This window comes from Euleptes europaea, chromosome 1 (genome assembly GCF_029931775.1).
Source record: "Euleptes europaea isolate rEulEur1 chromosome 1, rEulEur1.hap1, whole genome shotgun sequence".
NCBI lineage: Eukaryota > Metazoa > Chordata > Lepidosauria > Squamata > Sphaerodactylidae > Euleptes > Euleptes europaea.
Window position 1 is genome coordinate 180,255,444 of NC_079312.1, and position 142,124 is coordinate 180,397,567.

At 49.7% G+C, this 142,124-nt stretch overlaps 4 protein-coding genes across 4 annotated transcripts; all 4 read right to left on the reverse strand.

Annotated features, from left to right (window-relative positions):
* Window positions 1-2,196: 2,196 nt before the first annotated feature.
* FDX2 (ferredoxin 2) lies at window positions 2,197-7,975 on the reverse strand. The gene is made up of 5 exons (XM_056850498.1): window positions 7,876-7,975; window positions 5,318-5,357; window positions 4,470-4,576; window positions 3,613-3,700; window positions 2,197-2,369 (listed from the first exon to the last, which is right to left on the reverse strand). The coding sequence occupies exons 1-5, from the start codon at window positions 7,973-7,975 to the stop codon at window positions 2,213-2,215; spliced, it is 492 nt and encodes a 163-aa protein (XP_056706476.1). The 3' UTR covers window positions 2,197-2,212.
* A 5,623-nt stretch (window positions 7,976-13,598) lies between these two features.
* On the reverse strand, window positions 13,599-43,664 carry RAVER1 (ribonucleoprotein, PTB binding 1). The gene is made up of 13 exons (XM_056867228.1): window positions 43,458-43,664; window positions 32,204-32,270; window positions 30,874-31,343; window positions 29,641-29,832; window positions 28,204-28,333; window positions 26,263-26,363; window positions 24,342-24,428; window positions 22,431-22,545; window positions 20,180-20,427; window positions 19,379-19,472; window positions 17,740-17,882; window positions 16,722-16,850; window positions 13,599-13,694 (listed from the first exon to the last, which is right to left on the reverse strand). Exons 1-13 carry the CDS (start codon window positions 43,662-43,664, stop codon window positions 13,599-13,601), a joined length of 2,079 nt encoding a protein of 692 aa, XP_056723206.1.
* Window positions 43,665-49,076: 5,412 nt separating this feature from the next.
* Window positions 49,077-93,011, reverse strand: TYK2 (tyrosine kinase 2). Its single transcript, XM_056867227.1, has 23 exons — window positions 92,825-93,011; window positions 90,664-90,787; window positions 80,764-80,902; window positions 79,131-79,294; window positions 75,522-75,906; window positions 69,453-69,647; window positions 68,717-68,874; window positions 68,227-68,344; window positions 67,141-67,336; window positions 65,286-65,392; window positions 64,163-64,339; window positions 63,588-63,675; window positions 62,541-62,668; window positions 60,987-61,122; window positions 57,400-57,551; window positions 55,630-55,780; window positions 54,975-55,072; window positions 53,183-53,375; window positions 52,535-52,653; window positions 52,096-52,268; window positions 51,227-51,344; window positions 50,191-50,301; window positions 49,077-49,217 (listed from the first exon to the last, which is right to left on the reverse strand). The coding sequence occupies exons 1-23, from the start codon at window positions 93,009-93,011 to the stop codon at window positions 49,083-49,085; spliced, it is 3,552 nt and encodes a 1,183-aa protein (XP_056723205.1). The 3' UTR covers window positions 49,077-49,082.
* Window positions 93,012-104,167: 11,156 nt separating this feature from the next.
* Window positions 104,168-117,053, reverse strand: CDC37 (cell division cycle 37, HSP90 cochaperone). The gene is made up of 8 exons (XM_056867224.1): window positions 116,913-117,053; window positions 111,818-112,099; window positions 110,616-110,724; window positions 109,465-109,580; window positions 107,289-107,411; window positions 106,469-106,651; window positions 105,263-105,334; window positions 104,168-104,311 (listed from the first exon to the last, which is right to left on the reverse strand). The coding sequence occupies exons 1-8, from the start codon at window positions 117,018-117,020 to the stop codon at window positions 104,168-104,170; spliced, it is 1,137 nt and encodes a 378-aa protein (XP_056723202.1). The 5' UTR covers window positions 117,021-117,053.
* Between the last annotated feature and the right edge of the window lie 25,071 nt (window positions 117,054-142,124).

Consider the following 142,124-nt stretch of genomic DNA (forward strand, 5'->3'; position numbering starts at 1 on the left):
CCAGTGTTTCCTTGTCGTCTTTTAGTGTTTCAATAAATAACTTACTTTGTTTCAGTTAAAGCGTCCTCCTTGGTGGTCCAGAGTTTGCCTGCAGAGATGATGGAAAGGCCTCATTTTGCCTGACTATGCTGTGACAGAAACCCCAAAACCTTAGTAGGGCAAGAGCAACACCGAGAGCATCTGGGATGTTGGATAACAGGCGTGTGCAAAAAATAAAAAAATAAAAAATCAGGAGAATTCAGATTTGGGTACCGGTATATTGGACTTGAAAATTTATTTATTATTTATTGCATTTATAGCCCACTCTCATTCCCAGCAAGCTGGGCTCAGAGCGGGTTACATTTGAAATGTTTGGGTTTCCTGAATATTCCCAAATCCCCATACTAATATGGGGTTTTTTTTGGGAGGGGGGGAATTCAGAAAAAAATGGCTCCATAATACCCTATGGAGAATCTTTCAGAGGGGGCTACTTTCAGCATAACGTCTGGTGACTCTCCTCTCAAGAACCCCCAAGTTTAATAAGGATTGGGTCAGGGGGTCCAATTTTATGGGCCCCCATTGTTTCCAATGGAGGAAAAGTGGGGCCCCATAAAATTGGACCCCCTGACCCAATCTTTATCAAACTTGGGGGGGGGGGTTTCTCATAAGGGGAAGGGAGAGGGATTTAAACTTTAAAATGTTCCTCGTGAGTGTGCTAAAGAGGGTTTTCCCCCCATTTAAAAGGGGTTTCTACTGCTGTGGCCGGCAATCCCGGAATAAAACTGATTTTTTTCCATCTCTTTCGAGATTGGGATTACTGGCTACAGTTTAAAAAGCCCTTTTTTCAGTTTGGTTTCACTGAATGCACCCCCCTAATGTACATTAGAACGAGCCATTCCCATCCATTCCACAATGGATCATCCTGCCAGACTTAATCCCTTTCTGGACAGAGGGCAATCTGGTTTGGGTCAGAGCACCCATTTGTCTTGGAAGTTCAGAGCCATCACCAGCTACTTGATTGAGGTAGGACTATATTTTATAAATCTCTGGTAACAGTAGCCTTTGACAACAGAGAAGGCATAGTTAAATGGTGGAACTCCCTGCCCCAGGATGTGGTGATGGCTGCCAACTTGGAAGGCTTGAAGAGGGGAGTGGACATGTTCATGGAAGAGAGGGCTATCCATGGCTCCTAGTCAACATGGATGCTAGTCATGATGCATACCTGTTCTCTCCAGTATCAGAGGAGCAGGCCTGTTATATTGGGTGCTGTGGAACACAGGCAGGACAATGCTGCTGCAGTTGTCTTGTTTGTGGGCGTCCTAGAGGCACCTGGTTGGCCCCTGTGTGAACAGACTGATGAACATGTCTAGAGCACCCACGTACCTGACCATACAACATAAGAGTACTCCTAAATCAGATCTACCCATTTAAAATTGAAAACAAAATCCAATTAAATGTTTTGCTCAGCCTCTTACTTAAAGGGAAGTATTCCCTTCAAAATAATAATAATAATTTAAAGTAGATCTCTTTCTCTCAAGAGATTCCTCCCCTATACCCACCAAACAGCACACAATGGGGGAAAAGACACAGCATTCTGTTTTTAACAATGTATTTAGTCGTAGTAGCAGAGGGTCCCAAGTGCTCGGCCTCCCATTTCTTATCTGGGAGGTACGAGTCACCACAGAAATGGACAGACATTCGAGGAATTTTCTGCAAACAGGAGACAAAAACGCAAAAAAAACCCAAAGTTTTTTAAACACCCCTTGTGCGACAGTGAGGGGAAAAACAGACGGGGTCCAGAAAGAATACAACCAAAGTCCTTGTGAAATAATAGCTCCAACTTTTCCCTGCAGACACCCACCACGTTTACCATGCCGTATCCCCTTATATCCAGGGCTTCTGCTGCTGCCCGTAGGTTTTCGGGGAGAGCCGATAGGCATGGGAGGTTCTCTTCCAGCATCGTTCTGGTGCCAGGAACGAGACTGCTTAGCCCAGCCGTGGCATAGGAGAGACACCGAGAGATTGGCAGATGTAGGAAGTGTGTCCCCGGCTCCACCCGGTGGTTCAGTAGTTCTTCCCTCAGCTTCATCTTCTTCACTCCCGGAGCGCCAAGGCATTTTTTGGTTTTCACCTGCTTCAGCCACACCTGCCCCGCTCTCTCTGAAGCCTCCTGAGATGACCCAGGTCGGCCCCCTCTGGAGAATGACCGGTCCAGCCCGTGTCTCCGGACCCCTCAGTGCGGCTTGGGGATGTGTCCGTCCACGTAAAAGTTCCTGGTGATTTTGGGGAGGGTGAACTCCGCTCCCTCCAGTTCTTTGCAGAGGACGATCTGGCAGCCCAGGCGGGAGTTCTCCTGGAGTAGGGGGGCCATGTCCAACATGTCCTCCTCCCTAGGAGAAGGGCAAGAACGTGACAGGAACCGGAGAAGTCCGGCCCTGCTATGAAGCTCTGCTGTTAGCCAACCAGCCCCACAAGAAACCAACAAACGTCTCCCCAACGTTGCATAAGGTGATCAATTTGTTAAGGCCACCAGAAGCTTCTACCAATGCATGTTGAAAGTGTTTCTAACCCTACAGCTTTCGTATGATTGAACTGTTAATTTGCTTTGACCAAGATGGCCCAGGCTAGCCTAGGGTTTTGATCCTTTTTGTCTCTCTTAATTTTTACTCAGGATAATGGTTGCTATTACTGTTGATCGCTTTCATTGAGGTTTTTTGTTTGTTTGTTACAGTAATACTAATACTAGTGAATGATTAAGTACTTTAAAGTTTGACTGTAAAATCTGCCAATTCTGTGCCGTGCTCAAAAGTGCAAGAAAAGGCTTCTCTGGAGCAGCAAACCCCTAATCCGTTTCTACAGCCTGGGGGAACACAGCCTCCCCAGACAAGGGGGACCAGTCCCCAAACTGTCTGGCTGTAGAAAATCTTCCTCCCAGATTGAAGAAGGTCATTGCTTCTGTGAGACCAACAAGATTTTGGGGGGGTATGAGCTTTCGAAAACCAAAGCTCCTTTCGTCCGATCCAAGTCAGAATGGACATCTGAATCCTTATATCCCACTCAGAAGGTGCGCATTGTACCTCTGCATCCTGAGTTCCTTCTTTGCATCACCCCTCTCACCTTCTGACTGGGAAATAAGGACTAAAGGATCTCCATTCCGACTTGCATCTGATGAAGGGAGATTTGACTCTTGAAAGCTCATACCCCGAAAACCTTGTTGATCTCTCAGGTGCTACTGGACTCTAGCTGTTCTAGAAGTATTAGTAGAAGAGGAGTTGGTTTTTATACCCTGCTTTTCTCTCCCTTCTTAAGGAATCCAAAAGCGGCTTACAATCACCTTCCTTTCTTCCCCCCACAACAGACACTTTGTGAGGTAGGTGGGGCTGAGAGAGTTCTGAGAAAACTGTGTTTGGACCAAGGTCACCCAGCAGGCTTCCTGTGGAGGAGTGAGAAAACCAACCCGGTTCACCAGATTAAAGTCTGCCGCTCATGTGGAGGAGTGGGGAATCGAACCTAGTTCTCCAGATCAGAGTCCACCGCTCTTATCCACTACACCACTCTGGTTTTGCAGTAGAACAGCACACTGACACAGCTACCCTCTGCCTCTGTGAGAAAAAGAGTGAAGGTGGACCCTACCGTTCATCCGGGGTGGGAAGCTTGTCCACAAAATCATGGCTCACATAGACATGACAGGTAGAGCAGGCCAGAGATGCCTCACAGGCTCCTGAAATAAGCAAGAGAGGAAGGCCGGCTAAACAAACCATCCGGATGCTCACAGTTTACATGCAGCTGCCTTATACCTAACCACAGTGGGTAGCCGTGTTAGTCTGTTTGCAGTAGTCAAAAAGGGCAAGAGTCCAGTAGCACCTTAAAGACTAACAAAAATATTTTCTGGTAGGGTATGAGCTTTCGTGAGCCACAGATCACTTCTTCAGATACCTGAAGATTCTTCAGTATCTGAAGAAGTGAGCTGTGGCTCACGAAAGCTCATACCCTACCAGAAAATATTTTTGTTAGTCTTTAAGGTGCTACTGGACTCTTGCCCTTTTTGACTTATACCTAACCAGACCCTCGGTCCATCAAAGTATTGTCTACTCAGACTGGCAGCGGCTCTCCAGGGTCTCAGGCTGAGGTCTTTCACATCACCTACTTGCCTAGTCCTTTTAACTGCAGGTGCCCGGGATTGAACCTGGGACCTTCTGAATGCCAAGCAGATGCTCTACTACTGAGCCACAGCCCCTCCCCTCCTCAGTGCACTTCCTGTTGTGCTGCCTGTAAAGCGGTTTACAATCACCTTCCCTTCCTCTCACCACAACAAACACCTTTTGAGGTAGGTGGGGCTGAGATGGTTTGGAGAGAACCGTGTCTAGCCTGAGGTCACCCAGCAGGCTTCATGTGAAAGAATGGGGGAATCGAACCCGGTTCTCCAGATTAGAGTCTGCCGCTCGTAACCACTATGCCACGCTGGCTCTCCTTCTGTTTTTGGGACATACCTTCCAGTTCGATGCTGTTCCTTTGAGCCAAGCGCAGAACATCATCTCCCACTCTGCCTTTTACGGGGATCCTCCGTCCGGATCGGTCTACAAACACCACGTTCACTCTGAGGCAGAAAAAGAAGGAGTCGGAATTATCAGAGAACACATTGTCCATCAATTGTCCAGCTAGATTCGAGCCCAATAGCAACTCAGAGACCAGCAAGATTTCCAGGGTATGAGCTTCAAGAAAGCTCCCTTTGCCAGATACAAATAGGAATGGAGATCCCTGATTCTTTAAATCAGTTAGATTTGAGTACAGCCGCAGCATGGAGACCAATAAGCTTTTCCGGGTATAAGCTTTCAAGAGTCAAAGATCCCTTCATTAGTAGGGTTGCCAGGTCCCTCTTCGCCACCGGCGGGAGGTGTGCCAAATGTTGCTTTGGCAGCAGCTGCCACCACAGCAAAAGGTATCTTCACTGTGTAGCTGAAGGTTATTCCAGAAGTCATTCGGAAGCCGACGCATACCTGCTTCGCATTTCTTAAGAGCCCTTTTAACGCGACTTTTTATATTTGCTCCGTCCCCACCTGGAAGCATCCACTCAAGAAAGCATGAAGAATCACAGCCACGGGTTAGCTATACAAATGACGATTGCTAATGGCTATGCAAATGAAGGAACGAAGGAGCCGGCGGGTGTGCAGGGGGTGGAGTGGAATTTGTCTGACTTTCTCCTCTTGCATCTGACTGTGAATAGGCGTCTTAAAGGTCAGATTTAAAAAAGGAGCTTTCAGCGAGCATCAAAATCGACCCTGCATAAATGGCCAAAGGATTGTTTGATCCCTTTAAAACTGTATTTTGTAATACTCACGGTTCTGCCATGCAGTTCTCATCTTCTGCCTGGTCGGTTACTGGGGGGAGAGGGGAGAGAAATATCACCACATCAGCATTCCTCCAGCTTGGGTACTCTAAGGACCTTGGCATCAACTACACAAGGGGTCCCCAACATGCTGCCCATGGGAGCCATGGCACTTGGTGAAACAAGCTGGAACGTGTCCAGAGGAGGGCAACAAAGATGGTGAGGGGTCTGAAAACCAGGTCCTATGAGGAAAGGTTGAAGGAGCTGGGTATGTTTACCCTGGAGAGGAGAAGACTGAGAGGGGACATGATAACCATCTTCAAGTACCTGAAGGGCTGTCATAGACAGGAGGGTGCCGAGTTGCTTTCCGTTGCCCCAGAAGGTCGGTCGGACCAGAACCAACGGGTTGAAATTAAATCAAAAGAGTTTCTGTCTAGACATTAGGAAGAATTTCTAACAGAGTGCTTCCTCAGTGGAACAGGCTTCCTTGGGAGGTGGTAGGCTCTCCTTCCCTGGAGGTTTTTAAGGTTAATGGAGTAGGGGTCACTGTCCCGCTATTACAACTGATGTCCAGCCGACAGAGATCAGTTCCCCTGGTTGCTTTGGAAGGTGGAGTCCATGGCATTATACCCCATTGAAGTCCTTCCCTTCCCCAAACCCCACCCTGCATAGGCCCCATCTTTGATTATAAATATATAAATGTTTAAGAGCGGTGGTTTGGAGCGGTGGACTCTAATCTGGAGAAACAGGTTCAACTCCCCACTCCTCCACATGAGCGGCAGACACTAATCTGGTGGACTGGGTTGGTTTCCTCACTCCTCCACATGAAGCCAGCTGGGTGACCTTGGGCTAGTCACAGCTCTCTCAGCCCCACCTACCGCACAGGGTATCTGTTGTGGGGAAGGGAAGGCAATTGTAAGCCAGTCTGATTCTCCCTTAAGTGGTAGAGAAAGTTTGCATATAAAAACCAACCCTTCTTCTTGAGAGCCAGCGTTGTATAGTGGTTAAGAGCACTGGTTTAGAGCGGTGGACTCTGGAGAACCGGGTTTGATTCCCCACTCCTCCACATGAGCAGCAGACGCTAATCTGGTGAACTTTGTTCACTTTGTGAACTTTGTTCACCAGTCACAGCTCTCTCAGCCCCACCTACCTCACAGGGTGTCTGTTGTGGGGAGGGGAAGGGGATTGTAAGCCGGTCTGAGTCTCCCTTAAGTGGAAGAGGAAGTCGGCATCTAAAAACCAACTCTTCTTCTTCTAAATAAATGTGACCAAAGGACAGTTTTCATGACTTTTACGTTTGAAGTTGTGATCGGGCTGGATAGGTTTCTAAATCCCAGGTAGTAAGAGTTCAGCATTTGTAAACAATACTACGTTTTAGTTTAAGGGAGAAATAAATGACCTTGCGGAAGAGAAGAACAGCTCAGCTTGTAGCCTCAAGGTCACCTCTTCTGACATTTAAGAACCAGAAACCTTTGCAAGTTTAAGAAGTATTTCTTATTCTACTGCCTTCGTGGGCCATGCCGCCAATAAAGCAGGCACCCTTTGCTCCTGGCAGAAAACTTTCATACAGAAATAAGTTAAGTTAGGCTTGCCAACCCCCAGGTTGTGGCTGGAGATCTGCTATTATATCTGATCTCCCGACGACAGAGAGCAGTTCCCCTTGGAAAAAAGGCCTGCTTCGAAAGGACCCTATGGCATTATACCCCACTGAAGTCCCTCCCCTCCCCAAACCCCTTCCTCCTCTGGCTCCACCCCCAAAATCTCCAGGTATTTCACCACCCGGAGCTGGCAACCCTAAGTGAAGTGCAGAAAAGGGGTGGGGGAAGAGTCAGGAAGAGAGTCAAAGACTTGCAAGTAGGGTTGCCACTGTGTGAACAGGCTGCTGGACTTGATGGGCCTTGGTCTGATCGAGCAGGGCCTTTCTTATGTTCTTATGTTCAGGTCCCTCTTTGCCACTGGCGGGAGGATTTTAGGGTGCAGCCTGAGGAGGGTGGGGTTTGGGGAGGGGAGGGACTTCAATGCTACAGAGTCCAATGGCCAAAGCGGCCCTTTTCTCCAGGGGAACTGATCTCTATCAGCTGGAGGTCAGTTGTAATAGCAGGAGATCTCCAGCTAGTACCTGGAGGTTGGTAACCTAGAGCTGGCAACCCTAACTCTACCAGGTTGAGATTAAAAGAGAGCCCCGGGCTCCCTGGAGGAGCGGCCTGGAGACCTCCCGGAATTACAGCTGATCTCCCGATGAGCTGGCAACTGGAGGTTGGCAACCCTAGCCCAAGATCACCCAGCTGGCTTCAAGTGTAGGGGTGGGGAATCAAACCCGGCTCTCCGGATCAGAGTCCGCCGCTCCAAAAGGAAAGGAGAAATGGCCAGAAAAACTGGGGGGTGTGTGTGTGGGGGGGGGGTTTCAAAGCGAGTGGGAGATCCCACACTCACTCCCCCCCCCCCACTGTTAGGTTTGCACCCCCGAGGGAGTGGGAGGCCCACCCTGGACCCCCCCCCCGGGCAAAACAGGCCCTCCCCCTGCCCTAGATCTTCTAGCCCCCCCCCGCCGGCCCCCCCCCCCGGCTCACCAGCAGTGCGGAAGCGGCGCCGGGCCGGGCCGGAGCTCAGCAGGAGCCGCCTGGCGGCGCCCAGCACAGCCCCGCGCGGGGCCGCCCAGGAGGCCGCCATGACAGGCGCCACGTGACCGCAGGGCGAGTGGGCGGGGCCCCGGTGGGCCGCGGCTGTTGCCCGGGAGACCGAGCCCCCGAGGAGGGAGGAGGGAGGGGGAAGGGGCTTCAGGGCCCGTCCCCTTTGCCCCCTACAACCTCCCTGCGAGGTGGTAGGGGAGAATATGCATACAGATATGTGTGTGTGCGTGTATGGCATTTTCAGTTCCCAATATGATCTAGATTGTATGTGTGTGTATATGTGTGTGTATACACACACAATATTGCTGAATCTAGATCATATTGGGAATTGAATATATATATATATATATATATATATATATATATATATATATATATATATATTCAATTCCCAATCTCAATCATATTGGGAACTGAAAATGGCATACATACATTTATGCAATCATTCATATATATATATATATGATTGCATAAATGTATGTATGCCATTTTCAGTTCCCAATATGATTGAGATTGTGTGTGTGTGTGTGTGTGTGTGTGTGTGTATAGATACATACACAATAATGCTGAATCTAGATCATATTGGGAATTGAATATATATATATATATATATATATATATATATATATATATATATATATATATATATATATATATATATATATATATATTCAATTCCCAATCTCAATCATATTGGGAACTGAAAATGGCATACATACATTTATGCAATCATTCATATATATATATATATATGATTGCATAAATGTATGTATGCCATTTTCAGTTCCCAATATGATTGAGATTGTGTGTGTGTGTGTGTGTGTGTGTGTGTATAGATACATACACAATAATGCTGAATCTAGATCATATTGGGAATTGAATATATATATATATATGATTGCATAAATGTATGTATGCCATTTTCAGTTCCCAATATGATTGAGATTGTGTGTGTGTGTGTGTGTGTGTGTATAGATACATACACAATAATGCTGAATCTAGATCATATTGGGAATTGAATATATATATATATATATATATATATATATATATATATATATATATATATATATGATTGCATAAATGTATGTATGCCATTTTCAGTTCCCAATATGATTGAGATTGTGTGTGTGTGTGTGTATAGATACATACACAATAATGCTGAATCTAGATCATATTGGGAATTGAAAATATGCAAATATATATATATATATATATATATATATATATAGATATATATATATATATAGCATAATTGCATAATTATGCAATCTTAAATACGCAATAATACTGAATCTAGATCATATTGGGAATTGAAAATGGGCCCAGAGCATGCCATGCTGAGAGTAGGGTAGGGTTGCCAGCTCTGGGTTGGGAAATACCTGGAGCTTTTGGAGGGTGGAGACTGAAGAGAGCAGGGTTTGCGGAGGGGAGGGACTTCAATGCCACGGAGTCCAATGGCCAAAGCGGCCAGGCGAACTGATCTCTATCAGATGGAGATCGGTTGTAATAGTGGGAGATCCCCAGCTAGTACCTGGAGGTTGGCAACCCTCGCATGCACTCACCCTTTGCTCCCTCCTGAAAACCAACAGCAGTCCAGGAAACACACAGCTGGGTCAACGGTTATCATGATCCCACAAGGAATCAGTCTGACCTTCTGTCTCCTACCCTCGAACCCGCCCTTTTGGTTGATCCTCCTGTGCATGAACAGAGGGTCAAACATAACATGCAGCTGATACTCGCTAGGAGGCTAGCTAGGGCCCCAATTCCCAAGAACATTTTCCAGCTGACCAAGAATATGATGCACGCAGTGCTCAGCCCCAGAACACCACATGGCCTGCTTTGTGGTGACCCCCAGCCAAACTCTCCTATAGCCCCCCCTTTCCTTGAGCTGATTTTGCACAGGGTGTAAATCTTGGCTATCATGTATGAAAGGGATATTGTAACAAAATTGTTTCCTACAGCTTCCTTTAGAGCAGCGGTTCCCAAACTGTGCTCCGTGGACTAACTATACCACTGTGCATAGTTCGTACTATCTGTTGCTGTAAGTAGGTTCCTACTGTGTAATTTTTGCTTTTGTTTAATGTGTCATGTTTACTGCTTACACTGTGCTTCACCTCTGGCTGGTTTCCAGAGTTCTAGGAGTCAAATCCTACTTCACTGTCTATTTCATGTCCCCACTCTGTTGATTGTGCGTCGTCTGCCTTGAGTCCCACTGAGAAAGGTGGACTACAAATAACGCGAACGAATAAACTTCTCCGCGAGCATCTGCTTCCGTCGCTCACCGACGGGCCTGAACTGGAACGCTTTTTATTTGAATATAAATAAACGTGGTGTAGTGGATAAGAGCAGTGGTTTGGAGCGATGGACTCTAATCTGGAGAACCGGGTTTGATTCCCCACTCCTCCACGTGGCAGACGCTGATCTGGTGAACCAGGTTGGTTCCCCCACTACTCCACGTGAAGCCACCTGGGTGACCTTGGGCTAGTCACAGTTCTCTCAGCCCCACCTACCTCACAGGGTGTCTGTTGTGGGGAGGGGAAGGTGATTGTAAGGCAGTTTGATTCTTCCTTAAGTGTTAGAGAAAGTTGCCATATAAAAACCAACTCTTCTTCCGCAAAAGAACGGACGCAGACAAGGTTTGATATAAATATAGCTTTACTTTGGAAAGTTGGAGTCCAGCTGTCGAGGGATTTCAACCCCTCGACAAATACAGCAAACCAGTCAGTATCTACAATAGAAATATCTGCAGCATGTTTATAAAACAGAACAGTATTGCCTCTAAGCAGAACTGAAAATCTCCCCCCCCCCCACCCCCGGAGAAGGTTACAGATCTGACAGACTCAAAAGAAACCCCAGGCAGGTTTCTGCCGCTGAAAATCAGCGATACGGTAAAATACGCCTTTCCTCTTGAACCTCAGCAGAACTAATGGATGCTGATCTATTTGCCTTTGTCCCGGGCCAATCCTGGGCCTAGCTCACATCAGGAACTGCCTGGGAGCAAAGGTGTGCTTTGTCCGTCTGTCCTCCCTCGCCCTGGTGAGGGGAGACACAAACCTGTCAAGAGGGGCTGGGAGCCACCGCCGCTTGCGGGGCAAAACCAGTTTCCGAATTTCAGTTCTACTAAAACGCTGGCAACAGCTCCCAAGCTGACGTGACCCGAAAGGCCCAGAGAGGACTTTCCTGTCGCCATGAGAGATGCAAAAATCAATACACGAAATTCTAAGTCACTCTAGGAAAAGTGATGGTGAAAGATTGTCTCAGCCGTGGAGGTCGGGCCTGACGTACCTCAGACCTCGGGCCCTGCATTAAAGACAGTTGTCAAACTAAGGAGGAAAAAACATTCACTCAGGAAAAAAAATAAAATTATTTGCACCCAAAGGAGGAATTGGTCTGGAACGAAACAGCCATGATCTAGGAGGGCAGAAACTTATTTTAAACACACACACACGCGCACACACACGGATTATCCAACCAAATGAAGTTTACATGGAAACTTACCAAGATCTTACACTTCTAAACTATTTCTTTTTTAAAAAAAAAACTACTAGCATTAAAAATTAAAAAGGGGCAGTTTACAAATCGTTGATTACCAAAAATAAGGGGAAGGAAAGGATTTTTAAGCGTTAAAATGAAGGAAACTCAGATCGTGGGGAAGCAGCTAGATCAGCGCCCCCCACCCCACCAAGCGCCGAATGCCTTGCAGGGGCTAAGTGCTGCAGAGGGCTGACGGATCCGAGGCCCTTCTAGGGCTGCTTCCTCTTAGCAGCTCTCTCTGTCACTACAACTTCGAGGCAACGGCTGAATCGAGGTACATTCCCGTGCCGGAAGCAGCCTTGGGAGCCCATCTCCTTAGAAGGCCGCGGCCTAGCTCGAGGGGACACACGAATCTCGGTGACCGCGAGCGGAATCTCGCACGGGAAGGAGGCCGAGTCAGGGGGAGGCCTCAAGGTTCACTTTGGTCCCACTGATGGACGGGCCGGCGGGACTTTGTGTGTCGTTTGCGGAGGGTCACTGCGGCTCGGGCGCCTAGCCTAGGAAGAGAGGCGTTTGCTCCCCGGAAAGGCACTGTCCTCCGGGAGTTTATCGGGCTCACTTCCAAAACCAGTAGGCACTTGTATCTGTCCCCGAGTCCAGAAGCCAAGTCCTTCTCAAACATGCTTTTAAAAAAAACATGATCTAAAGCAACACATTTAAAAAACAACCCACATTTGTACAAAATTTACACATTTGGGTTGGGATGGAGGGAAAAGGAGATTCGAGTGCTTCAGGAGCAAACAAGCGATTAAAATATCCTCTTCCGCTTCAGGTAGGAATCTGCGTAGTGGCCTCCCAGGCCCTGGGAATGCTGGCCGACGTAGCTGCCTTCTGGGCTGGGTTCCGGGGAAGGGAGCAGGTGGGAAAAGGCACGCTTCTGGCCACCAACAGGAGTCTGCAAAGACACAACCGAGGAAAGAGGAAGAGAGGCGGCATTAAGGGGCTGGCAGCAAGATGCGGAAAGCAACAGGGGGTGCCATCACCTACCAAGCACCTTCGCTATAGCACAGGGGGTCCCCAACGCCCATGGGGCCTGCTGACAACTTTTCTGGTTCCTGCCAAGTGAACACATGAAGCTGCCTTATACTGAATCAGACCCTCGGTCCATCAAAGTCAGTATTGTCTACTCAGACCAGCAGCGGCTCTCCAGGGTCTCAGGCAGAGGTCTTTCCCATCACCTACTTGCCTGGTCCCTTTAACTGGAGATGCTGGGGACTGAAACTGGGGCCTTCTGCATGCCAAGCAGATGCTCTACCACTGAGCCATGGCCCCTACCTATGGCTCTCCAGGGTCTCATGCGGAGGCCTTTCATATCACCTACTTCCCTGGTTCCTTTAACTGGAGATGCCGGGGATTGAACCTGGGACCTTCTGCGTGCCAGGCAGATGCTCTGCCACTGAACCATAGTGCTGCCCCATTATATATATAGAACTATTATAATCTATAGATTATATATTTAATCATATATGAACTATGGATTAAAAATTATAGGTTAAAATGCACGAGGCATATAATGCATGAAGCTGCCTTATACTGAATCAGACCATTTGGGTCCATCAAAATCAGTATTGTCTACTCAGACCAGCAGTGGCTCTTCAGGGTCTCAGGTAGAGAGGTCTTTCCCATCACCTACCTGCCTGGTCCCTTTAACTGGAGATGCCGGGGATTCAACCTGGGGCCTTCTGCATGCCAAGCAGATGCTCTACCACTAAGCCACAGTGTTCAAGCTGTGAATTCCATTACTTAACTAAGTGCTGCGTACAAAGTACTTCCTCCCCAAGTGCTTTTAGAAAGTGGATGGGGCTTTTTGCCCAGCGAGGCTTTGATGAGCTGTGCAGATTTTTTTTAAACGTGGTTTTTTTGGCAGCAGCTGCCGCCACACACAGCTTCACTAAAGGTTAAGCTGTGGCAGCCATTTTTTATGCTGGCCCCGCCTCCCGCAGCAGCCATTCTGTGGCTGTGCCCAACACCCTGAAATCACAAAATCACACAAAGTTGGAAGAGATCACAAGGGCGATCCAGTCCAACCCCCTGCCAGGCAGGATCCCACAATACCAAATCAGGGCTGTGTCAGGACTCCAAAGGCACCCGCAGGCTCAAAAAAAAAAGGTTGGGGGGGGCGGGGCCTAGCATCTCACCTTTGTGTGGGTGCCGTGCGAGTGACCGTTTGGTCCGAGTCCCAGCAGACTGTCTCCCGTGCCCACAGGGGGCATCCCGACCGCCTGGGAGAGGAGGCAAGGGCAGAGTCAGTATCACGTTCAACTGCAAGTCTTCTCAGAAACGCAAACTGCTACACAGATCACAGGCAAGGCCTTAAACCTGAAGGGCTGAAGTCTAACCTGAAGGACCGCCTTCTCCCCTATGTTCCTGCCTGGGATTAAGATCACAGCGAGAGGCCCTCCTGACTGCCCCACCAATCAAAGAAGATCGTCTGGTGAGCACATAAGACAGGGCCTTTTCAGTGGCCACCCCACGACTATGTAACAACCTCCGGCCCTTCACTTTCCATCTTTAGGAGGCAGCCGAAGACTGCTTTATTTAGGGCTGCATTTAATTAAAGCCAACCTAAATTGCGATTTTAAAATTTTTGGTTTTGTGTATTCTATTTTAGGTGTTTTATTAATACTGTTAAGCTGCCTTGAGCTCCAAAAGAAGAGCGTCTAATAATTGTTTTAAATAAATAAATAAACCATCTCCAGACTGTGCTGGGGGCAGAACCACGCCAACCAGTTAGCATTTTCTATTAAGAAGAAGGTGGACTTCCGCAAGGGCAGCTGAGCGAAGCACCCGTCTCCCCGGGGGCTCCCGGAGGGTGAACCAAGAAACGTCTTAAATAGGGGTGTCAACACACCCCTCCCAATTCCTAAATAGTGGAACGGGTATCAGGAAATGTCCTGCAGCCGATGAAGACCGGTTTGACTCCTGAACTCTGAGTTTTATGACTTCGGAGATTCAGTAGTAGTCCCGCCAGCTTGAGGGGTAATAAATCGCCGCAGACGTCTCTTTGGAATTTAGGCTTTGCTCTCCCCTATCTATTACCATCTAGCAACTATACAGAAGCAAGAACACCTACTCTTCTAAAATCTAAGTTTAAAAGAACTCCTTTGTTTTACCTGGATTTGGAAGTCCCAGGAGACTGCTAAATACATCAGTCGAATCCGTATCTCCCCACTCAATGTTTAAATGACTCTTTAAAAACAAGAAAAGATCTGATAACCCGGCAGGGATCTTATCAATTTGATCAGTGGGAAGACATAACAACTAAGATTTTTGAAAGACGCTTCAGTTGCCAATCAGGAACTACTATGTATAAAGGGGAGGGAGGAGTGGAAACATCCCCCACCCCGAAGAGTCTTTCTAACTAAACAAAGCCTTCCAGCCACGTCCTTCCCAGAAACAATCTATCATCGCGAAAGAGCCAGAGAACTTGGAATCGGAAGTGTGGTATTAGTGTGTAACTGGCAAATATTTCCCAAGTTCCTGACCACAAAGAAGACGGAAGGTCTATGACCCTGATTCCTGCAGCAACTCCTTGTTATTTACTACACTGGAATTTGCCTGGATCTTATTAACTGAGTTTCAACTGGAATTTTCAGAAGTAGAAACCATGGAATATCTGATTACACAGATGGAACAACTCTCTGCTTTGATGAACATTTCATTTCAATTTATTAATCAAAAACTGGACATCATCTCAGATGATCTTAAAGACATAAAAACCCAAATTTATCACAATGAGATCAGAGGAGATACTAGAGGGCCCTCTAGTTGACAAGAGAGATGGAGAACAGAAGAACCCTGCAAAGGAAACGAGGAATTACAATAAACAATCTGCAATAGCCCATCTGACAACAATGGCTTTGAATGTGAGTGATTTTGACTTCTGTCCCCTTAATCTGCTTGATGAACTTTTCAACACCTGCTTGGAGGATTTAATGAGTAGAAAAACTGGGGCTGTCAGGATCTTTTTCTTTGAATTTGGGATGGAAGATATTGCAACATGGATTTACTATGGAAATTATCTATCTGCAGAAGAGACTTTACCAACAATCTCCAAGGATGCTCTTCGATGATTACTGCTAATGTGGAAAAGAAAGAAATGCTGGAAATTCCGGACAAAGGGATTAATTTAAAAGAGTCTAGTGTCTCTTCTGGATAAGATCGAAAAGGAACTGGTTAAAAGGATTGGTTATAATGGAAATAGAACTATATATGATATCAATTTACTAGAAAAACAATATGTATTAAATGAGTGTTAGGGAGAAATGGAGGACAAAATAATTAATTTTTAATGGAAATAATCAAATGCTTTTTATTATACTAATCCATTTATTATTAGCGAGATTTACTATTTCTCCTCTTCTTCCTTTTATTCTTATTTCCTTTTTTCTTTCCTTTATATGATATTACTAACTATTAATCTTTTTTTCCCTTGAAAAATATAAATGTCAAAGAGATCAATAAATATTAACAATAGTATCAGGATTAGAATTTTGTGCAAAAGAGATTACTAATTTATCACAAGATGAAGGGAGGTGTAGGGAGAGTCAACAATTCTTGATTATATATAAAAATTTTTAACAACGTTACCTATTTGTTTTTACTTTTTATTGTTTATGTTAATTGTTAAACTATGTGATTAATAATTTTGGAAAAATAATACAAATTTTATTAAAAAAGAAGAGGTGGTTTATATACCTCGGTTTTCTCTACCGTAAGGAGTCTCAAAGCGGCTTACAGTCACCTTCCCTCCCCCTACCCACAACAGGCACCTGGTGAGGTAGGTGAGGCTGAGAGAGTTCAGAGAGAACTGTGACTGGTTCAAGGTCACCCAGCAGGCTTCGTGTGGAGGAGCGGGGAATCGAACCCGTTACTACAGATTAGAGTCCGCCGCTCTTAACCACTATGCCACGCTGGCTAAGAATCAGATAACAGCCTGTGCGGGACGGTGGCTATTTGGGAGCATTGCTGCCTTAGGACCCCCAGACTTGTCTCCTGAACACCCCCTACAAGCCCTTTTAAAAAAGAAAAGTCACCTGGGCACTGCAGGAGGTCAAGAATCGGTTTTGTAACATGGGCCATATTTATTTTATTTACTTCACTTATACGATCCCAGAAAACCGACTTGAGGCTGATGGCTTTCTTCCTTCAGTTTGCTGAAGGGAGAGAAGTAGAGATGCCGAGGTCCAGAAGGTTCCTCCCCAGAGCCCTGCTGGGGCACCTCTGAAGTAGACCGCCTGTCCCCTTACTTTGTTTAGGTGACTCTGCCGGAGCCCCGCCTGAAGGCCGCTGGTGAAGTAGGAAGTAGGGGATCCTGAATAGAAGGGAGGCAGAGGAGCCCCCAGGCAGTTCCGCTCAAAGCCAGGTGACGGCGATACCTGGAAGAAAATCAGGATTAGCACCAGCCACTTGCAGGGACCCCCACCCCTCCTCCAAACAGAACTGCTAGAATGTGGGGTTCTCGGCTGAAGCTGGAGAGTGAGAGATTCAAAATAAAAAAGGAAGTGTTTCTTTACACAAAGCATAGTTCAGTGGTGGAACTCCCTGCCTCAGGATGTGGTGAGGGCTGCCAACTTGGAAGGCTCGAAGAGGGGAGTGGACGCGTTCACAGAGGAGAGGGGTATCCATGACTCCTAGTCAAAATGGATACTAGTCATGATGCATACCTATTCTCTCCAGGGTCAGAGGAGCAGGCCTGTTGTATTAGGTGCTTTGGAACGCAGGCAGGATGGTGCTGCTGCAGTCGCCTTGCTTGTAGGCTTCCTAGAGGCCCCTGGTTGGCCCCTGTGTGAACAGACTGCGGGACTTGATGGGCCTTGGTCGGATCCAGCAGGGCTTTTCTTATGTTCTAGCAGCAGCCTCCCTCATCTCAGTTTAGCAAGCGCCAGGGCCCACAAGCTGCTCACCCTCATCCCTGGCACACTCCGAGGTTGGGAGCGGAGGGGTGGTGGTGGCCATGACGGTCTCTTATGAGATCGGTGGAATGAGTGACGCACAACGCTGACTAGCGTTGGAATGAGTGCTGCCATCCCGCGAGTTAGATCAGGAATAACCTTTTGCAGGGGAGGCCCTATATGTGTTATATGCGGTATTCGATTTATATTAGGTTTTATCCTGAAATAAATATATACATGTTTTGTACATACATAATTTTTAGACTGGATTTCCAGGCCCCCACCTGGAGGCTGGCAACCTGAGCGTGAGTATATACGGCCATCTTCAGAAAAGCCGACACCCCCCCATCCCCCAGGATTCTGCGGTACTCACTGGCTGATAGTCGAATGCGCAGCTGTCTCCTGCCAGCCCAGAAGAAGGCAGTACGGAGTCAGGCATGGAGGCCTGGGGAATTCTAGGATTGGAGGCATTGCCAAGCACACCTGCCTTCAGGCTGAACCCTTTGCTGGCTCCACCTGCAGAGACAAAAGCTAATTCATTAGCATTCTAGCAGCTGTCACTGGAGAACGGGGAGGTGGCAGGGTTCTTTTCCACAAGCGGAGTAGCCCCAGGGAAGAAGGGAACGCTCCCTGCTAGCTGAACGAAGCAAGCTTATAACTCATGAGCTTATAACTCATGAGCAGGAACGCCCACCTTTAGGAAGGGCGAGCACAGAAACTGGAGGTGTGGTTGTTCGGCCTCCTGGTCTCCGCTGGAGCTGTGGCTGGGACTGTCTGAGAGCGAATGCACAAGTGCATTCTTGCCACTGCTGGCTGTGGCATCGGGACGGGGAGGACAGGCGGGGCTGGAGCGCCGAACGATTCTAAGTGTGACCCCAGCCAGAAGAACTCTGCTGTCAGCAATTGCATACGAATGTATCTGGAACTCAGTGGGAGGTTACTAAGGGTATTAAGCCCTGCTAGGCTTATTCTTGGCACTCCAGAACACTGAGAGCCCCCCCCCCCCCGCCTCCGTTTCCTATGGCCGGTATTATCCAACACAAAGCCCTGCCCAGTTTTCAATGCACATCTCTGTCTCTCATTTAATTTAGTGGCGGAGAGTGCTGTCAAGTCCCGGCTGACTCACAGCGACCCTGTAGGGTCTTCAAGGCAAGAGACAAAAAGAGGTGGTTTGCCTTTGCCTACCTCAGCATAGCAATCCTGGACTTCCTGGCTGGTCTCCCAACCATGAACACATGAAGCTGCCTTCTACTGAATCAGAACCTCGGTCCATCCAAGTCAGTATTGTCTACTCAGACCAGCAGCTGCTCTCCAGGGTCTCAGGCGGAGGTCTTTCACATCACCTACTTGCCTAGTCCCTTCAACTGGAGATGCTGGGGATTGAACCTGGGACCTTCTGCGTGCCAAGCAGAGGCTCTACCACTGAGCCATGGCCCCTCTCCAAGGCTTTCCAGGGTCTCAGGCAGGGGTCTTTCACATCACCTACTTGCCTGGTCCCTTCAACTGGAGATGCCGGGGATTGAACCCCGGGGATTGAACCTGGGACCTTCTGCATGCCAAGCAGAGGCTCTACCACTGAGCCACGGCCCCTCCCAGGACGAACCAGGGCCAACCCTGCTTAGCTTCTGAGATGGGACGAGACTGGGCTAGCCTTGGGTCATCCAGGTCTGACATTGCCTGCCTCTGCGTAGCAACCCTGTACTTCCTTTGTGGCTATCTCCCATCTAAGTACTAAGAAGCTGTGGCTCAGTGTTAGAGCGCCCGCTTGGCATTCAGAAGGTCCCAGGTTCAATCTCCGGCATCTCCAGCTAAAAGGGTCAGGTGGTAGGTGTTATGAAGACCTCCACCTGAGATTTTGGAGAGCCGCTGCCTGTCTGAGTAGACAATACCGACTTTGCTGGACTGATTCAATATACAGCAGTTTCATGTGCCTGTGATCTTTCCAAGATCTGGCACCCCTTTTTGTCTTTAGGCCAACGTCTGCTCTCCCCACCCTGTCCCCATTTCCTCACCTCCGAGTTTGCTTGTGGGGAGCAGGCTGTGCAGGTTTAAGTATGGGTTGAGCGGAATCTTGAAGTCCTTGGGTGGTTCTCCCAGCAGAGACACCTGTGAGAGAAAGAATCATGAACACACGTTCCTGGTCTTCAACCGAGACTGGCGGCACCAATCGGAAGGAAAATAGTTCCTCGGGCCACAGAAGAGATGAGAAGAAAAGGGGACACATAGCTTAAAGACTGAGCCCCATCTTTCAGCTCGGGCCCTGAGCACAAAAGGATAAAAACCATCATAGAGGATGAAACAAAAACAAAACAAACAAATGGATGTTAAACAGCTCTGAAAGAACCTGCAGGATCCATACCCTTTTGTTGTGCACTGATTAAACTACACAATGGGCACAGTATATGCCCTGAGAACAGGGGTCCCCAACCTTTTTGAGAAGGGGGAAGGAGGAGGAGGGGAAGAGGATGAGGAGGAAGAAGAGCAGTTGGTTTTCATATGCCGACTTTCTCTACCGCTTAAGGAAGAATCAAACTGGCTTACGATCTCCTTCCCCTCCCCAAAACAAACACCTTGTGAGGTAGGTGGGGCTGGGAGAGCTCTAAGAGAACTGTGACCCGCCCAAGGTCACCCAGCTGGCTTCAGGTGGAGGAGTCGGGAATCGAACCCGGTCCACCAGATCAGAGTCCGCCTCTCCAAACCCCCGCTCTTACCATGACACCACGCTTGGCTCTCTGTTTAGACCTTCACTACGGCCATCGCATGCTGACTGTTAAATTCCTCCCAGTAACCGCAGTGACAGACGAATGACTTACCCCAGAGGAGGGGGGAGGCCCACTGTCGGTTTGCTTTGGTTTCTGGAGCCCGCTGATCACCGACCCCAAGATGGAGGTGGTCAGGCCTTGCAGGCCGGGAGGCGTCAACTGGGGGTTCTGCGCTCCCACGACGGAGTTCTCCCTCTCCATTCCCAAGGGTCCCAGGAAAGGAGGCACGGGCAGGTTCCCGGAAGGCAAGATTGGTGACTTCACAGGCCCGGGGGCCATGTCTGCAGGCAAAGGGCCACCTGGGGAGAGAACACCGCGCACCAACGTGAGAGCTGCCTTCTAGAGTGAAAATCTTTTGGGACGCACGTAGCAGTTCTGAAAAAGCCGTTGTGATTCAGAGAATTTCTACCCAGTCTTTCTACCAAAACAGCACTTGCAGAGGCTTGCAGGTTTCAAAACTGAATACGAGAACGAATCGACTAAAAATAGTAAAACACAACCAACGTCGGCCCACACCGCAAAAGAGAACCCTTCAATAAATCTTCCTAGCTGCAGGAGAATCTGGGAAGAAGAAGAGTTACTTTTTATATGCTGACTTTCTCTACCACTTAAGGGAGAATCAAACCGGCTTACAACCTTCTTCCCTTCCCCTCCCCACAACAGACACCCGGTGAGGTAGGTGGGGCTGAGAGAGCTGTGACTAGCCCAAGGTCACCCAGCTGGCTTCATGTGTTTAAGAGTGGGGAAACAAATCCAGTTCACCAGATTAGCGTCCACCGCTCTTGGGGAGGAGTGGGGAATCAAACCCAGTTCTCCAGATCAGAGTCCACTGCTCCAAGTCACAGTACCTACACCTCTGAGCTAGGGAGACAGCATTGATGCTAAGGTTGCCAACCTCCAGGTTGGAGAGCCGCTGCCTGTCTTTTTCCGGGCGCCCGGCAGCTGCGGCGCGATTTTGCGCGCCTTTTTAGGCTTTTCTAAAGGCGCCTCCGGATCAGGCGTCTGGGTCTCTCCCGGTTCCTCTTTGCTCCCTAATGGTCCGCCTGGGCGGCCGTTGGGAGAACCGGAGCCCTTGGGGTTGCTCTGCACCAACCCCCTTTGATAGTCCTTCTCAGAGAGAAGGTCGTCTTCCCTAACTAAAATGGCGTCGGCCATCTTGGCTAAGGAAATAAGGAGGGAAGAAAAAACGGAGGGGGGGGGTAGAAGACAGACCAACACTCAAAAAACAAGGATCAAGACAAAGATTAAGGACTCACGGAACACTGAGAGGTAAGCTGTAACACGAAGGGTAAAGAAACTACTCCTAGCTAAAGAAATGAAGCCTAAAGGCACAGAGCTATGCGGAGTTGCCTGCTCCACCCGGATAGGCAGGACGGAAACTGGCTTCCTCAGGCTGTTTTCCCGCCAAGTATCACAGGAAGTCAGAATCTTTTAGTCCTGCCTACCCGGATGGAGAGGGAAAACAACCCGCAGCTCAGGATGCCCTTGCCTCAGGGGAGAATTAATCTCTAGATGCCAAAGATCAGTTCCCCTAGAGCAAACAGCTGTTTTGGAGGGTGGACTCTATGGTATTATACCCTGCTGAGGACTTGGGGAGGGGCTGCGGCTCAGTGGCAGAGCATCAGCTTTGCATGCAGAATGTTCCAGGTTCAATCCCCATCATCTCCAGTTAAAAAAGAAGAAGAGTTGGTTTTTATATGCCCACTGTCTCTACCACTTAAGGAAGAATCAAACCGGCTTACAATCACCTTCCCCTCCCCTCCCAACAACAGGCACCCTGTGAGGTAGGTGGGCTGAGAGAGCGCTAATAGAGATGTGACTAGCCCAAGGTCACCCAGCTGGCTTCATATGTAGGAACAGGGAAACAAATCCAGTTCACCAGATTAGGCTCCGCCACTCACATGGAGGAGTGGGGAATCAAACCCGGTTCTCCAGATCAGAGTCCACCGCTCCAACCCATCGCTCTTGACCTCTACACCATGCTGGCTCTCCTTAAAAAAGGACCAGCTGTAGGTGATGGGAAAGACCTCAGACTGAGACCCTGGACAGCTGCTGCCAGTCTGAGTAGACAATACTGACCTCAATAGACCAAGGGCAAGGCAGTTTCCTGTAACGTACTCTATACATCTGACAAGATGAACACGATTCCTTCCAGAAAACCCTTGTTAGTCTCTAAGATGCCAACAGGACTCCTGATCTATTCTTGTTCTTCCCCGCTCTGAGATGTTCTGTCCTACAAACGTCGGAAATCCTGGGTCAAGGAAGGGCCACCCACACAACCCCAGAGCCGCAAAGCACTTACCGGTGGGCATCTCCCCCAGCAGCTGGTTTCCTGCCTGAGAGCCGGGCGTGTTCGGCAACCCCAGAGCACCGTGCTGCAAGGAGCCCAGAGGGGACTCTCCCAAGATCCCCAGCTTCTGAAAACAAGCAAAACAGTTTCAACAACTGAGGCGGAAGGTCAGGATCTGTACGATTAAAAAAAAAAACAAAAAAACAGAATCAAACAGTGAGTGAGCAAGCGGCAGCGGCTAGGAACCAAGGCCGGGTTCCGAGGGCTTACTACAGAATGGATGGCTACAGAGGGCAGAAGGTGCAAAACGGAAAGGGGATCGACTGCAGCTGCACCACAGGGATGTGCTAGGAGAGCGTCACACAGCGATGGGACCCCGTGTCTCAGAAGCAGGGAGGACTGCTGGACAGCACCTGCTCAAATGATGCTGCATGAGCGTACCGCCCTCAGATGCAGAACTCCTGAGGGTGATAGAATCACAGAGTTGGAAGGGACCACCAGGGTCATCTAGTCCAACCCCCTGCACAACTACCTCCCCCCACCTCCCCCAGTGACCCCTACTCCATGCCCAGAAGATGGCAATAAACCCCTCTCCCAGGATCCTTGGCCAATCTGGCCTGGAGGAAAATTCCTTCCTGACCCCAAAGTGGCGACCGACATTTCCCCGGGCATGTAAGAGAGGGCCATGAGATCTGAGCACTGGCACGTCCCTTCCTGCCCTCCCTCTCGCGGTGGGCAAAGCTTTACTTGCTGGTCAATTCAAGGGGCTTCTTATGAACTTTAGCTGCCCTTCACAAACTGGGAGCAACATCTCTGAAGGACCACCTCCTTTCTTAAGTCCCTGTGAGCCAACTACGGTAGTCAGGCAGCCATCTGTTGGGTATCCCACCCCATAACTGAATCAGAGGGTGTTCCCCTCCCCAACTGGGAGACGTGGGGGGAAGAAGGGGAAGAAAGAAAAGAAGATGATGATGATAATGAAGGAGAAGATGATGATAATGAAGGAGATGATGATGAACGAGAAGATGATGATGGAGAAGATGATGAGGAAGGAGGAGAAGATGATGAAGGAGGAGGAGAAGATGATGAAGGAGGAGGAGATGATGATGATGAAGAAGGAGGAGAAGATGATGATGAAGAAGATGATGAAGAAGACGAAGAAGAAGATGATGAAGAAGAAGATGAAGAAGAAGAGTTGGCTTTTATATGCCAACTTTCTCTCCCACTTAAGGAAGAATCAAACTGGCTTACAATCGCCTTCCCCTCCCCTCCCCACAACAGGCACCCTGTGAGGTAGGTGGGGCTGAGAGACTGTGATCAGCCCAAGGTCACCCAGCTGGCTTCAAGTGGTCAGCTATTTTCTTTTCGGTTCGGTAACTGAATACGACCGTTCTCGGGAGCCGCCCTGAGCCATGAGGAAAGGTGCGATATCAATATTTTAATAAATAAACAAGAACGTGAAGGGAGAGCGAACGTAGCGGTTGCATCAGTGATCCAACTCCAGCACGACACAAGCAGGATTCTACCACAAACGCTTATTTATCGTCAGCCACAGCACAAACCCTCCTGGCAGTTCTTCGGTCCCCATTTGCATTTCAAATCTCACTCTAAAAGCAGCTAAAGCAACCAAAGGGGGGGTCATGGCTGCCGCGCCCATTGGCAGGCAGCTGGGCTCCAGATGGCTCTTAACACCCGGAGGGCAAAGGAGCTCACGGCCAGCGTGGGGTAGCAGTTAGAGCATCGACTAGGGTCTGGGAGAGGGAGGTTCAATTCTCCACTCTGCCACGGAAGCTCACCTCCCGGCACGACTCAAACCTGAAGGAAAAACCGCAGCGCCCCTGCCTGTAGCGCGCACACCACACGGACACACATACACACACAGCAAGCCTGCCGCACATGGGCCAGGCGGGCCCCACCACTCACATGGAATACAGCCTGGTTTTCCTTGTTCTGCAGGAGTTGGGTCCAGAGATGGTTCTGCACTAAGAGCAAATTTCCAAGCAATGCCTTCTGGAGCAGAAAGCAAAGAGAGAGAGAGAGAGAGAGCAGAGAGAGGGTCACCGAAAGCCAAGAGGGCGAAAAGGGGAACGAGGCCGAAGCGCAAAGGGAATGAAAAAAAGTACTGAAAACATTTCTGACACTGGCAGTGGGTGGCAAATGCTCAAGGCAGGGCACGCTTTGGCATGGTGATGGTGGGAGAGGCCAAAATTCATCTGACGTTACTCACAGTCCGCCTTTCTCACAGGGACCCAAGGCGGATTACAGAGCGAGGGAGTGCAATCAACAAAAGGGGACATTCAATACATTCAATGACACTATAGGATTGCGGAAGCCTGGAACCAACCGGACAGATCTGAAGCACAGCATGAGTGTTCACATGACACGTGAAGCGGAGCAAACATGACACTATAGGATCTTACTTACAGCAAGCTATACACAGTACTATAGGGCATAGGGGAGGGGCTGTGGCTCAGTGGTTGAGCATCTGCTTGGCATGCAGAAGGTCCCAGGTTCAATCCCTGGCATCTCCAGCTAAAAGGACCAGGCAGTAGGAGATGGGAAAGATCTCCAAGTGAGACCCTGGAGAGCTGCAGCCGGTCTGAGCAGACAATACTGACATCGAAGGACCAAGGGTCTGATTCAGTATAAGGCAGCTTCATGTGTTCAGGTGCCCCTAATCGTTGTGAACCATTTTGTACAGTGCAATCCTATTTACCTGTACCGAAAGGCCCTCTTGAACAATTCGGTTTTGCATAGTATGCGGAAGGCCAGGAGAGCGGGAGCCTTCCCGACCTCCTCGGGCGAGTCGTTCCGTCAGGCGGGGGCCACAACGGAGAAGGCACAGGTACAGGCAGCGGTTGACTTTGCCCAGTTGCAGGTTGGCACCTGCAGGAGGCCCCGCTCAGATGGGCAAAGACTCTTGTGGTGGAGCATAGGGGGAAAGATCATGATGGGGAGCCGTATTAGTCTGTCTGTAGCAGTAGAAAAGAGCAAGAGTCCGGTAGCACCTTAAAGATTAGCAGAATTTCTGGCGGGGTGGGAGCTTTTGTGAGTCACAGCTCACTTCTTCAGATACCACACCTTCAGGTGCCAAATCTTGTTTGTCAAGAACATAAGAAAGGCCCTACTGGATCAGACCAAGGCCCATCCAGTCCAGCAGTCTGCTCACACAGGGGCCAACCAGGGGCCTCTAGGAAGCCCACAAGCAAGACGACTGCAGCAGCACCATCCTGGCTGTGTTCCACAGCACCTGATATAATAGGCATGCTCCTCTGATACCGGAGAGAATAGGTATGCAGTCGCTGCCAGACTTGAATCTAGCGCTTCTACTGAAGACCAACAAGGCTACTCTCTGAAACCATCTCCAAAAGAAAACTGATTTGCTTACTGAAACTTATTATTTGTGGAGGACTGTGGTCATAGGAGGGAAGGCAATCCAGGAGATAAGAAGGACCAAAGCCACGCAGGGCTTTGTATGTCTTCTGCCTGCCGTTCAGCAACAATACACAACAAGCCTACAGACACACCAGCTGTGGCCTCTTGGTTGAAAGAATAAAGAGTCAGGGCAGAAGCAGGCCACGTTAAGACCCTTGAAGAATTTTGCCCATGCTCAGCTGAAGAGCACCCGCTCCTGGACGCAACCCCCAACCCTACAGAGCCGAGTCGCATGCTGGGGCGGGGTAGGCGGCGCCTCTGGGATGCGTAAGAGATGCACCATCTGCCAGAAGGGCAAGAGAAGGGACCAGGTCCGTTCACTCTTGAACTCGAAGCCATCTCTGGCCAGGACCCAACACACGACAAAGGGCATTACCAGGTTGCATCTGAGGGTGGGACGGAAGCTTACCTGCTGCGCTTGGGTCTGGTTCTGGAGCGCCAGCTGGAGAAGAGCCGTGGAGAGGGCCGGGTTGGTCAAAAGAGGCACGGAGGGAGGAGCACCCAGGATTCCTGAAAAAGGAAGAAAGAAAATAAAAAAGAGAAAGAAAAGAGAGAAGGAGAAGAAGAAAGAGAAGGAGAAGAAAGAGAAAGAGGAGAAGGAGGAGACGAAGAAGAGTTGGTTTTTATATGCCGACTTTTCTCTACTACTTAAGGGAGAATCCAACCGGCTTACAATCACCTTCCCTTCCTCACAACAGACACCCTGTGAGACCTCTGTCATGTCTCCCCTTAGCCGCCTTCTTTCCAAGCTAAACAGCCCTAAGCGTCTTAACCGCTCCCCATAGGACAGTTGCTCTAGTCCCCAAATCATTTTGGTTGCTCTTTTCTGCACCTTCTCAAGCTCTGTAATATCCTTTTTTAGGTGTGGTAACCAGAACTGTACACAGTATTCCAAGTGTGGTCTCACCATAGATTTGTACAAGGGCAGTATGATATCAGCAGTTTTATTCTCTATTCCTCATCTAATTATAGCCAGCATGGAATTTGCCTTTTTTACAGCAGCCGCACACTGGGCTGACATCTTCATTGAGCTATCCATTACCACCCCAAAATCCCTTTCTTGGTCTGTCGCTGCCAGCACAGATCCCATCAGTGTATAGGTGAAGCTGGGATTTTTTGTCCCAATATGTATCACTTTACACTTACATTGAATCTCATTTGCCATTTTAATGCCCATTCTTCCAGTATGCAGAGATCCTTCTGGAGCTCTTCACATAGCCCCCACCCACTTTCTAAAAACATTTGGCGAGTACCAGAATAAGTGTCGGTGGGCGCCATGGTGCCCATGAGCATCATCTTGGGAACCCGTGCCGTAACAAGATCCCTTAAGAATATAAGAAAGGCCCTGCTGGATCAGACCAAGGCCCATCGAGTCCAGCAGTGTGTTCACACAGTGGCCAACCAGGTGCCTCTAGGAAGCCCCCAAACAAGATGACTGCAGCAGCATTATCTTGCCTGTGTTCCACAGCACCTAATAGACTAGGCATGCTCCTCTGATTCTGGAGAGGATAGGTATGCATCATGACTAGGATCCATTTTAACTAGTAGCCATAGATAGCTCTCTCCTCCGTGTACATGTCCACTCCCCTCTTAAAGCCTTCCAGGTTGGCAGCCGTCACCACATCCTGGGGCAGAGAGTTCCACAATTTAACTATGCATCATGACTAGTACCCATTTTGACTGACAGCCATGGATAGCCCCGTCCTCCATAAGAACATAAGAAAGGCCCTGCTGGATCAGTCCGAGGCCCATCAAGTCCAGCCGTCTGTTCACACAGGGGCCAACCAGTTGACTCCAGGAAGCCCACAAACAAGACGACTGCAGCATTATCCTGCCTGCGCTCCACGACACCAAATATCATAGGCGTGCTCCTCTGATCCTGGAGAGGATAGGTATGTATCATGACTAGTATCCATTTGGACATGTCCACTCCCCTCTTAAAGCCTTCCAGGTTGGCAGCCATCACCACATCCTGGGGCAGGGAGTTCCACAATTTAACTATGCATCATGACTAGTATCCATTTTGACTACTAGCAATGGATAGCCCCATCCTCCATAAGAAAGGCCAAGCTGGATCAGCCCAAGGCCCATCAAGTCCAGCAGTCTGTTCACACAGAGGCCAATCAGGGGCCTCCAGGAAGCCCACAAGCAAGACAGCTGCAGCAGCATTATCCTGCCTGCATTCCACAGCACCTAAGATAACAGGCATGCTCCCCTAATCCTGGAGAGAATAGGTATGCATCATGACTAGTATCCATTTTGACTAGTAGCCATGGATAGCCCGAGTGCAGCAGTCAGTTCACACAGGGGCCAACCAGGTGCCTCTAGGAAGCCCTGAATTCCGACCTACCTTGCTTTCCTCCCAGGGCTCCGTGAAGAAGGGGGTTGAGCAGCAGCTGGATGGACGCCGAGTTCCCCAGGCTATTCAAGATCTGAAGAAGGTTGGGCTCAGGAAGGAGCCCTTTCCCCCGATTAAGCGCCTTGAAAAGGAAGAGCAAGGAAAGCAGTGAAAGGACAGCTGTGCTTAGGTTATACTGGGCAGCTGCACGTTCTTATCCAAGAAACGCAGGAAGGAGGTGCACAAGGGTGCGCAGCCAAAGCTCTGACTGTGGACTGCCTCTTGCACAACGCAAAGGATCTGCGGCCACGTAGCAGCCAGATAGACCTCTCTGCCAGTCTGACTGCCGCGGAGCATGATGAAGCACTTCCCACGTCCCGTATTTTGTTTCGATTCGTGCATCCCCTTCCTCAAAAACTTTGGCATTGATGGAGCGGAAAATTGGCCACAAGTTCAGAACCATGGACCACCACCCCGCCCCCAGCTCTGAATAGGGACATAGGATTATCTCATTTTAGATACTGATTTTCTGCCCCCAAGCATTTCCTCTCTGCTCCAGTGAAGCTCATCACAATCTGCGTGGTATCTCTGCATTCTTTGCAAGCATTCTTTACAACACACCTCCCACCTTCGGACTAGGATAAAGGGACTCCGGGATCTCCACTCCTACTGGTGTCTAACGAAGAGAACTTGAAAGCTTATACCTTGAAAATCTTGATGGTCTCGGCCGGGGAGGGTGGGGAATTAAATTGAAACAATAAATAAATAAGGGACTACTGGACTCAAATCTAACTTGTCCTACAGATCACGATGGGCAGCCGTGTTAGTCTGTCCGTAGCAGCAGAAAAGAGCCAGAGTCCAGCAGCACCTTAAAGGCTAACAACATTCCTGGCAGGGGCATGAGCTTGTGTGAGTCACAACTCACTTCTTCAGATACCTGAACAAGTGAGCTGTGACTCACGAAAGCTCACACCCTGCCAGACATTTTGTTAGTCTTTAAGGTGCTGCTGGACTCTGGCTCTGTCCAACTGCTGCCCAACACAGCAACCCTTGAAACTAACCACACAAGAGTGTGTGTCAGTACCAGACCAGCACAATTTCTTCTCTTTGAGGTGCTGTAAGATTCGTGCTGCTACAGCTATAGTAGTAGTGGTAGTAGCTAGAGCAGGCCAACACAGCAAACCCTCTGCAAGTGAGCCAACACCCTTTGCTGAAGGTGGCACCTGCCTACACAGCAAGGAAGAAAGCCACAAGGGGACGTCATACTGAGGAGTACGCAGAACCAGATTCAAAGAAAGGGGCAAGGTGATGGCCCTCCGAGTCGCAACGAGTCTGTTTTGGGGTCAAAAAACCTCTTTTGGAAATGTTCGGAGAGGGCAAGGTACTCAGAGGAGCGAGGAAAGAGGGTGGGGTGAGCCGGAGGGGTGTTTTCCTGAGTCGGACTCTTACCGTCGCCTGGGCAGCTATCAGAGCCGCCAGCATGCTTCGTCCAGGAGGGCCCGGAGCGCAGAAGGAGACCCGGATGCGGTTCCCGGCGAGCGGCATGCCGTTGGCGGCCTGCTGAACCACCTCTGCTATCTCTGCCGACTCGTATTCTAGGATGGCAAAGCCCTTCAACTGTCCGTCCTGACCGCAAGCCAGCTACAGAAAAAGGCAGAAAGACGGGTGCTTAGCACACGAGGAAGAAAGAGACAACCACACCTTTACAGCCAGCGCCCCGATCGGCTCGCTGGCCCCAGCTGGCAGACTGAGAACCTCTGGCAAGACTCAGCATCAAAAAACAACCCACCCACGGCTAAAACCTTTTGCACAATCCAGTAGGTCGTCTTCTAGGCCGTCTTCTGGGCATGGGGTACGGGTCACTGGGGGTGTGGTGTAGTGGTTAAGAGCGGTGGTTTGGAGTGGTGGACTCTGGTCTGGAGAACCGGGTTTGATTCCCCCGCTCCCCCGCATGAGAGGCGGAGGCGAAGCGGGTGAACCAGGCTGGTTTCCCCACTCCTCCACATGAAGCCAGCTGGGTGACCTTGGGCTAGTCACAACTAGTATCATGGCACCCAGGGGACCACGTTGGGGACCCCTGGTCTAAGCTCGCTTCCTGAGCAAGGTTCTTGGGATGTACTATTCTGCAAGAATAACCTGGACGGCACAGGTCAGCAGCAGCCAGATTGCAACTCAAGAAGGGAAGGCTGCATGACATTCGACTGCTTCCTTGGGAAAGAAGAAGAGTTGGTTTTTTTATGCTGACGTTCTCTACCACTTAAGGAAGAATCGAACCAGCTTACAATCACCTTCCCTGCCCCTCCCCACAACAGACACCCCGTGAGGTAGGTGGGGGCTGAGAGAGTTTGGAGGGAACTGTGACTAGCCCATGGTCACCCAGCAGGCTGCATGCGGAGGAGTGGGGAATTGAACCTAGTTATCCAGATTATAGAGTCCACTGCTCACGTGGAAGAGTGGGGAATCGAACCCAGTTGTCCAGATTATAGAGTTCGCCGCTCACGTGGAGTGGGGAATCGAACCCAGTTCTCCAGATTATAGAGTCCACCGCTCATGTGGAAAAGCGGGGAATCGAACCCGGCTCTCCAGATTAGAGTCTGCACCTCAAAGGGATCCCAAAGCAGGTGCAATCCCGCAGGGCGCTCCCCCTGCGCGGCCGCCACGAGCACCCGAAAAGACGCTCACCTGACAGAACGCTGGAGGGCAGATGGCCGAGAAGGTCTCCCTCAGCTCCTCGACGTCGCCGTAACTGTGAGGCAGCTTGTCCACGCACAGGCACCTGGAGTGGAGGAGGTCCGGGGTCAGCTGGTTGACGTCCGTCCAGTGGACGTAGAGGGCCCGCGTCCCCAGCTGCTTGCCCAGCAGGTCAGACTTGGCCCGGGCGGCCGAGTCCTTCTTCATGTACTCCACGAAGCCGTAGCCTTTGGAGTGCCCCGTCTTCTCGCTGTAGACCAAGAAGCAGCGCTCCAGGTTCCCGAAGGGCCGCACCAGGTCCTCGAACTGCTGCTGCGTGTAGAGCCGGGGCAGGTTGGCGATGCACAGGAGGGCGTCCGTCGGCTGCAGCTGCACTGTGATCTCCTTATCCCGCAGCTGGCTCAGGTGGAATTTCTGGATGGCCGACTCCGCCTGTTCCCCGTTCAGCAAGGTGACGAAGGCTGCGAGAGAGGAGGGGGTGAGCGACGAGAATCAGAACAGAAGAACACGTTCTTGGTTTGACCTTGTTTTGACATGTTCTTGCTTTGACTTCCTCGGTGGTCCCCCTTCCAAGTCCTAACCAGGGCCGGCCCTGCTTAGCTTCCGAGATCTGAGGAGATTGGGTTAGCCTGGGCCATCCAGGTCAAGGCGAGAGACAACAGAGGTGGTTCGCCATTGCCTGCCTCTGCGTAGCAACCCTGGATTTCCTCGGTGGTCTCCCATCCAAGTACTAAGCAGGGCCGGCCCTGCTTAGCTTCTGAAATCTGACAAGATTGGGACATCCCAGGTCATCCAGGTCAAGGCAAATAGACACACAGAGGTGGTTTGCCATTGCCTGCCTCTGCGCAGCGACCCTTGACTTGCCTGGTGGTCTCCCATCCAAGTACTAAGCAGGGCCGGCCCTGCTTAGCTTCCGAGATCTGACAAGATTGGGCCATCCCAGGTCATCCAGGTCAAGGCAAATAGACACACAGAGGTGGTTTGCCATTGCCTGCCTCTGCGCAGCGATCCTTGACTTGCCCGGTGGTCTCCCATTCAAGAACTAACCAGGGCCGGCCCTACTTAGCTTCCGAGATCTGACAAGAGGAGGCTACCCTGGCCCATCCTAGTCTAGGCAACAAGTGCGCCATGAACGGAAAATAATGAGAAAGAACCTCGCCCGGATACAGAGCCCCCTCGGCACTTAACGTTCTTTTACTCACACAACCAGGGAAGCTGAGGTTCAGCAGGGATCAGGAGATGGCTTCCTGTGCCCGAGGAACTAAGCAAAGCCCCACACCCCACAGAGTTCCCCAGGAGAACTGGAATGCGTTTTACTCACCGGTCCTCTTGTACTTGTCCACAAAGCAGTACTTGAGCTCATAGTCGCTTAGTAGATCGTGAACTTCCTGGGAAAAAATAAAGGGGTGGGGGGAGAAGCTAGATGAGCTTGAATGGCAGATGTTAACAGTTCCCCACCCCCACAGAAGATGCTACCAGCCATTTCGAGGTAGGAGGTATGGTATGGAGAGGGTGGACAGGGAGAAGCTTTTCTCCCTCTCTCGTAATACTAGAAGGCAGGGTCATGTGCTGAAGCTGGAGGGTGAGAGATTCACAACTGAGAAAAAAGAAGTATTTCCTCACACAACGCAGAGTTAAATTGTGGAACTCCTTGCCCCAGGATGTGGTGATGGCTTGCCAGCTTGGAAGGCTCGAAGAGGGGAGTGGACATGTTCATGGAGGAGAGGGCTATCCATGGCTACTAGTCAAAATAGATACGTCATGATGCACACCTCTTCTCTGCAGGATCAGAGGAGCATGCCTATTACGTTAGGTGCTGTGGAACACAGGCAGGACAATGCTGCTGCAGTCATCTTGCTTGTGGACTTCCCACAGGCACTTGGCTGGACCCTGTGTGAACGGACTGCTGGACCTCAGTCTGACCCAGCATGGCCTTTCTTATGCTCTTATGGAGGATGGGGCTATCCATGGCTACTAGTCCAAATGGATACAAATCATGATGCACACCTATTCTCTCCGGGATCAGAGGAGCAGGCCTATTATATCAGGTGCTGGGGAATGCAGGCAGGATGGTGCTGCTGCAGTCGTCTTGCTTGTGGGCTTCCTAGAGGCACCTGGCTGGCCCATGTGTTAACAGTGCTGGATTTGATGGGCCTTGGTCTGTTCCAGCAGGGTCTTCCTTAGGTTCTTATGGAGGATGGGGCTATCCATGGCTAGTAGTCCAAATGGATACTAATCATGATGCATACCTATTCTCTCTAGTATCAAGAGGAGCATGTCTATTATATGAGGTGCTGTGGAAAGCAGGCAGGATGGTGCTGCTGCAGTCGTCTTTGTTAGTGGGCTTCCCAGAGGCACCTGGTTGGCCACTGTGGGGACAAACTGCTGGACTTGATGGGCCCTGGTCTGATCCAACAGGGCTTTCCTTATGTTCTTATTGCTCAATCCTGTCAAACCCTTCTGCTGTGGAAGCTATGTGCAATTTAACATATTAGGACTGACATGTGCTTCTTCTCTTGGCAGCAATTCCAACAGTGTCTGGAATTCTGACCAACTGATTTAACTGTCGGGCTTGAGCCAACAGATCGAGGGGATGGACTACCCGGCGCTCTGCCACCGAACCGGCTGGACTGCTCCCCTCTGTTGAAAGAGACCACAACATCTGGGGTCCCCGCGCTCAGGTAAAGACAGCTGCCAGCAGGCAGAGCTCCCCCCCACCCAAGGTCATCAACTCTCCATCACACACACATGAAGCTGCCTTGTGCGGAGCCAGGCCCTTGGCCCATCGAAGTCAGTACTGTCTACTCCGACTGGCAGTGGCTGTCCAGAAATCTCAAGCAGAGGCCTTTCACATCACCCACAACCCGATCTTTTTGACTGGGGATGCCGGGGATTGAACCTGGGACCTTTCACTGAGTCACGGCCCCTCCCAAACCTTCGCAGCAAGCAGATTTGAAGGGACAAATGACCAAACACATGAGGAAAGCCCTGCTGGATCAGAGCTGTGGTCCATCTAGTCCAGCATCCTGTCTCACACGGTGGCCAACCAGATCCTCTGGAGGTCCAGCAACAGGGCACAGAGGCTGAGGCCTTCCCCTGGTAAGAACATCAGAAGAGCCCTGCTGGATCAGACCAGTGAGGGTCCATCTAGCCCACAATCCCTTCTCATACAGAGCGGCCAACCAGTTCCTCTAAACTGCCGTTATGGGGCAAACTCCCTACGAGCCCGAATTCTCAAGCGTGGGGATTTAAAGGGATAGGTCACTACTTCAAAGGTGAGGAACCAACAGGCCCGCCCTTTCAAACCCCGAACCCGGGAAATGAAAAATTCCGTGGGGGGAAGATTCCCTCTACAGGGGTGAACTGGAGAGAAAAAACCAGCTCAAAAGAGGCATCAGCATTTTGGGGTGTGCCACGGTGTTATGGTACCTAGAAGTCAACAGCAGGCTTTTGCTGGCCGTGGAAGCGGTAAAAGGAGCCAGCATGGTGTAGTGGTTAAGAGCGGTAGTTTGGAGCGGTGGAGTCTGATCTGGAGAACCGGGTTCGATTCCCCACTCCTCCACATGTGCGGCGGAGGCTAATCTGGTGAACTGGATTTGTTTCCCCGCTCCTACACACGAAGCCAGCTGGGTGACCTTGGGCAAGTTACAGCTCTTAGAGCTCTTTCAGCCCCACCTACCTAACAGGGTGTCTGTTCTAAAACAAGGTCACCCACAGATAAACTGGGGCTCCACATACAGGTGTGTTTTTATGAAGGGGGATACATAAGGGACAGGTAGATTCGAGTCCGGTAGCACCCGGACCAACAAGATTCTGGGGCGGGGGGGATGAGCTTTCGGGAGTCAAAGCATCCTTTGTCAATTACAAGTCAGAATGGGGATTCCTGAGTCCTTATATACCAGCCTGAAGCGGGGAGGGGTGTTGCAAAGAAAGGAGTCAGGATGCAGAGGTTCAATGCAAAATTGATTTTGTAGTTTTAAAAATAAGAGTAAACCCCCAAACGGCCTGAGGACTGAGCATTCCCCAAGAGGATTTCCTGTTTATGAACGGTTCTCATTTCAAACAACATTGGACTTTGACTGAATACTCTGAGTTATTAGATTCTCAGATGTTGTTGATATGCATATAGATTGTTGATGATTGACGTATTGACATATAATTGGATAGATTTGTGTTTGCTAGCATTTGCAATATATGTTTAATGGACATTTACGTCAAAATATATCTATATATATCCTTTATTCATGTCCGTTTAGCTACACGTGATGTTATTTTTTATCATTCCCCAAGCTGAACAGAATGTTTAAGAGCAGGTGAGAATCAGTCAAAGGAGAAAAGGGGGAGAAGCCCCCTGTGGACTTAGGGAATCCTGGAGGAGTCTGGGGAGGGGGGGAAATCCAACTTACCAGCCCCACCCACCCCAGATAATACTACACAAAAGGCTTAAATGCTCAAAACTTTCAGAACAACTTGTGGGTAGCTGAGGTCCAGCAGTATGGGTTAACTGGGGGGGGGGAGGAGAGGAGGAGGAAGAGGAGTTGGTTTTTATATACCGACTTTCTCTACCACTTAAGGAAGAATCAAACCGGCTTACAATCACCTTTCCCTTCCCCTCCCCACAACAGACGCCCTGTGAGGGAGGTGAGGATGAGAGAGCTGTGACTAGCCCAAGGTCACCCAGCTGGCCTTGTGTGCAGGAATGGGGAAACCAACCCGGTTCACCAGATTAGCCTCTGCCGCTCGTGTGGAGGCGTGGGGAATCGAACCCCACCAGATTAGAGTCGACTGCTCCCAACCACCGCTCTTAACCACTTAACCACCACACCATGCTGAAAAGAGAGAGAACAGTTTTCTCATTCTCCTGCCAAGGATACTTCCAAAAGCTTTGTTTTCCCCTAGCAAGAAGTACTTTCTGAGTGCGCACCAACATGTGAGAATCTTCAACCAGCTGTTACAGTTGGATAGCATCTGTCAGATTTTTGCCGCAAAGGAATCAAAAGGGAGGCAAGGCCTGTTTACCTGCCACTATGGCCACTAATGCCTTTGAAAGCTTTATTATAAAGCAGTACGCTTTATCCAAGTTATTTTTGGCGTTTGGACACCGGCGGATGTTAACTTCAGGGAATGTCAGCAGTTTAACTCAGCATGTGCAGTGATGCAATACAAACAGAAGAAGAGGAGGAGGAGGTGAAGAATAGCTCGTTTTTATATGCCAACCTTCTCTACCACTTAAGAACCAAACCCGCTTACAATCGCCTTTCCCTTCCCCTCCCCACAACAGACACCCTGTTAGGTAGGTGGGGCTGAGAGAGCTGTGACTAGCCCAAGATCACCCAGATGGCTTCCTGTGGAGGAGTGGGGAAACAAACCCGGTTCGCCAGATTAGCATCTGCCACCCATGTGGAGGAGTGGGGAACCAAACCCAGTTCACCAGATTAGAGTCCACCACTCTTAACTCCTATACCACACTGGCTCTCAGGGAGACCTCAGGACAGGAGTAAGCAGAGAAACAGATCCATCGTAACTTTTTCCCTTTGCCTGCAGAGAAATGTCTTTTTGTGAAGATCAAGATGACTTTCATCTCAATCAGGGAGGTAATTTATAACCTCTTAAGCCGTACAGTTGCCTCTATGAAGCAACGATTTCCATTTCAGATTTTTAAAAGCCAGACTTCCCCAAAGTCACATCTTGGCAAGCCGGCTGGCTCTACGTTCTGGTCAGGAGAGCACCCGCCTCGAAAGGGAAGCCTCATGCATAAGGGACGGGTAGATTCTAACCCAGTAGCACCTGAGAGACCAACAAGTTCTTCGGGGTAGGAGCTTTTGAAAGTCAACGCTCCCTTTGTCAGATACGAGTTGGAATGGAGTTCCATATGTAAATAAAACCCAGTTAGAAGATAGGAGGGGTGTTGCAAAGAAGGGATTCGGGGTACAAAGGTTCAATGAAAAATGGAATCAGCTTGATTAGAGCAGGGAGATGCTTGGGTGGGGGGTAAAAAATTACCATCTGTCTTGCCCTAAGACTCCTACGCCCCCATACAGTCCTGAGGATGTCAATTGTTCTGAATTTGTCAATGAACTCAAGTTCAGCAATTTTCCCGTTGTAATCTCCCCTTGAGGCTTCTCTGTTTGAGGACTGCCACTCCTAGATCAGTACTGGAATGACTTACCCAAAAATCTCGTCTTGAAGGTGCTCCTGGGCCCGTATCTAGCTGTTCTACTGCAGACCAACCCGGCTACCCTGTGAAACTCTCGTGCATCAGGAGGACAGAGCAAGATCTGTTTCAGAATAGGCCTCCCCAAACAGCACGAAATACTCCAAACACCGAATATCTTCCTCCAGCGCAAGCCTAGCCAAACCCTGGGATGGACGAGTTATTTATGCTCTTGGGAAAAGCAGGGGCTGTCAACTATACGCATTTCTGGAAGTTTGCCTGCTGCTAAAGAATCACAATGGAAAGAGCTCAGAAGTCAACTGATCCCACCTAAACAATGAGGGCAGATCACAGGGTCGAGCTTGTACCTGGGGGGCCGTCAGTCCGCTGCTAGGCAACCATACACATGTAAACAGTGAGGATTTCCTACAAAGTTCCACTGCCCTTTCTGATCAGGCAACCAGCCCCACTGCAGAGCACGGGCCCTCGCAAAACAGCTGCAATACAATATCTCGTTTTAATGTTCTCTCCGGAGCATCTCAAGTGATCCTTATATGAACGAGCTTTTCTCCCTTTCTTGAAACACCAGAACGGGGGGGGGGGGTCATCTGCTGAAGCTGGAGGGTGAGAGATTCAAAACTGATAAAAGGAAGCGTTCACACAACGCATAGTCCAATGGTGGAACTCCCTGCCCCAGGATGTGGTGAGGGCTGCCAACTTGGAAGGCTTTGAGAGGGGAGTGGACATGTTCACGGAGAATGGGGCTATCCATGGCTACCAGTCCAAATGGATACTAGTCATGATGCATACCTATTATCTCCAGGATCAGAGGAGCATGCCTATTATCTTAGGTGCTGTGGAATGCAGGCAGGATAATCTGCTGCAGTCATCTTGCTCGTGGGCTTCCTAGAGGCACCTGGTTGGCCCCTGTATGAACAGACTGCTTCTGTGCTTGTAAGGTCATTTACTATTGTGAGACTGTACCTTACTCCTAGACGGTTCTACACTACACAGAGAAGGAGCACACACAACTGGAGTGCTACAGGAAATTGGAAAACAGGCCAGACACAAGGGAAACAGAGGAAGAATCAAGGGCAGCAGCAGGCGACAGCATAACATGAAGAAGATTTTTATATGCCGACTTTCTTTACCACTTAAGGGAGAATCAAACCGGTTTACAATCACCTTCCCTTCCCCTCCTCACAACAGACACCCTGCAAGGTAGGTGGGGCTGAGATAGTTCGGGAAGAACTGTAACTAGCCCATGGTCCCCTAGCTGGCTTCACGTGGAGGAGTGGGGAATCAAACCCGGTTCTCCAGATCAGAGTCCGCTGCTCCAAACCACCGCTCTTAACCACGCTGGTGAACAGCTCCACATATTGTTTATTATGGACATCTCATTAAGGAAAAAGTCGGTGACCCTCGATATCGGGGGTACACCAGCACAAGTCAAATTTTTGCTCAGCATCCTGACATATTTTAGCGTTTTTTTAAAAAAATGAAATCCACAAGTAGGTGCAGCAATACAAAGTCCAGACTGAAGATTTACACCTGGCATTTATTAGTTCCTTTATCGGCCAAGTAAACTTTTAAATTGCCTATTCTGGCTCCAAATCATATCTGCTTGGCCTGGGTTTCCCGTATAATAGTTCCCAAGAGAAACTCTCTCTGCTCCCGTTAATTTATGTCTCTCAGAGGAGGAACTTTAACTTAAATTAAGAATTTAAATCAAGAAATCAAGAGCTTATTTTCATATAATATTTTCTGTTGGGTGTAGAGAAATATAACTGGAGAAATATAGCTGAGGAAGTATTAACACGAAACAAGCTTACACCCGGGAACTTGTCTCAACACCACCTGCTGGAACACTACCTGTTGAATACTACCTGTTGAACCAATTTGCTCCAATAGGACTGTATCATTTGTTAACTCTTAATTTACACTATTAGACCTGTTAATACGACCTGTTGGAACACTACCTGGTGAACACTACCTGTTGAATCAACAATTTGAATTGACATTGAATTGAATCACTTGTTGAATATGTACCTGAAAAGACTACTTCATATACTGTTATATAAGGGGATATTGTATGTTATATCCACAGTTTATAAGTCTGTACATTATCTGTGTTGAAATAATTTTGATGTATATTTTATGGTGAGTCACAACCTACTTTTGTTGAAATTTAAAAAAGATTGTATGTTTATAATTTATTAATGTTGCAGCATTCTATTTTAGGAGGTACTATTCGACTACAGTGAGTCCCATTAATTCTCCGGCTGGACTCAACCAACGACTGGATTCTTTGGCGGCTCTGAAACAGAACGGCCAGCCAGTTCGCAGGCATGCGTGTCACGTTATGAAGTTATACTTTCACCCAAGAAAGAAACCAGAATGGACTTTGTAAAGAAGTCAAGAGATTTATTAGATTGTTGCCACGTCGTGCACATGACTCAAGACTGTTACCAACACCGCACCTTGAAAATTAACAGCTGGGTTATGGCAAGGTGCCCAAAGATGGAGCAAAACCCAGGTGGCATGAGTACATAACACTCGGGTGAATTGACAAGATGCCCGAGGGCTTAGCTAGCTGCTGCTGCGTTTGTGCCAACAACAGGAGCAGATAAGCTTTGGAATTTAAATTCTTCACTCGGCAGAAGTTACAGCCTGCAGCCACCGAGGGAGTCTACATTTGAAACCTCCAAGTAAGACCTTATCTTCCACAGAGGCGTATGCGGGCGTAAAGTGAGAGTGTGCATCAAGTGCTTTAAATATGTGAAATAAGCCATGTAAATGATAAATGGAGAGGGGTCGTGGCTCAGTGGCAGAGCATCTGCTTGGCATGCAGAAGGTCCCAAGTTCAATCCCCGGCATCTCCAGTTAAAGGGACTAGGCAAGTAGGTGATGGGAAAGACCTCTGCTTGAGACCCTGGAGAGCTGCTGCCAGACTGAGTAGACAATACTGACTTTGATGGACCAAGGGTCTGATTCAGTAGAAGGCAGCTTCATGTGTTCATGAAAGAGCTGGCGGAATCAGCCCCAAAGTCCGCCTAAATCCTGCTGCCAACGGCGGCCAACCAAATGCCTTCAGAAAGCTCACGGGCGGAGTGCCACCTTACAGTGGAAAGGTGAGGCATAAGGCCAATAAATAAAAGCAAAGTTGGGAGACCAGTTGTAATTCCAGGAAATCTGGGGGCTTGCAACCCTAAATCATAGGCCAGTTTAAAGAGGATGCTGAGCCCCTGCAGGTAATTGCTGTTGCCTCATGCTTAAATAAGGCCCATATTCTCACTTCAGAAGTATTTGGGACACAACAGGTTTCCCCCCACCCTTTGTAGGTCGCAACTAGATCTACCTGCCATTTACGAGCTTTTGTTTCCTTTCTACAGGTGTGTGTGCACCCCAAACACAGCCAAACGTCAAGCCTTTGACAAAGCAGCCCCGAGGCTAAGGAAACCGGTTTGCATCTTCCCGGTTGAGGCTTTTCATGCCAAGTGCCAGCGTGGCATGACAGTTAAGAGGACTGGACCAGGACACTGGTTCCAATCTCCACTCTACCATGAAGCCTGCTGGGTGACTTTGGGCCACTCCCTCAGCCTCCCGGGGCTGTCGGAAGGATCAGATGGGGAAGGGAGAAGCACGCCTCAGCTCCTTGGGGTAAGGAATAAAAGAAGAGGAGTTGGGTTTTTATATGCCGACTTTCTCTACCACTTAAGGAAGACTGAAACCGGCTTACAATCACCTTCCCTTCCCCTCCCCACAAGAGACACCCTGTGAGGTAGGCGGGGCTGAGAGCGCGTGACTGACTCAAGGTCACCCAGCTGGCTTCATGTGTAGGACCGGGGAAACAAACCCAGTTCACCAGATTAGCCTCCGCCGCTCATGTGGAGGAGTGGGGAATCAAACCCGGTTCTCCAGATCAGACAACTGAAGAAAAACGGGAACAAAGAAACTCAGCCTAAAAGGTTAAGATGTCAGATCCCAGGTACAAATGTCACTTACTGCCTGATCCTTTCAGCTAGAGATGCCGGGGACTGAACCTGAGACCTTCTGCAAGCCAAGCAGATGGTCTGCCGCTGAGCCACAGCCCCTCCCCAAGATGAATACGTGAAGCTGCCTGATACTGAATCCCGGTCCATCAAAGTCAGTATCATCTACTCAGACCGGCAGTGGCTCTCCAGGGTCTCAGGCAGGGGTCTTTCACATCATCTACTTGTCTAGTCCTTTTAACTGGAGATGCCGGGGATTGAACCTGGGACCTTCTGCGTGCCAAGCAGACGCACTACCACTGAGCCACAGCCCCTCTCCATGGCTCTCACATGAACACATGAAGCTGCCTTCTACTGAATCAGACTCTCGGTCCATCAAAGTCAGTATCATCTACTCAGACCGGCAGCGGCTCTCCAGGGTCTCAGGCAGGGGTCTTTCACATCACCTATCTGCCTAGTCCCTTTAACTGGAGATGCCGGGGATTGAACCTGGGACCTTCTGCATGCCAAGCAGACGCACTACCACTGAGCCATGGACCCTCCCCAAAAGCTATCACCCAATGTGGGGCTCGAAACCATGACCCTGAGAATAAGAGTCTCATGCTCCACCGACTGAGCAAGCTGGGCGCTGCTAATTCTTTCAGTATCAGAACAACAGGAGCACTGGGCCATGCCCCAGTTGTGTCAGCCTGCAGTCAAAGAGCTAAATTTGAATCCAGCACCACCTAGGAGACGAGATTCTTTCAGGGTAGATTTTCAGAGTCGAAGCTCCCTCTGTGTCAGGACATTTGCCAGAGTTTTGGCTCCTGAAAACCCCCACAATGCATCCATGTGCATCCTGACTCCCTTCTTCGCAGCACCCCCAATCTTCAGAAAATCTTGCTCGTCTCTAAGGTGGCACTGTGTTCGAATCTAGCCCTGCAAAGGGAGTTTTGGCTCTCGAAAGCTTACACTTTGAAGAGCTTGCTGGGCTCTAAAGCGGTACTGGATTCAAATCCAGCTCTGACAAAGGGAGCTTTGACGGTCAAAACCTCACGCCCCCCCCCAAATCTTGCAGGTCTTGAAGGTGGCACTGCATTCGAATCAAAGCTCTGACAAAAGGGAGTTTTGACTCTCGAAAGCTCAAAGATCTCGAAGATCTTCCCCGGCTCTTAAGGCGGTACTGGATTCGAATTTCGCTCTACCAAAGGCTCGCAGAAGCTCACAGTCCCCCCCCCTGCAAAAAAACTTTTGCTGCTCTCTAAAGCAGTGCTGGATTCGAATCCAGCTCTTCTCCTGCGGACTCACCGTTTCCCCCCACCCGGCTACTGAAACTATTTTCAAGACGAACCAGGTTTCCCCTCCTGCAGGGCCAGACTCAGCAGGCAGCTGCACCGCTTTCTAATGCTAGTGTAATGCCTGAAATCATTATATGCTATGGGAAACGTATTCTTTGATTTTAAATATATTATTTGTAATCAACAAAGTCACACCAAGCACCTATAGATGTTAGCAGGCCTCAAACTTAAAGGGGCCACGTTTCACCCTCCAGTAGAAGTTAATTAGAGAAGCTATAGACCAGGGGTGGGGAACCTTTTTTCGGCCAAGGGCCATTTGGATATTCATGACATCATTCACGGGCTATACAAAGTTATCAAATTAAAAATTAGCCTGCTATATTTGGTCAAACATTTAGCCAAGAGGCACGACCGGAGACGGCTCGAAGTGTCTGCCACGTAGAGCGACTCGCTTTTGAGCTCTGCTGTCCCCAGCTGAGATTCAGGCAGGGCAGCATCCTTCCGAGCTAGAGATCTGCCAGGACCCATGGAGGGCCAGACCAAATGCTTTCGCGGGCCTTATACGCCCCCCGGGCCTGACGTTCCCCACCCCTGCTATAGACGATCTTAGTATGCTCTCATAAGCTGGCTCCCCACTCATAAGGGCCAGCTAGGAAAACCCCCTTAGTTAGTTTTGGCAGCTGCCAGGGCCCAAGATAAGAAGAACTGCAGTAACTTAGGATCAAACAGAGCAGCACCTGACATTAGCGAGCATGAGATCACCACTTTCTCTGTAACCGATTCTGCAATAGGTTCGGCTAATGCGGGGGTCCCGAGTATTGGGCCTTTGGGTCCTTACGTGTGCATGACGCCTCTGCAACCACCCATTATCGAAGTCTATACGCGTGCTTGCACTCCTTTGATGCCGGGGTGTGAATCGCCCTGCGCATTTGGGGCAGTTCTCACCCGGTGTGTATAGTATTGGGCCTAATAAACAGGCTTGCTTTGAACTCTCAACCTCCTACTGTGTTACGGTCATCGGGAATTGATGCAATAATGCAGCCATAGCACTAGAAGGGAGCCCGGGCAGAGGAAACGGGGCAAAGAGGGGTGTGTGTGTGGGGGGGGGGGGCTCCAGGCTTCCCCCTCCCCCACCCCCCGGACTTTCCTCACCTGGTTGGCGACGTCGGCCGGCAGCCCCCGGATGAGGACTTTGCGGCGGTTGCGGAACTGCCGCGCGCTCCGCTCCAGGCGGCTCCGGATCTCGGCCGGCTCCAGCGGGGGCAGCTCCTCTTCGGGGGCCGGGGACGAACCGGGCTCCGGGCTGGGGAGGGCGACGGCCGCCCCCGAGAGCGCCGCCGCTGCTGCTACCGCCGCCATCTTGGACACAGCCGCCCTCTTCCTCCTCCGGGCCCGGAACCATAGAGAGGGGGACGCGGGAGGGAGACAGAGCGGCGGCGGCCCCGGGGGAGGGCGCGGATTGGCCCGCGCGAGGGCCGGGCCCGCCCCCGGCCACTCGCCCAATGGGAGAGGAGGGGCGGGTCCCCTCGAGGCTTCGGCGAGGGAGGCTCGGCTCGCAGGGGCGGGATGCACGGATTGGCCCGCCCCCTGCCAGTCGCCCAATGGGAGAGAAGGGGCGGGTCCCCTCGAGGCTTCGGCGAGGGAGGCTCGGCTCGCAGGGGCGGGATGCACGGATTGGCCCGCCCCCTGCCAGTCGCCCAATGGGAGAGAAGGGGCGGGTCCCCTCGAGGCTTCGGCGAGGGAGGCTCGGCTCGCAGAGGCGGGGTGCACGGATTGGCCCGCGCGAGGGCCGGGCCCGCCCTCCGCCAGTCGCCCAATGGGAGAGGGGGGGCGGGTCCCCTGGTGGGAGGGGCCCTGGAGGCTTCTGCTCGGCTCGCAGGGGGCTGGTTGCAAAAAAGGTGATGCGAGGAGTAAAGTGGCAAAGCGGCATACAAATGTTTGAAATAAATAGAGAACCCGCGTGGGTGTGAAGCCTGGGGTTTCTTCGACGTGCGACTGGCCAGAAAGGGAGCTTGGTTAGAGTTGCCGGGCCCCCAGGTGGCACCTGGAGATCTCCTGCGATTTCTATTGATCTCCAGGCGACGCGGATCAGTTCCCCTGGAGAAAACGGCTGCTTTGGACTTTATGGCATGACCTGCTGAGGCCCCTGCCCAGGCTCCACCCCCCCCCCAAATCTCCAGGTATTTCCTAACCCCGGCATCTCCAGTTAAAGGGACTAGGCTGGTAGGTGATGGGAAAGACCCCTGCTTGGGACCCTGGAGAGGGGCTGTGGCTCAGTGACAGAGCATTTGTTTGGCATGCAGGAGGTCCCAAGTTCAATCTCTGGCATCTCCAGTTAAAGGGACTAGCCTGGTAGGTGATGGGAAAGACCCCTGCTTGAGACCCTGGAGAGACGCTGTGGCTCAGTGACAGAGCATTTGCTTGGCATGCAGAAGGTCCCAAGTTCAATCTCTGGCATCTCCAGTTAAAGGGACTAGGCTGGTAGGTGATGGGAAAGACCCCTGCCTGAGACCCTGGAGAACCGCTGCCGGTCTGAGTAGACAATACTGACTTTGATGGACTAAGGGTCTGATTCAGCAGGAGGCAGCTTCATGTGTTCATGTGAGACCTTGGAGAGCCATTGCCATCTTAGTAGGCAATACTGACTTTGATGGACCAAGGCTCTGATTCAGTAGGGGAGGCACCGTGGCTCAGTGGTAGAGCCTCAGCTGAGCATGATGCAGAAGGTCCCAAGTTCAAACCCAGCATCTCCAGTTAAAGGGACTAGGCAGTTAAGTGATGCCAAAAACCTCTGCCTGAGATTGTGGAGAGCTGCTGCCAGTCAGAGTTGACAGTACCGATGTTTATGGACCAGTGGTCCGATTTGAATTTAAGGCAGCTTCGTAGGGTTGCCAACCTCCAGGTGGTGGTCTCCCTGGAGAAAATGGCTGCTTTGGAAGGTGGACTCTTATGGCATTATACCCCATTGAAGTCCCTCCCCCAAATCCCACCCTCCTCAGGCTCCACCCCCAAGATCGCCAGGTATTTTCCAACCCGAAGCTGGCAACCCTACTCATACAAAATGGAAAATAACTTAAGATGTTCAGCACATCAGCAGGCGGGGCTCCCTCTCTTCCCAGAACATTTTAAAATACTTCCCTGGAGCAGTGTTTAATGAGGAGGAAGTTCATGGTGGTGGTTGTTTTTTTTAAATCCCAAACAATTTCATGGACTGGAGTAAAACAGAAATCAAACTCCATGTTTCTGGGGTTGTTTTGTACCTGTTTGTGTGCGTTTGCATGCATAGAAAAGAAACTGCAAAAGGATGTCCTTTGAGAACGTTGTTCCCTGATGTGCACGGGACAGCGTCCTAAGAGGGAAAAAAGCTGCAAGAGCCATTTCTCCACATACTGTGTTTAAAAAAATTAGCTAGGGCAAGGATTTGCACTAGACTGGGTATCCAAATTGAAATCTGGATTGTAAGCCGGTTTGAGTCTCCCTTAAGTGGTAGAAAAAGTCAGTATATAAAAACCAAGTCTTTTTCTTCTTCCCTCTCCTTCTGCCGGCTCTCCTCTGAAATATGGGCAGGAACCAGCATTTGTTGCTTATTTTAAGCGAAGCGACCCTATACCCCTTGATGGCTTTGCATAAACCAAATGCGCCGCCTCTCCGCAACAAGGGCTTAGGCAACACTACACTTCGGCCTGGGGACCCCAGACCCTTTTTCTACCATCAACAGCTTAGAGGCAACCTACAGAATCAAGAGTCATTAACAGTTCCGGGTTTACTTGAAGAAAACATAAAGATGGTTATAGGGAGATTACATGTGGTTGGTGGCCCTAGCTGCTGCTAGGCTGGCATTCAAGAGTACATTCACAGTACAGCAAGGTTTCTGGCACAGAACTCTCTCCCCGCATGCAAGGGTACAGGTGTGCACATACACACTCCGCCCCAAAATGAATGCAGAGAAAGGGAAGGAGGTGGCAGCTGAAAATCTGTGGAGGGGAGGTGCCCGTGCCTCCGGCGGTTCTTCAGTGCAACTCCAGACGCAAAAGGCACAACGCTGCGAAGAGCTCCCGGTCAGCTTTTGAAGCTGACGCAACTCCAGACGCAAAAGGCAACGAATGGGCCGGCAAAGAAGGCGGGTGGTGTCATCCCATAATCCAGAGCCAGGCTCTTGTAATGCAGTTATGTACCAAAACATAAATGTATGGGGGTTTCTTGTCTTTTTTGGGACCGGGGGGGCGGGTAAGGATTTTAAGGCCCATGAGACAAGCTAACCACTTAGCAAGAATGCAGCTTCCAAAAAAAAAAAAAAAAAGGGAATTTTGTAAACGCCTCTCTCATGCATAGGGGTCCCCACTGACCAGATCACCACCCTTCCCCCGTTTTCACTACAAATAGATCAGGGGCAGGATCCGCTGAATCATTCAAGCTGATGAATCATTTGAGCTGATGATCCCAGCCTGCCTACGATCTTTTAGGCATCCAGCATCTGGAATACCTTTCGGGCTGGAAGCTGCACCGACATCATTCCAAACCCTAGGAAGTGCCAAAGGGTGCACATCTGAATCTGAAACCTTATTTCCCGCGGGTCGAAGGTTAAGGGAATGGCTAAGAAACTGAATGCCCAGCGTTAAGTATTTTAAGACCCACCCCCCCTCATAAAAATGTGTGGATGTTGGTACACAGAGCTGAATGTCAACACGGGGTATCATCAGTTCAGTCCTGGAATATTTGAAAGGTGGTAAATACAGGGGGGCCCTCAAGTACACACCCCTTCCCCGCCTCCTTCCTCCAAGCAGCATCCCGCCACGTGGCTGCATAGGATCAGGGCCGGGTTTGCTTCTAGTCTATGGAGCTCTGGAATGACAGGAAAAGGCTCAGGGATAAATGGCTGCATGAAGGTCATTCACCGCTCCAGACACAGCTAGCAATACGTGGAAGGGGGGTGCTGGGAGTGGTCTTTTTAAGCCATCCCTACTCCCCAACCTTTTCTAGCCTCTTAGAAAACAATGGCGGCAAGCCACTGAGATAGGAATCGAGTGCAGTTGGAATCTCTCGTGGTGGCCCTTGGTGGAATGAGCCCCCCAAAAAGACAAGTCTTTCAACAGCTGCCCCCCCCTTTCAAAAGGAGCGGCCTGGTATAACATTCAAAGTCCTGAAGAGTCAGGTTGGCTGAGTGCACGCCGGACAAATCCCGCTACTAAAAACCGAAATCCGCACCCCAAAGAAAGTAGGGTAGCAAGGGACGCTTTAACTCTGAAGGCAGCTGACGTCACTGGCTTCGCACCCCTCCATCGAACGTGGCCGTCTCACGGCTCTGCAACCTCCAACAGGATCTGAAACACATCAGTGAAAACAGAACTGATCGTCGAGCGTGTGAGGATGGAGACTGGGTCCGAAGTCTGGCAACAAAAGCAAAAGTCCCGGTGGTTTTGAATGCAGGAAGGCTTGCTTCCAAAAATCCTAACAGGCCAGACATCCGTTCCTCAGAGGTATACACAGCAGCTGCTTTTCCCAGGCTGTTGGCTGGCCAATAGGGGCTACGGTTGCGACGTTAGCTTGGCTGCTGGGTAGTAGCGACCAAGGCAGTAGCTAAAAGGCTTTGCTCGTTTTGGTACGATTGACAGGCCCGCTGTTTCCTTTCGACCTCTGCCCCACCCCCACTCCCTCCTTCAAATTCACATTTCTGGTCGGCAACAGCGAAGGAGGGAATGGAAGAGAGACTTTTATGATCGATGGTTCCATAAGAACTTGACGCACTCCCCAGGATATTCACCGACAACGAGTTGCTGCAATCTCCAGACCCAAACAGGGGACCACCTGTCTTTAAGCCATCAGGGGAGGCAGGTAGGAGTTCTTTTTGGGGAGCAAACCCAAGGCCCTTCTGTGGAGATGCAGCAGCTTTACCGTCAGGCCTTCCATACAGGCGTTCCCTCTGGAATCGGGTCCGCTTGACCCCCTTGTGGGTAGACAAGGACTCCCTCCAGTGAGGGGAGGCAAAAATGGCTTGCTGCATGCCGAGGAGGGCGGCATCCAAGAAATGTAGACCGTCCGGCAGTGTTTAAATACCCAGAAACCAGGGGAATGGGAAAGAGAGACGAGTTCACATATCTTTGGGCATCCGAAGTATTTGCATTGAACACAGATTAAAGGCAGGTCTCAGGGAAACACACACACATTTCCTTGAAAAGGTGTCGTAGGGAACAGGAAATGGCCAGAAGGTGTCCCCTCTGTCTGGTTAAGTAGATGTAGCCCTAAGTATTCCACATCCAGCCCAACACAGCTGTTTCCCACAGCACCGGGCTAGGCCTTTGAATATCTCGACTCCTGAACGCAGCAGGGCCCAGCGTCCTTTAGACCCAAGCCGCTTACTTGGTCCACACCCAATTGACCGAAGGGCCCAGAGGCCCATGAAGGCATTGTTGCAGTCAGCTCACCAGCTGACTTCCACGCACCCATGACGGGCCTTCCTACACCACTTAGGCAAGAGTCGTGTATGCCAGCAGACACGGTTTCCTAACCAGCCTCTGCCTTTGTTCGGAGCAGAAAAGAAACTGGGTGGGCTTGGGCCCTATCACATTTTGCGGGAGGGGGATCGGCCCCCTCTACCCGAAGGCAGGAGCGTTCGCCATTGGTTCCAGAGGCCAAGCGGCAGAAGGCAGCATCCCGAGGCAGGCCGGTCGCGCCGAAGTAGCTTCCGTGGCACAGCGGCTCTTCGGATGCGGAAATGGCGCTGAGACACCGAGCGCAAATGAGAGCGTGGACTCCGGGCGAGGATCTCCGCCCTCCCACTCAACAGACGCTGAAGACCGAGGGGGCCTGGGCCCGGTACTTCTCGTGGAAGGCCTTGAGGATGGGCACGAGGTTGGAGAAGGCCGGACGGAAGGAAGCTTCGGATTCCCAACAATTTTTCATCAGGCGGTAGATCTGGGGAAAGAGGCACGGGTGAAAAAGGGGCACGGGACAAGAGAGGCCTGAAGAACGAGCTGAAGATGTGCAAGGCAGTTCTGCTGAGGCTGAACAAATCCGTTCCACTCAGCTGCCTGTACAGGGGTCTTGGGAACTTTTAATGTAACCCCTTCTGGAGGACAGCCGAGTCAGTCAGTCAGTCATTTATAACATAAGAAAAACCCTGCTGGATCAGACCAAGGCTTAAGTCTTCCTGTCTAGAGCTAACTGTTACAGCTCGAAAACGACTGGAGCCTAGGAGGAAGGAGGGGTCATTTCCCCTGGGGGACAGGAAGGCTGGTACTCGTCAGGGCCAACCCTGCTTTAGGTCTTAAACCTATTGCCAGATTGCAGAAGCCTGAAATGCTCTTGCATTTTCAGTCATCTATGGGCCTTCCAAAGACCTTGGGCACTCTCCTTTCAGGACCTTTTTCCACATGGAGAGGAGAAGACTGAAAGGGGATATAATAATCATCTTCAAATACTTGAAAGGCTGACATATAGAGGAGGGTGCCGAGTTGTTTTCTGTTGCCCCAGAAGGTCGGACCAGAACCAACGGGTTGGAATTAAATCAAAAGAGTTTCTGTCTAGACATCAGGAAGAATTTTCTAACAGAGTGGTCCCTCAGTGGAACAGGCTTCCTCAGGAGGTGGTGAGGTCTCCTTCTTTGGAGGTTTTTAAGCAGAGGCCAGATAGCCATCTGTCAGCAATGCTGATTCTGTGACCTTAGGCAGATTGTGAGAGGGAGGGCATCTGGACCATCTTCTGGTCAAGGAGTAAGGGTCACTGGGGGTGTAAGGGGGGGGAGGCAGTTGTGAAATTCCTGCATTGTGCAGGGGGTTGGACTAGATGACCTTGGTGGTCCCTCCCAACTCTATGATTCTACAAACCAGCATGAAGACCCGAAGTTCTCGGGCTGCAGATCTGCACAGCAAAGCTGTCCAGGACTCACCTCACAAGGACAGTCCTTGGGGCTGGGCAGCCGCCTCCCTCTGTCCAGCAGCTCTATCAGCCTCAGCACCGTCATCTGCCCCTGAGTGACTCCGATCATCTCAATGAATTTCTAAAGCAACAGGGGGGAGAAAACAAATGATCAGCGAGCGCAGACAGGAGCAGCCTGATTCCACACACCACCAATGCTTTGTTCTTCGGAGGCCTGGTCTTCGTAACAAATGCCCCCTCTGAAAAACAAGAGCTCTAGATGGACAACCAGGATGTAGTTCCTCGTATTTCTGACCGGACGTTGGTTCATTCAATCAGGAGCGTGAAAAGCATACCAGGATAGGGCAGAGTATTTCTTTAAAAACTCTTGCACGTGCCATGGGAAGCCCAGAATGCAGAAGACACACATGAAGCTGCCTTAATACTGAACCAGACCCTCGGTCCATCAAGGACAGTATTGTCTACTCAGACCGGCAGCAGCTTTCTAGAGTTTCAAGCAGAGGTCTTTCACATCACCTACTGCCTAGACCTTTTTAACTGGAGATGCCGGGGACTGAACCTGGGACTTTCTGCATGCCAAGCAGATGCTCTGCCATGAAGCCACAACCCAACCACCCCCAACACATGAAGCTACCTTGTACTGAATGGGACCCTCGGTCCATCAAGGTCTGTATTGTCTACTCAGACTGGCAGCGGCTCTCCGGGGTCCAAGGCTGAGGTCTTTCACATCACCTACTGCTTGATCCTTTTAAACTGCAGATTGAACCTGGGACCTTCTGCACGCCAAGCAGAGGCTCTTCCACTGAGCCACCCCCCCCATGTGGGTCCTTGACCCATTCCCCAATAGTCCCACATCCCAGCACAGGCTGAAGAATCCTAAACACCCAAACTGCAGGGACGGGAAGCTGTGAAACCATACAGCCGGCCCCCTAAGGCAGAGTCACCTGCATCTGTACCCACCCTCAATGGGACACGCGCACAGACCCATTGGCTTAGCCACTCCCAAAATGTTCTCACCCACCAATATCCCCAGTCATGGGACTCACCGCTGGGGGACTTTGACTAGAATCGCAGTATGTCAAGAGCTCGTATAACGTCACGCCAAAGGACCAGACGTCGGAGGCATAGTAAAATTTACAGTCCTTCAGGCACTCCACAGCATACCTGAAGCACAAAGAAAACAGGGACAAACAGAGGCTGAGCAGAAGAAGCAGAGCTGGTTTTTATATGCCGACTTTCTCTGTCGCTTAAGGGGGAAGTCTCAAACAGGCTTACAATCACCTTCCCTTCCCCACAACAGACACCCTGGGAGGTAGGTGGGGCTAAGAGAGCCATGATCAACCCAAAGGGGCATCCTATGTTGGCTGGAGAACTCGATTCCAGCTCACATTGGGGTGTGGTGCCATATTCAGTGGGGGGGGGGAGAACACCTCCCAGCATTGGTCATACTGGAAGGCAGAACCCACTCAAAATGAGCAAAACCCCACAGTATTTCCTCTGTTGGGGAGTGCTTGAATTCAACACAGCCTATGGATGACTTGAGGTGCAGGCCCACCTGGATGGGCCAGGCTAGCCCCATCTTGTCAGATCTTGAATGCTAAGCAGCGTCAGCCCTGGTTGGTGCTTGGATGGGAGATCACCGAGGAAGACTGGAGTTGCTGTGCAGAGACAGGCAGTGGCAAACCACCTCCGTCTCTTGCCTTGACCTGGATGGCCCAGGTTAGCCCGATCTCAAACGCTAAGCAGCGTCAGCTCTGGTTAGGACTTGGATGGGAGCCACCAAGGAAGTCCAGGGTTGCTACACAAGGCAATGGCAAACCACCTCCTGGCCGTCTCTTACCTTGAAAACCCTACAGCACTTTCCACCACCCACCCACCTCTCAGGTGCCAAGACAATTTGCAACGGTTTACTCACCAAAAGACGGGGCTGTCTCCATCTTCACAAACACGGTAGTACTCGTGCCCTTCTGGGATAGCTTTGGCAAGGCCGAAGTCTCCGATCTTAACCACGTTCTCGTTCTCCAGGAGAACATTCCTGGCTGCCAAATCCCGGTGGATGTAGCGGAGGGAGTGGAGATAAGCCATCCCCTGCCGAGAGCAAATGCGGGGTTAGCGCTCAGCTCCCACAGCCGGGGAGGCCCAAAACATCCAGCTGCCAAGGAGGGGTCTGCTAGGAACTGGAAATTCAGCAGCCCTGTCTCTTGGCCTCCAGTGAAAAGAACGCACTCACTTTTCAGAACAAGAGTTCAACCAGCATACCCTTCCTCACCACTATAGTTAACTCTCTTCCCCCCAAAAAAGAAGTATAATCTTTCTGCATACAAATTCTGCATCCTAAGGCCGCAGACGTTTACCTCACAGATCTGCTGGGCGAAGAGGAGGATGTGAGCCAGGCCAACGTGGTGCTTTGGGAGGTAATCCCTCAGGCTCCCCAACGGGACGTACTCCATGATGAGCTGCACAACCCTATCCCCTGAACACAGAGATTAAGTTTTATTTGAAAGTCTTTCTCCCCACCAAACGCGACCCAAAGCACCTTGGAGAGGAGGAGGAGGAAGAAAAAGAGGAGGAAGAAGAGCAAGGGGAAGAAGAGCAAGAGGAAGAAGAGGAGGAGGAGGAAGAAGAGGAGGAGGAAGAGGAAGAGGAAGAAGATAAAGAGGAGGAAGAAGAGGAGTTGGTTTTTATATGCTGATTTTCTCTACCTTTTAAGGAGAATCAAACCAATTTACAATTTCCTTCCCTTCCTCTCCCCACAACAGACACCCTATGAGGTAGGTGGGGCTCAGAGAGCTGTGACTGGCCTATGGTCACCCAGCTGGCTTCATGTGTAGGAATCAAACCCGGTTCTCCAGCTTAGAGTCTGCCACTCTTAACCACTACACCACACAGTAAGGCCTCTGATATTTTCTAAGGATGATCATGCTGGATGGGTATGACCACAGGGATCAGCTGCCTCTTTACCCAAATGTGCCCCTGAGGTGCCAAGGTCGGGGCGCCCGTACCTTGCTCGCTGCAGCAGCCCTTGTATTTGACGATGTTCTCGTGGTAGAGCGTCTTCAGGATCTCAATTTCTTTCTTCCAGCTGGTCAAGAGCTGCTGGCTGAAGCCCGACTTCAGGGACTTCACGGCCACCATCTCGCCCGTGCCGTCGTTGGTGGGATCGTAGCAGTACAGGCTCACTTTGCCGAAGTGACCCTGGGAGAGCGAGCGAGGAAACAAAGCCTTGGGTCGGACGCGCCAAGGAGAGACGCCTCGCTGCATCTGGCCGGGAGCCTTCGCTGGGTGTGGCCGGGGTGAGGGTTTGGGGTTAACTTGCTCAGAGGGAGAACTCTGAACTGTGGTGACTGAACTGCCCCTCAGAGGGACAGACAAAACTCTGCTCACCGTTTTGCCCTTTCATTATAAAGACCGGAAGGAGATGAAAAGCCTGACATGATTAATGAACTCCTGGGCTGTAATGTCTCAGAGGGTGGGAAGGATAACAAGTAGTTACTGGGTGGTGGTGGAAAGTGCTGTCAAGTTGGAGCCGACTTTCGGTGACCCCATAGGGCTTTCAAGACAAGAGGTGAACAGAGGTGGTTTGCCATTGCCTGCCTCTGCACAGTAACCCTGGACTTCCCTGCTGGTCTCCCACCCAAATACTAACAAGGGCCAACCCTGCTTAGCTTCCGAGATCATAGAACCGTAGAAGAGTTGGGACCACCAGGGTCATCTAGTCCAACCCCCTGCACAATGCAGGGAATTCACAACTACCTCCCCCACACACCCCCAGTGACCCCCGACTCCATGCCCTGAAGATGGCCAAGATGCCCCCCCTCTCATGAACTGCCTAAGTTCATAGAATCAGCACTGCTGACAGGTGGCTTTCTGATGAGATGGGGCTAGCCTGGGCCATCCAGGTCAAGGCAAGAGACAAACAGAGATGGTTTGCCATTGTCTGTCTCTGTGTAGCAACCCTGGGCTTCCTTGGTCGTCTCCCATCCAAATACTAAACAAGGCCGACATTGCTTAGCCTCCAAGATCTCATGAGATCGAGCTAGCCTGGGATATCTAGGTCAAGGCAAGAGACAAACAGAGGTGGTTTCCCATTGCCGGCCTCTGCGTAGCAACCCCGGACTTCCCAGGGGGTCTCCCACCCAAGCACTACCTAGGGCCAACCCTACTTAGCTTCCAAGATCTCATGAGATCGAGCCAGCCTGGGCTATCTAGGTCAAGGCAAGAGACAGAGGTGGTTTGCCATTGCCTGCCTCTGCGTAGCAACCCTGAACTTCCTTGGTCGTCTCCCATCCAAATACTAAACAAGGCCGACGCTGCTTAGCCTCCAAGATTTCAGGAGATCGAGCTAGCCTGGGCTATCTAGGTGAAGGCAAGAGAAAAACAGAGGTGGTTTGCCATTGCCTGCGTAGTGACCCTGGACTTCCTTGGTGGGTCTCCCACCCAAGCACTACCCAGGGCCAACCCTACTTAGCTTCCAAGATCTGACATGATGGGGCCAGCCTAGGCCATCGAGGTCAGGATAACAGTTCATTGGTCACCCATATCAGATACTCCAGACACACTGAAAACCAGCACTGAAGGAAGAAGGTTCTGCACGTGTGTACACATACTTCAGTGTGTGTAAACAGACACCCCCCCTTCTATTGGTTAAGGTTCCAATGTTTGCCCCCTCCCCCCCCCATGCCATCTGAAACAGCCCACAAGCCGGCAGGTTTCCTGGTCATCGGTTTCAGATGCTGTTTGTGCATAACTCCAGGAAGAACAAAAGGTCCTTCACTCATCACAAAAGCGCGTTACCTCTCCCAGATCTCGGATCTTCTTCAAGTACCGCTTCTGAAAGACGGTAGGGTCCGACACAGGACAATCGGGGTTGACGGAGGTGATGTCGAGGAGGTCTGAAAAACAAGTGAACGGCGTGTACGGATTGCGTAGAAGGGAAAAGACTCCATCAGCAACGCCCACTGGTTGATCTCGGGAGGGCCCACAAATTACCAAGCTGCAAATGCACTGCAGAGGTGTGTGTGTGGGACGACGACAGAGAACTGGATTATTAAGCATAGAATCAAAGAGTTGGAAGGGATCACCAGGGTCATCTAGTCCAACCCCCTGCACAAGGCAGGAAATTTACAACTGCCTCCCCCCCACACTCCCAGTGACCCTTACTCCATGCCCAGAAGATGGCCAAGATGCCCTCCCTCTCATCATCTGCCTAAGGTCGTAGAATCAGCATTGCTGACAGACGGCCATGTAGCCTCTGCTTAAAAACCTCCAGGGAAGGAGAGCTTCCCACCTCCCGAGGAAGCCTGTTCCACTAAGGAACCGCCCTGTTAGAAAATTCTTCCTAATGCCTAGAGTTTCCGTCTAGGTGACCCTGGTTGTCCCTTCCAAGTCTATGATTCTATGAGCATCCTCAAGACTTTGAGACTCTTTTGTCCCCTTGGGGGGTCCTTACTGTTTGGCTGCAGCTGGGTCAGGTCTCTCAGGATGGTCCGGAAGGACGGCCGCTCCCCAGGGGCATAGTTGAGGCACTGGCTGATCAAGGTTGCCAGCTCTTTGAAAGACGGCTCCGGGAGGCGGTGTTTCTTTTCGTAGAAGCGCTCTTTCTGCAGGGAGAAGAGGAGGGTGTCAGGCCAGGAAGTGGCCACATGGTAAGCTACAGCGTCGGGTTACAAACGCAGAATCCTCAGATGCCCTTTCATAAAATGGTTAGGACTGATATGAAGAAACACTTTAACATTAGACACAAGGCTCGAAGGGGCTGTGGCTCAGTGGCTGAGCATCTGCTTGGCATGCAGGAGGTCCCAGGTTCATTCCCCGACATCTCCAGTTAAAGGGACCAGGCAAGTAGGTGATGTGAAAGGCCTCTGCCTGAGACCCTGGAGAGCCGCTGCCAGTCTTGAGTAGACAATACTGACTTTGATGGACCAAGGGTCACATTCAGTAGAAGGCAGCTTCATGTGTTCAGCCACATGGGCGAGGTACTTTTGGCCATACACCCCCCAACCGTTCCAGGAACCCTATTCCTCCTTCCCCTCCATTATTTCAGTCTCTGATGCCTCTCCCCATAACCATGAAACCACATCTACCCAATCCCTAAACTTGCAGCAAATAAAGGATGCAAGCTACAGAAATTGTATGCCTTTCTACCAAATAATGATGGATAGCCGTGTTCGTCTGTCTGTAGCAGTAGAAAAGAGCAAGAGTCCAGTAGGACCTTAAAGACTAACAAAATTTCTAGCAGGGTGTGAGCTTTCGTGAGTCACAGCCCACTTCTTCAGATAAAGATACTTCAGATATCTGAAGAAGTGAGCTGTGACTCACAAAAGCTCACTCCCTGCCAGAAATTTTGTTAGTCTCTAATTCATGCCATCATATTCCCTATTACTATGTATGAGTGTGAAAGCTGGACAGTGAAGAAAGCTGATAGGAAGAAAATAGATTCCTTTGAAATGTGGTGTTGGAGGAGAGTGTTACGGATTCCGTGGACCGCCAAAAAAACAAATCAGTGGGTTATAGATCAAATCAAGCCTGAACTGACCCTAGAAGCTAAAATGACTTAACTGAGGCTATCGTATTTTGGTCACGTAATGAGACGACAAGAGTCACTGGAAAAGAGTGTCATGATAGGAAAAGTTGAGGGCAGCAGGAAAAGAGGAAGACCCAACAAGAGATGGATGGACTCAATAAAGGAAGCCACAGCCTTCAATTTGCAAGATCTGAGCAAGGCTGTCAAAGATAGGACATTTTGGAGGACTTTCATTCATAGGGTCGCCATGAGTCGGAAGCGATTTGACGGCACTTAACACACACTCACAAGGTGCTACGGGACTCTTGCTCTTTTCTACTACCAAATAACGGTTAGCATTTCAAAAGCGTTTCCGAGTACGCAAAGAGCTGCACATACATTTCCTTAGAAACCCTATCGACAATTCTGTGAAGTAGGGAAATATCTCCATGTTGCTGATGGAGCTCACAGCTGAGGTTTGAGATTTTAGCTGTGACGCTATATTCATTTGCATAATTTGTGTCTCCTGGCCACAATGTTGTTGCATTATTTATAGTCCCCCTTTCTCACCGAGACTCGAGGCGGATTGCACGGTGCGAGTCACTACAATCCACAGGATGGGACATCTAATAAAAATTGCAATAGGGTTTGGATTGCAGAAATCTGAAAACAAGCAGTAATCTGAAACACAGCTGAAACAAATCTGATGAAGGCTACCTCGGAGGGCGTGCGTTCTTTGAGGGGCACGACAGCGTCAAAGCATATCTCCAGCAGCGTGGTCCCGAAGCTCCACTTGTCGGCTGCCGTGCTGAGGCTGCTGATGTCTTTGACACACTCCGGAGCGATCCACGGGATCCTGTCGACTCGCTCTTGGCAAGTGGAGGGGGGGGGAAGAAACCAAGGATTAACATTTCCTGAATAAACGGTACAAGCCAAAGCAAACAGCAGACCATACCTAGCATAAGAACATAAGAAAGGCCCTGCTGAATCAGACCAAGGTTGATCAAGTCCAGCAGTCTGGCATAATATTGGCATAATATACAATATTACAGAAGAGCCCTGTGGTGCAGAGTGGTAAGCTGCAGTACTGCAGTAAAAGCCCTGCTCACAACCTGCGTTCGATCGTGGCAGAAGTCGGTTTCAGGTAGCCGGCTCAAGGTCGACTCAGCCTTCCATCCTTCCGAGGTCGGTAAAATGAGTACCCAGCTTGCTGGGGGTAAAGGGAAGATGACTGGGGAAGGCACTGGCAAACCACCCCGTAAAAACAAAGTCTGCCTAGTAAACGCCGGGATGTGACGTCACCCCATGGGTCAGGAATGACCCAGTGCTTGCTCAGGGGATTACCTTTACCTTCTTAATATATAATAAGGCATACAATCATACACAAACCATAAACATACAGTCACACCAAACATATCAAATTTCTACAAATCTTTGTGACTGTTGGGCGTTGTACTAGAAAGGCCTCAATAAATATAGAACTGCAGAGCTTCTTTGTCACAAAGATTTGGAGAAATGTGATATATAATTCACAGCTTGGTGTGCTGGTTTCTTTTAGACCACTGAAGGCGGCAAATGCGCCGAAACACGTATGGTCTACATGTGATTGTATGTTTATGGTTTGTGTATGATTGTATGTCTTATTGTATGCCAATTGTGCTATTTTAATACATGTGTTTGGAAGGCTCCTTGCAAGGCCATATAGGAGTCATTAGCATCATTTGGTTTTAAGTCGTATTAAACCTATACGTATTTAGACATCTTTTAAATGGTTTAGGTCCATGTTGGCGAACCTATGGCACGCGTGCCCAAGCCGGCACTCGGAGCCCTCTCTGTGGGCATGCGTGGGTAACATGAGGAGCTGTTGAGTCTGCCTTGGTTTGCTCCCCCAACTGCCAGCTGCTTCCTCCCTGGCCTCTGCGCTCCCGTGGGCTTATCTGGCCCAGGCCCCTCGTGGCTCTGCCCCCTCCCGAGCCTCCCGTCCTGCACTTCCAAAAGGCCTCCTGAGTCTGGGCCCCTCCCTCTCTCTCAGCTGAGCTGCGGGGGCGGCTCAGCTATTTGTCGGGGCCAGCTAGTCTCTCCGGCTCTGCCCCGCCCATCTCCACCTTAGACTGACAACTGGCTGGGAATGAAAGGGTAAAATGTGCTGAACCCCTTCAAACTAAAGGGATCAGGACTTTGGGGGGGTTGGTTTGTTTTTTTAATTCTTTGCTTATAGGAAACCAGGGGAGAAGACAAAGGGCGGGGCTTCCTTCCTTGCTTCCCAAAGGGTTTTCTTCTGGCAAGAAGCTATTAAATGTGTGTGTGTGGGGGGGTTAAAAATGGTCGTGTCCCCCCCGCCCACATTTTGAAGTGGTGCAGTCCCTTGCCCTGTCTCTCCTCTTTGGGCTGTACGGCTACCCCAGACCTGAAGTTGAGGGAGGCAGGTGGGTGCTGATCGGTGAGGGTTTTGCTTGGAAGATTTCAAGTCTTTATGTTCACATTGCAATATTCTTGGCAGCAACAACTGACGAGGCTTCTGCTGGGTTTGGAGATGCTGCTTGGCTGCCTGTCTTCTCCCATCTGTTCCCAAGGCTGCCTCCTTCCACTAATGCAGGGCGTGCTGTTGTAAACTCTTGTTCTGGAGCAGCAGCGTGGTTCAGTCTGACCCAGCAGCAATTGCTCCCCCCCCTGCTTCTGTGACTGTGGTTTGTCTTAAGGGCCTAACAGCCGCCAGATCCTCTCCTGATCCAGTCTGGAGGAATTGCAAGCAGACGCCCCTCTTAGGTGACCATTTGCAGGCAATTGCTGTCTGTGGCCAAGCCCGCCTTGTGCAATGGTGTGGTGGAAACGGGGGGGGGGGTTTCTCCTTGGCCCACCTAGAGATGTGAGGTCCTGGGAAAAACCCAGAAACTATTGGGGTGGGGCGGAAGGTTGTCCTTGTTGTTTTTTCTGAAACTCTTTTCAATTTTCCAAGCAGAAAAATCGGAAATGTGGGGGATCTCTTTAAAAAAAAAACCTACGAAACATTTTATTTAATGTGTAGGTTAGATTTTAGTAGGGCAGACTTTAATGAACTAAGAGACACGATGAGAGTAATTAATTGCAAGAATGTTGGAAGGAGTGACAAGGACGATCAGAGGCCTGGAGACCAAGAAGCCCTACGAGGAAAGGCTGAGAGACTTATATCAAATCTGACACCAGAAACAGACTAACAGATGACCTGAGTGATGCATGTGTTGCTCTCAAATTTACAAAGTATGAGCCAAGGTTAGACAAATTAGGCAAGGCATGCACACAACAGCAAAAATCACATTAATTGTTCAAAAGCATTCCAAATGCAAACTTTTACCTTTCAATAAAAAGTCGTTTGTATCATTGAAAGCTCTGTTATTGTGTTTTTCTTTTAAGGCAAAATATGTTAATATATGAGTTGTTTTTTCTAAACTAAAACCTCAGTATTCAGGTTAAATTGCCGTGTTGGCACTTTGCGATAAATAAGTGGGTTTTGGGTTGCAGTTTGGGCACTCGGTCTCTAAAAGGTTTGCCATCACTGGTTTAGGTTTTCACTATACTGTTGGCCTTGTCAGCTGTTTTTTGCTTGACCTTCTAGGTACTTAATTCTGTTTATAAAGTTAAGTTTTGTTCCACCTCTCCTTTTTTTTGGACGTAGCTTAGACTGGCAACAAGCAACCGGTTCTCGTTCACAAAGCAGACTCAGTTCTCAGGATTAAATCAGAGTCGCAGCCACGGCCGTGTTTATTAGCAGCTCACTTTCCAAGGCAAAGAGCCCTGTGGCGCAGAGTGGTAAGCTGCAGTACTGCAGTCCAAGCTCTGCTCATGACCTGAGTTTGATCCCAACGGAAGTCAGTTTCAGGTAGCCGGCTAAAGGTTCTCAGCCTTCCATCCTTCTGAGGTCGGTAAAATGAGTATCCAGCTTGCTGGGGGTAAAGGGAAGATGACTGGGGAAGGCACTGGCAAACCACCCCATAAAAAACAAAGTCTGCCTAGGAAACGTCGGGATGTGTCGTCACCCCATGGGTCAGGAATGACCCAGTGCTTGCACAGGGCTACCTTTACCTTTTACACTTTCCAAAGCAGCCCTAGCTCCCACCCAAGCAAAAAAGCTACAATTCTGGTGGAGAAACAGGGGTTTTTATTGAAAGAGCACTATGGGAACCAGGTCTTCTGCTCAGAGATCTTTCCTTCACAACCACAAACAATGACACACAGAGCTGGCAACACCATATTACCAAAGGGACGCTTCCACCACAATCACGCACACTCAATAAGACGCTTATCAGCCGGAAGAGGAGAGGGTGTACCTTCTCGGGAGAGAACAGTGAAGCTGACTCCTGGGTCGCTGAGCTTAATGAAAGGCATCAAACCGTCTTCCAAGCCTTTCCTAGCCAACAGGATGTTCTTGGCACAGACGTTCCCATGCACCAGGTTTTTGTCTTCCTGCGTCAACCAAGAAAAGTGGCACATGAAAAATCTCAGAATCTTGGAAGCCCGCAGAGACAATTCAGGAGATCTTTTCTAAACTCACACCAGCCTCTACCTCAGACCTTTTTCATGGCCCAATAATTCTTATTATTTCTCATGAGTGTGTTAAATGCTGTCAAGTCGCTTTCGAACAATAGCGACCCTATGAATCAATGCCCTCCAAAACATCCTATTCTTAACAGCCTTTCTCAGGTTTTGCAAACGGAGGGCCGTGGCTTCCTTGATGGAGTCCATCCATCTCATGTTGGGTCTTCCTCTTTTCCTGCTGCCATCAACATCATTGAGCATAGAGGGAAGATCTTTCATTCTAGTTTTGCCCTGTGTCCGGATTACATTGGATTTTGGGACACTTCTTGATTTTGTGTGGGTCATACTGACAGGAAACCTTGCCTTGGACTTTGAAACTCTATTGGACAAGTGTAGGTTCAGGGAAGTCCCTTGATGTGCGTGTGTGTTAAGTGCCATCAAGTCGCTTCCGACTTATGACAACCCTATGAATTAATGACCTCCAAAATGTCCTGTCTTTGACAGTCTTGCTCAGGTCTTGCAAACTGAGGGATGGGGTTTCCTTGATTGAACCTATCCATTTCATGCTGGGCCTTCCTCTGTTCCTGCTGCCTTCAACTTTTCCTAGCACGATTGTCTTTTCCAGTGACTCTTGTCTTCTCAGGGCTGAACAGGGACATAGGATTCTTACTACAGATGCTAATTTTCTGCCCCCAAGCATTTCCCCTCTGCTCTAATCAAGCTGATTACAATATGCATGGTACTGTTGCATCCTTTACAAGCATCCTTTACGATACCTTGCCTTCTGACTAGGATAAAAGGATGCAGAGATCTCGATTTCTACTCTACTCCTGTCTGATAAAGGGAGCTTTGACTCTCAAAAGCTTATACCCTGAAACTGTTGTTTGGTATCTAAGAAGAGTTGGTTTTAATATGCTGACTTTCTCTACCACTTAAGGGAGAATCAAACCGGCTTACAATCACCTTCCTCTCCCCACAACTGACACCTGTGAGGTAGGTGGGGCTGAGAGAGCTCTAACAGACCTGTGACTAGCCCAAGGTCACCCAGCTGGCTTCGTGTATAGGAGTGAGGAAATAAATCCAGTTCACCAGATTAGCCTCTGCCGCTCATGTGGAGGAGTGGGAAATCGAACCCGGTTCTCCAGATCAGACTCCACCCCTCCAAACCACTGCTCTTAACCACTACACCATGGTGGCTCAGGTGCTACTGGACATGAATCTAACTGTTCTACTGCAGCCCAACACGCCTACCCTCTGAAACTTGTCTTCTCATAATGTGACCAAAGTATGATAGCCTCAGTTTAGTCATTTTAGCTTCTGTGGAAGAGTTCCGCCAGGATACCTACCAAGTAACTCAAAGCGCTCGCTAACTGTGCGGCAACCGTGAACTTCCAGCCCACCGTGATCCGCCCTTTGTTCTTCCGCAAAAAGACGTCCAAGGGGCCGTGCTCAATGAACTCTTCCACCATGATATCTGAGGGCAGGAAAGAAAGGAAGGAAAAGAAGGTGAGCATCTTAAGGCAAAGAGAGACAACGCATCCTTGCCCCTGATCTGCAGGTTAAACCCCGAGGGACGCAAAACCACGAGGGGCCGTGGAAAGGGCTGTGCTAAAAGGCCACAGCTACAAAAAGAGGATCAGAAAGCAGGGGAACACCACGGAACTCTGCCACAGCTGGCGCTGAATGGCATCAGCAAGCAATGCCAGTCTTTCTTTTGGTTTATGTTATTTATAGTCCGCCTTTCTCACTTGGACTCAAGGCGGATAACACAGACTGAGTCAGTACTATCAACAAAATGGGATGTTCAGCAACTGAAGCAAAAGGCTTAGGGGTGTAGTACCAACCAGAAGTCTAAAAACTGAACTGAAGAAGTAAAACATAAGAAGGTCCCCGGCATAAAGGGACTAGGCGAGTAGATGTGAAAGACCTCTCCACCTGAGATCCCGGAGAGCCACTGCCGGTCTGAGTAGACAATACTGACTTTGATGCACCAAGGGTCTGATTCAGTATAAGGCAGCTTTATGTGTACATGTGTATAAGTATTAACATGACGAATTGCATGATAGGAAAATTCCATAGTAGGATCCCAGCTTCAGCAAGCTAAACAGTGGCATCGACCACAGCCCCTAATAATTGCTCCAAGGAACTTTATGAATTATTTCTAGCACTCTGGGCAGGCAAGACAGACAAAACCGTTCTGCGCAAGCAGCAACAGGGAGGAGAGCTGTGAGGATAAAATATAACGCAGCCAGCAGCAACAGGGAGGAGAGCTGTGAGGATAAAATATAACGCAGCCAGCAAGGGAACTTAGAAGGCCAGATCATTGTCTCTCAGACAGCAAGGCAGGGAGAGAAGCCATGCAGAAGACTTGGGGGGGGAGGGGTAATACTTACTCTCTGAGCCCCGTACGCAAACTCCGTGCACAAAGGCCAAGTGGATGTGGGAGACCTGGCTCATCAGACTCGCGGTCTCGAAGAAGGCCTGCGGAGAACAGAGGGTAGGCCGCCATAGTGAGAAATGTGCAGCTTGGACGCTGGAGCAGAGCTGCTACTGGGTGACTCCTGGGCCTGCCGAAGATGGGTCGGGGGAGCCACTTTGGAGCGCAGAACAAATTCATCCTCGTGCTCCTGTCAATCCTCTGTAGACCCTTTTGTAACATTTGTTTTTTCCCCACTTGACACTAAATACGTTTCAGATGCTCTGATAAAAACGTTTTAGAAATAATACTTTGGGCTGGGAATGGTGCTAGCTGGACGTCCACTCTGGTTTGGATTTATTTTGGATTTTTTTTATTATCTTGTTTGGATTTATTACACTTTGGAAATACAGGTTAAGTATCCTTTATCCGGAATGCTTGTGACCAGAAGTGTCCGCGTATTTCGGATCCTTCCGCATTTCGGAATATTTCCATATACATAATGAGATATCTTGGGGACGGGACCCATATCTAAACATGAAATTCGCTCACCAGGGCGATGTCTCTGTGGCTGGGATCCAGCATCTTGAGCACGACCCGCATCTCGCGGCTGTTGTTGTTCTGCTCCGTGGAGAAGTAGTCCGCCTCGTCCTCGCCACCGGTCCCGCCACACACACACAGCACCCCCTCGTAGATGTTGGTGCGTGTCCCTTGCCCCAAGTGGGCTCTCTGCAAGAGGGGAAGAACTCCATTGCAGGGATGTCGAACTCATTTGTTACGAAAGCAGGCTATGACATAAATGTCACTTGGTCAGGCAGGGCCATGTCTCGCCAGCCCAGATCGAGAGTGGCGAGGGGGGAGTGGTGGCTGCCTTGAGGGCCAGATAAGAGCTCTTAAGTGGCCAGATCCGGCCCGCAGGCCTTACGTTTGACCCCCCTGCTCCATAGCATAAGCATTCCTTCATCCCAAAAGTGAACCCTGTTAGGCTTGAAGGCATCTTTTATCCCTGAGTCGAGAATAGTGTATTAACTATTTCTTCACACAGCGCATAGTTAAATGGTGGAACTCCCTTCCCCAGGATGTGCTGATGGCTGCCATCTTGGAAGGCTTTAAGACGGGAGTGGACATGTTCATGAAGGAGAGGGCTAGTAAAAATGGATACTAGTCATGATGCATGCCTATTCTCTCCAGGATCAGAGGAGAATGCCTATTATATTAGGTGCCATGGAACACAGGCAGGATAATGCTGCTGCAGTCGTCTTGTTTGTGGGGCTTCCTAGAGGCACCTGGTGTGGCCATGGTGTGAACATGGTGTGAACTGGACTTGCTGGGCCTTGGGCTGATCCAGCAAGGCCTTTCTTATATTCTTATATGTTCTTAATAGTGTTTGTAGCATCCCAACATGTTGCTATGAATCACAGAAGCCTTTTGCCAAGATTCCCCCCCACCCCCCAGTCAGAGACTTCAACTCGCATTAACACAGTAAAGGGTGCTTCCAATTCCCCAGGAAGCAAAGAATATAAACCAAAGTTGACACATTAACAGCTCCTAAGCCACCTGATCTCCTTCACAGAGATTAGACTGGGGCTCACAGTTCCTTAACACAGAAGGAGAATATTAGGTCATTCCTACTCTTTCAGGCCCCCCCTCCCCCGAAAGACAGAAGTGAGCTCACCTGGGTGATCTCATTCTTTCGGATCTGGTGGAAGCTAAGCTGGGTTAAGTTCAGGATCTGCCGGGTACTATCTTTCACTTTCCGGGTGATGAGCAAGTCCGAAATTTCTGTAGAAGGAAACAGAGCTCGAGGTTCAGGGGGGGAAAAAGACTAAAGGGTACGAAGCGACAATTGGCAAGCAAATATCCGTGGATATGGCTCATGACCAGGAAATATCTCATAAGGTATCACGTATCTATATGGACAGGTGGCAATCCGAGAAAGGGCCTTCTCGGTGGTGGCACCAAAACGTTGGAACCCCCTCCCCAGGGAGATTTGTCTGTCCCCCTCTATTGGTGTCTTACACCAGGGAATGAAGACTTCTGTTTCGTTCTGTATACCCCCCCCCCCCCCCAATAACCGTTACTGGCTCTCTCTTCCCTGGTTCTGGTGTTATCCGTTTTTTAATTGATTTTTTAAAAATTGCTCTTTAATTGTTTTAATGATGTATTTGTGCTGCTATTGCATTACTGGAGACAAATACAAAATCTGCTGAAAGTGTCACCACCACCCCACTCCAATCTAGGGCATATAGTATGTTGAACACATGAACACATGAAGCTGCCTGATACTGAATCAGACCCTTGGTCAGTCAAAGTCAGTACTGTCTGCTCAGACCGGCAGCAGCTCTCCAGGGTCTCAGGCCCCTAAGGGGTCTTTCACATCACCTATCTGCCTAGTCCCTTTAACTGGAGATGTCGGGGATTGAACCTGGGACCTTCTGCATGCCAAGCAGAGGCTCTACCACTGAGCCACGGCCCCTCCCCGTGAGGGGAGGTCTAGTATGTTGCAATTAACACAGACTTTGATGAGCAGTAGTTATGCTGAATGGGGGTATGCGCCCAAATACAAACAGTAACAGGCAACCAATCATACATGAGACCTTCTGATAGGAAAAAAGACTACATTGTGTAGCACAGAGGTTCCCAAACCTTTTGAGTCATGGGGCACTTTTCGGGAGAGAAATTCATCATGGAGCACTAATTTTCACCTAGTGCCTATATACTAAACCGAATGACAGTAGTATTTTTCTTTCCAGTCTCTTCGCAGAGCGCTAGATGCTTCGCGGCGCACCAAGTGCTCCGTGGAGCACAGTTTGGGAACCTCTGGCACAGCAAACCCATTTCCTCCCTTCCTACAGTTCAGGAGTCCCCAACCTTTTTGAGCCTGTGGGCACCTTTGCAATTTTGACAGTGTGGTGGGCTCAGCCAAAAAAAATGGCTGCCGCAGGAGGCGGAGCTAGCCACAACATGGCTGCCGCAGCTTAACCTTTAACCACCCATGTGAAGATCCTTGAGCTATAGCAGCAGCTACTGCCAAAGCAAGATCTCTAGCAAGATCTCTAGAAATTTGCACAGCCCATCAAAACCTCCAGTGGCCAATCAGAAGCCTTCCTGGCTAAAAGCCCCACCTGGCCCAACCCACTTTCTAAAAACACTTGGCAGGCGCCAGGAAAGTGCTGGCGGGTGCCCTGGCACCCATGGGCATCATATTGAGGACACCCACTATAGTCTGTGGGGAGGGGCCGTGCCTCAGTGGTAGAGCATCTGCTTGGCATGCAGAAGGTCCCAGGTTCAATCCCTGCATCTCCAGTTAAAGGGAACAGGCAAATACGTGATGGGAAAGACCTCTGCCTGAGACCCTGGAGAGCTCTGCCAGTCTGAGCAGACAATACTGACTTTGATGGACCAAGGGCCTGATTCAGTAGAAGGCAGCTTCATGTGTTCACCTTCCTTCCTTCCTCAGGGGAGAATTTCACTGTTGAACTTTATACCACCGAAAGCGGGATAGTCTTTTTATGCGTCCTACTTTGTACCTCCTGGCTTTGGGAGACAACACTTCTTCAAAACGAAGGTCTCTTTTCCGGATCTCAAAGTGCAGCCTTTGAGAGCGTTCATCAGTTCCTGGACGCTGGAAAACTCCTGCTCCCAGCCTTCCAGCACAAAGGAGGAATTCCCTTTCCTCTGGATCCGGAACTGTCTGTAGCTTGTGGCATCCTGTATCCGGCCGCTCTGGAGCAAACAAGAGGGAGAGGAAAGCGGGAATAAGCGATCAATAGCAACCAGCTTGGACAGCCAGTACTACTGCTAGGCAGGCCCTGGCTACAGGTCAGGCCTCCCCTCACTGGCTGCGTCCTTCGGAGGAAGGAGAACAGCCATAGTAGTGGTGGTGGTGGTGGAGGAGGAGAAGGGGAAGAAGGAGAGCTGGTTTTTATATGCTGACTTTGTCATTGTACATTTGGTGAATAGAAAGCTGAAGTGGCTTTTTCACTAATAACATATCTACATATATAATGAGTTTCTGTATGGCAGACTCTATATCATCCTGAAGATGCAGATCACAAAGTCCATTTTCTAGAAGACTGTCTATAGAGACAGAGATCGCCTGGCAAAGCAACAAATCTGAACTGAGACGTGTATCTATTCACTTTGATTCATGTAACGTTTGGCACTTTGCATTGTTTCAGTTATTACATATTGCAAGACCACTTTCTGTTTTGTTTTTGTATAAGTCGGATATTGTTTCCACTTACATTCTTGGCTTCCTATGCTGATTTTGGTGACACTGTCTATTGAGCAAAGTGGTGTTCTTTTTGTATGAACTGTTCCTCCACACAGCGCCAGTAACCAAACCACCACTAGTCTGAAGCAGACTGTAGAACAGGAGTGTCAAACATAAGGCCCCCGGGTCGGATCCAGCCCCTTCAGAACTCTTATCCAGCTTGTGAACCAGCTGAGGGAGCCACACACTCACCCCCCGTCCCAATCTGGGCTGGTGAGACATGGCCCAGCCCGGCCAAGTGACATTTATGTCATATCCGGCCTTCGTAACCATTGAGTTCAACACCCCTGCTGTAGAGCTTTACAAAAAGAAAGTCCATTGCCACTTTCTTAGAACTTACCTGGCCTCTCCTCACCACGGACAAGATAATTCTGTCGAAATCAAGGACGCTCCAACGAAGGGCGTACAGCCCGTCCTCCTGCTCCTCCCGCTTCAGTTTAGCCAAGATGAACTCCTCCCTAGGATCAGAAAACATTGCAGAGATCAACCTGAGGAGATCCCCGGTCCTCCATGACCAGAACGGTTCAGCGCACGTTACTACCAATGGAAGGCAACCGTAAGCCGCTTTGAGACTCCTTTCGGTAGAGAAAAGTGGGGTATAAACACCAACTCTTCTTCTCGTCATTCCAGGAATAATGTATTTTTTATTTAAAATTATTTTTCTCGTTCTTTGGAGCGCTGCCCCAGGCTGGTACCCTGGTATACACTGCACAGACCGGCCCTGATCAATTAAATTGCCCTGGTGACGCACGTTTGACCCCAACATGCAAAGAGGACCCTCTGAGCCTTATGGGCCCTACGCGTGGGTAACAGGAGGAGGAGCCACTCACTGCATGGGGCCGTGGATGCCGTTCAGGATGCTCATCACCAGCCGTGGCGGAGCGACCTCGTGGCACAGGTAGTGACTAGAATCCGCCGTCAATCGGAAGTAACCGTCTATCAGGGACACCAAGGAGAGAGCGGCCTCGTGGGACTGGAGCGTCAGTTCCTGGATACAAAAAAATGTAGGAGAGGCGTTAGGAATCCCTCCTGAGCAACAGCACTGGAAGGGCAGATCCCTGGGAACCTTGGCTGCCATTTACCACCTCGGCCTCTGTGCCCTGCTGTTGGCCCTCCAGAGGAACTGGTTGGCCCCTGTGTGAGACAGGGTGCTGGACTAGATGGACCCTCATTGGTCTGATCCAGCAGGGCTCTTCTGAGGTTCTTATCAGGGGAAGACCTCAGCCTTTATGCCCTGTTGTTGGACCTCCAAAGGAACTGGTTGGCCACTGTGTGAGATGGGATGCTGGACTAGATGGACCTTCATTGGTCTGATCCAGCAGGGCTCTTCTGAGGGTCACTGGGGGTGTGGGAGGAGGGAGGTAGTTGTGAATTCTCTGCATTGTGCAGGGGGTTGGACTAGATGACCCTGGTGGTCCCTTCCAACCCTATGATGCCATGATTCTATGTTCTTATTCCTGATATTGCCCCACCAGGGACACAGATGTTACACAATCACCATAAATCAAAAGAGTGACTTGTTCTCTCTCTGCAAGAGTGGAATGCCAGCACAAGTCTCCTACTTACCAAGCACTTATTGTCTTGACGGTGGATGCTGACTTTGCAGTCCTTGATGACGATGTGTGTGATCTCCTGGAAGTCACAGAAGCGCGCCCACTTGGTTTCACATTTTTCCACCGGCTGGTAGGGCCAGTTGCTTTTGTGGTCCTTGGTCTTGTTCTTCCTCCCCAAATAGCCCCTGTGCAGAAGGCCTTCTGCTCTCTGCAAGATCAAGAGACAAAGAGTCTGCGTCTGAACTGTGGGGTCTGTACCCATCAGCCTGTACTCTACCTATTTCAGCAACACTGCGGGAATAGTAAGAGGAGAAGAGGAAGAGGAAGAAGAAGAGTTGGTTTTTATATGCCGACTTTCTCTACCACTTAAGGGAGACTCAAACCAGCTCACAATCACCTTCCCTTCCCTCCCCACAACAGACTCCCTGTGAGGTAGGTGGGGCTGAGAGCTGTGACTAGCCCAAGGTCACCCAGCTGGCTTCGTGAGTAGGAGTGGGGAAACAAATCCTGTTCACCAGATTAGCCTCCGCCGCTCATGTGTAGGAGTGGGGAATCAAACCTGGCTCTCCAGATCAGAGTCCACTGCTCCAAACCACAGGTCTTAACCACTACACCACGCTGGCTCCCTCAACCATCAGAATGTAGGAATCAACAAGTCAGGATCAAAAACAAGGAAAGAAAGGATCCCGCTGGAAAAGTTTGACGCTTTCACTGTTCTTTGCACTTTCAGAACCTTCAAAGCCACCGGTGAAGAATACAGATCTGGGTGCTCCGACATCTGCCTCCGCAACGTTTCCCAGAATTTGAAGGTTTCATGGCTGTCTTGACCTGGATGGCCCAGGCTAGCCCAAACTCATCAGATCTTGGAAGTTAAGCAGCGTCAGCCCTGTTTAGTCCTTGGATGGGAGACCACCAAGGAAGACGGGGGCTGCTACGGAGAGGCAGGCAATGGCCAACCACATCTGTTTTTCTCTTGCCTTGACCTGGATGGCCCAGGCTAGCCCAATCTCCTCAGATCTCAGTAGCTAAGCTGTGCCAACCCTGGTTGGATGGGAGACCGCCAAGGAAGACCAGGGCTGCTACGCAGAGGCAGGCAATGGCCAACCACCTCCAGCAAACCACAGCACTTTCCACTCTCGCCACCAGAAAGAGTGTTTAACCATCTCTCTCTCTCTCTTAATGACAGATGAAATATTCAGAGAGCTGTTTTGGTCCATTGGGGGGGGGGGGAGAATCCCAGCACCATTAGCCCCAAGTAAGAAGTCAGAGAATAGTAAGCAAGCTTTCAAGTTCTCCAACACTAACAGCCATAACCAGGGGTGCAGAACAAAGAAAAACTTCCAACAGTCTTTTGCAACAGTCCCATAAAAGAATGGAACTTTGTACTCTTGTGTAGTTGCTATAACATATAGCTTGTGTACCTTCCAATAACTGAAACACCCTGCCCTTGCTCATATTATATAGGGATATGATCAATAATTGTGGCCCCTTGTTATTACCGTCCTCTCCACACGCAAAGAACTAGTATCATGTTTTCCTGCGATCTCTTTCTCTAAATTTAATTTTGATGAAAATTGCTGGCAGTTCTACAGGAGCACTGAACTCATTACTCTCCTCTCTCTCTGTCAGATCTTATTACATCCTTTAGCTACGCTACGTGAATTAAATAGCTGGCAACCATTTTTCACTGATAGCAATCGCAATGCCTGCTTGGAATATTTCCAGTCCAGACTACTGAAATGAGTTTTATATGATTCTATGAATTTAGGCAGAATGTGAGAGGGAGGGCAGGAAAGGAAGAGCCAGGGCTTGGATCTTATGGCCCCTTCTTTCATGCCCAGGTTAATGCCCATCGCCACTTTGGGGTCAGGAAGGAATTTTCCTCCAGGACAGAGGCCCAGGGATCCTGGAGTTTTTTTTTTTTTTTTGCCTTCCTCTGGTCACAGAACAGGGGGTCACTGGGGGAGTGTGGGGGGAGGTAGTTGTGCATTTCCTACGTTGTGCAGGGGGGTTGGACTAGATGACCCCTGGGGAACCCTTCCAGCTCTTTTTCCATGGGGCTGTCCATGATGACGGTATGGAACATTCAGCAAACTGCTACAGCCTCTACCAGTGCTGCAGCCTCAGCACTGGCTCCCTTCCATCTTGCAGGCTCAATTCCTGTTGCGAATGAACGACGCAGCTAAGTTGGACTGGCCTTTGTGTATCCACCTCTCTCTCTCTCTCTCTCTCTGCCTCAACTGCAACCTCCAAGATTGGCCAGGGAACCTTCTGAAGCCAGCATGATGTAGTGGTTAAGAGCAGTGGACTGTGATCTGGAGAACCGGGTTTGATTCCCCACTCCTCCACATGAGCGGCGGAGGTTAATCTGGTGAACTGGGTTGGTTTCTCTGCTCCTACACACAAAGCCAGCAGAGTGACCTTGGGCTTGTCACAGCTCTCGCAGCCCCTACCTACCTGACAGGGTGTCTGTTTGGGGAAGGGAAGGGAATTGTAAGCCGGTTTGATTCTCCCTTAGGTCGTAGAGAAAGTCGGCATATAAAAAAACAACTCTTCTTCTTCTTCTCCTTGGGATATCACAAAGTGAAGGAGAGGGATGGTCCCTTCAACTCCTTTGTAAGCATGGGTGATGGACTCGAATCTGTCACAGGGTGTCTGTTGTGGAGAAAGGAAGGGAAGGTGATTGTAAGCCAGTTTGAATCTGCCTTAAGTGGTAGAGAAAGTCGGCATGTAAAAACCAACTCTTCTTCTTCTTCTATGTCACCTGCGTGCCACTTCAGGTCATGCAAAAGCTCCCACTTAAGGAAGTCTCTGGCTACCCCCTAAGCTGATGTCAAATGGTTTTGCCACTAAGATCCAATTGTCTCACTAAGAAACGGAGACCGCTCTTGCCAGAATGTGTCAGCCTGGAACCAGTAGGAGACAACTTCCGGCCGCTGCCCTAACAGCATCAGCCAGCCACAAGGACGCACAACGACTTTTAACGTGGTGAGAGAACCAGCTTGGCGTGAGGTCAGGGGTGTTGGAATAGTTGCAATGTATAGCATGCAAAGGAACTGTGGTCAGCTAGTTAGGGCTGTAAGGCTAGAGACCTTTCCACCCTTTTTTCGCACCTCTTGTCTGTCCTTATACTGATATCTTAGGGGACAATTTCCTCCTCCTTCTCGGAAAGACCCCTTGTAACCGGCCGCCACCACTTGGGGATTTCCTGAGAACATCCAGACTGACCCACTGAGAAGGTCTCCTTCTTGTGCAGTGCAAGAATAACAAAGAAGGGGCAGGGTAGAAACCCTGAAAAATAGTTAATAACCAACTGTGTAGCATCCGTGCAGTCTTGTGTGTAGGGAAGAGATTCCGAGAAATATCCCGAAGAAATAGATTGTACTAGGTGAAGTCAAAAATTGTTTTAATGAAAAAAAAGTTTATTGTAAAAGAAGAAGAGTTGGTTTTGATATGCCGACTTTCTCTCCCACTGAAGGAAGAATCAAACCGGCTTACAATCACCTTTCCCCCCCCCCAACAGACACCCTGTCAGGTAGGTGGAGCTGAGAGAGTGTGACTAGCTCAACGTCACCCAGCTGGCTTCATGTGGAGGAGTGGGGAATTGAACTCGGTTCTCCAGATTAGCCTCCACAGCTCACGTGGGGGAGTGGGGAATCGAAACCGGTTCTCCAGATAAGAGTCCGCTGCCCAAACCACTGCTCTTAACCACTACAGCATGCAAAAGAGGGGGGGGGGAAGCACAGTGGGATTCAAAAGGGGTGGGGGAAAGGTGGAACAAAAAAACACAGGAGGGAAAACCACACAAGAACACAGCGCACAGGATCCCAAAATAAAAAGCAATGCAGCTGAACTGACGCAGCCAAGTTTGCTTTATTGAGGCCATAGCAGGTTCCTCAGAGCGTAGTGCCTGGCCCCAGGCCCTTCCCTTCTAAAGCCAACAGGCTTCTGCCCTCCACCCTGCCTCCTAGCACTTGAAAAGGGCACTTTAGTACAGAAGCCAGACCAAACCCTAAACGTGCAAAATAAAAATCTTCTTAGACATTCGTCTTGCACAGCAACCTTCTATTTACAGGTTCTTGATTATTTATTATGTTCCTGCCCGGGAATTAAGATCGCCGAGAGAGGCCCTCCTGATTGTCCCATGAATCAGAGAAGCTTTTTTGGAGGGCCTTTTCGGTGGCAGCCCCACGATTGTGGAACAACCTCCCCAGGGAGGTGCGCCTGGACCCCTCTCTTCCAGTCTTCAGGAGGCAGCTTGTGCCGCCCCGGGCACTTATCTTCAGGGGGCAGAGGGGCGGGTAGCACAGGAACGCAGGGAGTCAAGGGGGAAAAGGGGGAAAGGCGGGGGAGGAACAGACGACGCAGAGGGAACACTGCAGGGTTCCAACACTGGGGTCAGAGACGAGGTACAGAAAGATGGGAAGTGCAGAGGGATAGCATGCCAGGAGAGGATGGAGAGCGAGGCAAGGGTGAGGGAAGAGCAGGCGGAGGGGAGCCCCACGGGAAGTATGACACAAAAGGGGTCAGAAACACCGAAACAGGCAGGGGAACGAGACAAGGGAAGACAGCTGGACGCCAGAGCAGACGACGGGGCAGCACTCACCACTGTTATTGGAGAAGGCATAAGAACATAAGAAAGGCCCTGCTGGATCAGACCAAGGCCCATCAAGTCAGCAGTCTGTTCACACAGTCGCCAACCAGGTGCCTCTAAGAAGCCACAAACAGACGACTGCAGCAGCACCATCCTGCCTGTGTTCCACCGCACCCAAAATTATAGGCATGCTCCTCTAATACTAGAGAGAATAGGTATGCAGCATGACTAGTATCCATTCTAACTAACAGCCATGAATACTCCTCTCCTCCATGAATATGTCCACTCCCCTCTTAAAGCCCTCCAAGCTGGCAGCCATCACCACATCCTGGGGCAGGGAGTTCCACAATTTAACTATGCGTTGTGTGAAAAAATACTTCCTTTTATCTGTTTTGAATCTCTCACCCTCCAGCTTTAGCTGATGACCCCGTGTTCTAGTATTATGCGAGAGGGAGAAAAACGTCACCCTGTCCACTCTCTCTAAACCATGCATAATTTTATAGACCTCTATCATGTCTCCCTTTAGCCGCCTTCTTTCCAAGCTAAACAGGCAGGAGGCTGGGGTGGAAGAAAAAGGGGGATTGGGCGTGGGCCGGTAGTTGGTGGACATGTCAGGTGGTGGGCGGCCGATGTTGAAGGCCATAATAAAAAGCAGGGGCAACTGACAAGCTGAGGAGGAGTGGGTACCGGAGGACAACACGCAAGAAAACTACGCTTGCGATACTGCGGTAGGAAGGAGAAGTGACCAGTGGGACGAGCGGTCTCCAAACTTCCCTTCAGTCTGAGGCTTTGTCTAAACTCCTCCAGGGAGGTTGGGACAGAAGGCAGGGGTAGCAACGCAGTGCAGTAGAGAGCTGGAACCCCCTAGTGAGTCCGCTCTAGCGACGGAAGCTCACACAGCTGAAGGCGGTTTTATTTAGGACTGCATTTGATTAAAGCGGTCCTAAACTGTGGTTTCAAATTTCAGCTTTAGCTACTCTTATTTCATGTATTTTATTCATATTTTAAGCTGCCCGGAGCGCCGTAAGGAAGAAAGGTGATCAATAAATGCTTGAAATAAAACAAAACAAAATAAATATTATTTTAAAGTGTTTTGGATCACATCAAGGTTTCTCTTTGGATGAACTTTTATTTCAAATGGGTAATCTAGACTTTAAAAAAAGAGTCTGGGTCACTCAGGTTCAATAAAGACTTCTAAAACAGGCTCTATTCCAGTTCAAGGGATAGTTTTGGTCCGACTCCCAACCTGGTTTGATCATTGGTAAATCTGGTTTTTTTTTAATGTTCATACTCGATCAAAACCCTCGGGGCAGTCTATAAATCAAGCAAAATTTCATTCAAGACAGGATGGAGCAACACAGCAATCGGGAGGCCCTGCCAAATTCCCCTGAGAAAGTCGAGCGCTCTCATTCCCAAGGGCAGCCAACTCGGTAAAGACGCAGGGAGGGGGAGATCTACCCACGACAAGAGAGAGGGCGAAGAACCTACCTCGGCAGGGAGGAGCCGCCACTGAATGCCCTCGGTGCCCGTGATCCTGACCTCGTGGGTGGCAGGCCTGTCACCGCTGGGGGGGCCACGAGAGTCCTCTGGGGGGCCGTGCCCACCGTTGATGTAGAGCGGCAGCTTCTCGCCTTCTGAAATCGTTTCCAGCGAGACCACGGGAAACACCTCGCTCCCGAACCGAGGGGCCAAGTTCTCCAGTGTCACCAGATACTTGCACATGATGTCCTGCTCGGTCAGCTTGCCGGCGTTCATTGTGTGCTGCTGGAAGCGCTGCAGGAACTTCTTGAAGATGTTCCTCATGCGGAACCTGGTCAGGTAGTTGTTCTGCTGGATCTGCCGGCAGAAGGAGCGGGGGATGCACTCTTTGAAGCTGCAAGGGCCAGACGCACACGAAAACCGGAGTTAGCGGCAGAAACTGCAGAGCAGAGCCTTCACAGATACTGTGCCGGAGCTCAGTGATCGGCACCCCGGTTCTCTTCCACGATTCGACTTAGCTCCAATGACTCCACATTGATGTGCGCATCAACGATCAATGCAAACTGATGAACACACGAAGCTGCCTTACACTGAATCAGACCCTTGGTCCATCAAAGTCTAGTCAGACCGGCAGCGGCTCTCCAGGATCTCAGGCAGAGGTCTTTCACATCACCTCCTTGCTTAGTCCCTTTACCTGGAGATGCCGGGGATTGAACCTGGGACCTTCTGCATGCCAAGCAGATGCTCTACCACTGCACATCAAGCAGATGCTCTACCACTGAGCCACAGCCCCTCCCCATATATTGAAAAGGCCTAGAGAAGATGGTTATTCGGTTCTTGAACACACACTAAGCTGCCTTATACTGAATCAGACCCTTGGTCCATCAAAGTCAGTATTGTCTACTCAGACAGGCAGCAGCTCTCCAAGGTCTCAGGCAGAGGTCTTTCACATCACCTGCTTGCCTAGTCCCTTTAATTAGAGATGCCACTGGGGATTGAACCTGGGACCTTCTGCATGCCAAGCAGATGCTCTACCACTGGGCCACAGCCCCTCCCCTGTTCCAAGGGGAGGGGCTATGGCTTATTGGTACAGCATCTGCTTGGCATGCAGAAGGTTCCAGGTTCAATCCCCAGTGGCATCTCCAGTTTAAAGGATCAGCCAGTAGGTGATGTGAAACCCTGGAGAGCTGCTGCCACTCTGAATAGACAGTACTGACTGTGATCAACCAGTGGTCTGATTTAGTATAAGGCATTTGGGGAGGGGTCATGGCTCAGTGGTAGAGCCTCTGCTTGGCATGCAGAAGGTCCAATCTCTCCAGCATGTCCAGTTAAAATACCAGGCAGTGGGTGATGCAGAAGACCTTTCTCTGCCTGAGAGCCCGGAGAGCTGCTGCCTGTCTAAATAGATAAGACTGACCTTGATGGACGGATAGTCTGATTCAGCATATGTCCCGGGACGGGCCAGCTGCCCGGCTCCCGGGCCGACAGCTCTCCCGGACCCACAGCCCCGGGCCCAGGCTTACCCGCTGGAGAAGCGGAGGGGGTACAGCCAGTCGCCCAGCCCCCCCCAGAGAACCGGGGGAAGCCAACGCTGCTCCTTCTCTCTCCCCCAGGTAGCCGATCAGATGGGGCCCAGCAACCCAGGAGCGGAGCGGCGGCGCCGCAAATCCCGAGGCCCGGCGCGGCCAGAATGACGCGGCCGCACAGACTCCGCCCCCCTCAGCTGTTGAGCGGGCGGGCGCGGCTGGGGCAGGGGAGAGCGGCCGGCGCAGCTGAAGCCGATCGCCGCAAGACGCCGGCAACGCCCGGCTGGGGGGGGAGCACGGGGGCGGGACGGGGGTGTGGGGAAAAGGGGCGGGGCCTCTCTGGCTGGAAAAGGTGATAAGGCGAGAGGGGAGCCGCGGCCGGGGAGGAAGCCAAACGGAGGTTGTGAGGAGGCTGCGAGAGAGGGAGCCGATAACCTGGCAACGTCTGAGAGGGGAGAAAGCTCTGACTCCCCCTCGGACTGGTCTGAGGCCGAGGAGGCTCCTCCGCCCCCACCCTTGGTCCAGGCAGAGACCCCGGGGGTCCCAGAAGCCCAGGAGCGGCGTGACAGCATAAGGCAGCTTCGCGTGTTGGGGAGGGGCCGTGGCTCAGTGGCAGAGCATCTGCTTGGCACGCAGAAGGTCCCAGGTTCAATCCCTGGCAACTCTAGTTAAAAGGATTAGGCAAGTAGGTGATGTGAAAGACCTCTGCCTGAGATCCTGGAGAGCCCCTGCCAGCCTGAGAAGACAATACTGACCTTGATAGACCAAAGGTCTGATTCAGTATAAGGCAGCTACACGTGAGAGTTTCATTCAGGGGAAGGACCATGGCTCAGTGGCAGAGCCTCTGCTTGGCATGCAAAAGGTCCCAGGTTCTATCCCCGGCATCTCCAGTTAAAAAGGACCAGGCAGGAGGTGATGTGAAAGATCTCCACCTGAAACCCTAGAGAGCGACTGCCAGTCTGAGCAGACAGCACTGACCTTGATGGACCAAGAGTCTGATTCAGTATAGGGCAGATGTGTATGTAAGTAAGACACTGCCATATGTTTACACTGGCTAGATTTAACGTGCTACCATCTGCGCTCTGGACAGGAAGATACACTAATGTCCCATCTAATTGTCGATTCTCTCCTTGCTCTGCTAACCTGATTGAAACATTGGTTCACAAGGTTTCTCCACGGACGATTTTATGCACAGGCATGCTTGGATTTATTGGAACCTGTGTTAGTTGATTTTTAAAAAGTCCTCTGAGCAGAAGACTCTCAAAATCTTGCTGGCAGGGGCTGACCAAGGATCTACTGTATCTGTGGTGAAGTTTCTATTCTCTGTTATGAAAATATAGGCCAAGTTAACTTTCTGTGTATAAACTACTGGGATTCTAACGCTTACCGGTAAATGGTTAGTCCTTTTGATATGAATGATGTAGGCTGAGATTTTACATAGGTAATTTATTTTATGAAAGCGTTTTTTCCCTGCTTCTGAACAACCTATGGGCCATAATAAAAATCCGAGATCTCAGGGCTGAGAAGAGCTGGTTTTTATATGCTGACTTTCTCTGCCACTTAAGGAAGAATCAAACCGGCTTACTATCGCCTTCCCTTCCCCTCCCCACCACAGACACCCTCTGAGGTAGGTGGGACTGAGAGAGCTGTGACTAGCCCAAGGTCACCACTCCAAACCACTGTTCTTAACCACTACACCATGCTGGCTTTCCAGCATGGGGTTCGGGTTGCCAGCTCCAGGTTGGAAAACTCCTGGAGAAGAGTTGGTTTTTATATGCCGACTTTCTCTGCCACTTAAGGGAGACTCAAACCGGCTTACAATCACCTTCCCCTCCCCTCCCCACAACAGATGCCCTGTGAGGTAGGTGGGGCTGAGAGAGCTGTGACTAGCCCAAGGTCACCCAGCTGGCTTTGTGTGTAGGAGTGGGGAAACCAACCTGGTTCACCAGATTAGCCTCCGCCGCTCATGTGGAGGAGTGGGGAATCAAACCCAGTTCTCCAGATCAGAGTCCACTGCGCCAAACCACTGCTCTTAACCAATACACCATGCTGGCACATAATAAACAGGGCTTCCACCCCTGACGGTCATCACCTGATCCTCTCGGCCACATCTCCCAGGGAGGCGCCACTCCTGAGGGCCATGTGACAGAGATTGAGGACGGCCATCCCTAGGCTCTCATTCTTGAACTGGTGGATCTCCTGCTCGGTGTGAAGGTCTTTCAGAGAGGCCACATCGTTGATAAAGTCGTATTTCCCCTGGAGGAAAAGAAAAAGGAACAGCCTTGAAGGCCGCGCGTACTCACACAGAAGGGTCATAGAATCAGAGTCGGAAGGACCACCAGGGCCGTCTGGTCCAACCCCCTGCGCAATGCAGGAAATTCACAATTGCCTCCCCCCACGCACACACAGAGACCCCCTACTCCATGGCCAGAAGATGGCCAAGGTGCCCTCCCTCTCATGATCTGCCCAAGGTCATTGTCAGGTCCATGCTACCTACTAGAATCTAGGCTCTGAACAGATGCAGGCCAGGAGCTGGCTTTCTGTCAAGGCCAAGAGTCTGGCTACTTCTCAAGGTCTTCTTCTCATCCTTGCAAATCCTGTGTACAGTTTTGGTTCCTTTGATTATTTCAGTGTATGATGTTATGGCTTCTCTCCCTGGGAACCCTTATCTCGAAGTTATTGGGCTGTTTTGCTTTCTCTGCCTAGAATGCTTTTAACCTGTCCATCACATACCTAATGTCATTAACAGCCTCACCTGCGTGTGAGGCAGTCAGCTTCTTTTAATCTGTCTTTTTGCTCCTAATAAAGCAGCATTGCTTAGGATCACCTGCCTGGGCGTGTGTGCTTTTTGGGATGCTAGGGACAGATGCCTGAGTCTGGCAGTCATAGAATCAGCACTGCCGACAGATGGCCATCTAGCCTCTTAAAAAACCCCAGGGAAGGAGAGCCCATCCTTTCCAGGGTCCTGGCCAGATGGTGGTCCCTGGCAGCTATATATACTGAACTTAAAAAGATGCCGGGGATCCAACTTGTGATAACGTATTTATTTACTCGTGCCATACATAGTCCACCTTTCTCACTTGGACTCAAGGAGAATTGCACAGAGTGAGTCAGTACAGCCGACAAAATGGGATATTCAATAAAGAATGTTTCTTACCTTGACCTGGATGGCCCAGGCTAGCCTGATCTTGGAAACTAAGCAGGGTTGGCCCTAGTTAATACTTGGATGGGAGACCACCAGGGAAGCCCAGGGTCGGTATGCAGAGGCAGGCAATGGCCAACCAGCTCTGTTTGTCTCTTGCCTTGACCTGGATGGCCTATGCTAGCCCCATGTCCTCAGCTCTCAGAAGCTAAGCAGGGTTTGGTTCCAGTTAGTACTTGGATGGGAGACCACCAGGGAAGTCCACGGTCGCAATGCAGAGGTAGGCAATGGTCAACCACCTAAGCAGCCGTCAGGCACACAGCGGGCTAAATCTGAACAGGCAAAAAGAGAGGGGGGGGGGCGCACCAAAACAAATCGGAGACAAAAAAGGAAAGAATGGTGCCAGTCTTCACAATTGTTTTACTGTTTACATGGGACACTTGAACAGAGAAAGGTCCCCCTGGAGAAGCTCATGCGGAAAGTGTAGGAGTACTTTATTTATTAAATGTTACTCCCTTGCGCCATTCGATGCTTTTTGTCTCCGTCTGAATCTGAACAGGACAATGTCAATGAAGCTGCCTACCTGCTCAAAGAGATACTCAAAGGACGATTTATCCAGCAGGGAGCTCTGCGACCTGTCTTCCGGGTCGCTCAGGCGAGGGACGCTGCGACAGACAGCGGGCTCCTGATCGTTCATTCTGTGCCAGTTCCGGAAATAGTACCTGTGAAAGAGAAAGCAGGCCAACATGACGTCTGGGCATCGTACAGCTTTGTTCGAGCAAGGGGCGCCTCCCTCTGAGAAAGCAAGGCCTAGATCCGAAGTGTGCTTCTCACTTCAGCTTCCGCATTTCCAGCATCCACACATATCTAATCTCAGTAGTTGAATGTGTGTGGGGGGGAGAGGAGGAGGAAAAGAAGAAGAGTTGATTTTTATATGCTGACTTTCTCTACCACTTAAGGGAGACTCAAACCGGCTTACAATCACCTTCCCTTCCCCTCCCCACAGCAGACACCCTGTGAGGTAGGTGGGGCTGAGAGAGCTGTGACTAGCCCAAGGTCACCCAGCTGGCTTCATGTAGAGGAGTGGGGAAACCCACCCGGTTCACCAGATTAGAGTCTGCTGCTCAAGTGGAGGAGTGGGGAATCGAACCTTGTTCTCCAGATTAGAGCCCGCCACTCTTAACTACTACACCATGCTGATAGGGAGATAAGCAAAGCCATCACCTCGAGTTTGCCACAAGGAGAAGAAAGGCAGTACGCAAGTAGAGTGTGTGAAAAGGATCTTGGGGTCTTAGTAGACCAAACACTGAACATGAGTCAGCAGTGTGATGAGGTAGCTCAAAAGGCAAATGCGATCTTGGGCTGCACCAGAGAAGTAGAGTGTCCAGATCATGCAAAGTGATGCTATTGCTTTACTCTGCTCTGGTTAGACCTCACCTGGAGTACTGTGTTCAGTTTTGGGCACCGCAATTTAAGAAGGATGTAGACAAGCTGGAATGTGTCAAGAGGAGGGCAAGAAAGATGGTGAGGGGTCTGGAGACCAAGTCCTATGAGGAAAGATGGAAGGAGCTGGGTATGTTTCGCCTGAAGAGAAGACTGAAAGGGGACATGATAACCATCTTCGAGTCCTTGAAGGGCTGTCATATAGAGGATGGTGCCGAGTCGTTTTCTGTTGCCCCAGAAGGTCCAACCAGTGGGTTGGAATCAAATCAAAAGAGTTTCCGTCTAGACATTAGGAAAAACTTTCTAACCTTTAGAGCGGTTCCTCAGTGGAACAGGCTTCCTCAGGAGGTGGTAAGAGCTCCTTCCCTGGAGGTTTTTAAGCAGAGGATAGATGGCCATCTGTCAGCAATGCTGATTCTATGACCTTAGGCACATCATGAGAGGGAGGGCATCTTGGCCATCTTCTGGGCATGGAGTAAGGATCACTGGGGGTGGGGAAGGTAGTTGTGAATTTCCTGCATTGTGCAGGGGGTTGGACTAGATTTCCATAGTGGTCCCTTCCAACTCTATGATTCTAAGTGTTCTAACAAAATCCCAGAAAAACAAGTAAATGAAGTTGTAGTTATACAATGGAGTGAAGCCGAAGCTATCTCACCAGATGAAGCAAGTTTATGGAATGCTTTGGGTCTCTCCTGCAGGGAAAGCACATGCCTCCTGGGAATATAGGCAATAGGGCACCAGCCCTTGAAGAAAGCTATCCCGGCATTTCACGTCCGTAGCTATTATTGTGGAATGGACTTGGCAGCAGGCTCTCTGGATTGATTTTTTGGCTGGCCGCTTCCAAGACAAGCAGGTGTTGAAAGCCAATGAATCACCCAGCTAGAGCCCCAAAGCTACAACAGCGGCCTGCCCGGGCAACCTGCCTTCATGGGTGATCTCCAAGCAGTATCACGGAGAGCTCTGCCCCTTTAGGCAGGCTGGGACAAATCGGGGAAGCCACCTGCCAAGCTTCAAAGCCAGGATTAGCAACCCCTTCCTCAAAACATACTGACGCAGGGATAAAACATCTCTGTGTTACCGATGGTCATTCCTTTGGGACGTTTTAAAATGAAACGCCCTCCAATGTTTCACAGGCAAATACAGACACACTTGCCATGCTCCTGTTTTCCTAGAAGGATTACTACTTGTAGCATAGTTAAATTGTGGAACTCCCTGCTCCAGGATGTGGGGATAGCTGCCAACTTGGAAGGCCAAGGGCCATCAAGTCCAGCAGTCTGTTCACACACAGTGGCCAACCACATGCTCCTGGGAAGCCCACAAACAAGACGACTGCAGCAGCATTATCCTGCCTGTGTTCCACAGCACCTAAGATAATAGGCATGCTCCTCTGATCCTGCAGAGAACAGGTATGCATCATGACTAGTATCCATTTTGATTAGTAGCCATGGATAGCCCCATCTTTTATAAGAAGATAAGGAAGGCCCTGCTGGATCAGACCAAGGCCCATCAAGTCCAGCAGTTTGTTCACATGGTGGCCAGCCAGGGGCCTCTAGGAATCCCACAAACAAGACGACTGCAGCAGCATTATCCTGCCTGTGTTCCACAGCACCTAAGATAATAGGCATGCTCCTCTGTTCCTGGAGAGAATAGATATGCATCATGACTAGTATCCATTTTTACTAGCAGCCATGGATACCCCTCTCCTCCATGAACATGTCTACTCCCCTCTTAAAGCCTTCCCAGTTGGCAGCCATCACCACTTCCTGGGGCAGGGAGTTCCACCATTTAACTATGTGTTGTGTGAAGAAATGCTTCCTTTTATCAGTTTTGAATCTCTCACCCTCCAGCTTCAGCAGGTAACCCCATGCATTCTAGTATTATGAGAGAGGGAGAAAAGCTTTGTATTCCAAAAGACTTTTATCCAATGTTTCCAACAGAAAAGTTAGAAATTCTGGGGAGTACGGGGGCGGGGGGAACCTTCCTTTGAAATATTTTGTCTTTTGCAATGAGTGAAATAATTTTTTAACTTTTACTTTAATGATACTGCTCATGTAGCCAATTCGGCCTTGAACAGTGTCACACTGAGAATGAAACTAAAGAAAAAGGAACGGAAATAATTTTTTTTGAGAGCCAGTGTGGTGTAGCAATTAAAGTGTTGGACTAGGATCTGGGAGACCCAGATTCAAATCGCCACTCTGCCATGGAAGCTCACTGGGTGACCTTGGGCCAGTCACACACTCTCAACCTAACCTACCTCATAGGGTTGTTGTGAAGATTAAATGGAGGACAGTAGAATGATGTAAGCCGCTTTGGGTCCTCACTGGGGAGGAAAGGCCGGATAGAAATGAAACAAGACTTGAGAGCTTGATCAACCCAGTGGCATTCAGATGCTCCACACGGAGTCAAGTGACCCTGTCCTTAGATTGATCATACTACGGAGAGCACTTAAAAGACTGGCGATATCTAATCATGATCATGGCAGCCATAGTTACAATAGAAACGAAATGGAAAACTGAAGAATGCCCCAGCATAGCAGAATGGGAAAGCAAACTGGCTGAATACACATCTACGGCAAATCCCACAAACTATGTTAAGGAGAAGAAGAGGTAGGTAAGGCTGAGAGAGCTCTAAGAGAGCTGTGACTAGCCCAAGGGAGGGAAAGGGAAGGAGATTGTAAGCCGGTTTGAGTCTTCCTTAAGTGGTAGAGAAAGTCATCATATAAAAACCAAGTCTTCTTCTTCTTCGTCTCTCTGCCGCTTAAAGGATATTGAGCACCCAGACAACTACTGATCCACCAGTCTGAGAAATGAACTGCAAACACCCAAGCCAGCTAAATAAGGCCTGGGGTGGACATGTGGTCCTCCCATGCAGGCACCGTAAGGCCTGTGGCTTGCTGACGGTGGCCCTGTGTGGGCCGTGTCGGCAGAACCAGCAACAGTCCAAGATGTCCTCGTGGCTCATCTTTTGCTTTAAGTTGCAGCCAGCTGGGCTCTTATTTAAATGTAGGGACTGTGGCTCAGTAGCATGGTAGAGCGCCTGCATGCAGAAGGTCCCAGGATTCAATCCCCAGTATCTCCAGTTAAAAGGATTAGGTAATAGGCAATGTGCAAGACCTTTACCTGAGACCCTGGAAAGCTGCTGCCAGTCTGAGTAGACAATACTGACCTTGATGGACCAATGGTCTGATTCAATATAAGACAGCTTCATGTTTGGGAAGGAGGCCAGGGCTCAATGGTAGAGCCTCTGCTTGGTATGCAGAAGGTCCCAGGTTCAATCCCTGGCATCTCTACTTAATAGGATGAGGCAGCAGGTGATGGGAAAGACCTCTGCCTGAGACCTGGAGAGTGCTGCCAGCCTGAGTAGACAATACTTGGTGGACCAAGATTCTGATTCAGTATAAGGCAGCTACATGTGTACTTTGTAGACTGGCCTGCGTCCCCAGCAAGATAGAAAAGATACAACAGTTCCAACGAAGGGTGCTATGAAAATTAGGGGAAGGTGAGAAGAGGCTAGCCGGAAGTCCCCTCCCTTCAAAAACCACATACTTGCTTTGGGTACAGCAAGCGGAACTCTATTTTTGCCTGTCTGCGACGCTCAGTTAAAACTTGCAGCCAAACCACATTAACCAAGATACAGAAGCACGGGACCTGAACAAAGAAGTCTGCTAAGAGGCAGAGAGAAAACGGTGCAGTTCTCACATCAATCACATTCGGTACGCTGGAAGTATTTCCCATTATCGACAGGAGCATGTTTACTGACCCAGCGTGGTGTAGTGGTTGAGACCAGTGGTTTGGAGCGTGGAGTCTGATCTGGAGAACTGGGTTTGATTCCCCATTCCTCCACATGAAGCCAGCTGGGTGACCTTGGGCTAGTTACAGTTCTCTCAGCCCCACCTACCTCACATGGTGCCTGTTGTGGGGAGGGGAAGGTGATTGTAAGCTGGTTTGAGTCTCCCTTAAGTGGTAGCGAAAGTCGGCAGACAAAAACCAACTCTTCTTCTTCTTCCTTTCTGCATTGAGGTTTGCTGTTATTGCATTTAAAAGGTCTCTAGGCTGAATCCTATGAGTTGAAAACAGAAGGAGTTTATGGAATTCCCTCCCTTCCCCCTGAATCTTTCAAAAAGCTGTCCCAGAAGGCCGAGGGATGCTTCAGAATAGAATGAGGTGCAGCTGAAGAGGTGGCGGGGAGAAGAGGAGAATCGGCAAAAACCGTCCTTTGCAACGAGAGCTTCTTCAAATCACAGAAGACATTTTCTAAGAGGGGAGGGGTGATTCCTGCAAATGTTTCTTCAAGCAGTAGCCCCCACTCCGCATCCCATTCTAAACTCCCCCCCCCCAATCCACGGCAATAGCTTTTGGGGGAATTGCTAGAGAAAGGGAGAAGGGAGTGAACGAGGACGAACTTCCTGACAGTTAGAAGGGTTCCTCGGTGGAGCAGGCTTCCTCGGGAGGTGGCGGGCTCTCCTCCTTTGGAGGTTGTTAAGCAGAGGATCGATGGCCACCTGACAGCAATGGTGATTCTATGACCTTAGGCAGATCATGAGAGGGAGGGATGAGCCTGCGCTCGGATCTCGTGGCCCTTTCTTACACGCCCAGGGTAATGCCGATCGATCGCCACTTTGGGGTCAGGAAGGAATGTTCCTCCAGGTCAGGTTGGCCAGGGATCCTGGAGTTTTGCCTTCCTCTGGGCACAGAGCAGGGTCACTGAGTGGGGGGGGTAGTTATGATTTACCAGCATTGTGCAGGAGGTTGGACTAGATGACCCTTGTGGTCCCTTCCAGCTCTATGTTACTACGAAGTTTGGTTCTGCAAATTCCTTCCACTGTCGGGGTGGGGGGGAGACACACACATAAGAAGCTTCAGTCCTGTAGGAATTAAGGCTTTCGGGGGCTTTAAAATTAGCACCTTCAGTCCAGCCTGGCAGCTATCCAGTAGTCAGTGTTAACTCTTATGTGCATTCTCTATTATGCTCCCGAAAGCAGGCTGCAGTATTCTGCTGCCAGCAAAAGCCGGTAAACTGTTTTCAAGGGCCCCAAGTACGACCAATTTCAGCAGTCAAGAGGTTACAACGGATGACCAAATCCTTCTTCAAGAATCCTCCTCCTGTTATAAGACAGATGCGACTGACAGAAGGCACTTCCTGTACCAGCCACAGGTGTTACATGGGCCTCCAGGAAGGGAACCTGGCCCAGGGCTATGCCCAGACTCTGCAACCATTACAGCAAGCCCATCAACAGCAAGTACACATGAACACATGAAGCTGCCTTATACTGAATCAGACCCTCGGTCCATCATAGTCAGTATTGCCACTCAGACCAGCAGCGGCTCTCCAGGATCTCAGGCAAGAGGTCTTTCGCATCACCTACCTGCCTAGTCCCTTTAAATAGAGATGCCGGGGATTGAATCGGGGACCTTCTGCATGCCAAGCAGATGTTTTGCCACTGAGCCACGGCCCCTCCTCTAAAGCAGTGCTTCATGCATGAACACACATGAAGCTGCCTTCTACTGAACCAGACCCTTGGTCCATCAAAGTCAGTATTGTCCGCTCAGAATGGCAGTGGCTCTCCAGGGTCTCAGGCAGAGGTCTTCCACATCACCTACCTGCCTAGTCCCTTTAACTGGAGATGCCAGGGATTGAACTGGAGACCTTATGCATGCCAAGCAGATGCTCTGCCACTGAGCCATTGCCACTCTTAACTTATCCAGTCTGGATGCAACTTCAGCCCACTCAACCTCATCTGCCTGACTACAACCCCCTAACACCGATTGGCTGCAAAGACAGCAGCCCTCGTTGCTTCATTAGCAAAGGTACCAAGCTGAGCATGGTCACCGTGTCACAGACACTCCAAAATCCAAACTGCAACCGTCTGTTTGCACGCTGTGACCCCACAAGCCAAACGGTGGTTCCCTCCCAAGCACGTGTCTGAAATCCGCAGCAGAATCGTCGCTCCCCAACAGATGTTCTAGATGCAGGAACGAGAGGTGACGGATGGAGCCCAAAGATCCACAAGTCCCAACAGTTCTCCTTATCAGCCTATAGGTGCAGATCATCCAGATGTGCTGCCTCTGCGCCGTAACTGGGTCAGCAGCTCAACCAAGGAATGTCACAGGAAAACACCTCAACCAGCTGTGCCTGAACTCTCATAAGAACATAAGAAAGCCCCTGCTGGATCAGATCAGAGACCCATCAAGTCCAGCAGTCTGTTCACACAGCGGCCAACCAGGGGCCTCTAGGAAGCCCACAAGCAAGACGACTGCAGCAGCACCATCCTGCCTGTGTTCCACCGCACCCAAAATAATGCTCCTCTGATACTAGCGAGAATAGGTATGCATCATGACCAGTATCCATTTTTACTAGTAGCCATGGATAGCCCCATCCTCCATAAGAAGAAAAGCCCTGCTGGATCAGACCAAGGCCCATCACGTCCAGCAGTCTGTTCCCAGTGGCCGACCAGGTGCCTCCAGGAAACCCATAAACAAGACGGCTGCAGCAGCATTATCCTGCCTGCGTTCCACAGCACCTAATATGATAGGCATGCTCCTCTGTTACTGCACAGAACAAGTATGCACCATAACTAATATTCATTCTGACAAGTAGCCATGGATACCCCTCTCCTCCATGAACATGTCGAAGATGAAGAAGAAGAAAGAGGAGGAGGAAGAGGAGGAAGAAGAGTTGGTTTTTATATGCTGACTTTCTCTACCACTTAAGGGAGAATCAAACCAGCTTACAATCACCTTCCCTTCTCCTCCACACAACAGATACCCTGTGAGGTAGGTGGGGCTGAGAGAGTGTGACTAGCCCAAGGTCACCCAGCTGGCTTCGTGGGGAAGAGTGGGAAAACCAACCCAGTTCTCCAGATCAGAGTCTGCCGTTCTGGATGCTCCAACCACCTCTGGCTCAGATGCCCTCACCTTGGAGATTGTGCCAGCAGAGACCCAAGGGCAGTCCCCCAATAGGCACAATGACTCAGACTCTAATGAGTCAATCCTTGGATGTGTTATCCTGTTCTGTAACCTAAACACACTCTTCTGGCTGTAATTCAGCTGATGAAATGCGGCTGAGGGTGTGTGTGTGTGTGGGGGGGAGATTTGATTTCTTTATTGCCATTTCACAAAGCTGCCATCAGGCTCTGTTCCATAAGAACATAAAAAGAGCCCTGCTGGATCAGACTGAAGCCCATCAAGTCCCACAGTCTGTTCACACAGGGGTAAAGCAGGTGCCTCTGGGAAGCCCACAAACAAGACGATTGCAGGAGCATTATCCTGCCTGTGTTCCACGGCACCGAATATCATAGGCATGCTCCTCTGATCCTGGAGAGATTCCATCAGATTCAGCTCCAGTTGTCTGCCGCGTGCTCCAGCCATCCCCGTTTGCACCCAAAGGTCACTGCTGTCCGGGTTTTTTAAATGGGAGTCCAGTTACTACAAATGAGACTAGGTAAAGGTAGTCTCCTGTGCAAGCACCAGGTCATTCCTGACCTATGGGGTGACGTCACCTCCCGACATTTACTAGAAAGACTGTGTTTATGGGGTGGTTTGCCAGTGCCTTCCCCAATCATCTTCCCTTTACCCCCAGCAAGCTGGGTACTCATTTTACCGACCTCAGAAGGATGGAAGGCTGAGTCAACCTCGAGCCGGCTACCTGAAAATGACTTCCGTCGGGATCGAACTCCGGTCATGAGCAGAGCCTTGAATGCAGTACTGTCGCTTACCACTCCGCACCACCGAGCTCCTTCCAAATGAGACTAGATCTCCCCTGATCTATATACTATAAATCAGTGTCGGTCAGATCCAACCCAAAGGTCTTCCCAAAAAAACAGTTTTAAGAGAAGGAAGGATCTTGCCAGATCAGAAAACGCAGGTTAATTTAACCAACGGGTTAGGTTTGTTGTTTGACATACCGAACAAAACAAAGTTCCAGCCAGAAATAAGAATCAAAATAAAGATTCTAATTTATGAGCCCTAGAAGACAAAGGCAGGCATTAATAGCTTGCTTCGGTCTACAGTAAAAATCAAAGTCCTTCTCTTGTCGTTTTTGGCAGAACGTGCAGCACGGAATTCAACGCAAACAGCTTTTGCTACAGACTGAAGATAACCTTCCCACAGGCTTGGCTGCATTCTCTTGGGAAAACATGGCTGGAAACTAACATGAAGACTCAAGGTAAGGAAGGCAGAACCCAGGGGGACTAAAACGGTTCTCCCACCAACCACGCAGTTTTCATCCTAACGAAAGGCAAACAGAAATTTTGGTCCAGGAAAAAGCTTCCTTTGAGATTATTTGCTAGAACCTGAGCAGAGAAGGCTGAGTGTCTGTGGGCCAGATGGCCACTTCATACCGAGCATAATGCAGGCCCAGGCTTAACACGTTAATAATTCAGACAACTTAATATAGATTTAAGGGTATACAAGGGTGTGACAGGAAGCAACAGTTGGCCTTTTAATGCAAGAGGAAGAGCGCTTTGATATTATTATATCAGAAGAAGTCTGAAGAAGAAGCCAGAAGAAGAGTTGGTTTTTATATGCCGACTTTCTCTACCACTTAAGGGAGACTCAAACCAGCTTACAATCGCCTTCCCTTCCCCTCCCAACAGACACCCTGTGAGGTAAGGTGGGGCTGAGAGAGCTCTAAGAGAGCTGTGACTAGCCCAAGGTCACCCAGCTGGCTCCGTGTGTAGGAGAGGGGAAACAAATCCAGTTCACCAGATTAGCCTCCGCCGCTTATGTGGAGAAGTGGGGAATCAAACCCGGTTCTCCAGATCAGAGTTCACCGCTCCAAACCACCGCTCTTAACCACACCACCATGCTGGCTCTCTCCGCACAGGAATCAGAGAGCAGGGGAAAATAAGCATATTCAAGCTCCTCTGTTGGCATTAAGCACGGCCCTCTGGCCCAATCGCCCCTCTTCAGGGCAGACATCAAAGCCCATCACGGGAGGTGGGCACTCCAGCTACACCGATTTCAAAGCCCTCTCTGAGCGCCCTTGGTGTTGGTGTAAAGAGGAAGGAAGGGAGACACCCGAAGGGCCAAGCGGCACTCACCTCATGCGGAAATGCAGGGTCAACTTCATTCCATTGCTGAGGTCAAAAACGTGGTTGGGAGGGTACCACAGCTTGGCTTGGGGATTGTAGAGGGCAAACAGACTGTAGCAGATGGGGGTGATCCCTGTAGATAACAAGAAGAAGGCTGAGAAACAGACATTTTTCATGCTTATCCCATTTGAATCATACCGGGCACAATTTCCAGAAAGCTGCTCTTCATCAGCCAGCCATTTCCTAACTGTTCCTTTCCCAGAGACAGGATTCTTTCCCATATTTTAATTTTTTTAATCTATGGATTTAAAACATTTTTACACCAACTTTCCACCAGATCAGGGTCCGCAAATCAGAGGACATTAAACGCATAGTTAAATTGTAGGACTCTCTGCCCCAGGATGTGGGGATGGCTGCCAAATTGGAAGGCTTGAAGAGGGGAGTGGACATGTTCCTGGAGGAGAGGGCTATCCAGGGCTACTAGTCCAAATGGATACGTTATGATGCATACTTCTTCTCTCCCTAGCATCAGAGGAGCATGCTTATTATGTTAGGGGCTTTGGAACACAGGCAGGATAATGCTGCTGCAGTCGTCTTGCGTGTGGACTTTGTAGAGGCACCTGGTTGGACCCTGTGTGAATGGACTGCTGGACTTGATGGGCCTTGGTCTGAACCAGCATGGCCTTTCTTACGTACTTATGGAGGATGAGACTATCCATGGATACAAATCATGATGCACACCTATTCTCTCCAGGATCAGAGGAGCATGCCTATTATATTAAATGCTTTGGGACACACGCAGGAGAATGCTGCTGGAGTCGTCTTGCTTGTGGGCTTCCCAGAGGCACCTGGTTGGCCACTGTCTGAACAGACTGCTGGACTTGATGGGCCTTGGTCTGATCCAGCAGGGCTTTCCTTATGTTCTTATGGAGGATGGGGCTATCCATGACTTCTAGTCCAAACAGATACTAGTCATGATGCATCCCTCTTCACTCCAGTATCAGAGGAGCATGCCTATTATATTAGGTGCTGTGGAACGCAGACAGGATAACGCTGCTGCAGTCGTCTTCCTTGTGGGCTTCCTGGAGGCATCTGGTTGGCTACTGTGTGAACAGGCTGCTGGACTTGATGGGCCTTTTTCTGATCCAGCAGGGCCTTTCTTATGTTCTTATTAATATTACAAAATAATTCAATAAAAACATCTAAACAAACACTTGAAGCAGGGAGGAGGGCCAATAAAAGGAAATATCAGGGTCCTTCTGTGTGAAAAGCATGTGCTCTGTGAATGAGCTGTGATCCTTCATCTCTGGAGCAGTCCCCTCGTGGCGCTACAACATCTTCACGCCCAGCCAGGTCTCGAGTCAGGAGTCCAAAAACAGCACCGGGAAGACAAGATGCTCAGCTTCCCCCAGTGGTATGGAAGATCCAGCTGCAGAGTATCAGTCAGGACCCAGGCCACAACTATATTCTCTGCAGTGAAACCACTGGGCAGAGCTTGGACTGCAGTACTGCAGCTTACCACTCTGTGCCACGGGGCTCATTAACCCTTTTACCTCCTCAGAACAGCCCTGTTGGATTGTGGTGTATTCCCCCTCTCTGGCAGTCTTTAAACAAGCACTTGTCAGGGATGCTCTAGGCTGATCCTGCATAGAGCAGGGGGCTGGACTAGAGGGCCTCTATGGCCCCTTCCAGCTCTAGGATTCTACGATCTACAATTCTATGAAACATAATTAGGATCTGGCAAGCCAAGGCCAAAAGAGATTAAGTAAATTTGCTGTGCTTGTGAAAGGAGGAACAGAGCCCAGCCTCTGTTTTAACCACAACAAATCACAGAGCACAAGCTTTTCAGACAGGTCCCTGATAATTCCTTTTATTGGCCCTCCCTACTCCTACACATCAAGCCAGCTGTGTCAGGCTAATACTTGTGCAATGCTTCACTCCTTTCTGGTGGTTCCGGACTTCTCAAACCCCAATGCACTAGTTAATGAATGTCCCGTTTTGTTGATTGTACTGACTCGCCTTGAGCGTCAGTGTGAAAGGTGGACTATAAACAACGAAAGAAAGCAAGAGAACAAGAAAAGAAAGAAAGAAGTTTTTGTTAGGCTATTGAGAGCGGCGTGTCTCCCACCAAGAGACCGGCGGAAGAGTCAGAGCCCCACAGACAACTTACCGATCTTCTGCGCGATATTGATGCAGATCTCTTCCGCGGACATCTTCCCATTAATGTACATCCGATACTTTTCCTCTTCCTCCCAACCCTTCCGGTAAAGATTCACCTTCAGTCCTCTGTCTGGTGGAGAACGGCACCCCTCCATGTCTGACTCGCTGTGCTTCACTGCACAGTGGCACAGGGGCATGGTAAGAGAGTCTGCGGGTCCCTAGAGGGGAAAAAACAAAAAGCTTCACTAAGAGGGAGGACACAAAAAAGATTTTCAAGAACCAAATAGAAGAAGAGTTGGTTTTTATATGCCGACTTTCTCTTTCACTTAAGGGAGAATCAAACCGGCTTACAATCACCTTCCCTTCCCCTCCCCACAACAGACACCCTGTGAGGTAGGTGGGGCTGAGAGAATGTGACTTTGCCCAAGGTCACCCAGCTGGTTTCATGTGGAGGAGTGGGGAAACCAACCCAGTTAAGTGGTTAACAGCAGTGGTTTGGAGCAGTGGACTCTGATCTGGAGAACCGGGTTTGATTCCCCACTCCTCCACATGAAGCCAGCTGGGTGACCTTCGGCTAGTCACAGCTGTCTTAGAGCTCTCTCAGCCCCACCTACCTCATAGGGTGTCTGTTGTGGGGAGGGGAAGGCGATTGTAAGCCGGTTTGATTCTTCCTTAAGTGGTAGAGAAAGTCAGTATATAAAAACCCTGCTGCTGCTGCTGACTAACAGTTTATTCCAACTCCAAGCTTTTGTAGACTAGAGCCCTCTTCTCCAGAGGCAATGAACGGATCCTCAAGATGCAGTCATGTGATGCAGGAGCATGAAAAAGGTAAACAACAGAAGGGCCAAAGATCCATGCATTTCAGGGGAAATGCCAAATTCAGATCTAATCAAGAAAAGTACAGAGACCAGCCACTAATGCTAAGGCAGCTAACACCTGTCATGGGTGGAGTCTTCCAGGTTTTGCCAAGATGGTAAATACACGTAATGAGTAAGAAATGCGAGGACTTTATTTTTTAAAAATAAAACTCTGCCTACATTGGGGGGGGAGAAGGAATGTAAAAACATGTTCTTTCAGCCTGAACATGCACGGACAAAACAAGCACACTAAGGCATGCAAAAGGGTTCTCATCAATGCCACGTTCCTGGAACTCAAATTCTAGAAGCCAAACTTCTGCAAACCCCTAATTTTCTTACTGTTCTTGAAGATTTTGAGAGTGAGAAGCAGATGGCAAGTGGCAGTTTCTCTTTTTCCCCCCATCAAAAAAAATATCCAGACTTTCTTCAAGAAAACAATTTGTTTCCCCTTTAACTCTACAGGGAACTAATCCTCAGTCTAGTTATTCTGCTTTGCTTATTGGCTCATATCCAAATCACGAGAGGGAGGGTATCTTGGCCATCTTCTGGGCATGGAGTAGGGATTCACTGGGGTGTGTGTGGGGGAGGTAGGTGTGAATTTCCTGCATTGTGCAGGGGGTTGGACTAGATGACCCTGGTGGTCCCTTCCAACTCTATGATTCTATGTAAACACATAGATCACAATGTATATCACACATGTAGATCACAATGGTAGCCGTGTTAATCTGTCCATAGCAGTAGAAAAGAGCCAGAGTCCAGTAGATTGAAGAAGTGAGCTGTGACTCATGAAAGCTCATACCCTGCCAGAAATTGTGTTAGTCTTTAAGGTGCTCCTGGACTCTTGCTCTTTTCCACAGAAACTCTTTGGGCAGCCAAAGATCAATCAAGGGCAAGAGATTCATGGTTTTAATTGTCTATTTATCCCTCTTCTTTTGAATATTCTCAAAATGCGAAAAATCATAGTGAAGGTAATTATTAGGAAGTCAAGCATTTAAAATGAGGACAAGTTTACAGTCATAAAGTAAAAGTATACTAGTATAAGCTAAGAATGCAAACAGAATGTAATAACATTTATTTTTTCCATTCGGAGTAACGTTGGTTTGGGTGTATTCCCCCCCTTTCCCCCCTCCCCATTCCCTTTTTTTCTGTACCCCATATTTTAAAAAGAAAATAAAAACATATATATAAAGAGATTCAAAACTGATAAAAGGAAGTATTTCTTCACACGACGCATAGTTAAACTGTGGAACTCCCTGCCCCAGGGTGTGGTGATGGCTGCCAACTTGGAAGGTTTTAAGAGGGGAGTGGACATGTTCAATGAGGAGAGGGGTATTCATGGCTGCTAATCAAAATGGATGCTAGTCATGATGCATACCTGTTCTCTCTAGGATCAGAGGAGCATACCTATTACATGAGGTGCTGTGGAACGCAGGCAGGAGAATGCTGCTGCAGTTGCCTTGTTTGTGGGCTTCCTAGAGGCACCTGGTTGGCCACTGTGTGTGAACAGACGGCTGGACTTGATGGGCCTTGGCCTGATCCAGCAGGGCTTTTCTTATGTTCGTTTGTTCTTAATCATACAAGCAAAGCCAAGGCCCTGGTCCTTTAAGTAAGAGTACAACCCCACCCAGAACAGGCCAGAAGCCGTCACCCTGGTGTGGAGATCTTCAACAACAGGACCCTTGTCCATACTGAGCTTCGGTTTACTTCCCCGTCCAGCCCACTGCTGACTCCAGGAGCTTGGCTCAGCAGATCCACAGCATCATCTGACGGACCAAAAAACAAACAGAGCTGGGTGTCTTCAGCATAGTGATGACTCTGCCCAAACCTCAACGTGACCTCATCGAACCATTTCATTCACTTCAACATCATAGCAAGCAGTATAGTCCCGTGCAGATTGCCAGGGGCAGAGGTGAAACCCTTCAACACTATTTTCTAGAACCTATCTTAGAATCATAGAATCGTAGAGTTGGAAGGGGCCATACAGGCCATCCAGTCAGCGTGGTGTAGTGGTTAAGAGCAGTGGTTTGGAGCAGTGGACTCTGATCTGAAGAACCGGGTTTAATTCCTCACTTCTCCACATGAGCAGTGGAGGCTAATCTGGTGAACCAGGTTGGTTTCCTCACTCCTACACAAGAAGCCAGCTGGGTGACGTTGGACTAGTCACAGTTCTATTAAGAGCGCTCTTAGCCCCACCTAACTCAGAGGGTGTCTGTTGTGGGGAGGGGAAGGGAAGGTGATTGTAAGCCGGTTCGATTCTCCCTTAAGTGGTAGAAAGTCAGCATATAAAAAAACCAACTCAAACCAACTAGTCCAACCCCCTGCTCAAAGCAGGATCAGCCTAGACTCCCTAGAGCATCCCTGAACACATAAACACATGAAACTGCCTTATAATGAACCAGGCCTTTGGTCCATCGAAGTCAGTATTGTCTACTCGGACCAGCAGCAGCTCTCTAGGGTCTCAGGCAGGGGTCTTTCACATCACCTACCTGCCTGATCCTTTTAGCTGGAGATGCCAGGGATTGAACCTAGGACCTTCTGCATGCCAAGCAGATGCTCTACTACTAAGGCATTACCCCACCCCTACATGAAGCTGCCTTCTACTGAACCAGACCCTGGGTCCATTACAGTCAGTATTGTCTACTTGGACCGGCAGCGGCTCTCCAGGGTCTCAGGCTGAGGTCTTTCACAGCACCTACCTGCCTAGTCCCTTTAGCTGGAGATGCTGCCGGGGATTGAACCTGGGACCTTCTGCATGCCAAGCAGAGGCTCTACATACTGAGCCAGCACCCCTCCCCTAGCACCACGGCCGGCAGGACTTGCAAGGGCCCAGGGCGGGCTGGGCGGGCGTGGTGCCCTGCCGACCCCGGGAAGGGGGTGGCGCTTCAAGCCGCCACCCTTAAAGATGGCCAGCGAGGAGGAGCTCACCCCCTCCCTAGGTAGTTGATTCCACTGTCGAACAACTCTTACTGTAAAAAGGTTTTTCTTAATATCCAGCAGGTACCTTTCCACCTGCAATTTAAACTGAGTCCCCTATCCTCTGCTGCCAACAGGAATAGCTCCCTGCCCTCCTCTGACAGCCCTTCAAATACTTCAAGAGAGCAATCCTGTCCCTCCTTCATCCTCCTCCAGACTGAACATGCCCAACTCCCTTCTGCCTTTCCTCGTAGGGCTCCAGGCCCCTGATCATTCTCGTCGCCCTCCTCTGCACCCGCTCCATTCTGTCCACATCCTTTTCGAAGTGAGGCCTCCAGAACGCACACAATACTCCGGCCTGACCAGTGCAGTGTACAAGACTATGACATCTTGCGATTTGGATGTTGTGCCAAGACATCTTGGACTAGTGCTGGTTCTGCAGACATGGCCCACGCAGGGCCACCGGCAACAAGCCACAGGCCTTACAGTGCCTGCACATCAGGTCACAAACAGATGACTCTGCCTTCCCTACAAGTGGCTCTTTGCTTCCTGCCAAGATGAAATGAGCAAAAGCCGGTGTGTGTGTGTCCCATTTATTCCAAACCTTGTTTGCAATCAATCCACCAAAACATTATGGTCAACCATATCAAATGCCACTGATAGGTCTAATAATATTAGCAGTGACAGATCGCCCTTATCCAACTGACGATCTTTGCTCAAGGCTACTTAAGCACACTTTCCGTTCCGCATCCTGGCCTAAAGCCAGACGAGGGCAGATGTTTTATCCAGAAATGCCAGCAGTTGTTCCGCCACAACCCACTCAGTCGCCTTGCCCCCAAAAGTGGAGTTCAGGTACAGGTTGGTGATTGCCGACTTCCCTCTCATCCAAGGATTTCTGAAGAAGGGGTCTAATTACAGCTTCTTTGAGCTAGGAAAGAAACATCCTTTGAAAAAGAGGGAACTATGAATAATCTTACCCAAAGGTTTTACCAACCTTTACCTGTCATGATTCTAATACCAAGGATGGGCAAAGATCCAGTATACAGGAAGTGGACTTCACAACATACTTATTCACGCTTTCTATAATCGCCCTACGGATCTCAGCTGTCAACATATCACTTTATAGTAAGCTGATGTTTCTAAAGTTTTCACAATCAGCACGATTGGAAGCATTTCAGAGAAAATGAATAATCAACCATATACATGATTTCCTTCCTTGTACCTACCCACCCACAACTGATTTCTAACTCAAGCAGTACAATCTTTTGCATAGTTACCCAGAAGAAAGCTCCACTGAGTTCAACAGGGCTTACTCCCAAGTAAACACAGGACGGAGAAATCAAGAGGATGTTCTGGTGCATAAGAAAAAGACTATAGGACCTTTATACTCTATTAAAGTGCTATATTTTTAAATCAAGTTGCCTCTTTTTTATCACATCCATATAAAAATACCAAAGACTTTAAAAAAAACCACACAGAGATCTTTCTATTAATTACTGTCTTTTCAGAAGTAATTCCTGATACTAATAAAGAACAGTTCATGAAGGAATGATATTTATAAATCTAGACAAGAGAGAAAACTCCTAAATTGTTCCAAAAAGTACTACTAAAGAAAAATGTTTTTTCACATGCTGCCAGAATGGGTCACCACCTAAGCCCATTTATTCATATCTGGAAGATACTGTGTGCAGCTGGAAGGCGATGTCAATCTTTTTGCTTTTTAACTGAAAAGTAATAATAATTGCAGAAGACTCACATAATTATAAATATACTTGGCAATGAGTACATAAAACAAAACCACAATATTCAAACACTTTCTGCCACTGCTGGGGGCAAACAGCGGAGGAGGTGGTGGTCCTGAGCCACCTAGAAACACGTAGCTGACCTCTTCCAGAAATGAGATTTTGTGCTGGTGGCCTTCCTTTGAGGGACTTCAGAGCAACAGACACCTTCCCCATTTTATCTTCACAACAACCCTGTGAGGTAGGGCAGGCAGAGTGACTGGCCCAAGGTCACCCAGTGAACTTTATCGCTGATAAAGCGACAAATCCAGTTCACCAGATCTGTCCTCAAACTTACTGTTCTCCAGAAATATTTTGATTCTTAGCACTTTACTAAACACCGATTCGCGCGACCTTTCACAGCACTCTCAGGTAGACTGCTACTCTACTTTACAAAAATCAGTTTTGTATTTTTAAAGGGTCTAGCCATCAATCTGCTTTACATAATCCCTTTCCCTGCAAAAAAGTCACTTCATGGCAAGCACCAGCATCACCTGGGGTGGAGTTTTTACTACACGTATCCCACAGACCTTTACTCCGATAGCTGTCTGGCCCTGGCCTTACTATCTGTGTTCTCCCAATATTTATTTAGTTGTGTTCTCCCAATATTTATTATATTTATTGGCACCACTTACAGTCCGCTTTTCTCACTGGGACTCCAGTCGGATTTCATAGAGTGAGTCGACACAATCAATAAGATGGGACCATTCAATAAACAATGCAAAAAACAGTGAAATTTTAGTTATATGCCAGACTATCCAGACATCCAAAACAGCCGATGTCATCTATCGGGTGCATTTTTATCCCTTTCTCCAACACAATAGTATGATGGTCCTCCATTTTATCTTCACAATCACCCCGCGAGGTAGGGTAGCCCGAGAGAGAGAAAGCGGCTGGCACATGGACACTCTTTCCAGCATCTAAAGATCTGACAGGTACACTGCTTCTTAACATGGAAATTCCATTTTTCAGGTATTTAAATTCTGTAATGATTGTGCTTGAGTGACTAGTAGGCCTTAAGCAGGCCCACACTAAAGCACAATGGCCAGAATATTTACTACATTCTCCATTTCCAGGTATTTTAAAAAATAAAATCCTCCTTGTACAAATTTGCCACTTGCTATTAATTTTGTGGATTGCAATATTTTGGTTTGTTGCTGCTGTTGTGTTTGTGGGCTGCAATTGGTTGGTCCGTTGCTGCTTCATTTTTTAAAAAAAGATCCAGATTAGTTCCTTTTTATTTAGTTATTTGTTTGTTTAAAACATTTCTATGGTGGGCTCCCCGAGGCATTTTCAAGGATGGGGACGACGGAACTAGATGGCTTAGCCACATCTCAATTTTATTAGTCTATAAAATATACTTTTATATATGCACACACACATATACATACATACTTTAATAAAACTGAGAAGTGGCTAAGCCATATATACATACATACATATATGCACACACACACACATATATATATATAATATACACACACACATATACGTGTGTGTATATATGCGTGTGGATGTATATAAATTTGCAAGATCTGAGCAAGGCTGTCAAAGCCAGGACATTTGGAGGACTTTCATTCATAGGGTCGCCATGAGTCGGAAGTGACTTGACGGCACTTAACACACACACACACACATATATAAAATTATATTTTATAGACTTTAATAAAATTGAGAAGTGACGAAGCCATATATGAGTGTGTGTGTGAAGTGCCTTCAAGTCACAGGCGACTTATGGCGACCCCTTTTTGGGGGTTTTTCATGGCAAGAGACTAACAGAGGTGGTTTGCCAGTGCCTTCCTCTGCACAGCAACCCTGGACTTCCTGGGTGGTCTCCCATCCAAGTACTAACCAGGGCTGACCCTGCTTAGCTTCTGAGATCTGATGAGATCAGGCTCGCCTGGGCCATCCAGGTCAGGGCAAGCCATATATATACACACACACACATATATGAAATTATATTTTATAGACTTTAATAAAATTGAGAAGTGGCTAAGCAGTGAAATTTATAGACTTTAATAAAATTGAGAAGTGGCTAAGCCATATATACATATATGTGTGTGTGTCCCCATACTGACTTGGACGCCCGGGGGGGGGACGGACGGACGTTGACCAACTCGGAGGCCATGTTGGCTTGAGCGGGACACAAATCGATCAGTCAGCCAATCAATCGACCATGGGGTTTAACCCTTTACCTTCCTCCCCAGTCCTCCCCGCCCCCGGCGCGGCCGCTTCCACGCTCCCCCCCCTCCCCTAAACAGCCCCAGCCCCGTCCCCGCAGCGCCCACTCCCCCGGCCGCGGCCTACCTGGCAGGGCTGGCCGTGGAGGGCAGGCGGAAGCGCCTCCGCGTCGACACCTCCCCGCCGTCTGAGCCTGGCCCGAGCCCCCTCAGCCCCGGCCGGCCGAGAGGCCGCTCCCCATTGGCTCCATGAGACGCCTTCGCCCATTGGCTCGCCGCCGCGCCTCGCCATTGGGCGGAAGGAGGAAGGGGGCGTGGAGAGGACGCCGAGAAGAGGATTGGCTCTCGCGAAGGGCTGCGCGCGCAGCCAGGCTGGGGGACCCTGTTCCGCTGCTCCGCACGCCTGCTTCTCTCAGAGGAAGGTTGCCAACCTCCAGGTGGAGGCGGGAGGTCTCCCGGAATGGCAGCCAGTTTCTATACGGCAGAGATCAGTCTCCCTGGGGTTTAAAAAAGAGCTTTGACTCTCCAAAGCGTACAACTTGGTCTCTGGAGCCTGGATATCTGCCAAAATCATAACTTATAGGGCTGCCAGGTCTGTCTTCGCCACCGGCGGAACGTTTTTGGGGCGGAACCTGAGGAGGGCGGGGTTAGGGGAGGGACTTCAGTGCCATAGAGTCCAATTGCCAAAGTGGCTATTTTCTCCAGGTGAACTGATCTCTGTCGACTGGAGATCAGTGGTAATAGCATGAGGTTACCAACCTCCAGGTACTAGCTGGAGATCTGCTATTACAACTTATCTCCAGTCGATAGAGATCAGATCACCCGGAGAAAATGGCCCCTTTGGCAATTGGACTCAATGGCATTGAAGACCCTCCCCTCCCCAAACCCCACCCTCCTCAGGCTCCACCCCAAAAACCTCCTGCTGATGGCAAAGAGGGAACTGGCAACCCTTGGCAATCCTAATAACTTATCTCCAGGTGGCGTTGGCAGGTCCTCTCTGGCCACCAGTGGAGGATGGGGGGTTAGGGTAGCCAGATCTAGTTTAGGAAACTCCTGGAGATTTTGGGATGGAGCCTGGGATGCACAGGGACCTCAGTAGAGCATAACGCCTTAGAAGCATCCATTTTCTCCAGGGGAAATGCTATCTGTAGCCTGGAGCTGGAATTCCAGGGGATCCCATTGCAGTCATACTGGCTTGTGGCTTCACAGAGGCCGCAGAGCAGCCATTGGTCTTGATGGGCCTTGGGTCTCATCCAACAGGGCTCTACTTATGCTCTTCAGAAATGAAGGGTCTCATGTAGGGTTGCCAGCTCTGGGTTGGGAAATACCTGGAGTCTTTGGGGGGGGGGGGTGGAGCCTAAGGGGGTGGGGTTTGGAGAGGAGAGGGCTATTCATGAGGCTGCTAGTAAAAATGGATACTAGTCATGATGCATACCTATTCTCTCCAGGATCAGAGGAGCATGCTTATTACGTTAGGTGCCTTGGAACATAGGCAGGATAATGCTGCTGCACTTATTTTGTTTGTGGGCTTCCCAGAGGCACCTAGTTGGCCACTGTGCTGGACTTGATGGGCCTTGGTCTGATCCAGCAGGGTTTTTCTTGTGTTCTGTTCGTCTCTTGCTTTGAAAACCCTACAGGGTGGCCATAAATTGACTGCGACTTGACGGTGGTAGAGCATCTGCTTGGCATGCACGAGGTCCCAGGTTCAATCCCCAGCATCTCCAGTTGAAGGGACTAGGCAAGCAGGTGATGTGAATGACCCTGGAGAGCCGCTGCCAGTCTGAGTAGACAATACTGACTTTGATGGACCAAGGGTCTGACTCAGTATAAGGCAGCTTCATGTGTTCACCACCATTATTGGACTGTAGTCTTACCTCACCTCTGCCTCAGATTCACTGAATGGCCTTAGGCCAGCCTTTCAGCACCAGCCCCGCCCCCTCTTGATATATGCGGACAATGCTGACCAACCGGAAAGGGTTGTTGTGATCCTTACATGGAACCACAGAATGTCGAACGTTCAAAAGAAATGCCGACTATGACTATTAGTCACTTTTTCAAAGCCTAGTCAGTCACGCACAGTGCAATCCTAAACGTAATTAGAAGTAAACCCCGCTGTATTCAATTGAGATTACACCCAAGTATGTGTAGGACTGCAGCTTTACACAATGAAGGGGTAAAACAGCAATTACTGAAAGTAAAAATGCTGACATTAAAAGAAAAAAACACATACCCAAAGCCTGCTATAATATAAAAGCACCATAAAACCTACCATCAGGAATGGGTATTTACAGTTGTTTATATTTGCTTTATACAATTAAAATAGCTATTTTTTTAAAAAAACCACAATCAGGTAACCTGAAACAGCAGTTATTTCATTATCCGATTCCCAAATAAATACTGGAATGGAGGGAAAGTGGCACTGCAAACCTTTCCTGCAGGATAACACTCCACGGGGTGGGGGGGGGGGCACCACTGACCAGGCCTCCTTTTAATCAATAATTTGGGTCAGCAATGTACCCATTTTGTAACACAGAGCATGGAAGGGTCCTCAAGGGTCATCTAGTCCAACCGGCTGCACAATGCAGGAAACTCAACTGCCCCCCCCCACTCCTCCAGTGACCCCCTACTCCATGCACAGAGGAAGGCAAAAAAACCCTCCAGGATCCCTGGGCTAATCTGGCCTGCAGGAAAATTCCTTACTGACCCCAAAGTGGCAATCAATCGGCATTTCCCTGGGCATGTAAGGAAGGGCCATGAGCTAAGCACTGGCGCAACCCTCCCTGCCCTCCCTTCTCATGATCTGCCCAAATTCACATAATCAGCGTTGCTGTCAGATGGCCATCTAGCCTCTGCTTAAAAACCGCCAAAGACCCCCCCTTGTAAAAACCTCCCTTCTTTTATGTTATTTAATTTTGTATAATTATGCTCTCCATGAGGATAGTTTCAGGTGGGTAGCCATGTTGGACTGCAGAAGAAGGGCAAGATTCAAGTCCAGTCGCACCTCAAAGACCTATCTGATACCCAAGATCCCTTAACCCCAAGAGCCAGGATCGAATGGGGAACCCTTGCAAAGCGTGTGCTCCGCCTGAGCTTCAGAAACGCCCTCTCCCCGCCACCACACCATGCAGTCAGCCCTGAATGTAGCATAATTGATGGCTTGATTCCATAAGAGAGAAAATGGCACATGTTTCCACTCTTCAGCTATTTCCATCTTTTTATTTGCTCAACAGCATGAACTGGTCATCAAACAAAAAGATATCACAGCGCATTGGTTAACTATGACAACTGACTGGCATTTCGGCGGCGAGACACAGAGGGCGGGAGTGCCGTGACAAGCCCCCGGGCGCCTTCCCCGTGCCACTCGCCCTCCCCTCAGATGGAAACCAGGCCTTCCCCAGGGCTTCCCAGCAACGTAGGTGGGCTCGGGGGGAGAGGGGGTGTTGCGTGTGGTGATGCGGTGAGCAAGACAACCAGTCAGGAAGCAGCTCGCACAATTCATGAAGTGTCTACATTGGTAAAAGCACAGAATCGCTGAACGGTTTGGAGCGAAAGAAAAAAACAAAACAACAGTTGACAGGAGGCTGAAGGGGCAAATCTGCTTCACGGGCAGCCGGCTGCTAGTTCAAGGACCCCCTTTGTCTTCCTGGCTGCTCTCCTTCTTCAGCTCCTGGTAGGACCCTTCGCCTTTCTCGGCGCCTTCTGCCGTGCGGGCGTTTGGCACCCAGAGGCCGGAGTCAATGCAGCGCTGCATGTGATGTTTCGCCTCCTAAAGGGGAACACAAAGCAGAAGCTTCTTCAGAGACAAGCGCACTTGGGAGAGCCCGAGCCAGAATGTAAAGACGGGCTATACCACAACACCACCACTTTTAATGGCACATGTTTGCAAGAAGTACAAAGAAGTACACAGAATATAGAGTGCAAAGCTATGATGAAACAAAGTCAAAATTTGAGTTCTCGGAGCCTCATAGCTAGTTGCAAAAATTTTGCTACCCTGTCTATTGTACTAAAGGAAATCCAACATAGAAAGGCTAAAACATTGCCTAAAACATAGGTAAAAATCCCCTGTGCAAGCACCGGGTCATTCCTGACCCATGGGGTAATGTCACATCCCGACGTTTCTTAGGCAGTGTTTACGGGGTGGTTTGCCAGTACCTTCCCCAGTCATCTTCCCTCTACCCCCAGCAAGCTGGGTCCTCATTTTACCAACTTCGGAAGGATGGAATGCTGGGTCAACCTTGAGTCAGCGACATGAAACCAACTTCCGTTTGGATCGAACTCAGGTCGTGAGCAGAGCTTTTGACTGCAGTACTGCAGCTGACCACTCTGCGAGACGGGGCAAAACACTGCCTAACCACGTACCAAATGAATCTCCTATGTATTATAATTCAACCTTTACACCATTATTACTATGCAATTCATTATAACTAATGTACACACACACACACACGTGCATAGGCTGATTGCAGTGTCGTCCGTATAAGGGGAAGCCTCAGCTGCAAAAGAACGATGAAGCTCCAGCAGTAAGGAAACCATTACAAGTTCCATGAAGGATACCTGTATGTCCTCCAACACCACATTTCAGAGGAATCTACTTTCTTCCTATCAGCTTTCTTCACTGTCCAGCTTTCACACCCATACATAGTACGTGCATACATAGCACATGGGACGCCTATCAGAAATTCCAAGGGTGTTACAACCCAACGCCAAGGAGACTCACCGCGGGATCCATTTTGCTGATGGTGTCCTGCAGCATCTGAACATCTTTCACATCAAAGCACTTCTGGAGTTCCTGGGAAAAGGAGACGGGAGCCGTGAGTGGAGGAGCTAACCTCGGAAGGACGACAACCTGCCCCCCAACACCACGATTCAGCACAACTAAGGTCTGGCACTCCGGAGCTATTCAAGAGCACCCCTCGGAGACTGCGAGTCGGGCCGCTGCAGGGGTATCCGTGCAGCTGATTCTCCTATTTCTAGCCTTCACACTGGAGAACCCAAATAAAGGGTTGAAATACACAATGTGTGTATGGTAGGGTGACAAAGAGGAAAGAGAAAAAAAAGAGGAAGAGTTGGCTTTTATACCCCACTTTTTCTCTACCTTTAAGGAGTCTCAAAATGGCCTACAATCGCCTTCCCTTCCCCATCCCACAACAGGCACCTTGTGAGGTAGGTGGGGCTGAGAGAGAGAGTTCTGAGAGAACTGTGACTAGCCCAAGGTCACCCAGCAGGCTTCATGCGGAATCAAACCCATTCTCCAGATTAGAGTCCGCTGCTCATGTGGAGGAGTGGGGAATCAAACCTCGTTCATCAAATTAGAGTCTGCCGCTCTTAACCACTATGCCACGCTGGCTCTATATTCACACCACTGGTTTTATTTAAACTCTTTTGGATTCCCTAAAAGTTCTGTTGTGGTTTCTGTATTATCTTGCTCTTACTATATTGTTTTCTACTTTTCAAATTCCTTTTTCTTTGTGTATTGTTTATGACATACATTGTGAGATACTTTTTTGGGCGGGGAGAGCATTCTAATTTTAGTGACCCTAGACCTACGGATGGCCCAATCTCACCCAATCTCCTCAGATATTGGAAGCTAAGGAGGGTTGATCCTGGTTAGTACTTGCATGGGAGACCCCCCAAGGAACTCCAGGGTTCCTATGCAGAGGTAGGCAATGGCAAACCACCTTCGTTTGTGTTTGGCCTTGAAAACCCTACAAGGTCCCCCTAAACTGGCTGCGACTTTCCACTACAAGCTCTCCGGCATTGTTCGTTGGAGGTCTCATATTATTTGACTGCTTTGTCTTACACTGTTCAATTCACCTCGAGCCTCAGTGAGAAAGAGGAGCTAGAAGGCAAATGAAAGAAACCGACGTGTCCTGAATGAAACTATGAGGGGAGCCGCTTGGCAGCTCTTCCCAGAGGGACTCACAGGCGGGAGGGACTCGTACACTTCCACGGGGTCCAGGCCGCCGGGCCCCAGCCGCTTCTGCTGCTCCTCTTCTTCGTACTCTTTGATGGCCCTCTCGATGCGGGCCTTGGCTCGGCCTCGCACCCGCTCCTTGAAGGACTCCAGCTCCTCAGTGAAGCCCTCCATGTACTGCTGGTCAGCGGTCTGGAGGGAATTTAGGGAGAAGAAGATGCAGCCACAAGGGATTTCAACCAACACCCAGCCCTGAAACAAAGGACTCAAGAGCTGCAACTCTTCCCGAACCACCCCCTTCCCATCCCTCCACACACATGGGGAGGGGCTGTGGCTCAGTGGTAGAGCCTCTGCTTGGCATGCAGAAGGTCCCAGGTTCAATCCCCGGCATCTCCAGTTAAAGGGACTAGGCAAGTAGGTGATGTGAAGGACCTCTGCCTGAGACCTTGGAGAGCCGCTGCAGGTCTGAATAGACAGACTGGTTAGTACTTAGATGGGAGACCACCAAGGAAGTCCAAGGTGGCTACACAGAGGCAGGAAATGGCAAACCACCTCTGAATGTCTCTTGCCTTGACCTGGACAGCCCGGGCTAGCCCAATCTCATCAGATCTTGGAAGCTAAGCAGGGTCAGCCCTGGTTAGTACTTAGATGTGAGACCACCGTGGAAGCCCAGGGTTGCTACGCAGAGGCAGGCAACAGAAAAACCACCTCTGAGAACCACCTTGAGAACCCTACGGGGTCACCCTGAGTCTGCTGCGACTTGACGGCACTTCCCACCGCCCCCCATTCCAGGGAAGAATGTTTCCCTTACCCGGGACGGCTGGCTCACCTTGATTTTGGTGAAGAACTGCCTGAAACAGGCTCGAGGGTCGACCTTGAGGCTCTTGGCCAGCTCCAGGATGAACTGCGTCACGATGGTCTGATGGGCCACCTGTTCCATCAGCGCGTGTTTCTGGGAAAGGTGACAGAAAGGCAACAGTTAAGAAGAGGAAGAGGAACAGGAAAAGCTGGTTTTTATATGCCGACTTTCTCTACCACTTAAGGGAGAATCAAACTGGCTTCCAATCACCTTCCCTCCCCCTCCCCAAAACAGACACCCTGAGAGGTAAGGGGGGGCTGAGAGAGCTGTGACTAGCCCAAGGTCGCACAGCTGGCTTCGTGTGCAGGAGTGGGGAAACAAATCCAGTCCACCGGATTAGCCTCTGCCACTCATGTGGAGGAGTGGGGAATCGAACCCGGTTCTCCAGATTAGAGACCACCGCTCCGACCCACCGCTCTTAACCACTACACACACTCCACACCTCCACAGCATGCTTGGCTTGCGAACGTACCTGGCCTAGAAGCAGGCAGGTATGTTCACAAATGAACATACCTCTACAGATGTAAAGCTCTGGGCAGGGGAAAAAGAATTAGAAAAAACGGAGGAGGGGGGAATGGTCAGTGTACATCCCCTCCTTTTCCAGTTTACCTGACAGAAAAATGGGGCAATTAAGAGGAGCACTGGAAAAGTCCTTACTGCAAATTTTGTTTTCTAATTTCAACAGTAAGTTAGATAATGGGAAAAATTAAGGTACACATGCTACGGTAGTATAGAGTGGGACGGTATGCAGCTTCCTCGAGAACTGGGCGTATTTACAACTTTGCTTACAGAAACGATGGCATTTTATCCTTTTAAATTCCATCAATATGCTAATTAGTACCGCTTTAGATGCTAATGCTGTTAAAGCAGCAAAATAAAGTTTAGGACTGATAGGAGAGAAACATTGACTGTATTTCAACCTCCCTCCAAAATTGTTTTTTACCAAAAAAAGACAGGGGAAAGACCAGCCACCTCCTCCCACAAGGATTTACAATTTCTAGAATGTTCATGCCTCTACGCCCCCCTAAAACCACTCTGTGCCTTTGTTTCTCTTCTCAGCTTCTGCTTCCTTGAGAGCATGGGCACAGCGAGACCAACCGGCCCAGAGCTGTGACAAACACCCGACTGCAGCCCCCCTTTCTGACCTCCCTCCCCACTTCCAGCTGCCAAAACTGAGCCAAACGCCAGCCCTGCCTGTCAACAAATCTCTGAAGACAGCTCCTCCCTCCGGGCACGCAGCTGGCTGCAAGACAGCACCCACTGACTCAGCAAGACCCAACTGCTACAACTCCTCTGAAGCAGGGGCTGGCAGCTCGTTCTGCACAGAATTTATGATTTGCACAGTGGCTGCTGCAGGCGCAAGAACCCGTCTGCCGAGGAAATGCGCTGCTAGTCATTTTTAAGAGCGATGTGATCTTGGCCAGGCTAGCCAGATCTCAGAAGCGAAGTATGGTCAGCCCTGGTTACTATCTGGATGGGGGACCGCTAAGGAAGTCCAGGGGTTGCTCCACAGAGGCAGGCAATGGCAAACCGCCTCTGAACATCTCTTGCCTTGACCTGGATGGCTTTGGCTAGGCAGATCCCAGAAGCTAAGCAGGGTCAGCGCTGGTTAGTGCTTGGATGGGAGACCACCGAGGAAGTCCCAGGTTGCTACACAGAGGCAGGAAATGGCAAAGCATGCACATAATGTTCAACCCAGTGTTCAAACTCATTATTTGTACCCTTGGTCATAAGATGGGTTCCCATAAATATGGGGAAAGAGAGGCCCTTCAGAATTTATCTTGTGCAAGCAACGTTTCTTAGGATGCTTTCACATGTGCTGAATAATGCACTTCAGCAATTGTTTGCAACTGGATTTTGCTGTTTCACACAGTAAAATCCAGTTGCAAAGTACACTGAAAGTGGATTCAAAGCGCATTGTTCTCTGTGTGTGAAAGCTCGCTTATTAGACACAAACGTTAGTCCTGATCCATACCTTCATAGTTAAAGCTAGAAATGTATTAATGGATAGCTCAGTGATTACACAGAAGTTGATGGGGTCCACATATCTCATCTCTGCACTGGCGCTTTCTGGAGCTCAACAGCTCCCTGTCCTTTTCCACACCCTTTAGAGAGTCTCTGAGTCTTCTGCACACTTCTCGCTCACCTCTTCCACTTCCAGATCGATACACCAGATGACTAAGTAATTGGCTGTCTCCTCGCACACGAGATGCGGGTTGTCAGACAGGTACTTCTGGCTGTCGTCCCAGCGGCGTAGCATCCCTTTGAAACAAGGAAGAGACCAACATCAAACCCCGTTTGCTCTCGCAGGATCCAAACTTTGGCACCAGGAATCTGACACAGTACAGACAGCCCTAGGGCTGTGACTGGACATGAAGTGATATTTTCACCCCTGCTGAATAGTGCACTTTCAAGCCACTTCCGACGCACTTTGCAGCTGGATTTCAGTGTGCGAAACACCAAAATCCACTTGCAAATGATCGCTGGCGTGCATTGCAAGTGGGCTGAAAGTACATTGGTCCATTCACACACACACACACACAAGATACGTTATATGGACAGTGTTTTTTAACAAACCTTATCCGCCACAGTAGCATCTCTCCCTACAGGGACAAACTGGGTGCCAAAGTCAGAACTAGAGGAATCACAGCATGCTGGAATGTTTTAATTTTTGTAATTAAAAATCTATGCATATTAATTATGTTGGTAGCTGCCCTGAGCCCGGCCTGGCCGGGCGGGGTATAAATAAAAGTTCATTATTATTATTATTATTATTCAGCCTGTGCAAAAGCCCCCAGTGACTTGCATTCAGCAGTGACTGGGATGGATCAAGAGCGGAGTGGGGGAGACATTTTATCTTGAGAATACCCCCAGAGAGCAAGGAAGTGCAGATAACTCAAATATTAAAAACAGAGCAGGACAACAGCAGGGCTGCGCAGATCGGGCCTGCAAACTCACTTATCCACTAAGAACCAGCAAAAGTGGCTCCTGCTTTAGAAAATGAGTTTGATATAACCCGAACATCCAGCAGATGACGTTCAACTAAGATTTGCAAGCTGGGTGCTTCCACACACTATTTTCCCATCTCATCAGATCTCATCAGACCTTGGAAGCTAAGCAGCGACGGCCCTGGCTAGTATTTGTGTCTAAGCTGGCCAAGCTGACCCCAGCTGCGATAAAAAGCTTATAAATTTGGCCAACCATCACGTGACACCACCATCCAGAAATAATTCGTAAACTGAAACGGGAGAGTCGACCGCCCAGAGCCAACACGGGCAAACTCCGCCTCCAGCTTACCAAAGTGTTTGATTTGCTTTTCGTACTTCTCCACAAACGTTTTGTGCTTCTTCTCTTTCTGCTCTTCAGACTCTTCGTCCTGCTGCTCAGACTTGACGTTGAAGACGCTCTAGAGCGACAGTGAGAAGGCCGGTCAGTGCGCGGCTGGGGTCGCCTGGCTAGACGAACCAAGGACTGGCAGGCAAAACACTCCTCAGGCTGGGATCCCTACCCTTGTACCCGCTGAGCTCTAACATCTTATATTTAATAGGGGTCTCCAACCTTTTTGAGCCAATGGGCACCACTCACATCCCGCTTCAAGCAAGGCCCTTTCGGGAGTGGCCCCACAATTATGGAACAACCTAGTCCATAACTGAGGTGAGCCTGGCCCCTTCACTTTCGATCTTCAGGAGGGAGCTGAAGACAGTCTTATTTAGGACTCTGTTTGATTAAAGCAGTCCTAAATTTTGAATACAATTTAGGTGTTAAGTACTCTATTTGATGTATTTTCTTTATATCGTAAGCTGCCTTGAGTTCTGTAAGAAACACGGCTAATAAAGGCTTTAAATGAATAAATCAATAAAATCACCCCCCAAAAAACATCTGAATGCTACAAAAGAAGAAGAGTTGGTTTTTATATGCCGACTTTCTCTACCACTTAAGAGGGACTCAAGCCGGCTTACAATAACCTTCCCTTCCCCTCCCCACAACAGACACCCTGTAAGGCAGGTGGGGCTGAGAGAGCTGTGACTAGCCCAAGGTCACCCAGCTGGCTTCTTCATGTGTAGGAGTGGGGAAACAAATCCAGTTCACCAGATTAGGAGTTGGTTTTTATATGCCGACTTTCTCTACCACTTAAGGGAGACTCAAACCATCTTACAATCACCTTCCCTTCCCCTCCCCACAACAGACGCCCTGTGAGGTAGGTGGGCCTGAGAGAGCTGTGACTAGCCCAAGTTCACCCAGCTGGCTTTGTGTGTAGGAGCGGGGAAACAAATCCAGTTCACCAGATTAGCCTCTGCCGCTCATATGGAGGAGTGGGGAATCAAACCCGGTTCTCCAGATCTGAGTCCACCGCTCCAAGCCACCGCTCTTAACCACTACACCACACTAGCTCCCTAAATCCAAATTCCACAAGTGTGTTACAAAACCTCCACGCCAGTTGCATAATTTGCTTTCGCAGCAGAACATGGGCCCAGCTCAATGCAAGGAGCCTGATTCACCTTACTGAAGCCGTCTTTGCTGAGGGTGTCCACGTTCCAAGGCATGGTCTTCTCCTTCTTCCGGAGCTCCTCGGCTTTCTCTTCCCAGCTCTTCTCTTCTTTCTTGAGCTGCTGCGCTTCGGCCTGCAGCCTCTGCAGCTCGCTCTTGGAACCCTCCGAGCCGGTCAGTTCCAGCTCTTTCATCTTCTTCTGGCACTCGGCTAGTTTCCGCTTGCAGTCCCGGCACCCCTTGTCCACATCCTCCTTCTCCTTCTGGAACTGCTCCATCCTCTCGACCCGGGCCTGGAAAACACCCATTCAGACACAGATGTTCATCTGATCTCCTACTGGATCAGCACAGTCTACCTTAGGGATCCCCAACCTTTTTGAGCCTGCACCTTTGGAATTCTGGCCTGGCACGGTGGGCACAACCACAAAATGGCTGCCACAGGGGCAGAGTCAGCCACAAAATGGCTGCCACAGTTTACCTTCAGGTCACACAATAAAGATCCTTGTGCTCTGGAGGGTAGTATATAAAAACCAACTCCTACTCCTCCTCTCTCCTCACCAAACCCCACCCCCTCAGGCCCCACCCCCAAAATGTCCAGGTGTTTCCCAACCCAGAGCTGGCAACCCTACTTGTCTGGCATCGACCAGAGCCCAGGCTTTTCCCATCGTGGCTCTGGCTCTGAGGAACAGGCTCCTTGAAGAGGTGAGGGGCGGCCCACTCAGAGATCTTCAGGAGGGGCGGCAAGGCCTGCCATTTTGCCAGGGCTTTTGAGGGGGTTTGAATAGCAGGCATCTTTTAAAGGAGGAGAGGAGATCCGCAATTTGCTGTTTTATTTTTGGTTTTAAACTGAAAATGTTTTAACTATTACTGCAGGCCACTCTGAACCATGAGGAAAGGAGGGTCATAAACGTTTTAATAAATAAATCACACACACACAATTCAACATCAGATTTGGAAGCTGTCCTGCCTGCAAATCTGGTGCCAGTGTGGTCCAAAATGTGCGTTTTTCCAGCACCATCACAGTACCCACAGTACCCATTAGGAAAGGTGTAGTACAGCTAGAGATTGGCAGTGCATTTTTGAAAGTGTTGCCCACACAAACGCAACGCTCAGAAACCAACACATGAACATTTTAATCTCTCGAAACACTGCTGAAAAGTCACTACGCTTTCAGAAAAAGGCCTCCGAAGCAAGAGACCGGTACGGAATCGCTGAATGAGGACTAATCAGATCTGATTACAGTCAATGCAGACATAATCAGGATTGTTCGGGGAAAATAAAAGTTTAACTTCAGGAGTCTAGTGACCACAGCAAGAAAAATAGCTGCATTGCCAGCGTAGTCGTCACTCTGTTCTTGTATCAGAAGTATAGAGTCCAGATCGCGCAAAGTGATGGTATCACTTTACTCTGCTCAGGTTAGACCTCACCTAGAGTACTGTGTTCAGTTTTGGGTACCACAATTTAAGAAAGCTGGAACGTGCCCAGAGGAGGGCAACAATGATGGTGAGGGGTCTGGAGACCAAGTCATACAAGGAAAGGTTGAAGGAGCTGGGTATGTTTAGCCTGAAGAGGAGAAGACTGAGAGGGGACATGATAACCATGTTCAAGTACTTGAGGGGCTGTCATATAGAGGATGGTGCCGAGTTGTTTTCTGTTGCCCAAGGTCAGACCAGAACCAACGGGTTGAAATTAAATCAAAAGAGTTTCTGTCGAGACATTAGGAAGAATTTTCTGACAGAGCGGTTCCTCAGTGGAACAGGCTTCCTCGGGAGGTGGTAAGCTCTCCTTCCATGGAGGTTTCTAAGAAGAGGTTAGATGGCCATCTGTCAGCAATGCTGATTCTGTGACCTTAGGCAGATGATGAGAGGGAGGGCATCTTGGCCATCTTCTGGTCACTGGGGGTGTGGGCGGGGAGGTAGTTGTGAATTTCCTGCATTGTGCAGGGGGTTGGACTAGATGACCCTGATGGTCCCTTCCAACTCTATGATTCTATGATCACATACACGTTTGAACTATGCATAGACATGTGTCAGACTTAATGTTGCCCTGTGCATTTCAGCTTTCCCTCTATTTTTCACCCAGCTCTGTTACCATAAATCTCTACCAAACAAGGACAACGCTTCACGAATCCAATGGCAGGCTTCACATAAATGCAGCCCATAATAAAGCTATTAAAGTCTTTAAAATGTCACAGGGCTTTTTATTGTTATGTTCTTTTCAGTAATAGGCTCGGGCTGCAAAATCTACCTACAGGCAGTCAACAGAAATAAGTCGTGCCAGCAAAAGATGAACACGTTCTGCACTTTATCAGTGACTAACTACTCAACCATGTTAAAGTCCTCTCAGGTGAGACTTTGTTAGATGTAAGAGTGGCGCATAAGAGATTACCAAAAGCAAGTTATCAGATGAGCCATGACTGCGTCCGTCTTTTCAGTCACATTTTAGACAATCCCTTTACGAAATGCCTCGGGGGCACAGAAACAAGCGACTGAACATCCTGGGCAGATACTGTGATTTGACAAATTCTCCTAGCCTCTGCGTGGAAGAACAGGCCTCATATTCCTTTCCCGGAGTACAGGAAGGAAAGCCGCCCGCACCAACGTAAGAATGTTAACAGTGGAAGCAGGCAAAGCAAACACAGGCATGGGAGCAAAATGAAGGGGCAGTTCCTGGCAGAGGGGCAACATCAAGTATACGCCAATACAAGGAGAGGCTTCTCTACCATAGCCCCCTCTCAGTTCTCCCCAAACCTCTGCTTTTAACCCTGAGCCCAGGTTTGCAAGCCTGAGAGAGGGAGACACCCCTGCATCCAGTAAGAGAGATGTTTTATGGGTTAATTCATGCAGGCTAAATTCTCCAGCCCACTTAAAAGGAGGTCAAAGCAAGACGATTCTCTCTTTTAACCTCATGGGCTATGAATAGTTTAAGCTGGGGTTTAAGCATGTTTTGCACCATGTTGCCTTTGAAACTGGGAATCACAACCCTCGCTCTTTCCGCTTGTGCTGCTTCTCAGAAATTGGCAAACATGCTGTTTTTGATCTTGGTACAGACAGGGCTGTTAGTCTTCCGAACAGACATCCATATCTCATATCTTCCATAAGAAAAAAAAAAAAAGCGTCTTCATTCATCATTTTGGAAACAAACGTAAATGAAGAAGCCAAATAGTTTCTAGGCAGGCACCATCTACTGTAGTAGGAGGTGGGTTCTGGTTTCTTGTTTGGCTGAACACCAGATGCGCTCACATGGGAAAAAGAGCAAGAATTTCACAGAAAGATTCTTCTGTGGGGGCTGCTGCTCATGAGATAAGATTTGGCAAACTCTCATGTCTTGTTTCTGAAAGGTCTCCAAGTTCTTGGGTGTCTTTTGTCTGTTGCCAGCATGCAAAACATCACATTTCAAGAAAAAGATTAACAGGACGCATTATTTTAGTTTTTCTCACATGTGTTTATAACATATGTCGATGAACAACACGTTAAGAATGTGGTCAGAAGTAATTCCATCTGTAGCACTATGTTGCAGCATGCCTGGACAGCACATTGATTTATTGGGCACCAATGTTAAGCCTTTCAGATTACTATAGAATTTTACTAAGATAACAATCAGCTTTTTAACTTATTACACTTAAATAGCCCATTGTGAAGGACTGGCCCTGTGTGGACACTCAAATCCAAACAAAGGAGCCAGCCACAACTTTTTCATTTGGTTCTGCAAACCCGGGGGAATCCCCAGATTTGCAGTGGGGGGAGGTTTGACTTTTTTGGGGGAGGCGTGAACTTATTTACAAATGAACAATTGGATCAAGGTTTGTTTCTTAACTCTCTATGTTTATTTTATAACAAAGAAGAATAGGAATAAGAATTGGATTTTATATGCTGACTTTCTCTACCCCTTAAGGGAGACTCAAACCGGCTTACAATCACCTTCCCTTCCCCACAACAGACACCCTGTGAGGTAGGTGAGGCTGAGAGAGCTCTTAATAGAGCTGTGACTAGCCCAAGGTCACCCAGCTGGCTTCATGTATAGGAGTAGGGAATTGAACCCAGTTCTCCAGATTAGCCTCTGCCGCTCATGTGGAGGAGTGGGGAATCAAACCCTGCTCTCCGGATCAGACTCCACTTCTCCAAACCACCGCTCTTAACCACTACACCACACTGGCTCTTTTACACAAAAGTATTCAAATAGGACTCCCCCACAAAACACCAACAGACATGGCCCAGGCCTACCTTCCCAACCCCCCCACCGCCTCTGCAGTCCAGTCCAAGTCTGCCAAATTTTATGGTATGTATTTTTAAACTGATTGTCTACTTTGGTCGGTAGCCACCCTGAGCCTGACTGTAGTCAGGAAAGGGAGGAATATAAATCTAATAAAACAAAAATCTAATAAAATAAATAATCTAATAAATAAAATGCATCTAATAAAATGAAGATAAACAAAATACAGGTTGGGGAATTCCTGGAGATTTGGGGAAGGTTGGGACTTGGGGAGGGTCTAATGCCCTAGAGCCCACCCTCCAAAGCAAACTCCACACTTTTCGCTCCCAACTGCCAAATTTTGAACTATTAAAACTTGCAAAAATTAGAATGGAAATTTTTTTACTAAACGTTGCTATACTTTTAGAGATATGAAGATGTTTAAGTTAATTCTTGCGATGCGTTTTAATATTTTACATTTTAATACCATCAGTCTTTTATCTAATTTTGTAATTTATATTAGGTTTTGCAGTTCTATTAAGCCAGATCCCTTTATGCATCGACTTCTGGCTGGTCAAACAGGCCGCATCAATAAATACGACACCCCCCCCCTCCAAAGCAGCCATTCCCTCCAGAGGAACTGACCTTTGGAGGCCAAGCCGTGGAAGATCTCCAGGGGGGCCCTGGAGGTTGGCAACCCTGGCAGCCCTCCCCACGGCACGCCAGGCTAAGCCAGAGACGCAGGAAGCACGAAACAATCTAGCGGGGGGAGCAGCCTGCATCCTGGGGTGGGGGGGGGAGAGGAAAGACTGCACCGGGCGAGTTCCTGCCTGCCGGGTCCCCCCCCCACTTCCCGAGGGGCGGGGCTTCGGCCGCGGGTGGCGCCGCCCCCTTTTCCTCCCCCCCCTCCCACACCTGGTGGCGCCATCGGAAGAGGCTGGGCGTGTCGATGTTGGGGTGCGTGTCGTCCTCATCGTCGGACACCTCGATGTGGTCCCAGATGCTGTAGTCCAACACGGCCATGCCGCCGCCTGAGACGACGACGACGCCGCCACCACCGCCTCGCGGCCTTCGCCGGCGCCTCAAACGCACTTCCGCTTCCGGGGTCAGCCCCGGTAGGCCCGACCCCTGGACGCGGCCAACAGGGAGCTAGGTTCTGCGCAGGCGTCCCGACGGGCCGAACGTACGCATGCGCTCCTTCAGCCGCCCCCTGGCCGGCTCTGCGCAGGCGTCTTCTTAGCCGCCTGCTGGCCGGCTCTGCGCAGGCGTCCCTTCAGCCGCCTGCTGGCTGGCTCTGCGCATGCGTCACAGCTGCCTCTTGCTACTACCGGGTGCTCCACGTGGGGGGAATGGAAATGGGCAGCGAGGCGTCATCTGTAGGGTTTCCAGGAGATTTTTGGGGCGGAGCCTGAGGAGGGCGGGGTTTAAGGAGGGGAGGGGCTTCAACGCCATAGAGTCCAATGGCCAAAGCGGCCGTTTTCTCCAGGTGAACTTGAAGGAAGTGTACAATTTCAATTTGTTTGATTCAATCCTAGTATGTTAGTCATGCACAAGATATATAAAGATAATTCACAGTGGGTAGCCGTGTTAGTCTGTTTGCAGTAGTCAAAAAGGGCAAGAGTCCAGTAGCACCTTAAAGACTAACAAAAATATTTTCTGGTAGGGTATGAGCTTTCGTGTGCCACAGCTCACTTCTTCAGATACCTTCAGATATGTATCTGAAGAAGTGAGCTGTGGCTCACGAAAGCTCATACCCTACCAGAAAATATTTTTGTTAGTCTTTAAGAAGATATATGAAGAATATGAGAGCACCAAAATTATATGAGAGTAATTAATACTTATAAGCTGTAGTTATCTATATAAGCCAGCAGGGAGCAGTATATCCTAACAAAAGTTTAAAACTTGCACAGGCGTAAAGGTTATGTCAGAGACTGATACAGACTGATACGAATAAACAGTCTGGGTAAATCGAGCTCCTTGGGTAGGCACATCACGAGGCTATACTGCATCATGAAATTTGAGAAGACAAAAGACTTCGAAATTGTATAAAAACTGAGATGGGAGGTGTGGACATTTTGAAAAGAGTCTAATTTTGGCCATGAGGCCGACTTTTTCCTTGCTAGCAAAATTAATTCACCTCTTGCTTCTAATACCTGAGTTGTCTCTGTTCTTGGTTGAATCTGGCCAGAGAGCGGAGTGGCTTTTGGCATCCTACAAACTGATCTCTATCGGCTGGAGATCAGTTGTAATAGCAGGAGATCTTTTGCTATTACCTGGAGGTTAGTACAGGAAAATGCTGACACTGACATAGCATAACAAAGTTATAATGATGTGCTGCACACAACAAGTGAAAATATATACAAAAAGTGACTGTGAAACTAAGTATGCACAATATAGTTTCTAATGTCCATATAAGGTGTCAAGGTCTCATATAATTTTCGTATCCTGTTTGGGAACATGGTAACTTGTTATTTGATGCTGTGAGAAAATTGCTGAACAACCGCTTGCAGTAAAGGATGGACGTCCTGATTTGAGATTACTGAACAACTGGAATATTGTAGCGGTTGCAGCCATTATCCCCGTGGGGAACTTACTTGTGAAAAACTTAATAAGCTGAATTTGAACAAGTGTGTACACTGTTGATGATATAAGTGGGACTGAGGAAGACTCCGAAACAATCGTATCCCATCTTACTCTTCAGTTTCAAGAAGCCAACTTTGGATGTTATACCTTGATACCTTATATGGACATTAGAAACTATATTGTACATACTTAGTTTCACAGTCACTTTTTGTACATATTTTCACTTGTTGTGTGCAGCACATCATTACAACTTTGTTATGCTATGTCAGTGTCAGCATTTTCCTGTACTAATTTCCTAACCATTGGTACCAGTACAGAGTTGTTCTTTTTGCAATTACTTGGAGGTTGGCAACCATAATCATCTGCCTGGCCTGAGTTTTCCTTTTGGTCGGGGTGTTTCGAAAGATTCCTGCTTCCTCCTCCTCTAAGGGAAAAGCAGGTGAAGGCGAGGATGTCGGTCTTTATTTCCCTCCTGAGTAGGGTTGCCAACCTCCAGGTGGTGGCTGGAGATCTCCCAGAATGACAAATGATCTCCAGGTGACAGCAGTTCCCGTGGAGGAAATGGCCACTTGGGCAATTGGACTCTATGGCATTGAAGTCCCTCCCCAAACCCCGCCCTTCTCAGGCTCCGCCCCCCCAAATCTTCAGGTATTTTCTAACCCGGGGCTGGCGACGCTATACTTGAGCTTTAGGGAATATACTAGATGGGGGGGGTACACTTCTGAGTAGCAGTGGGTGTGAACAAGATCTTGGGGTACGGGTGAAGTTAAAATGAGCAGCCAGTGTGACGCAGCGACAAAAAAAGCGAATGCGATCTTAGGGTGTATCAACAGAGACATAACATCCAATTCACAAGATGTCATAGTTCCGCTGCACGCTGCATTGGCCAGGCCGCACCTGGAGTACTGTGCGCAGTTCTGGAGGCCTCGCTTCAAAAAGGATGTGGACAGAACGGAGTGGGTGCAGAGGAGAGTGACAAGCATGATCAGGGACCTGGAGACCAAGCCCTGCGAGGAAAGGGTCAGGGAGTTGGGAATGTTTAATCTGGAGAAGACGAGGTTGAGGGGGGACATAGAGACATCTAATATGTTTAATAGCTCATAAGGTATCATCTTTAGATTACATTACATGCTCATTACATTCTGGAGTAGAGTTGCAGGGCAATGTAGTCTGTCTGACCTATTTTTGTATCCAACTTTTTTGTATTCGTATCCTGGACATTTTAATTTTTTTCCTTCTGTACCCTTCCTTCATATAATAATAAAACATTTTTTAAAAATTAAAACGATACCCTCCTGCTTATCAGATCTCGGCGTCCAGTTTGTTTAATGAAACTGTACCAACCAAAATGACCCCACATGTGCAGTCTACTCTGTTCCCAGAGATCAGTGAAGTGTAACAAAGCAAAGAGCGGTTGCATTCGGAGGATTTGTACCCAGTCCCCTGGGGCCAATAACTGGAGAAGTGGTGTGTCTGGGATGGAGTCCCTCCCCCTTCCCCACACTTACCTCCTTCTGAGGAGTCCAGAGAGCCTGTCATGGTTGAATGGTTGGGGGGCCTCAGTCAACTGTCCCACTGCCAGAAAAGACTGCATTTTCTCCTCAGCAGGTGGAGCCAAACAACCAACTTTGCAGCCCCATCAGCTGGCTGGCCTGTGATTTCTAGCTGTCCTTCTCAAAGGGAGATCAGTCCCAGAGGCGCTGCCTCTTCACAGGTCCTCCACCCCACCCTGGTCATCCACCTGCATCTGGTTGCCAGCCTCCAGGTGGGGCTTGGATAGGGTTGCCAACCTCCAGGTGGTATCCTTTCTGGGAACCTCTGAAATGGACTGAATGTACTAGCCTGGTTAGGCAGAAAGATCAGTCTTCTGCCCATGGGGAGTTTAAACTTGTGCTTATAAGATAAAAAAAAAAGAAATACATACTAAGTGAAAAGATTAAGGTTGAGGAACTGATGAAGAACGAAACGGCCGTCTTCCTCACCTGTCTGACTTCTGATGCATAGATTGTTGCTAAAGAAGAAATAAATATTGTTAGAATTATTATATACATGGTGATGTGTTTACTTACCTATATTTAAACCAGGATTATACACTTACCTGCTTGTATGCACCTACTTGTGAACAATACATGTTACTTTGTAATTTATGACCTATGCTTGGATATGACTTTTGCATTATGATGGTAATATTGGAATTATATTGAAATTGCTTGGAATATTTGTTTTCTGTGTGAATTCTGGTTTTGGTGTGATCTCCCGCTATTACCCGCTCTGAACTAAGTCTGGTTAGGAATGAGGGGGGGGCTTTAATTTTAACAAATACATAAAATAAATATTACAACTGATCTCCAGGTGACAGAGATCAGTGCACCTGGAGAAAAAGCCATCCCAAGCCCCGCCTTCCACAGGCTCCACCCCCCAAAATCTCCAGGTATTTCCCAACCCGGTTCTGGCAACCCTAGGCTTGGAGATCTCCCAGAATTACAACAGATCTCCAGACTATAGAGATCAGTTCCTCTGGAGAAAATGGCTGCTTTGGAGGATGGACTCTCTGACGTCACATACCTGCTGAACTCCTACCCCCGGCTCCACCCCCAAATCTCCAGGAATTTCCCAACATAGAGTTAGCAACCCTAACTGCAGCAGCGTTTCTAAAGGAATGCTTCTTCTGTATGAGGCTTTCGTATTTTGGTCACATTATGAGAAGATAAAACTCGCTGGAAAAGACAATAATGTGAGGAAAAGTGGAAAGCAGCAGGAAAAGAGGAAGACCCAACAAGAGATGGATTGACTCTATCAAGGAAGCCATGGCCCTCAGTCTGCAAGACCTGAGCAAGGCTGTTAAGGATAGGACATATCGGAGGACATTGATTTATAGGGTCGCCCTGAGTTGGAAACGACTTGACGGCACTTAACTGTTTTTATATGCGACTTTCTCCACCACTTAAGGAAGAATCCAACCGGCTTACAATCACCTTCCCCTCCCCACAACAGACACCCTGTGAGGTAGGTGGGGCTGAGAGAGCTGTGACTAGCCCAAGGTCACCCAGCAGGCTTAATGTGGAGGAGTGGGGAATCAAACCCGGTTCTCTAGATCAGAGTCCACCGCTGTGAGTGACAAAAACAACATTCCAACGCATCACACATTTCCTGAAAATAATTCTCCAGTATTTCAGAATTAAATGCTTGAGAGACCAGTTTACTCCTCCAAGAGGTGACAGCTAAGCCGTGGCATTTGCCACCCAAGAAAAGAAGCTGCCGGTGCCAGAGCAAGTCTTTCCGCTCGGGTTGCCAGTCATCCCCGCCTGACGGGTTTTGCTCCGGAGTGAAGGCACCAGCTGCGTCATTCTAAAATGTCACATTTCAGAAGACGAGAGAGAGAAGAAGCACCTTTTCCCTCAGCAGGGCTGCCCTTTGGCTGCCACGGGAGCAGTGGGGTATAGGCTTTCAAAAGTCTTCGTATCCGATAAAGGCAGCTTTGACTCTCGAGGGCTTCTACCATGACAATCTCGTCGGTAGAGACGGTTACAGAAGGAAGGGCAAAAATGCCGCCTTTCCTTGCTAGGAAACTCCCTTCGGCCAAGGGTTCCCTGGAAAGTACCCTGGTGACACGCCGCCACTACTCAGGACCTCCTAAGAACATAAAAACATAAGAAAGGCCCTGCTGGATCAGACCCAGGCCCATCAAGTCCAGCAGTCTGTTCACACAGGGGCCAACCAGGTGCCTCTAGGAAGCCCACAAACAAGATGACTGCCGCAGCACCATCCTGCCTGTGTTCCATAGCGCCTAATATAATGGGCATGCTCCTCTGACCCTGGAGAGAATAGGTATGCAACGTGACTAATATCCATTTTGACTAGTAGCCATGGATAGCCCCATCCTCCATAAGAACATAAGAAAAACCCTGTTGGATCCGACCCAGGCCCATCAAGTCCCGCAGTCTGTTCACACAGGGGCCAACCAGGGGCCTCTTGGAAGCCCCCAAGCAAGATGACTGTAGCAGCATTATCCCCCCTGTGTTCCACAGCACCTAAGATAATAGACTGATAAAAGAGCTGTTGGTGGGTGCCATAGCGCCCAGGGGCACTACCTTGAGAACCCCTGCCCGAGATAGCTGCCCTGCCACCCTTCCTGCCAGTTTGGCACCCCCTCTGCACCAAGCACTCGCCTCTGCCTGGAGAGGGACTCTATTTCCCCTCGTTCAGAGCCAGGCTGCTGACTATCCTACATTGCAAAGAAGTCGCAAGGGTAAATAAAGGAAGGGAACAGTGTTGTTCAGGACACGACATACACTTCAATTAATATCCCCAGCGAACAGGTTGGAGAGATGCAGTCCTTTGGCTCCCTGTACGTTGCCCGGAGCCTCTGTAATGATGCTTTGTAAAGGTTTAATTGCATTATCGATTGCTAGTTTAGACACTCAGACGTCTGATTAAGCACTCTTTTTTTCCTGTGAACTGAGACTGGATTTTCTTGCTTCGATGACTTGTTCAGCTGCTTTCCCTCCCCCCCCCCCTCACACATGCACATTGGTACGCTCATCTCTTTCCTGAGTTCTGGTCACCACACCTAAAAAAGGATATTACAGAGCTTGAGAAGGTGCAGAAAAGAGCAACCCAAATGGTTAGGGGACTAGAGCAACTGTCCTATGGGGAGCGGTTAAGACACAGGGCTGTTTAGCTTGGAAAGAAGGCGGCTGAGGGGTGACATGATAGAGGTCTATAAAACTATGCATGGTTTGGAGAGAGTGGACAGGGAGAAGTTTTTCTCCCTCTCTCATAATACTAGAATGCGGGGTCATCTGTTGAAGCTGGAGGGTGACAGATTCAAAACAGATAAAAGGAAGTATTTTTTCACATAACGCGCAGTTAAATTGTGGAACTCCCTGCCCCAGGATGTGGTGATGGCTGCCAGTTTGGAGGGCTTTAAGAAGGGAGTGGACATATTCATGGAGGAGAGGGGTATTAATGGTTATTAGTTAGAATGGATACTGGTCATGCTGCATACCTATTCTCTCTAGTATCAGAGGAGCATGCCTATTATTTCGGGTGCTGTGGAATACAGGCAGGATGGTGCTGCTGCAGTTGTCTTGCTTGTGGGCTTCCTAGAGGCACCTGGTTGGCCCCTGTGTGAACAGACTGCTGGACTTGATGGGCCTTGGACTGATCCAGCAGGGCCTTTCTTATGTTCTTATGTTCTGAGCAGTGGGTCTCAAGGTGCTCTCTTGAGAGCCAGCGTGGTGTAGTGGTTAAGAGTGGTGGTTTGGAGCGGCGGACTCTGATCTGGAGAACTGGGTTTGATTCCCTAGTACTCCGCGTGAGCGGCGGAGGCTAATCTGGTGAACCAGATTGGTTTCCCCACTCCTACACATGAAGCCAGAAGAAGAAGAAAGAGTAGGAGGAGGAGGCTTTTATATGCTGACTTTCTCTACCACTTGAGAATCAAGCTGGCTTACAATCACCTTCCCCTCCCCACAGCAGATACCCTGTGAGGTAGGTGGGGCTGAGAGAGCTCGAAGAGAGCTGTGACTTGCCCAAGGTCACCCAGCAGGCTTCATGTGGAGGAGTGGGGACACTAACCTGGTTCACTAAATTAGCCTCCGCCGCTCATGTGGAGGAGTGGAGAATCAAACCCAGTTCTCAAGATCAGAGTCCACTGCTCCAAACCACCGCTCTTAACCACTACACCATGCTGGCTCTCTCAGCCCCACCTACCTCCCAGGGTGTCTGTTGTGGGAGGGGAAGGGAAGGTGATTGTAAGCCTGTTTGATTCTTCCTTAAGTGGTAGAGAAAGTCGGAGTATAAAAACCAACTCTTCTTCTCTCCACAGAGGGAGCTCTCTGAGCTGTCCAAGGTTCTGCAGACCTTATCTGTGAATGTGGCACCGATTACCCTTCACTAACTCCACCTAAAGAAAACCTTGACTTGGATAGCCCTAACCTCGATGTAGCCAGGCTACAGGGTCTGTCTTGGTTAGGACTTGGATGGGAGACCACTGATAAAGTCCAGGGCTGCTACGCAGAGGCAGGCAATGGCAAACCACCTCTGAACACCTCTTGCCTCGAAAACCCTATGGGGCAACTTGACAGCACTTTCCCCCAGCACCAAAGAAAACCCTGTGGCCTCGGGATGCATCTTAACTATGCAAACACCAGCCAGATAATGGAATACGTTGACTTCCTGAACCCTCTTCATCAATATGAACGCCCCCCCGAGTATCAAAAATGCAATTAAATCTGTGCATTTGGCTGCAGAGAGTAATAGCACATTTTCTCTCGAACCTGGTGTTATCACGTTTGGTTCCCTCCAGGCTCAAGGAGAGAGTGAAATATGCAGATAAGTAGACAGTGAAAGTAAACAACAAAGCCAGTCACTCAGGGTACCTGAAACCCCCCTCAAATGGACCCTTGACCACCTAAAATTGAAAGCTGTGCGTAATCATTTTTGCAAAGACCAACCAAAATAACACAACCCTGTGTGCTTTTGAGTTCTGTGGCCCTCATCTTCGGGCTAGGTGTTAAAAAGGGAGACGAAAACATCTCTTTGGCCAAGAACAAGGTGGCTGCCGTGGGAGGCAGAGCCAGCCACAAAATGGCCATCAGGGAAGGCGGAGTCACACGCGCACGCACAGACAGGAAGCCAAAGTGCAAAGGAGGCGCGATCTAAATAATACACTGGGGAAGAAGACTGAGAGAGAAAATAAAGTCAACATGCTGAAATGTCACATGAACTCATGAACACATGAAGCTGCCATATACTGAACCCTCAGACCCTCAGTCCATCAAAGTCAGTATTGTCTCCTCTGACTGGCAGCGGCTCTCCAGGGTCTCAGACGGAGGTCTATCACCTACTTGCCTGGTCCTTTAAACCAGAGATGCTGGGAATTGAACCTGGGACCTTCTGCATGCCAAGCAGATGCTCTACCACTGAACCACAGCCCCTTCCCAAATAGGAAGCTGCCTTCTACTGAATCAGACCCGTGGTCCATCAAAGTCAGTATTGTCTACCCAGACCGGCAGCAGCTCTCCAGGGTCTCAGGCGGAGGTCTTTCACATCACCTACTTACCATTTTAATCTGCACTGTCAATCAGACCTCCAGTGGCCAATCGGACGCCCTGCTGGAAAAAGCCTCATCTGGCCCCACCCACTTTCTAAAAACACTTGGCGGGCACCCCATTGGGAACATCCCAATTGTAGCCATTTATGTTTTATCGTAGGGTTGCCAACCTCCAGGTAGTTGTGGGAAAGAATAGTCCAAGGCTCACAGCTTGCTGCAAAAACATATTGAATAGTGAAAAGGTGAAGGTGTCGACATACATCAAAGGAAACTTATCAAAAACTAAGGTAGACCGGGTATAGCAAACAAAGTAGCCAAGGGCTACAAAAGTTACAAAAAGCTACTATATACAAAGATTTGTAAACAGTCTCATAAGATTCCAATAAAGTCCATGTACAATTGATTCCCACAGGGGGCGGGAAGGCTGACAGACGCAAAGAGGAGTTGGAGCGCTGTCCGGATGCTTTGCGTTTTCACTGCCGCTCGGGCAGCTTCATCAGCTCTCCGTTAAACAGGAGAACACCATCCGGATGCTAGGCAGCCTAGAGCGGAGCAGCCTTTCGGGCGCAGAAAATTTACAAACTTTATAAGAAGTTCACTTCATTCTTGAGGAGCTTTGTCTCCTGTTTAACGGAGAGCTGATGAAGCTGCCCGAGCGGCAGTGAAAACGCAAAGCATCCGGACGGCGTTCCAACTCCTCTTCGCGTCTGTCAGCCTTCCCGCCCCCTGTGGGAATCAATTGTACATGGAGTTTATTGGAGTCTTATGAGACTGTTTACAAATCTTTGTATATAGTTGCTTTTTGTAACTTTTGTAGCCCTTGGCTACTTTGTTTACTATATCCAGTCTACCTTAGTTTTTGATAAGTTTCCTTTGATGTATGTCGACACGTTCACCTTTTCACTATTCAATATATGTTTTTGCAGCAAGCTGTGAGCCTTGTACTATTCTTTTCCACAGCTTGACTATATTAGTACGAGTGCAATTTTTGTTCTCAACCTCCAGGTAGTAGCTGGAGATCTTCCGCTATTACAACTGATCTCCAGCCTACAGAGATCAGTTCACCTGGAGAAAATGGCCTCTTTGGTAATTGGACTCTATGGCATTGAAGTCCCCGCTCTCTTCAGGCTCTGCCCCCAAAACCTCCCACCGGAGGCGAAGAGGGACCTGGCAACCCTACCGCATACCCACTGTTTATGCCCTTGAGTTGTGACCCCTGCACAACCCCTGTCTGGCTTATAGTACCATGGGGGGGGCTCTCGGCTAGGGTTGCCAACCTCCAGGTACTAGCTGGAGATCTCCTGCTATTACAGCTGATCTCCAGCCGATAGAGATAAGTTCACCGGAAAAAATGGCCACTTTGGCAATTGGACCCTATGGCATTGAAGTCCCTCCCCCTGCCCTCCTCAGGTTCCGCCCCCAGAAAAATCTCCAGGTATTTCCAAACCCTTTTTTAACTTGATGCCCACCCAAGACCACTCAGGTTCCTCATCCGCTAAAGTGGCTCCTCAGCAGCTTCACCCTATCTGTGCAGTGTTTATACCCTCGGAGAATTCTCCACCTCCTGCTATGTTTAATTTCCTCCGACTCATCTGTTTGTTTCCTTTGCTGTTAAATGGATCCAGCTTTACCTTCCTGCATTCAGGAAACCATTTATGAGTTTCAAGCAGAAATGCAATTACTGTGGGTTCTACCTGCTGGGCATCAACTTGATTTGGTTTCAAGAGAAGGGCGAGAGAGGTTTGCAGAGGACATTGGGTAACCAAGGAGATCCCATGGCAGGTGTCTGCTTTCTTTTCCGTTGTTGGATTGGAAGGAGCCAGAGCCGTCTGAGTGCCCAACCACCCTTTGAACTTTCCATTCAGCTCCACAGCAAGCAAGTCCGTGTTTGCCTCAGACCAAATCTGGGTTTCCTGACTCCTGGTATAAGTTTATATTTTCAACAACTTTTAACAACCACTAACTCTGGTTGCTGGTTCATGAACACACACCCATGAAGCTGCCAGCATGGTGTAGTGGTTAAGAGTGGTGGTTTGGGGAGGTGGGCTCTAATCTGGAGAACCGGGTTTGATTCCCCACTCCTCCACATGAAGCCAACTGGGTGACCTTGGGCCAGTCACAGCTCTCTTAGAGCTCTCTCAGCCTCACCTACCTCACAGGGTGTCTGTTGTGGGGAGGGGAAGGGAAGGTGGTTGTAAGCCAGGCAAAGAGACAGGCCCAGCCTGGAGGTACTTATGCCCAACGATTGATTAAAGTGTGGACTTTGCTGCCGGGGGTGGGCACAAAACCTGATACAAGGGAGAGAAAGAAGAGAAGAAATTTCAGGCCGTGATCTTGCGGCTTGGGAAAGGGCCGGAGGCCACTTATGTATGGGAGGTTTTGCCTTGGATTTGCGGAGGAGGAGGAGGAGGAGAAGAAGAAGAAGAGGAGGAGGAGGAGGCAGAGAAGGAGTTGGTTTTTATATGCCAATTTTCTCTACCACTTAAGGGAGACTCAAACTGGCTTGCAATCACCTTCTCTTCCCCTCCCCACAACAGGTAGGTGGAGCTGAGAGAGCTCTTAATAGAACTGTGACTAGCCCAAGGTCACCCAGCTGGCTTTGTGTGTGGGAGTGGGAAAACAAATCCAGTTCACCAGATTAGTCCCCACTGCTCCAAACCACTGCTCTTAACCACTACACCACGCTGGCTCTAGATGCGCATTTTCCCCATCTGAACTCTCAAAACTCTGCATGGGGGCTTATTTTTTAGTTTGGAGAATTCAAATTGGAAAAATGTGCATCTAGAGAGTGGCAAATACAAGGCCAAACCTCCCATGCATAAATGGCCGGAGTCTCTTGTCCTGCCCTGAACACCCTGTTGAATTTCATCTTTCTTTACGCTGTACGGGAGTTGATTGTGTCTGATGCAAGATGCCAAACAGACAGAGAGGCTCAAGGAAAGAGGCTGCTTTTGCTGCAGGAAGATTTCCATTGACGCAAATGCTGCGTTTTGGCACAGTTCCCAGACTTGGAGGGGGGAGAAATGGCATTCTAAGGGAGACTCCAGATGCCCCCACCCCCAGCTTGGCAGCCCTGGCAAATCCTTCCATCTCCCTGACACCAAAGAGACCCTTACTGGGACTGTGCACACGAAACCTTTTTCTCACTTGCCAATTAATGACCAAAAAGCAGAGAGCTTGGCTTGAAACTGCATACGATTGCGCTGCTCATCACCCAGATCGACGGGTGGAAGTGAATTGTACAGCGATGGTACACACGCCGTCATCTCTGCATGGGGAGAACGGGCGTCTCATGAGATCAAAGAGCATGACTGGTCACTGCACTGAATCGGTCCAGACGTGTAGTCGGATGAGAACATAAGAAAAGCCCTGCTGGATCAGACCAGGGCCCATCAAGTCCAGCAGTCCGTCCACACAGTGCCCAACCAGGTGCCTCACAGAAGGAGAATGAGAAGAGTTGGCCTTTATATGCTGACTTTCTCTACCATTTAAGGGAGACTCAAACCGGCCTACAATCACCTTCCCCTCCTCACAACGGACACCCTGTGAGATGGGTGAAGCTGAGAGAGCTCTAAGAGAGCTGTGACTAGCCCAAGGTCACCCAGCTGGCTTCGTGTGTGGGAGTGGGGAAACAAACTCAGTTCACCAGATTAGTCTCCGCTGCTCATGTGGAGGAGAGGGGAATCAAACCCGGTTCTCCAGATCAGAGTCCACTGCTCCAAACCACCACTCTTAACTACTACACCACTCTGGCTCTCAGCCCACAAACAAGACAACCGCAGCAGCATTATCCTGCCTGTTTCCACAGCACCCAATATATTAGGCATGCTCCTCTGATCCTGGAGAGAATAGGGATGCATCAAGACTAGGATCCATTTTTACTAGCAGCCATGAATAGCCCTCTCCTCCATGAACATGTCCACTCCCCTCTTAAAGCCTTCCAAGTTGGCAGCCATCACCACATCTTGGGGCAGGGAGTTCCACCATTTCACTATGTGTTGTGTGAAGAAACACTTCCTTTATCAGTTTTGAATCGCTCACTCTCCAGCTTCAGCAGATGACCCCGCCTTCTAGCATTATGCGCCCGCATGCACAGAATTGCTTCGATGCGCCCATGCTCATAGAATTGCTTCCACCCCATTGCAAAGGGCTGAGTGTGGGGTGGGTGGGGGAGGATTAATGGATTGTCTCTGCAATCAGAGTTGCTCAGAATCTGAGGTGAAAGTCTGGGAAATTTTCCACATCGCCAATCGCACAACGGTCCATCTGTCCAGCCGTTCTTCCCCACCCCCCACTACACGCACCCCCTGCCAAAATTGTCTTTGGATTAGAAGAGCAGCTTTGATGTGCTGTTTGGATAATTCCGCTAAATGTTTCCCAGCTACAAAGCCTGCTGTTGTGAGCGCCGGCTTCTGCCTAGAACAGCAGCGTGGGGAAACGACGGCAGGCACGCAGCTATGAGCGATGGTTTTTAAATCCGAACCCTGCTCTGCTGTGGGAGATGTTCAAAACCTGCTACAAGAGACATAAACCTCCAGTTACGCATTTGGGAAAATACGTATTTAGAGATCAAGCCGAATTCCTGGGACTGAACGGATGTAAATAGTGTGGCGCGGTTTCCCAAAGGGCTGACCTCTCTGTTTGCAGGTATGCTGAGCTACAAGACTACAAGAATAGGGGAGGGGCCGTGGCTCGACGGTATAGCCTCTGCTTGGCACGCAGAAGGTCCCAGGTTCAATTCCCAGCATCTCCCGTTAAAGGGACCAGCCAGGTAGGTGATGTGAAAGACCTCTGCCTGAGTCCCGGGAGAGCCGCTGCCAGTCTGAGCAGACAATACTGACTTTGATGGACCAAGGGTCTGATTCAGTATAAGGCAGCTTCATGTGTTCATGACCTTGGCTAGCAGAAGCAGGCTCTAGCCTCATCTCGTCAGATCTCGGAAGCTAAGCAGGGTCGGCCCTGGTTAGCTGTTGGATGGGAGACCGCCAAGGGGGTCCAGGGTTGATATGCAGAAGCAGGCAATGGCAAATCACCTCTGTTTGTCTTTTGCCTTGACCTGGATGGCCCAGGCTAGCCTGATCTTGGAAGCTAAGCTGGGTTGCTTAGTTAGCCAGTGTGGTGTAATGGTTAAGAGCGGTGGTTTGGAGCGGTGGAGCGGGTTTGATTCCCCACTCCTCCACATGAGCAGCAGACTCTAATCTGGTGGACAGGATTTGTTTCCCCACTCCCACACATGAAGCCAGCTGGGTGACCTTGGCCTAGTCACACTCTCTCAGCCCCACCTACCTCACAGGGTGTCTGTTGTGGGGGGGGGGAGGGAAGGTGATTGTAAGCCGGTTTGAGTCTCCCTTAAGTGGTAGAGAAAGTCGGCATATAAAAACCAACTCTTCTTCTCTTTCTTCTCCTTCTCCTCCTTTGTACTTGGATGGGAGACCACCAGGGAAGTCCAGGTTTGCTAAGAAGAGGCAGGCAATGGCAAACCACCCACCTCTGATCATCTCTTACCTTGAGAACCTCACAGAGTCACTGAGAATTGGCTGTGACCTGATGACACTTTACATTCACACATATCACAGCTCCGGGTCGAATCACAAACTAAGAAGGTGCAGACTGAGTCCGCAAAACACATCCTTCATGACAGTTCTCTGTAGAAGAAGAAGAGCTGGTTTTTATATGCCGGCTTTCTCTACCACTTAAGGGAGACTCAAACTGGCTTACAATCACCTTCCCTTCCCCTCCCCTCCACAGACGCCCTGTGAGGTAGGTGGGGCTGAGAGAGCTGTGACTAGCCCAAGGTCATCCAGCTGACTTTGTGTGGAGGAGTGGGGAAACAAACCCGGTTCACCAGATTAGCCTCCGCCACTCGTGGAGTAGTGGGGAATCAAACCTGGTTCTCCAGATCAGAGTCCACTGCTCCAAACCACCACTCTTAACCACTACACCATGCTGTCTGTAGAGTTTTTAGGAACTGATTTAGGAGGATTCTGGGTCTCTCGTTATTTTTCCAGAGCATGTGGCTTCACGGGAGCTTCCCACACCACACTGGCAACGTTCAAACCATGTGGGAGGAGCAGACAGCACGGCTACTTCCCACGCCTGCCTCACACAGCCAGAGAGGAGTGGGAAGAGATCATCACACCCCTCTGGCATCATAAGAACGGGCTCCGGCACTCAGGATGAGCATATGCTCCCTATTATTGCAGTGCACGCTACGTGGGGCTTTCCTCTAGCATGGTCGGGCAGCTTTGGTCTGACCAGTGCAAACTGCAGCCACATAGTTTACTGAGAGTCAGCCGCTGGGTGACCTTGTGCTAGTCACAGCTCTCTCAGCCCCACGTACCCCACAGGGTGTCTGTTGTGGGGAGGGGAAGGGAAGGTGATTATAAGCAGGTCTGATTCTTCCATAAGTGGCAGAGAAAGTCGGCATATAAAAACCAACTCTTCTTCTACCTATATAAAGGCCTGTTCCTAGGGACCATTGTAGCCTGACAAATAGAGCTGCATGCAGTTATAAACCTATTAATCCCCTGGGATAAATAGCATTAATATATTACAGAATTTTGATTTTGAAATCAACAGTATGTGACAACGGACATCGCTGACAAACACTGAATGGAAGAGATACTGAAACTGGCAGATAATGAAAGGAAGAAAAGCTCAGATTTTCAAATCCGTTAATCATATGGTTATATCCTGCAACTCGCAGGAACAAAATGAACTCCAAGACTTTTTAAGTGATGTAATCTCTGGCAGGAGTGTCGTCCCCCACCTCGAAGCATCCCCTCAAGGAAGCGTGAAGAATCACAGCCGCCGGGTTAGCTATGCAAAGGATGATTGCTAATGGCTATGCAAATGAAGGAACAAAGGAGCAGGTGAGTGGGGGTGGTGGAATTTGTTTGACTTTCTCCTCTTGTATGGGGACCGTGAATAAGCATTTTAAAGGCCGAATTTAAAAAAGGAGCTTTGAGCGAGCATCAAAATCGACCCTGCATAAATGGCCAGTGAGAGGTTTCAGGGGCAGCAGAAGGCAAGATTAGTTTATTTTGGATGACAGAGCATTGGAAACTTACAGTATCTTTGTGGGTTTGGGTATTTGGGGGGGTCTTTATTTGCAAGTAGCAGAACATGGGATGCAAAGACGCACTCCTGTAGCAGGCAGTAGATCCTCAGCATGTGCGGCTCTCAAGGTTGTGACTGAGAGCCAAGCTAAGGGCAGCACAGGACACTTTTAAAAGCTGGATCAGAGTGTACTGATTTTCCAAACTGGGTAAATATCAGCTTCTAAGGGATGTGGTTTTGAATGGGGAAGCAGTGGGAGGGGGGAAGGGTTAATAGTTTGGATCCCCATGTCTCTTTTTAAGGAGAAATAAAATAAAAACTGTTAAGCTTTCTGTTTCCAGTTCACTCTCACTTGAAGCCCCTCTCTCTTTCTAAGCTCCAAGCTGGCCCTTTCGCTGTGCTTTCCCCTCAGCTGGAGGGGGCGTGTCCCCTTTGTATGGACCAGTCCCACATTTCAAAAGCTATCAAGAGAACATCTTTTGATGAAGGCAATCTCAACCTGTTAGCCAGTCATCAATGCTACAAAGCATGGTCAATCACTAGCAGCGATGCCGTCTTTGTAGCTGAGAAAGGACATGAAAAACACGCTCACAGTAGCTGTCAAGATTCGATTTCCCTCTCGGAAACCCACCTGGTTCAGCCCACCCCTGTTCTGGCTGGACGTCTTAATTCAATGTGTGCTGTGCGTGCCCTTTGGAATGCATCTTGCTTCTTCTTCTGACCACCAAAGCCAAAACGTATACATGTCTGAAAGCATAACAGCATAAGAACATAAAGAAAGCCCTGCTGGATCAGACCCAGGCCCATCAAGTCCAGCAGTCTGTTCTCACAGTGGCCAACCAGGTGCCTCTAGGAAGCCCACAGACAAGACGGCTGCAGCAGCACCATCCTGCCTGTGTTCCACCGCACCCAAAATAATAGGCATGCTCCTCTGATACTAGAGAGAATAGGTATGCAGCATGACTAGTATCCATTTTTACTAGTAGCCGTGGATAGCCCTATCACCCATGAACATGTCCACTCCACTCTTCAAGCCTTCCAAGTTGGCAGCCATCACCACATCCTGGGGCAGGGAGTTCCACCATTTAACTGTGCGTCGTGTGAAGAAATACTTCCTTTTCTCGGTTTTGAATCTCTCCCCCTCCAGTTTCAGCAGATGACCCCGCGTTTTGGTATTACGAGGGAGAAAAGCTTCTTCCTGCCCACTCTCTCCATACCGTGCATAGTTTTATAGACCTCAATCATGTTTCCCCTCATGCCTGACCTGGATGGGCCAGGCTAGGCAGTTTCATCAGCTCTCAGATGCTAAGCAGGGTCAGCTCTGGAGCCAGCGTGGTATAGCGGTTAAGAGTGGTGGTTTGGAGCGGTGGACTCTGATCTGGACAACTGGGTTGGTTTCCCCGCTCCTCCACATGAAGCCAGCTGGGTGACCTTGGCCTAGTCACTCTCTCTCAGCCCCACCTACCTCACAGGGTGTCTGTTGTGGGGAGAGAAGGTGATTGTAAGCCGGTTTGATTCTGCCTTAAGTGGTAGAGAAAGTTGGCATATAAAGAACTCCTCCTCCTCCTCTTCTTTTTCATCTTCTTCAGCAGCCCAAGATTGCTACCCAGAGGCAGACAACGTCTCTTGCCTTGAAAACCCTGCAGGGTCCCCATACCTCGGCTGTGACTTGATATTTCTTTCACCATCACCACCGCAGCCACTGTTGTTTGAGGGGCTGCTGCCTCCCCGTGGCTAATCAGGTGACATTTGTAAATGTAAACTACAAAAGCACCATAATGCTCTAATAATTGTTTAAAGGGTTTTAGTTTGGATTTTAGATTAGCTAAATTGTATTGAGTTAATACTTGTAATTATGTTTATATTTATATGATGTGAGCCTGGTTCCCTGAAGGAGGGTGGGATACTACTACTACTACTACTAATAATAATAATTACTATTACTACTACTACTATGGCTGAGGAGCCAGCATGGTGTAGTGGTTAAGAGCAGTGGTTTGGAGTGGTGAACTCTGATCTAGAGAACCGGGTTTGATTTCCCCACTGCTGCACACGAAGCCAGCTGGGTGACCTTGGGCTAGTTACAGCTCTCTCAGCCCCACCTACCTCATATGATGTCTGTTGTGGGGAGGGGGAGGGAAGGTGATTGCAAGCCGGTTTGAGTCTCCCTTAAGTGGTAGAGAAAGTTGGCATCTAAAAACCAACTCTTCTTCTTCTTTTATCAAAGGAGACAGTAGAACTTCCTACTGATTGGGGGAAATGGGAAGCGCAAAGCAATGTAAAATTTTAATTTCTGTTAGATGATCTCGAGAATTTGGGGGCACCTTGCTTTTAAAATCGCAGCAGCCAAAGACGATGCGAAACCTGAATACTTAAGAGGGTTATGGGGAGACATCAGCCCCCTATTGTGTTGTTCTGCAAGCTCATGTCCAATTCATTCATAGCGAGCAGTGAAAAGGAGGAGGATGAATGCCTAGAACAAGCACAACATAATCCATCAGCAAACGAAGAACGTGTCTAAACGTTGCTCTCACTTACTCATAACGGTCATAGCAGAAATATTAGGTTCTCCTAATTTAAGAATTAAGTACCCAGCTTGCTGGGGGTAAAGCGTAGATGACTGGGGAAGGCACTGGCAAGCCACCCCGTAAACAAAAAAAGTCAGCCTAGTAAACGTCGGGATGTGACGTCACCCCATGGGTCAGGAATGACCCAGTGCTTGCACAGGGGACCTTTACCTTTAATTTAAGAATGCTGATCTCTTTCCATTTTTGGAAACATTGCTTTTAAGGAGGTGTTTTGCAAAACATCGCCTTTCTTTCACAATATTGCATGCTGCAGCAACAGCATCTTTCGTATTTGATGGACTTGGGGAAAACCCGACAGGCCATTTAACTGAATCACCAGGGGCCTGTGGCCATTTATGCACGGGAGGTTTTGCCTTAGATTTGCCGCTCTGTAGATTAAGATTGCCAATTTCCAGGTACTAGCTGGAGATCTCCGGCTACTACAACTAATGTCCAGCCGATAGAGAGCAGTTCCCCTGAAGAAAATGGCCGCTTTGGCAATTGGACTCTATGGCATTGAAGTCCCTCCCCTCACCCCGCCCTCCTCAGGCTCTGCCCCAAAAATCTCCAGGCGTTTTCCAACCCGCAGCTGGCAACCCTCCTCTAGATGCACATTCTCCCCATGGGGATTCTCAAAACTGGGCGGCCATTCACGCACGGGAGGTTTTGCCTTGGATTTGCAGCTCTGTAGCTTAGAGTTGCCAACCTCAAGGTGGTGGCTTAGGGTCGCCAACCTCCAGGTGGCGGCGGGAGATCTCCTGCTATTGCAACTGCTCTCCAGCTGATAGAGCTCAGTCCATCTGGAGAACATGGCCGCTTTGGCAATTGGACTCTATGGCATCGAAGTCCCTCCCCCCCAAACCCCACCGTCCACCGCCCCCTCCAGGTGCTACCCAACCCGGAGCTGGCAACCCTCCTCCAGATGCGCATTTTCCCCATGGGAATTTTCAAAACTCTGCACGGGGGGCTGATTTTTGAGTTTTGAGCCTGCGGCCATTCCTGCAGGGGAGGTTTTTTCTCGGATCCGCAGCCCTGCAGAGGCGCTTCCCCCCCCGCCGCCGCCCGAATCCTCCAAACTCTGCCCGGGAGCTTCTGGCTGAGTTGCAACCGCGCCACCTCGCGCGCGCGCCCCCGCGCCGAAACCCGCCTCTGCCTCCCTCTCCTCCCGGGGAGGGCCGGCCCAGGCAGGCAGGGAGAGCCAGGGAGGGCAGGGCGCGGGCGGGGGGCGAGCCCTGCCCCCCCTCCCCGGCCCGCGCGCGCGCCTCCCGGAGCCGCGTCCACACGACGCCGAGAGGGAACCCCCCGCCGCAAAGGCGTGGGCGGGAGAGGGGAGCCACCCCCGGGAGCTGCGGCCGGGCTGCAGAGGCAGGTAAGGCTGCAGAGCCGCGCGGGGCCGGCTTGGCCCTGCACGGGCGGAGCGGTGCAGCGGCTGCAAAGCCGGGCTTGCAGACTGGACGGGACGAGACGGGACGGGTGGAGGGGGATCCGGAACGCGCCCGGTCCGTGGGGGTGGAGAGATGCGGCGGGGACTTCGGCCTCTGGCGTGGGGGGGGGAGAGGAGGGGGCCGTGGCGAGACGGTGTCGCCTCTGCTTGGCGTGCACAAGGTCCCCGGTTCGATCCCCGGCAGCTCCAGTTAAAGGGACCGGGCAGGTCGGTGATGGGAAAGACCTCTGCCTGAGAGCCTTGGAGAGGGGCCGTGGAGAGGTGGAGCATCTACTTGGCATGCAGAAGGTCCCAAGTTCAATCCCCAGCATCTCAAAGGCACCAGGCAGGTAGGTGATGGGAAAGACCCCTGCCTGAGAGCCTTGGAGAGGGGCCGTGGAGAGGTGGAGCATCTACTTGGCATGCAGAAGGTCCCAAGTTCAATCCCCAGCATCTCAAAGGCACCAGGCAGGTAGGTGATGGGAAAGACCCCTGCCTGAGAGCCTTGGAGAGGGGCCGTGGAGAGGTGGAGCATCTACTTGGCATGCAGAAGGTCCCAAGTTCAATCCCCAGCATCTCAAAGGCACCAGGCAGGTAGGTGATGGGAAAGACCCCTGCCTGAGAGCCTTGGAGAGGGGCCGTGGAGAGGTGGAGCATCTACTTGGCATGCAGAAGGTCCCAAGTTCAATCCCCAGCATCTCAAAGGCACCAGGCAGGTAGGTGATGGGAAAGACCCCTGCCTGAGAGCCTTGGAGAGGGGCCGTGGAGAGGTGGAGCATCTACTTGGCATGCAGAAGGTCCCAAGTTCAATCCCCAGCATCTCAAAGGCACCAGGCAGGTAGGTGATGGGAAAGACCCCTGCCTGAGAGCCTTGGAGAGGGGCCGTGGAGAGGTGGAGCATCTACTTGGCATGCAGAAGGTCCCAAGTTCAATCCCCAGCATCTCCAGTTAAAGGCACCAGGCAGGTAGGTGATGGGAAAGATCTCCGCCTGAGACCCTGGAGAGCCACTGCCGGTCTGAATAGACAGTACTGACTTTGATGGACTGAGGGTCTGGTTCAGCATAAGGCAGCTTCATGGGTTCATGTGTCCATTCTTTGGGCCGTAGCTCAGTGGTAGAGCATCTCTTTGGCACTCAGAAGGTCCCAGGTTCAATCCCCGGCATCTCCAGTTAAAGGGACTAGGCGGGTAGGTGATGGGAAAGACGTCCACCTGAGACAGGAGAGCCTTGGAGAGGGGCCTTGGAGAGGGGCCGTGGAGAGGTGGAGCATCTATTTGGCATACAGAAGGTCCCAAGTTCAATCCCCATCATCTCCAGTTAAAGGAACCAGGCAGGTAGGTGATGGGAAAGACGTCCACCTGAGACACAGGAGAGCCGCTGCCGGTCTGAGTAGACAGTACTGACTTTGATGGACTGAGGGTCTGATTCAGCATAAGGCAGCTTCATGTGTTCATGTGTCCATTCTTTGGGCTGTGGCTCAGTGGTAGAGCATCTCTTTGGCACTCAGAAGGTCCTAGGTTCAATCCCCGGCATCTCCAGTTAAAGGGACTAGGCAGGTAGGTGATGGGAAAGACTTCTGCCTGAGACCCTGGAGAGCTGCTGCCAGTCTGAGTGGGCAATACTGATCTTGATGGACCAAAGGTCTGATTAAGGCTTCTTTTAGGAAGGGGCTGTGGCTCAGTGGTAGAACCTTTGCTTGGCATTCAGAAGGTCCCAGGTTCCATCCCCGGCATCTCCAGTTAAAGGAACAGGCAAGCAGGTGGTGGGAAAGACCCCTGCCTGAGACCCTGGAGAGCCCCTGCCAGTCTGAGTAGACAATACTGACTTTGATAGGCCAAGGGTCTGGTTCAGTAGAAGGCAGCTTCATGTGTTCATGAGAATAATTTTGGGGAGGGGCCGTGGCTCAGTGGTAGAGCCTCTGCTTGGCATGCAGAAGGTCTCAGGTTCAATCCCCGGCATCTCCAGTTAAAGGGACCAGGCAGGTAGGTGATGTGAAAGACCCCTGCCTGAGACCCTGGAGAGCTGCTGCCAGTCAGAGGAGACAATACTGACCTTGATGGATCAAGGGTCTGATTCAGGATAAGGCAACTCCATGTGTTCAGCTTCATGTGAGCATTCGCTCGGCCGTGTTGGGGTGCCTGGGTCTGGCAGCTAGCGTTGCCCGTGAATGCGTTCACAAGAGGCAGGCTTCCCCCACCACCGCCCATGTGGTGCATGGCGGGTGCGAGGAGGCGTCCTTCACAACCCTTTTTGTGGGAAGTGGGAGGGTTGATCCCATGTCTTGGTGTCTGTGTGCGCCTAGGGCTTGGCTGGGCGTCCATGGAGGAGAGATTCTAGCAGAGGCTAGATGGCTATCTGTCAGCAATGCGGATTTTATGACCTTAAGCAGATGATGAGAGGGAGGGCATCTTGGCCATCTTCTGGGCATGGAATAGGGGTCACTGGGGGTGTGGGGAGGGAGGTAGTTGTGAATTCCCTGCGTTGTGCAGGGGGTTGGACTAGATGACCATGGTGGTCCCTTCCAACTCTAGGATTCTATCATTCTATTATATGATGTGTTGGGGGGTTTCCTTCCAGCCGGGATCTCCCGAATAGGTTGGAAAGAAAGACTTCCCCTTCGGCTGGCTTGGGAGTGCAACCCCTAGGAGCGCCTGGGGGTGTGTGATACCCCTTGCTGTGTGTGCATGGAGGGCCATGTCTGTAGGCATAGTGGGTTATTTGTACACAAATGCTCCCATGTGCCTTGCCCCCAGGTTACGCTGCTGAAACCGTAAAGCCCAGCAGCTCTGCAGAATCTCCAGGCGTATCAGAGGTGCGCACGTGCATGCCATGTTGCAAAAGGGTCTCTGCTCCCCATAAAAGCTGTCTCTCCACGCCCCTCAGCGCTATTGATTCAGGCGGCTGGTCTCCAACAGCTGAGCTCTCCTAGATTCCCTGGAACTCAAGAGAAGGACTCTGCAGCAGACAGGTTATGCAAGTTGAGCGGAGAGGGCATCCGTGCCCAGCTGGCACCTTTGGGGGCATCGCCCAAAGGTGGCACAGCACAGGGAGTGATGGATGGCTATGCCCCGCGGGCACCGTCGCCAGGGAAATGCACCTGCCCCGTGCCAGACTCGAATAAACGATTGTGCGTTTTGACTTTGGGCCCCATATGAATGAGTGCATGGGGGGTGGGAATGGTTGCCGTATGGGAACATCCCATCGTCTTAGACTGGCTCCACTTCCTTGGCTTCCTCTCTGCCCGTGTCATTGGCGAGGGGGGAAGAGAGCAGCTTGTTTTTCTCAGGAGCCGTTTGATCGCCCGGCGAAGGGAGGGAATGTCTTCCGCAGAGCAGGGCTCCCCTGCCTTCCCAGAACGCCGAGAGGAGCATCATGCGCTGCATTGCAAACGATGGAAGCTAGGCGTTTTACACTCGCTGGGGTGGGGGGAGCAAGCGGCAGAAGTCTTTTATTTTACTTGCTTGCTTGTAACGGGTGCCCTCTCCCCCTGGCAGTGCAGGAAATCCAGAGCCTTTCTCTTTGTCTCCCTGTGGGCAATGCTGGGTTACTTCGGCTGGGATGCTCTTTTCGGAAAGTGGCTTGGGAAATCCCTGCGTGCTGTGCCAGATTTAGCGGGGTGTGTGTGTGTCGAAGCAGGTTCCTGCTGTTGTGTGGCTCAGCAGTGTGTAGCTGCAGGAATCAGAGGCTGTCGGTTAATAGTGGGATACAGGGTAGAAGAAGAGTTGCCGACTTTCTCTACCGCTTAAGGCAGAACCAACCCGCTCACAATCACCTTCCCTTCCCCACAACAGACACGCTGTGAGGTGGGTGGAGCTGAGAGGGTGTGACTAGCCCAAGGTCACTCACCTGTGTAGGAGTGGGGAAACAAATCCAGTTCACCAGATCAGCTTCCGCAGCTCATGTGGAGGACTGGGGAATTGAACCCGGTTCTCCAGATCAGAATCCACCGTTCCAAACCACCGCTCTTAACACATGAACACATGAAGCTGCCTTATACTGAATCAGACCCTCGGTCCATCAAAGTCAGGATTGTCTATTCAGACTGGCAGCGGCTCTCCAGGGTCTCAGGCAGAGGTCTTTCACATCACCTACCTGCCTAGTCCCTTTACCTGGAGCTGCCGGGGATTGAACCTGGGACCTTCTGCATGCCAAGCTGATGCTTAACCACTGAGCCACAGCCCCTCCCCAAGATGAACACATGAAACTGCCTTCACATGAAACTGAATCAGACCCTCGGTCCATCAAAGTCAATATTGTCTTCTCAGACTGGCAGCGGCTCTCCAGGGTCTCAGGCAGAGGTCTTTCACAACACGTACTTGCCTGGTCCCTTTAACTGGAGATGCCGGGGATTGAACCTGGGACCTTCTGCATGCCAAACGGAGGCTCTACCACTGAGCCATGGCCCCTCCCCTTCACCACTACATCACGCTGGCTCTCCTTGCGACCATAACTAATCTCTTGCTGGGTCTCTTGCAGATTTTTCAATAAGCTTGTGCGTGTGTTTGTGTAGATGGAATTCAGATTGGAGCACCGTGCGGAGCTTAAGCCTTTTCCCCTTGCTAGATTTGAATCCAGTAGCACTTTAGAGACCGAGATTTTGGGGGTATGAACTTTTGAAAAGCAATGCTTCCTTCATCAGATACTAGCTGGAACAGAGATCCCTGAGTCCTTATATCCCAGTCTGAAAGTGGGAGGGGTGTTATGAAGAAAGAAGTCGGGATGCTGAGGTACGCTGAAAAACGAAGTTGCCTCTGCATCCTGGCACCTTTCTTTGCAACACTACTCCCACCTTCAGACTGAGATATAAGGACTCCGGGATCTCCATTCTGACTTGTATCTGGGGAGGGGCCGTGGCTCAGTGGTAAAACATCTGCTTGGCATGCAGAAGGTCCCAGGTTCAATCCCCGGCAGCTCCAGTTAAAGGGACTAGGCAAGCAGGTGATGTGAAAGACCCCTGCCTGAGACCCTGGAGAGCTGCTGCTGGTCCAAGTAGACAATACTGATTTTGATGGACTGAGGATCTGAGTCAGTATAAGGCAGCTTCATGTGTTCCAAGAGAGCTTTGACTCTGGAAAGCTCAAACCCTGAAAATCTTGTTGGCCTCTAAGGTGATACTGGACTCAAGTCTAGCTGTTCTACTATCACCTACTTGCCTGGGTGATCTTGGGCTAGTCACAGTTCTCTCCAAACTCTCTCAGCCCCACCTCCCTCACAGGGTGTCTGTTGTGGGGAGGGGAAGACGATTGTAAGCCAGTTTGAGTCTCCCTTAAGTGATAAAGTCAGCATATCAAAACCAACTCCTCCTCCTCCTTCTCCTTCTTCTGTAGCCCCCAATGACTCCTGAAGTTTTGTAACACATCAGAATTTCAGAATTATTTAGGCCTAATTGGGACTGACCATGTTCAGGTGGCATTAAATATACATCTCGAAATCCAAAT

Coding starts and splice junctions, on each gene's coding strand:
- TYK2 (XM_056867227.1), bottom strand. CDS start 93,011: ATGCCCCTGTGCCACTGTGCAGTGAAGCACAGCGAGTCAGACATGGAG. Junction 79,295..80,763: donor TTGAGTATCTCTTTGAGCAG/GTAGGCAGCTTC, acceptor CTTTTCCTCCAG/GGGAAATACGACTTTATCAA. Junction 53,376..54,974: donor AGATCCGAGATCTGGGAGAG/GTAACGCGCTTT, acceptor TCGCTCTCCCAG/GGTCACTTCGGCAAAGTGAG.
- FDX2 (XM_056850498.1), bottom strand. CDS start 7,975: ATGGCGGCCTCCTGGGCGGCCCCGCGCGGGGCTGTGCTGGGCGCCGCC. Junction 3,701..4,469: donor GAACAGCATCGAACTGGAAG/GTATGTCCCAAA, acceptor TGCTTATTTCAG/GAGCCTGTGAGGCATCTCTG. Junction 2,370..3,612: donor CTTCCCACCCCGGATGAACG/GTAGGGTCCACC, acceptor CCCTTCTCCTAG/GGAGGAGGACATGTTGGACA.
- CDC37 (XM_056867224.1), bottom strand. CDS start 117,020: ATGGCCGTGTTGGACTACAGCATCTGGGACCACATCGAGGTGTCCGAC. Junction 105,335..106,468: donor TGTACGAGTCCCTCCCGCCT/GTGAGTCCCTCT, acceptor TCCTTTTCCCAG/GAACTCCAGAAGTGCTTTGA. Junction 104,312..105,262: donor TCAGCAAAATGGATCCCGCG/GTGAGTCTCCTT, acceptor GTTCCCCTTTAG/GAGGCGAAACATCACATGCA.
- RAVER1 (XM_056867228.1), bottom strand. CDS start 43,664: ATGGCGGCGGTAGCAGCAGCGGCGGCGCTCTCGGGGGCGGCCGTCGCC. Junction 16,851..17,739: donor GCGCATTCGACTATCAGCCA/GTGAGTACCGCA, acceptor ATTTTCTTCCAG/GTATCGCCGTCACCTGGCTT. Junction 13,695..16,721: donor GGCAGAGTCACCTAAACAAA/GTAAGGGGACAG, acceptor CTCCTCTCCCAG/GCGGTCGGGATGCCCCCTGT.